This window comes from Xyrauchen texanus, chromosome 48 (genome assembly GCF_025860055.1).
Source record: "Xyrauchen texanus isolate HMW12.3.18 chromosome 48, RBS_HiC_50CHRs, whole genome shotgun sequence".
In the NCBI taxonomy this organism is placed as follows: domain Eukaryota; kingdom Metazoa; phylum Chordata; class Actinopteri; order Cypriniformes; family Catostomidae; genus Xyrauchen; species Xyrauchen texanus.
In genome coordinates, this window is record NC_068323.1 from 24524266 (window position 1) to 24668444 (window position 144179).

General features: G+C 38.4%; 4 protein-coding genes and 1 long non-coding RNA gene across 7 annotated transcripts in view; 2 read left to right on the forward strand and 3 right to left on the reverse strand.

Moving 5' to 3' along the window:
- The first annotated feature begins 22580 nt into the window (after positions 1 to 22580).
- On the forward strand, positions 22581 to 25712 carry LOC127639961 (transmembrane 4 L6 family member 4-like). The gene is made up of 5 exons (XM_052122318.1): positions 22581 to 22869; positions 23548 to 23637; positions 24015 to 24151; positions 24246 to 24429; positions 24670 to 25712. Exons 1-5 carry the CDS (start codon positions 22696 to 22698, stop codon positions 24676 to 24678), a joined length of 594 nt encoding a protein of 197 aa, XP_051978278.1. The 5' UTR covers positions 22581 to 22695; the 3' UTR covers positions 24679 to 25712.
- Positions 25713 to 29972: 4260 nt separating this feature from the next.
- On the reverse strand, positions 29973 to 85737 carry LOC127639720 (WW domain-containing transcription regulator protein 1-like). Of its 2 annotated transcripts, none has more exons than XM_052121896.1 (6): positions 85046 to 85737; positions 54926 to 55065; positions 43201 to 43394; positions 35212 to 35333; positions 34896 to 35008; positions 29973 to 33414 (listed from the first exon to the last, which is right to left on the reverse strand). In XM_052121896.1, exons 1-6 carry the CDS (start codon positions 85453 to 85455, stop codon positions 33233 to 33235), a joined length of 1161 nt encoding a protein of 386 aa, XP_051977856.1. In that variant the 5' UTR covers positions 85456 to 85737; the 3' UTR covers positions 29973 to 33232. The 2 variants fall into 2 exon arrangements, with proteins under 2 accessions (XP_051977856.1, XP_051977855.1); XM_052121895.1 differs by having other exon boundaries at positions 35212 to 35336.
- Positions 85738 to 99955: 14218 nt separating this feature from the next.
- On the reverse strand, positions 99956 to 107577 carry LOC127640029 (protein ANKUB1-like). Its single transcript, XM_052122403.1, has 6 exons — positions 107506 to 107577; positions 107248 to 107391; positions 105224 to 105434; positions 102086 to 102200; positions 101051 to 101986; positions 99956 to 100157 (listed from the first exon to the last, which is right to left on the reverse strand). The coding sequence occupies exons 1-6, from the start codon at positions 107512 to 107514 to the stop codon at positions 100046 to 100048; spliced, it is 1527 nt and encodes a 508-aa protein (XP_051978363.1). The 5' UTR covers positions 107515 to 107577; the 3' UTR covers positions 99956 to 100045.
- A 7403-nt stretch (positions 107578 to 114980) lies between these two features.
- Positions 114981 to 142490, forward strand: pex6 (peroxisomal biogenesis factor 6). The gene is made up of 17 exons (XM_052122401.1): positions 114981 to 116186; positions 117718 to 117887; positions 117972 to 118055; positions 118165 to 118270; positions 118386 to 118522; positions 122248 to 122359; positions 123399 to 123601; positions 125048 to 125234; positions 127786 to 127862; positions 127966 to 128098; positions 128245 to 128450; positions 131012 to 131073; positions 131217 to 131325; positions 133381 to 133497; positions 138132 to 138209; positions 138297 to 138436; positions 140191 to 142490. Exons 1-17 carry the CDS (start codon positions 114981 to 114983, stop codon positions 140325 to 140327), a joined length of 3264 nt encoding a protein of 1087 aa, XP_051978361.1. The 3' UTR covers positions 140328 to 142490.
- A 99-nt stretch (positions 142491 to 142589) lies between these two features.
- Positions 142590 to 144179, reverse strand: part of LOC127639321 (uncharacterized) — a 7974-nt gene continuing 6384 nt past the window's right edge. For both annotated transcript variants that reach the window (XR_007969951.1, XR_007969950.1), the window contains exon 3: positions 142590 to 143196. This is a non-coding gene — a long non-coding RNA (uncharacterized LOC127639321). The remainder of the gene's footprint in view (positions 143197 to 144179) is intronic.

The window sequence follows — 144179 nt, forward strand, 5'->3', positions numbered from 1 at the left end:
CTTTTGACAGGATGAGCAGTTGACAGCTGGCACACAACAACGGCTCCACAGATTCACAAGCACTCACATTTGGTCACATTTTGATGTTTGTTGCTGTTGTTGCAAAAAACAAAACAAAAAAGCAAATTTTAAGCAATGCAAACTGTATATTTATCTCATTAAACTGCTGCCTTTTCGGTTAAATAATCACACTAGGACATGATGTGATTTTAATTTGTGCGCTAAATGACATTCGTTAATCAGGTGTTATCAGTATTTGGTTTGGGACATATTTATGAGCACAAGTACAAGTACATGAGCGCAATATTGGACCCAATTTCAAAACCAGTATTATATTAGGACATCCCTAGTTATGGTGTTAAAGGTCAGAGCGACAATGTCTAGTAACGGCTTTAGCTAGCAAACATCTTGCACCACACCACATTTATTTGTGTAACCATAATAAAACACTGATAAAGACTGCAAGGGAAACTAACTTTTGTTTGAACAATGCACACACTTTCTTTGCACCTTTTTGAATTTAATTAATGAAGATTAGTTAATTTATCAATTGTTATTTTATTTTTATTTTGTGTTGTGTTTGTCACCCCTTTGAATTATGTGAGATGTTGTGTTAGATAAGAGTGCATACATATGTGATTGTTAAGTGTCACAGTTATTTTGGTTTGTGTGCTGGCTGAAACGTTCATAGGTGGTTGAATATTTTAGCTTCAAATCTCATTTGCAAGATGTCCTATTTCTGATACTATGATACTATGACCCCCCCCCCACCCCACCCCATTTTGTATACCATGATCAATGGAAACATGTAAATGCTTCACGCTGCTTTGCTTTAATGTAGACTTAGGGACAATGAGCAATTTTTAAGCAACCTATCTGAGAGGGGTGACATGTTGTTTTGGGCACACGTGCGGATCAAATGTTCTGTTGTCAGCGCTCTCAGAGCAGTTAACGTTTGAGGTACGCTGGGTTTTTAAGTCAGTTTTTCAAGTAGGATTTTGGTTTCTAATTTATTAAAAAATATTCAGTCCTTATGAACTCGTTTCACCCATGTGCTTTCACTCACATACGCGTGTGTGTTGGGGCGTGGCATTGTTTTTAGTGCAGGTGTCACGAAGATTTAATGTTAGGAACAAGTTCATGTTGCATAGAGGTGACTGTTACAATGTTTAACATTATTCCAGATTGTTCTGCACCAAGAAAATTTTAACACTTGAAAACAGAAAAAAAAATTTCACCCCGTCTGCTTTAGTGTGTTGAGGGGCCGCCGTGCCTTGTGTGTTTACTGTTACAATACTGTAACGAATGTTGCCTACGATGCTTACATAAAATACAGCCTTTTGCAACATAGTGAACAAAACACTGCAGCCTCCATGTGAAAAGGTAAATAGAAAAGGAATATATTACTAATGTATACAATAAATCGGTTTCCTCAGAAATCTTAAACCCGCCCCTGATGAGAAGCAAGATGGCCTAAATTAAGATTACAGGTAGTACTGTCAGAGGGTCCAAACAGAATAATTTTTGTTTTCATTTATATAATAGCATCCTAAATGCTAATTGCTGTTTATACCACGTGGCTTTGATTTGGTCGAGTTTTTCTAAAATGTTTCAAATATTAATAATATTTGAAAATAAATTCACTGCTTATTGATTATTATAATAACAATAAAAGACTCTTCTGCACATTCATACCAACACTTTTTCAAGAATTTTAGATTTTGTATTAGACACACTGTCAGATATTTGTTTGGAAGAACCCAAATGCAGACTCTTCAATGATTTAATACTCATCAATAGTCTTTTTAAAGACAAAAACCCAAAAACAAGATGCAATACTGAACAAAACACCTGGACAGTGGTCCATGGGCTGTAAACTCCCATGAGATTCTGGTTACTTCCGTATCCTCCACTGCCTGATGGAGGGAACGAGACAGTAGGGGTCACTCTTTGGAGCCTGAGACACCTCTGATCTTTGATAAAAGGCCAATGGGAATTGGCGAGTGGTATTTGCATGCCGACCCCCGGACATACAGGTATACAGGAGGGGATGTGCATACTGCTCATTCAGGTTATGTGCTGAGGAGCTGAGAATAAGGTCCCGGACATTTCAACAGGTAGTTCAGCATTGTGGCAGGAGGGACACAACGTGTCATTCACTCCATCAGGGAACGGAACCAGAGCATTCCCTATCTGCCACTCACTCGACATTGTGTCAATATAGTGACATTAGGGGTTCCCTACAAAAACGGCATAACTAGCTGAATTGTATTACATGGATCGCCGTTGCGAGACGGGCAGACTACTGTGTGCTGTAACCTCCCCTGTTGCTAGTATGAGTGTAGAAATAGGTTGGCTTCACTCCCAAGGGGAAGACACCACGGAGACCAAGTGGAGATACGTCACATGGTCTTTCCGAGTCTAGTTGTAAGTATGTCATGTGGAGAAGTCCCATGGTATATCCTACCCAATGTGGGAGGAGGAGGCTCTACGAGCATGGCGACTGGGGAAGAGGGGCCTCTGTCCAAGAAAGAAGCATTTTGCTAACAGGGAAACTTTCTCAGCGTAATATGCGTCACAAGGGGTTACCTACGGGGAACCAGTTCATCCCACCACGGGGCTTAGTTAGCACAAGTACTTTGCTGGCCGTGAGTTTCAAAGCAAACTCACCTGCCACATGCCTAGGAGGAAGTCAACCAGGGAACACATATGTAAATGCTACTGGGAATTAACAACGCACATCTTCAGCTCAAGGGAGGTGAAAGGTGCTATGTGTAAGCAATATACCCGGCCGGACGCCCCGGACTTACCTGTTCATTCCTGCTAAGACACTGAACGAAACGCATGCAGGTTCACCACCTGATCCCTGAATGGGGTCGAGGGAACCTTGGGCACATAGCCCGGTCAGGGTCTCAGGATCACATGAGAGTAGCTCGAACCGAACTCCAGGCATGTTTCTCTGACAGAGAATGCTTGCAGGTCCCCTACCCTCTTGATGGAGGTGAGCGCCGTCAGGAGGGCAGTCTTCAAGAAGAGTGCCTTAAACTCTGCTGACTCTAAGGGCTTGAAGGGAGCCCCTCGTAGGCCTTGTAGAGAGGTCCCACGAGAGTCATCCAGGGGCCAGTCATGGAGGTTCCAGAGGTCTGGTCACGGGTGCCAGATGGTGCCCCATCCCTGAGACTGAAGGTCCATTCTCTGGGGAATTTACCAGGGAGAGGCTGATGTGAAGAGCATGAGGTCCGAGAACCAAGCCTGGGTGGGCCAGTAGGGTGCTACTAGGACGACCTGCTGCTCGTCCTCCCTGACCTTGCACAGGGTCTGTGCAAGCAGGCTCACTGGGGGGAACGCATACTTGCGTAGTCCAGGCAGCCAGCTGTGTGCCAGTGCATCTATACCGAGGGGTGCCTCGGTCAGGGTGTACCAGAGCGGGCAATGGGAGGTTTCTGGAGAGGCAAACAGGTCTACCTGTGCCTGCCTGTATCGACTCCAGATCAGCTGGACCACCTGAGGGTGGAGTTTCCACTGTCGCTTGAGGGTGACCTGCCATGTCAGTTTGTCCTGGATCAATTGCCGGAACCTTCCGCAGGGTGAGCATTATTGCCAACAACTCAAGTCAGTTGATGTGCCCATGTTGGAGGCATCGGTCGTAACCACGATGCGCCTGAAGACCTGTACTAGGGAAATATCTGCCCGTAGAAATGCGAGGTCCTACGAGTCCGGGTCAGCCATCATGACGGGTTGGAGAGCGTGAGCCACGCGTCCAAGCTCAGGGCTCTGGTGGGTGGGGCATTGTGACGGGCGGAGCCAGGGAGGCCACATTGACGGGGCTTGAGCCCTATGGCTGTGCTGAGTCAAGAGACATCGAAGCACTTACCTAACTCCTGATACTCACCAGCAGCTCGGTTGAGGAGGGTGGAGTAGGTGCTTCATCCCCACGGTCCATCTAAACCGTCCGGGTTTGAGCATGTTTGTGCCATAGCTTGGTGCACAGGGGCTGGGACACTGCTGCCGGGGGGCAGGACCTGCCAAAGAGAAATGGTGGACGGTGGTCGGGGTGACGGCCGTACACACTGGTTATGTGACCCAGGGAATGAGGAAACCTCATAAGGGGTCAGCTATGGAATCGTGTCACCACCAGTGCAGAGCTTGCTCAATATTGGTAGCAGGTTGGTGTGAGTGCATCTGCACGCACAGTGAGGCGAAGACTTTTGGACAATGGCCTGGGGTCAAGAAGGGCAGCATAGAAGCCACATCTCTCCAAGAAAAAAAATCAAAGACAGACTGAAATTCTGCAGGAAGTACAAGGATTGGACAGCAGAAGACTGGTGCAAAGTTATTTTCTCTGATGAAGCCCCCTTCCGACTGTTTAGGACATCTGGAAAATCAATAGGTCAGAGAAGAAAAGGCGAACGCTACCATGAGTCCTGTGTCGTGCCAACAGTTAAGCATCCTGAGACCATTCATGTGTGGGGTTGTTTTTCATCCAAGGGAGTGGGCTCTCTCACAATTCTGCCCAAAAACACTGCCATGAATAAAGAATGGCATCAAAAAGCCCTGCAAGAGCAACTTCTCCCAAAGATCCAGGAGGAAATTGGTGATGATCCGTGCATTTTCCAGCATGATAATAATAATAATACAATTTATTTATTTGGCGCCTTTCTGGACACTCAAGGTCGCCTTACAACAACGAAAAAGGTACATTAAAACAAAATAAAAACTAATTTAGTTAAAAACTAACATAAAAACATGTTAAAATACATCAGTTAAAAACAATACAGGAGGATAATGTAATAGTAGTCACAATGAGTAGGCTTGTCTAAACAGATGAGTTTTAAGTCTGGATTTGAAGTGTTTGAGAGAATCAGAGTTGCGGAGGTCAGGGGGGAGAGTGTTCCAGAGCTGGGGAGGAGAGCGGCTGAAGGCCCTACTCCCCATAGTGATAAGGCGGGCGGGACAGTGAGATGGAGAGAAAAGGAGGAACGGAGAGAACGGACTGGTGTGGCAATATGAATGAGGTCAGTCAGATATGAAGGGGCGAGGTTATGGATGGCTTTGAAAGTGAGGAGCAGGATTTTGTAGTGGATACAATGTGAGATGGGGAGCCAGTGGAGCTGTTGAAGAACTGGGGTGATGTGCTTTATGGAGGGTGTGTGAGTGATAATACGTGCAGCAGCATTCTGAACAAGTTGAAGTTTATGGAGGGTTTTTTGAGGGAGACCAAACAAGAGAGAATTACAGTAATCGATTCGGGAAGTGACAAGGCTGTGAACAAGAACTGCAGTGGAGAGAGGAGTGAGAGCAGGGCGAAGACGGTGGATGTTTCTGAGGTGGAAATAGGCTGAACGAGTAATGTTATTGATGTGTGCATTGAAGCTGAGGGTGCTGTCTAGGATGACACCCAGACTCTTTACCTGAGGGGAGGGGGAAATGGAGGAGCCGTCGATGAAAATTGAGAAATTGTTTATTTTACTTAAGGTGTATTTGGTACCAGTGAGTAGAAGTTCAGTTTTATTGCTATTAAGTTTTAGAAAATTTGAAGTGAACCAGGACTTTATTTCATGAAGGCAGTTGGTTAGGGAGGAGAGAGGAAGTATACTGTTGGGTTTACTGGAGATGTAGAGCTGGGTGTCATCCGCATAGCAGAGAAAATGAATGTTGTGTTTCCTAAAGATGTGACCAAGGGGGAGAAGATAGATCAGAAAAAGCATAGGGCCAAGAACAGAACCCTGCGGAACACCAGAGGTGACAGGGAAGGGATGAGAGCTGAAGGACTTTAGCTGAATAAACTGGGAGCAGTCAGTGAGGTAAGAACGGAACCAGGTAAGGGGAATACCAGTGATGCCAATGGAGGAAAGTCTGTCTAGAAGGATCGAGTGTGAAATGGTGTCAAAGGCTGCACTGAGATCAAGCAGAAGGAGGATGGTTAGTGAACCAGAGTCAGCAGAAAGGAGGAGATCATTGGTAATTTTAAGAAGGGCCGTTTCGGTACTATGGAGAGAATGAAAGCCAGATTGAAAAAGTTCATAAAGATTATTGGAGGAAAGGTGGGTATGGAGCTGATCAGCAACAGTGTTTTCAAGAAGTTTGGAGATGTACGGAAGGTTCGAGATGGGGCGGAAATTATTGAGGTCAGTTGGATCAGAGCCGGGTTTCTTGAGTATGGGAATAACAGCAGCAGTTTTCAGAGAGGGGGGTACAGTACCAGAAGTGAGGAATGCATGAATAATATTAGTAATAAGAGGGGAAACAGCAGGAATGGAAGCTTTGACAAGAGAAGAGGGAATAGGGTCTAGTTGACAGGACGGGGTTTTTGATTGTTGGATGAGAGTAGAAATCTGGTGTACAGAGGGAATAGTAAATGTTGATAATGGATGGGCTGGATTAAATGATGGTGGAATGAGTGGGTTTAGGACTGACGGACGAAGTTGCTGGTGAATGTGTTGAATTTTTGTGGTGAAAAAAGATGCCAGTTTATTGCAAAAGTCAGAAGAATAGAGATGGTATGGAAGAGAATCAGGTGGTTTTGTGATGTTGGAAATGAGGGAGAAAAGAGCCTTTGAATTACCTTCATTGGAGCAGATTAACCGGGAGTAGTAGGATGTTTTGGCTTTAGAAATGGAGTCTTTGTATTTGAGGATGTGAGTTGTGTACATGTCTTTGTGTATGGTGAGTCCAGTTTTCCTGTGGAGTCTTTCCAGCCGACGGCCTATTGCTTTTTGTTTTCTGAGGGTAGGAGTGAACCAGGGTGATGTGTGAGTGAAGGTGACAGATCGAGTTTTGAGTGGTGCCAGAATGTTGAGAATGTTTTGGAGGTGTGTATTATAATGTGTGAGAAACTCATCTGTCGTAGAAAGGCTATCTGCACTGGGAAGATTATTAATATGAGTTATGAAATAGTCCAAGTTGATGTCCTTGATTTTACGGAAATGAATAGTATGTGATGAATTGGATTTAGTGAAAGACAAATTGACATTAAATGAAAGAAGCAGATGATCTGTGTAAAGAAGGTGATTTGCAGTCCATAGGTGTTATTCCTGAGCAACAGATTAGGTCCAGAATATGTCCTTTATTGTGTGTGGGAAAATTGACAAACTATTGAAATCCAAGACTGTCAATACATGAGGAAAAATCTTTAGTGAGAATGTTATTGAAGTTGTCCATGTGGATATTGAAATCTCCCAGTAGTATGACATTAAATGAAAGTGTAGCCAAATGAGACAAAAATACAGAAAAATCAGAGATAAAATCCTTGTTAGGTTTTGGTGGTCTGTAGAGAGTCGCAATAACAGTGGGAGTAGGTCCAGAGAGCTGACAGACAGTAGCCTCAAAGGAGAGGCAGGCGGGCAGATTCACAGGAACAACTTTCCAGTTCTCACGGTATATTACCGCGAGACCACCCCCTCTCCCAGACATACGAGGTGCAGATCGGTAAACAAACCCCGGTGGAGTGGCTTCATTAAGGGAAGCAAAGTCGTTTGGCTGCTGCCAGGTCTCAGTCAGACAAAAGATGTCAAACTTACGGTCCATCACGAGATCCTGGACGAGGTGACCCTTGTTCGTGAGAGAGCGGATGTTTAAAAGGCCGATGTTGACGATGGAGCACCATGTCACAATGCAAGAGTGATAATGAAGTGGCTCGGTGATCATTATATTGAATTTTTGGATCCGTGGCCAGGCAACTCCCTGGGTCTTAATCCCATAGAGAACCTGTGTTCAATCCTTAAAAGGTGAGTAGACAAGCAGAAGCCCACAAATTGTGATCAAATCCGAGCACTAATAAGGCAAGAATGGATCGCCGTCAGTCAGGATTTGGCCCAGAAGCTGATATCCAGCATGCCAGAGCGAATTGCAGAGGTTATGAAGAACGCAGAGGTTGTTCTTCATAACCTCTGCATTTGACTGTAAATATTGACTCTTTGCATATATTGAACGTTTTTGCCAATAAAAGTCTTTAAAACTCATGAAATGCTTATCAAATTTTTCCAGTATACCATAGAAACATGTGAAATAATAATCTACAAATACTGAAGCAGCAAACTTTGCCAAACACAAAATTTATATCACTGCCAATACTTTTGGCCACGGCTGTACATTCGTGTCAGGATCCTGACACACACAATCATTTTCTTTTTTTACTTTAAGCCGGTGTCAAAAAAAAAATAAAATAAAATGACTTTGAATTTAATAATTGAAAACATGTGTATTTTTTTTTCTCCAGATATTTTAGGCTAATTTGTTGGTTAAGCATAAAATGAGAAGTTGTGACTGCTTTATTTACAATGTCACTTTGACCTGCTGTTTTATTTGCTTTTTGTTTTTTATCATAACATTTTAAAATGTAATTTTGACTGGATTTTCAGGCAAGTCTTCACTTGTTCAGAACAGTCAACTTCAGGAACAAAAGTCAACAGCTTAATTAAATACTTTTTGTGAATATAATGAATGTGTCTCATGTTGATTATCACGCAGAAGATGCCTTTTATCCTTAGCATTTATCATGTGTTCATGACCTCAAGACTAGATTATTATGATGCATTACGGGGGGGATGTCCTGCAGGTTCAGTATATTAACTACATTTGATTCAAAATGCAGCAGTTAGACTGCTGACTGGAACCAAGAAATATGATCATTTTAAACCCAATTTATCATCGTTACATTGGCTACGTTTTTTATTTGTTTTATATTCTATTAATTACTAGCACATCTTTGAATGGTCTAGCTCCACAGTTATTAAGTGACCTTCTATCACGCAATAATCCATTACATTTATTACCATCACAAAATTTTGGTCTGTTAATAGTACAATATCAAAATCCACAAAATGAGGTAGATCCTTTATTTATTTGGCTCCTAAATATGGAGTAGTCTCCCTAACACTGTTCAGGACTCAGACACACTCTCTCAGTTTAAGTTTAGACTAAAGACTATTCAGCCAGGCACACACCTAATTTATCCCTCATATCAGAGTTATGCTGCTTTATTTAGGTCTGGCGGAACCAGAAACACTTTTTGAATTATATAGCTCTGAAATAAATCAAATGGCATCTCTGCTAATATTATTCTAGATTCATATCCCGAGGTTTCTAGAGCCTGCCAGATCCAGTTTCGGTCCTGTCTGACTCTTACTGCTATGTGTCACTGAGCGATGGCAACTATCTGCTGCCTGTGCCAGCAAGACATCACTTCAGTCTACTTTGATGGACTCCACAGAGGATGATCTGATGCCAGCTTCAAGCATTGTGATACTTCACTGGCCACTGCAAGAACCTTGGACTCAGGATGGACTTCACCGAAATGAACTGCAACAAGCTTTCAGCCAGACTATGATGCCTTCCGTAGTTAATTGTTCAGTAAACTTACAGTTCATACAAAATCATTTGTTTAAGCAAAGACAATACATTTCATGTGACCAAAAAAAAAAAAAAACCTAAGGACCCCCTCATGACTGTGTGTGAATAAAAAAAAAAAAAAAAAAAAAAATCTGGTATTTTGACTTTAGTTTTTTTTAAAAAGCACATTTTGTTCGGATCAAATGAAGTAATATCTAATGAAAAAGTAAATGTCTTCATTTTTATTATGTCATTAATTCCAGGGAAAATTCCCTGGAATGATCTTAAGTTAAGAGTGTTGCTCAATAGCATGATGGTTATGGTGTTGTTGGGGAATCCCTGCAGGCATGTCCAGAATTGAAATCTCAAGGCTTAAGCTTTACCACCCTAGCTACAAATTAGCCTGTTACTAACCCATTTCAAGTGAAGTCATTTATATAGTCGTATAGGCTGTAGTTGGTAGAAAGTGTGGCTTTGCAATACTGATGAGTTGGAGGTGTGGGCTATAAAGCTGGAATCGGAGCTGGCCCTGGCTAAAGCCCATGAACTAGTAAATCTCAGAATGGGTTTCCCAAAATAGAGACAGAGATAAAAAATGCATGTTAGTGTAAATTAATACAGTATAGAGACTGAAGACTGGGAGAGAGCCGCTTAAATGTCATGCAGCACTCACTGGCAGAGGTGTATCCCATCAATGTTAATGAGCCAAACGACTCCCATTCACAGCCAATCTGAAAGAGTATAGACACATAGAAAACAAAAAACAATATGGCCCAAAATGGGTCGTAACAATACTCTCTTTTACACCAGAACGTTTGGATTAAGGAATTCTCACCTTCTTCTAAGGTATAATCTTTCAAATATTTCTCTTGTTGAGGATATGTCCAGTAAAGTTCTAAAGTTTTCTGATATGTCCAAATAAAAGAGAAAAGAAGAAAAAATCTTCCCTTTTAGACCCTTTCATACCTCAGTTTGTACAGGTAACTTAACTTTTTCCAGTATTAAAGACGAATATGTTTTATTGTGAATAACATTAATACTGTATATAGAAGCATGTTTTTTGTCTACATTGATAGAGATTTTGTTTTAAACATGCGACAAATGTACCGTTGACTCAACGACTGACATCAGACTCAACCTCAAGTTTGACATGCTAGATAAACCCTGTCAAAATATAACAACGCGTAATAATTATGACGATCATAAATGGGTGCGTCTGATGTGTTACTAGTGTCATGTTTGATAACAGCAAAAGGCATTTCTTTGTCTTTATATCTATTTCTATATCTGGCTCTTTTTCTCCATCACAGTAGTCCAGTGGGTATGAGTGAATCACCTTCTTAACAAGCACAACACTCAAATGATCTAATTTGAACTCTGTTTGTCTTGAAGAGGTAAGCGTACAGTTACATCAGGTTTGCGTTAGTCATTTGGATGGAGTTCCTCTTTTCATAACTAAATGAGCCTCCACAGCTCTGTTTGGTAGATGTGCCACTTATGATCATATAATCGATCAAAGTAAAGTCTGTGTGATTTGGGAAACTTTTTTCACATTCAAGTGTCAGTGATGTGAAACTTGTATTTTGTCTGGATGTATTAGTTTATTAAAAAATACATTAAATTCTTTGTGATATACTACATTTTGTGAGGCTTCAAGACATAAATATCAAGGTAACCCTTCTGAAATTGTAACAAAGGAAAATGTCTAAAATTTAATTGGGGGCCAAAGAGTAAATAATTATATAAAATCAGAATATATGAACTCAAATATACAGTTGTATGTCCTGAATATATATTTATAAATCTGAACACATAGCTCAAAATACAAGCTCTAGATATGAATACTCAGATTTACAACTGCAGTATATATTCTGGATTTACAACTATATAATCTCATTTATAACAATATTTCAGGATTTATAACAATATTCAAACTAATGACTATTCAGGATTTATAACTATATATTCATATTAATACAAATATATATTTTAATAGATAAATATATTTTCAGAATTCATAACTACATATTTGTATTTTCAATCATGTATCCAGGATTTATGAATATGTATTCATAATTATGACTATTCAGATTTATAAATATCTATTAAGGGTTTTCAACTATAGTTCTAAACAATGTTTATTATTACATACTTTTATTTTATATACAGTATATATTATATATTTGTTAATATAATTAACATCTGTAGACTCTCATAACTGTTTGCCTCTTAAATATGTTTATCACAAAAAATGCAACTAAATGTATTATATTGTTACTTCTAACCTTGAAAAAAGAGAGTAAGATGATTACATTTCCATTTATTAGCGGTATAAAGAAAATATATTATTACTTGATATATACACTTGCTTGTTATACCACTTGACATTTTAAAGTGTGCAATTTAATCTTGCTTAATAAATTCACTTATTTCTACAAAGGGAAACACATTCCAATAAGGTTCCATTCGGTAACATTATTTATTAAACGGCTCACTGGAATACTCGATTCTGATTGGTCAGTGGCGCCATCCAGTGGTCAGATGTTGCTCAGTAACAACCGCACATCCAGGATTTAGATGTATCAAACCTCTCATCCGGGTTCTGTGAGCCGTCTCTCCTGCTTCTCAGATCACTGTGTATGGTAATACAACAATGTAAACTCAAATCAATGTTTCAAGTACATTTATTTATTTATTTGGCAAGTAGTCTTGTATTTGGCTGAATATTGAGGAGTCAGATGGTCATTTTCACAAAATAAACACCAACAGAACTCTTTGTGAAGATGACCATCTGACTCCTTATTATTCAGCCAATTACAAGACAACCTCATTCAGCGATGTCTTTCTTCTCACGTAATCCCAACAATAAACACCAACAGAACTCCAATGCAAACCAGAGGATCATTTCAGCTGTTCAGTGATTTCTTTCTCCTCAAATTACATAATTTCAACACAAATCAATATTTTATGTCCATGTATTTATTTATTTGGTTAGTAGCCGTGTAATAAGCGGGATAATGTACAGTCAGCTGTTGTCATGTTGACAAAGAGAACATTAATTTAAAGTGTTATCCCGTTACATCTTAACTTTTGAATACAAATGAATACAAAGATGCTCTAAGTGTCACAAACTGTTCTGTGTTTCCCTGTCTTCCAGATACTCTTATTTTTAAATCACCTTCGCTATGTTTCCCATGATGCACTGTTATCATTCTCACCTGTCTTCCCTCAACGTTGTCTTCAGCTGTTTTGTGTTACCCATCATTTGTACCTTTTATTTATACCCTTCATGTTAAGTTATGAGTTGTCTAGTCACGTCAATAGTAGCATTGAAGCTAAGTAGTCCCATTGTTCTTCAAGCCTTGTGATATTTGTATTTGTATATCCATCGTCTTCATTAAATACTGCATTTGGGTTCACTAACTTCTCTCTCTGTCCTGCATCTCTGCTGACACTAAGAACTCGTTGTATGCATTTTAAACATGATCTTTAAAAGATTTTTCATTTTCATTATCTCGGAAATGCTTAGACGTCATTATTTCACTCTCATCATCTTTGGTGTTGGGTATACAATGATAACATAACTAGGGAAGTGCATACTTCTCAGTGTGTGTCACCCGGGTCTACTCTACACTCATCTATCCTGATGACTTCAAAACATTATTCTGTCATGGACACTCACAACAGTTGCCATGGGCAACACATGTGTACTAATCAAGGGTTGGTGGGTACATTGTGCTTTCCCTTGACTTGATAAGATTTGAGTTATTAGAGAAGTCCTTTGGACCTGTCTCTCTTATCATCAGCCATTCAAGATGATGCACCTTAAAAAATAGGGAATGATCCAAGTGTACTTCTCTGTGTCGTTTATGATGACGAGTTGTATGAAGTTTAGAGAAGAATTTCAGATGTGTCAAAAGCTCTGGAAACTATAAACCCTTTATTGAATGCTATACTAAAAAAGATATTATCATACAGTCATATAATGTTGAAGATTTAGAATTCACAAAGTGAGGTCAGACTTTGATACTTTATTTACTGAAAAGGAACAGATAGCTTACAGTCATTCCTTATCTTATCACAATAACTGACATTTGTTCGACTGAGATTTATAGGTTTTAACCAGATATAATATTCATTATATACACAGTGTTGAGTTTGAAACTATTGTACATAGTTAAAACTATTGTTGTACCATTATATATGGTTAAAACCATTGTAGTACTGTTGTAAAAGGCTAAAAACCGAACATTCAAAATAAAAATATATAACTTCACTCTCTCTTACAAGTTTATTTTATTACTAATGTTTTGTCAATTAGCCTTAATCAAGGTACTATTACAAGGTACTAATGCTATTGTACAAGGCAACAAAAAAAAAGAAACTATAGTACCATCGTACATGGTTAAAACCATTATACGGCCACTGAACATGGCTACAAACCATAGTAGTACCATTGTACACTGTTAAAAATCATGGTAGTCCCATTGTACATGGCTAAAAACCATTGTTGGATCATTGTAGATGGCATAAAAATGAGGTACTGCCATTGTACATGTTCCAGAAACATTGATGTACCATTGTAGATGGCCAAAACACATTTTAGCACCATTGTACAGGGCTTAATAACATTGTTTTACCATTACACCTGGCAAAAACCATTGTTGCACCATTGTACATGGTTCAAAACAATTGTACTACTATTGTACAAGGTTAAAAACTGTGGTTGTGCTATTGTACATTGCTAAAAACCTCTGTAGTACCATTTTACATGGCTTAACCCGTATGTTCTGTTGAGATTTGCTTCACTTCTTCGTTGTTTGGGGGTCACTGTTACCCATATGATTAAAGAGTGAAAATGATCATTATAATTAAAAAATAAACCTTTTTTTCCTGCTTAAATGTTCCTTTTTATTTATCCTGAGCTTATTGAACTGATAAAAGAATAGAAATAAGTGTATAGTTAACTCTTACATTTACTGAAGTAGGAATGTGCATTTCAGAAAAGCAACTAAATACAGAAATAACTATATCATTTATTAATTTACACAAAATTATGAAAAAATATAGCTGTATATGTTCTATATATGTTATTGAAAAATGTAAATATCTCATTTGTTTGAAAAAAATTATTAAAAATCACAGAATAATTTGTTTTCCAAAATAGACTAACCAACAGACTAACTATGTGCAAATGTACAGTATCATCCAGGCAACAGGGCAGCCAAACGCAGCCTAGTGCTAGTTACCTAAGACAAACACAAAACTTTTTCAAACAGAACATTTCCAAAGCTAGATACTGATGTGCTTGATATATACCAATATGTCTTGAACTGCTGATATTCAAAGAGTTTTTCTTTTGTTCCCTCTATATACATATATCAAATATAATACACAAAAAGGATGGCCAAACACTTTTCTCCTAAAACCCTGTCACACCACAGAATTCCTGATACTTTATTATGCTAATGGTGATGCAAGAGGAACAGATCATTTGTGCATGTGCTTTACACTATTATTTGTGACATTTCAGACATATTTTGTTAGTCATTGAATAATTTTTTCTGGAGCAGACCTGGCATCATCCAAGTTTTCCAGCAGCTGCTGGAGAAGTAATTGCTTCAGGCCGACTTTTAATCTCCCACACAGTGGATGCAGCAAAAAGTGACCTAGGAAGGCGCTCTCTCCTGTCAATGTGAGGCCTCACCAAGGCATATCCTAGCAGCTCCATGAATATTCTCCTCCTGTTTATTATGCCACTACATAACTCATTGTTGATGGCACACCATATCACAAACGCATTGAATGAACTGATATCCAGGATGTTGAAGAATCATACCTGGGGCTAACAAGCGGTCTCATTGACAGCTGTATGTGGCAACCAATTTGTCCAGGTTGTCTACCCCTCCTTTTGTGTATATTGAATCTAAAACCATGTCTGTTTTTTTGTCATCTCTGGTGCTCAACGATGTATCTCTGTGCAATGTGCTCATCAGGAGGACATTTTTATTTTGGAGACAAGTGTAGTAGAGTCAGTGAATGCAAAGATGGATTCCTTTAGTCTGAACAAGCTCTTTTGGCACCTCTGGCTTCTTATTGTGCCCAACATTGTAAGCTTTCTTTTCAGCAGTTCTTCTCCTAGTGCATATAAGTTGTCACATATCAAATTATGGCCAGAGAGCTCATGAGTAATATCCAACTCAACTCTCATAGCCTGTTTTTTTTCTGATGCACCTCCAGGAGGTTTTCCTGTGTAGACTTGTAATTTCCAAGCATAGCTATTACTGGCATCACAATCTGCCCATGTCATTATACCATATCTCGCAGGCGTGCTTGGCATGTACTGCCGAAAGGGACATTTTACTCTGACTGGAACAAGACATTCATCGACAGTCACATAGGGACATGGGTTATAGAATGGGGCAGTTTCTGAACCCTGGCATCCCTTATGGCTGCCAGTTTGTCATGTTCCCTCCTGTGAACTCTTGTTTTCCTGTTGTCAAATCATATGACTTGTGACAGGACATGAAAAGTTTCAAGAGAAATGGTAGCTGGGAAATAGCTCTACCAGTCTTACATACCAAAGACTACTGGAGTGGTTCAATGCACATGTGGTTCAATCCCCACAGCCACCACCATTGTGTCCTTGAGCAAGGCACTTAACTCCAGGTTGCTCCCTGTAATAATTGCACTGTAAGTTGCTTTGGATAAAAGCGTCTGCCAAATTCATACATTTAAATGTACTTGTAGCCTCACCTTTTGATCTGTACACTGTAAGGAGCAGTGGCCCAATATAGCTTTGAAGGATGATCGCATCTACATCTTTCCACTTGTCACCATAAACCTGCCTTCCCTCTAAATTTGTAATCTCAAGAATAATTATTTCAATTGGAGGTGAGATGTAAATCTCGAAAGCCGAGCTGTGACATGGCTTACTGCATAACTGGTAGGACCTGGGACCATTTAGATTGTATTTGCATTGTTAAATCTACCCCTTTGCTCAGGTGGTTAGAGAGACCATGATCATTTTCCATTTTTTGGAATCAAATGTGCCCGGTCTGGGTAGCTGAGCAACAGGGGCCCCTTGTGTTTGTGAGGATTCATAAGGGCCATCCTCTGGAGCATTGCTGTCATCAGAGGAGGATCTAGCATAATCTGGGTCCTCCACAACATCAGCAATTTCAGAAGCATTGTCTGACTCTGACACATAGTAGTTTTTACCAGGGATCTACAGGTGTATACCACAGATTCTCCATGGGAACATTGCAAAATTGTATTTTGTATGTGTGTGTGTGTGTGTGTGTGTGTGATACAGAATGAGAGAGAGAGAAAGAGACCGTATGTGTATGAGAGAGAGAGAGATCTCAGTAACATTTATTACTGGGGTCAATATGAACCCAAACATCACATGTGCATAGTCATGTCATAGCAGACATCAGAAATATTATCATTAAGTAAAAAACACATTTCTGAGAAGATCTTATTTAATTAGGAAAATTTATGAAATATCAGAATACAAAAATAGCGATGCATATGTTTTTTACTATTTGAAGAGGGCCTGGGGTCATATAGACCCCAAACAGAACATAAGGTTTAAAACCATTATGGCACCATTTTGCATGGCTAAACACTGTGATTGTGCTATTTTACATTGCAAACAAACACTGCAGTACCATTGTACATGGTTAAAAACCATTGTAGTACTATTGTTCAAGGCTAAATGCAAGGCTATCTTTTATCTAAATTGATCAGATACTGATGTTAAAGGCTCGAACGGAGCAGCCGAGAGCAAATCTAACACCACAGATAAGCCTATGTGCTCCGCGCATAAAACGAGAGACAAGAGAATGTCTTCCAATAGAAACTCCATTCACCATTCACATAAACTTTAAGCATTGCTGGGGTAGCCTCAGCCCCAAAACGCTCTTGCAAAAAATCCATCACTGAACCAACTGGGTTGTTGACTGCGTCTTCACCCCGCGCTGCGCACCAAGAGGCGAATATATGGCATTTAAATGTATGTAACCTACGTGTTGATGGAGCTCTAGCATTTAAGATGGTATTGAACACAGCAGGGGATAAACCATCATTCAAAAGAGGGTCCTGTTGAGCGGCCAAAGCCACAATTTCCGTAACTTGGGCCGAAGGTGCCAAATGCTGCCCCGCACCTGAGACATCGTGTCCATTCTGACTGGAATCTCCCAGGAGAGAGACAAGAGTCAAATACTGTGCCACTAACAGAAGCCAAGCATGATCCTCTGAACCCTCTGCAGAACCGAGTGCAGTAGGATGACCGGTGGAAATGTTTTTTAAAGACATATTTTTTTCTGATGCCGAGATCATAAGCCCCAATAGTCTGTCAAACATTCTTTCAGGGAGAATGTGTCCCACTTTGAACACTGCGAGACACTGCTCCACGCCTAGAAACATAGTCTGTTGTCTTGGCAACAAGATGCTCTTGTCTAGGTTGACTCGCAGCCCTAGACTGCTTAAGTGACTGAGAACGACATCTTGGTGTTAGGTAGCGTTTATGATAATGTGAGAAGCAAACACTTAAGCATATTATACATTTGATTCTGTTATGCCTGTCCCAAGGCCCTTGACCATGGGGACAGAGGCCAATTCGATCAGGCAAGTATAAAAAAAAAGAGTCACATGTTTACAGCAGAGAAAATCAGATAACTCATCTTCCCTAGCATTACAACGGGGAAGAATGTGTGAACATGGGAAAGAAGCTGGATTCAGAATTAGTTTTTTTAATGCTCGCTCCCCAGCATAAGTTGTTGGGGAAAACTGAGCTTTAACCTATCTTTAATAGGCAAATTTTGATATTATTTGGCTAATTTTGATAACAATTGGCCTCCATATACAAATTATGACCCAATGGTTTCTTAAGCAGAAACTTTCATCTATTTCATTCATAAATTATTATATTTTGCCTCTTTAGTTCCCAGGCCTGAGCACCGATCATGCAGGAGCTCGCACAGCATGCAACAGCATTCCAAAAACTGGAGTGAAAGAAAGAGAGGCCGGGGTCACGCCTCATTATGTTTTTGTGAACTCTCTAGGGCAGGGGTCGGGAACCTATGGCTTGCGAGCCACAAGTGGCTCTTTGTTAAAAATCAAGTGGCTCGCCAGGTCTCTCACCATTCACCAACACATGAACCTTTAAAACACTCTAGAGATAACTTTCCTGCAGAAAGTGTGGGTGCGATTTCAAAGCTTGAAGTCAATGACAGTTTTGATTTCCTTTCTTCTGAATTTGTATATATTTGTAGCTACTCCTAGTGAACATGTTTTGAAATGAACACACGCCAAATGCTGATTTTTCATGCAGAGTATTTTGCTGATGTACCAGCCACTGTAGAAGGCGACCTGAAAGACTTCTCTGAGTGATATATTACAAGAAATTAGACACAAAGATACACGTTTGACAAAACGTGATTATATTTTGAAGATCATACGAAAGAAAAGCCGGCGATGCGCATCTGATTTGATGTGTGTGTGCTTTTCACGAGTGCAATGATAGCGCTTTACAACATACGAACATTCATAGAGTTCTGGGCCTCGTTTCCCAATAACTATTGATCTTAGCTGTTAAGAGGCTTTTCTACGAGCGATTTTATGAATGCTCGTTATTTTTATGTGCACCCTGTCCGGAGGGAGAAAGAAACACAAGGACAGGTCCGAAGCCCATTCTCAGTCCTTCTTGTTATGACAAGAACCAGAGCCTCAAGGCTCACATGGCTCATTTCAGAGACTGCATGGTTTTACAGAGCCTCGATGAAGCACCATCAGGCCTGTTTAACAATGCTCTTGAATCCACAGAAACTGCTCTTCCCAATGACATCCTCATGTGTTGTCACTCAAAAGGGAGAACATAGTCCTCATTTCGGTGTGAGTCGCTAGTAACCAACACGGGCTTAGACAAATTTGTGCACTAAAGTAAGAATATCTGGCGAAATGGCGCCAAGCATCCTCCTATATGGATGCTGTGACAGCTCCCTATGGGCCTCACTTAAGCGCCACAGCCAATAAATTGTCATAATTGTATACAGGCTTCAGACCATGTGACTCACTGACATAGTCCCAATTGCATCATTATGCAATGTCAATGTTTCTTCGAAAGGGAACTGTGGTTGTGCCTTTGTACATTGCAAAAAGCCACTGTAGTATGACTGTATATAGCTTAAAGCCATTATAGTATAATTTTGCATGGCTAAAACCATTATAGTACCATTGTACACAGCTAAAACCGTAGTAGAACCATACTGCATGTCCAAAAAAAAAATGACAAGCTCACGAGGTTGTGGGGGGCACCTTTTACTGCCCGGACCCGATCTCACTACCCTTGATGGTGGGACTGCCAGGGGGTACTAGGCGATTCCCCAGGTGGATAAGGCGGTTGCAGTGCAATTCTCAGGGGCGTCCCCCTGCGACAACGACACGGGCCAGTGGCCCAGCCCCGGCATAGAACCACCCGCAGGAAGCAGATCAGTGGTCCGCCCGGGTTCAGCGGCATCCGTTTTAGCTCAGTTAAGGACGAGAATGCCGACACCCGGCGTGAGGAGATTGCGACCCTTCTGCGGAAGGACACAATAGAGCCTGTCCCTCCAGCCGAGATGAAGAAGGGGTTCTACAGCCCCTACTTCATCGTACCCAAGAAAGGTGGTGGGCTGCACAGGGCCTTGCATAGACTCCCGATCAAGATGCTGACACATAAACACATTTTAGCGAGCGTCCGGCATCAAGATTGGTTCACAGAGGTAGACCTAAAGGACGCGTACTAGAGATTATATAGAGGACGGTACAAGATCCTCCCCTTCGGTCTGTCCCTGTTGACTTGTATCTTTACGAAGGTCGCAGAGGCAGCCCTTGCCCCTCTGAGTGAGGTGGGCATCCGCATCCTCAACGACTGACTCATCCTAGCTCACTCTCGAGACTTGTCGTGTGCACACAGGGACCTGGTGCTCAGGTACCTCAGCCGGTTGGGACTTTGGGTCAACTGGGAAAAGAGCAAGCTCACAGTACAGAGCATCACTTTTCTCAGGTTTGAGTTAGACTCAGTCTCTATGATGGTGTGCCTCATGAGCGAGCTCTTGCAGTTGGTGCTGAACTGCCTAAAGTCGTTCTCAATGCCGGCCCAGTACGTGTGCTATTAGGCCCTGTACTGGGGTAGGTGCTCCACATGCACTGGTTGCCTGTTTGTAACTCCATGTGATTTATCTTCCGCAAGACGGTTTCCCCGTTGGTAAACCCATGTCTTCCTTGTGCAGAGTTCCCTCTGCCACCGGTCACCGTGTTTGTAGAGCTCCATCCCCTCTGACACTTTTGGACACTTAAGATTTCCATTATTTTTTGCGGGGAAAAAAAGAACAGAAGAGGCCACGGTTGGGGTGGCCTGTGCCCATATTTTGCAGTTGACTTGTCCCCGAGGTGCGAGGGACTGTGCGGCGCTCGTAGGAGCATTGGGGAGGTTACGTGATGGCCAGGGTCACTGGCTACGAGGCAAATAAAATTTGTTGCTTTATTCTATATTCTGTACATGGCTTGATTCATGCGTCCTTCACAAAGACTAATCTGCACTATTCCAGTCTTGCTGAAGCACCCCCAGTTCATCACCAATCCTCCATCAAATTTCACAGTGGGTGCGAGACACTGCGGCTTGTAGGCTTCATCTAAGCATTAGGATCAGTGATGATCTGTGGGTGCTTCAGCAAGGCTGGAAATTGGTAGATTCATCTTTGTGAAGGACACGTGAATCAAGCCACGCACAAGGTTATCCCACAAAAGTTCAGTGGGGTTAAGATCCATAACACTCTTTTCCAATTAATTGTTGTCTAATGTCTGTGTTTCTTTGTCCACTCTAAAGTTATATTTTATTTTATTTTTTCAAAGGTGGCATAGGAAGACTGAGACTTCCCTGAGTTTCCCTAAGACTTCTCTTTACTGTTGTACATGAAACTGGTGTTGAGCAGGTAGAATTCAATGAAGCTGTCAGCTGAGGACATGTGAGGTGTCTATTTCTCAAACTAGAGACTCTGATGCACTTATCCTCTTGTTTAGTTGTACATCTGGTCTTCCACATCTCTTTCTGTCCTTGTTAGAGACAGTTGTCCTTTGTCTTTGAAGACTGTAGTGTACACCTTTGTATGAAATCTTCAGTTTTTTGGCAATTTCAAGCATTGTATACCCTTCATTACTCAAAACTATGATTGATTGATGAGTTTCTAGAAAAAGCAGTTTCTTTTTTTGCCATTTTTGACCAAATAATGACCTTAAGACATGCCAGTCTATTGCATACTGTGGCAACTCAAAAACAAACACAAAGACAATGTTAAGCTTCATTTAACAAACCAAATATCTTTCAACTGTGTTTGATATAATGACAAGTGATTTTCTAGTATCAAATTAGCAATTTAGCATGATTATTCAAGGATAAGGTGTTGGGGTGATGGCTGCTGGAAATGGGGTCTGGAAATGGGGTCTGTCTAGATTTGATCAAAATGAATGTATATATATGATATATGTAGTTTATATGCACAAAAAAAAACATTATTTACCATGTTAGTACCATTCTACAAAGCTAGAAATGATTGTAGTACCCTTGTGCATAGCTTAAACTATTGTAGTGCCATTGTACTGTACATGGCTAAAACTGTGGTTGTGCCATTGTTCGGTACATAGCTAAAAAAAAAAAAAAAAAGATGTATAGTAGTACCAAAGCACTGTAAAAATAAATAAACATGCTAGCACCAATGAACATTGCTAAAAATCTGTAGTATTACTATTGTAAAAAAAATAAAAATATGTCCAAAAACATTGGTACCATTTTATTAATTTGAGTGTAGTGATATATTAAAACTTTCACTGATCTGTGATGAACCTCATTTCACATCCGGTTTTAAAAAGTTTTGAACAAAATGATCAAACAGGGTGGACAAAGTGATCAACCATATTTCATACATGGAAATCTATCAGAAAAGATCATTAAAAGTTTTGGTAAAGTTACTTTCCAGACTGTGCATGTTAGAGAAAAACTAGATTAAGTGTGCCGTTGGATCTTTCACCTTTTGCATTCATAAAGTGTTGGATGTTGAGGGTTGGACCGCTCTGAGTCACTGCTGATATTATGTGGGGTCTAATACATGAATACATCTCTGTAGGTGCAGTACACACTGTGGTTACACATTAACAGGTACTCATCACTGACATCACAGCACCAGGACTGTGTATATATACACACTTACATTCACTCGCAAAAGCACAGCAACGGAAGCCTTACTCGAACAAAGGACTCCGAGAGGCAAGACCCATCACACACACTTCCTGTGGACTGTATTTCAATTGAGGACAGGCTGAATCATGTGTTCTGGAGGTTTTGCCAAATGCCTGGGGATCACCCTCATCCCTCTGGCCATCGTCTGTATCCTCTGCAACATTCTGCTCTTTTTCCCCGGAGGTAAAGTGGCCGATAAGAGTGAAGACATCACAGATGAAGTCTTTTACTTAGGAGGAATTCTGGGATCTGGTGTGCTGGTGAGTCAGTGTTTACGAAAGAAAACGTTTTTCTCTATTCCTCTTATGAGAAGTAAATACAAAAGACAATGTTGTACTCATTTCAGCAGAACAAATTCTGTGTAAATAGTTTGTAAAACCATTCTTATGTAAATTGTTGCATTCAGCATGAAATATTTGACATAATGTACCAAAAAGTTATAAATCAATGCACGAAATAACAGGAGAATGAATTTCTGCTTAAAACGTTCGTAAAACCAATTTTAAAAACAAAAAATTCCTGAATGAACTTTAACTTTTCTTACCTAAATTGTCACATTAAGTTCGTTAATTTACACAAGAAAGTGTTGACAAACAATATGTGAAAAATGTTTGCGTAAAATTTTCATATAACTATTCTTAGGTAAATTGTCACATTCGATTCAACAATTTCCGCAAGTTTTACAAGCAATTCATGAAACGCGAGCATAACTAATTTCTGTAAAACTGTTCATGTAGCAATTTTTACATAAAATGGCACATTAAATGCGACAATTTACGTAAGTACGGTTTTGCGAAAGATTTTGTCGATATAATAGCTAGTATTTTAGTGGGAATTTAGTATTACATTTGTTTTATACATTTTTACGTTTCTAGTTTAATTTTTAGTATAAAATGTTTTTGATGTAAATTTGTGTGATTTTTTTCATCTTTGTTTAGATGATTTTCCCTGCGCTGGTTTTCCTGGGCTTGAAGAACAATGACTGCTGCGGATGCTGTGGAAACGAAAGCTGCGGAAAACGATTTGCCGTAAGAAAACTCCCAAATCCCAACACTTCAAAAACTGAATGGCATTTATGGACTAGCTGCCCACATGACAAATGACATGTTCACACCATTCCACCACAAAATTATCATGTTATTCCATTATTTGATAATTCCCACCAGAAGAGGCATTTATCAGTGTAACAAAAGTGCTGTTGATGAGGAATATAGATTTATCACATTCTTTATGCTATAGATCGTAAATAATTTGGTAATTAAGAAACCAAGAAATGCAATATATCATCTACTAAATCATGCTACAGGTTCAAAAATTACATTGATTTGATATCTTACGGTTGATTATAATGTAATGTAATATAATAATTTGTCTAATTATCTTTTGTTGGATTGTTTTCTTCTAGATGTTTAGTTCCATTTTGTTTGCTGCGGCCGGAGCTGTTGGTGCTGGTTACTCTGTTATTGTGTCTTGTTTGGCTATTAATCGTGGACCCAAATGTTTTATTAATGAATTAAACAGCACATATCCTTTTAACAATGGGTGAGTGTTAATCACCATATTATCACATTGAACTGAAGGAAATGTCAGTAGCCTCTAGTTTTCCAGATTTACACTCAAATGTCCCTCTTTCCAGAAACTACCTGTCCAACCAAACGATTTGGGATGATTGTGTGAAGCCAGATGATATCATCCCATGGCACTTGACCCTGTTCTGTATCCTGCTGATCACTGGTCTGGTCCAGATCGGTCTGTGCGCCTTCCAGGTGATCAACGGACTGATTGGCACAATCTGTGGAGACTGCTGTGGATGCTGTGGGGTACGTCTCAAATAATCATTTCATTTCTTTAGTTCAGAAAATCTCTCGCAGAATGCGACTGTTTCGTAAAGAAATCCATATATAGACAACATGTATATGTATCTACAAAAATAGTTTCATACATTTAAGCAAACTGCTTTAGTCAAGTGTGTCAGAAGGTTTGACTATTAGTGCAGTTATTACTTCATAACGCACGGTTTGGTCATGTGCTAAAGTAACTTGAACTTGTTTTCTGTGCAGGACTCTTAAACTACGCTGGATGGACTCGGATCGTGAGAGGGATTCTTCGGCTAAAATCAAACATCAAACTCTGTAATAGTCACATTGTTCACCTCATGACTTCTATTTATAATGTTTGGATGGTTTTTGTTTGTTTGTTTGGTTATTCCATGCCTGCTGTATACAACAACATCTGCCTGATGGCTAATGGCTTATGAAGGCAATATATATTTATATATAGAGATAGAGCATATCAAATAATGTTATTACATTTATAAAATATATATGATGTAGACAGGATATATATATATATATATATACATATATGATATAGATATTTGTTCAAAATGTTAGAGAATGTTATTTTCTTACTACTACTGTATTTAGTGGGTTTTATAATAATGGAAGGGAATGTGCAATTATATGATTTTATATATAAAAGAATAACAGATACAAATAAGTTTCATCCCAAGAAATTGGTTGAAATCAGTTGCTATAGTACCGTGTTGTAAAATAATATTTTACACAAATAAATTCTTGAAATAAAAATAAATATAAAATCAGTGTCCTTGTTGTTAATAATTGCACTATTCTGTGAAAGTCAGCAAGAATTTGTTCAGAAATTTCTCTCAAAGAAAAACAGGAAACAGACTGTAAAACAAAAAGACTCTAGAGACTTTTTTGGTAACTTGATAAACAACAGCTGCTCTACATTAGATGTTTTGCATCTTTTCATACTAAATATGTAAAGATTGCTCAATTACATGCAAGAGATGAGACTGTACTCGGCCCTTTTTGATAAGAGTCATTATGTAATTGTATAAATTATTTCCAGGTTATAGAGAGAAGACATTGTGTAAAGTAAATGTTTGTTGTTCTGCCATTATGATTTTGATGTGTTATCAGGGCATTTATGAGGGGAATGTTGTTTTATGGAGGGTTTATTGGTAACAGCTCACATCTTCACACAGAAATGATTAACTTTATGCCTCTATGTGCCATGTGACTGATATTTTATAACTAAAAACTTTCACCCCAATACATTTGTCATGCTAATTGTGGTAAAAATAAAAATGTAATTTATTTATTTATTTTTGCATCATAATTTGTTTTAATTAAACGGATTGCAAAAGAAACCTTTTGACATTATTGAACTGTAGTCAAACCTGTAAATACAAGATTTCCTACAAATTAAATTTTGATTACAATTTACTGTATAATTTGAGTCCATTAATTGCTTTAAATAATTGCTGCTTAAAAGCAGCTTCACAAAATAATAAATGACGTGTGTTTCATTAGTATTAAGTGCATAATTGCATATTATATGAAGACTGTAATGTACCGTGTGCTCTAACTTTCATTAATGTCATTACTGCGGACGTTATAAAATGCTGAACAGATCAGTAGTTGATGTGACATTTGTCATTTTAATTTTAAATTAAAGGGTTAGTTCACCCAAAAATTAAACACATCCCATAATATACTCACTCTCAAGCCATTCTAGGTGTATATGACTTTCTTCTTTCAGTCAAACACAATCGGAGTTATATTAAAAAATATCCAAGCTTTATAAGGGGAGTGAATTTTGGGGCTAATCAATATTATATCACAAATGTGGTCGATTGAGGTAAACTTGTATTAGACCCGGAATATTCCTTAAGCTTGGCACCGTTTCTTAAAAACGTGGAGCTCATTGTGAAAGTCGAATGCCAATGGTCAAAGAAAACCATTTATCTTCACATAGATTATCAATTCACATTTTTGTCGTCAAAATAGCAAGACTCAAAAGTTAAAGTTACGTAGAAGTTAGAACTCGACACAGCGCAACGCTCATGGCATATGTTTTTATTATGTTTCAAAATATTGATTCAAATGAGAAAGGAAAATTGTATGCCTCATGTCAGAAGCCATTTAACAAGTTCGGTAATCATTATTTAGGAACACCATAAAGCCATGTCTGATAAAGAGGTTTTATATTCAATACTTTCCTTACAGCAGATTAGTCATCCTTTTCCTTTGTTAGTACAAGATACTTCTCACCGTACATACTGAATACTGTATATGAGGCAGACTTGTCTGGCAGAAAGGATCAGAAGTGAATAGGTCTGGTTTAACTTAGTTCATCGTTTATTAGTTGAAACAGTTAAAACTTACTGGCTGTGAAAATCAGCATGTGGGCACATGATACAAGAAAAAGGCCATAAAACATTGCGTTATTTTAGGGTGCTATATGGCAAGCCAAATAGTGCACAGAAGCGGTGCTTTTCACACACACTAAAACAAACACAATGTTTGTTCATCCAGGGCAAGCATGTGTTTAGCAGACATCTGCAGAGCAGCAGGCTGGGAAAAACCCAATACGTTTATGAGGTTCTACAATCTCCGGGTTGAGCCGGTTTCATCCCGTGTGTTGTCAGGTATGAACAGGTATGTTTACGGGACAACTGGCCAGGTGTACCGCATACATACAACGCCTTCCCCCTACTGGAGGGGTAGACGTACACTTTTTACCCCCCAGCCGTGTTCACGAGGTTGTGGACCCTGCATTTCCTCCTTAGCCCTGTGGCAGTCGAGTTCGCAGGGATCTCAACGCCGGCCCAGTACGTGTGCTATTAGGCCCTGTACTGGGGTAGGTGCTCCACATGCACTGGTTGCCTGTTTGTAACTCCATGTGATTTATCTTCTGCAAGACGGTTTCCCCATTGGTAAACCCATGTCTTCCTTGTGCAGAGTTCCCTCTGCCACCGGTCGCCGTTTTTGTAGAGCTCCATACCCTCTGACACTTTTGGACACTTAAGATTTCCATTCCTTTTTGCAGGGAAAAAAAGAACAGAAGAGGCCACGGTTGGGGCGTGCACCGTGTTTTTTACCATTTCCATGATTTTTGTGCCGTTTTTAAATTACTTAGGCACATTTAACATTGTTAAATGCTTTTGCATATAAGCACTGGACTTCAGCAATCCGATGGCAAAGTTGTCATGGGGCTCTCGTGGCGTACATGGACTGTTTTGAGTTTTGAGGGATGGACGCCGGTTGGCGCTGTCGCACAGGGTTCATGCACACGTTTTTCTGTTTGTTTTGTTCTGGGGAAATTTCAGGGGTTAATTGTTGCACCAATGTGGAATGTGGTCTTTATAATTGTATTTTTGACACACAATCAATTTTTTCTCATATGTCAAAATGTGAAATGTTAATATGAGTGTATTGTCTCAATCTATGTGGAATGTGAATGGGTTGGGGCACCCTATAAAAAGAGGGAAGGTTATTTCTTTCTTAAATGTAAGAAATATGATATATTGAATCTTCAAGGAACGCATCTTTCCCCACAGAAAGCTGAAACATTTGGGAAGATATGGGGTGGGAATATGTTCTTTAGTGCTGGCTCGAGTAAGAGCAGAGCAATGATGTTTACATTGATAAGTAAACATCTAAAATTAAAATGTCTCAAACGGATTAAAGATAAATTAGGAAAAGTCATTATTGTTTTAGCAGAAATTCAGGGGCAAAGGTTGATTTTGGCTAATATTGACGCACCTAACACTGATGATCATGGTTTTTTTATAGATCTTGAAGGGATGTTGCAACTGGCTGGCCTTCCTCATGATATAATATTGGGAGGAGACTTTAATCTTTTGATCGACTGTGATAGTGAAGCAAATGTGTGTAAACCCCCTAGAGCAACACTGACACTTCACAGGATGTGTAAAAATCTTGGTCTTACAGATACTGTATTTGGAGACAATTGAACCCATCTGGTAGGAACTATAAAAATGTTTCATCAGTCCATAAGATATATCCTAGAATACATTTTATTTTTAGATATAAATTTATGATTTCATCTGTCATTGATTGGTTAATCTTAGTCTCAGATCATGCCTTGGTGAGTTTAGAGATGTTGCCACATATGGAGAAAAATAAATCATATAGATGGTGCTTTAATGTATCCCTTTGTCAAAATCCTGAATTCCAACCAATGTTAAAAAGGCTGACAACCACACTCACAAATGTTTCTAATATCTTCCTCAGTATCCTTCTGTGGGTGTGGTTGGGAGTCACTTAAGGTGGTTCTTATGGGTTGGATCATACTAATAATTGATATTAATAGTGCCTTTAAAGAATTCTATCTTGATCTTTATAGTTCTACTGACAAAGATATTAGCAATTTTGACAATCAAGCTAAAAAAAAAAATCTTGATTCTGAGATAAACTTAAGAGGAGCTTGGTGAGGTAATTAAGGCCTTGTCTACAATCAAGGCTCCGGGGCCTGGCGGCTTTGCTGCTGACGTTTTTAGATCTTATGATACAGAACTGGCTCCCACTTTTGTTTAGTTTATATGGAATCATTAAAGAATGGAAAGCTTCTGCCAACCATGACACAAGCCTGGATTAGTCTGATTTTTAAAAAGGGCAAAGATCCAAGCAAGTGTAAGAGTTAGCATCCAATTTCCCTGATCCAGCTAGACGTAAAAATACTGTCAAAATTGTGGCTAATTGATTGAGTAAATTTGACTTCTCTCATACATGTAGATCAGGTGGGGTTTATTCGGAGCTACAGCTCTTCTGATAACTTTAGGCGTTTCATCAATATCATGTGGTCAGTTGTGAATGATCAGACTCTGGTCGCTGCATCTCAATTGACACCAAAAAGGCGTTTGATATGGTAGAATGGGATTATCTTTTTAAGAGTTTGGAAATGTATGGGTTCGGGAATGCTTACATTGGATGGATTAAGTTATTTTGTAGGCACCCGGTATCAGCGGTACAAACAAATGCATTAATTTCAGATTATTTTACTATGGACAGGGGCACCTGGCAGTGTTGCCCTCTTTCCCCATTATTGTTCTGTCTTGCCCTGGAACCATTAGCAGCCGTGATAAGAAAGGAGGATGATTTTCCATGGATCGTGGCAAGAGTGTGGCACATAAGCTTTTGCTTTACGCAGATTATATTTTATTATTTGTCTCCGACCCTACTAGATCTATGCCTTGCCTCTACAGAATTATTAATACCTTTTGAAAGTTCTCAGGATACAGAGTCAATTGGTCTAAATCCAAAGGTTTGGCTTTGACAGCGTACTGCCCAATATTTGGGGGAAAAAGTGACCCCATAGTAGTGCCCCAAAGTCAGTGGCAGCTACAAACCAGGTACTTTGGGCCTAATATGGGAAAATATGATTTCTCAATTGTTCAACAGTATAATTCTCCAAGGAATTTTCACATTTAGTTATTAAAGCTTTCAGACAGAAATGGCCCACAAGCGCTTGTTACATTGAAATCATAAATGGACTGACTGATAAAAGAAAGAACAGCACCTATAAATCCATGCTAATAAAACCATTTTATTCTTTGATTTCACTGACAATTTCTTAGTGATTACAACTTATCTCCACACATATCACATACAGTACGCTGCTACCATGTTACTGTTTGATTACCAGCATGTGACCAACATTCAGAGCCAGAAATCTTACAAACCCCTCACCATGCTGAAGTGTAATGCACTACAAAACTCCGCCATACACCGCTACAGATTACTGTCCCACCCCATAACAACTCATTAGAAAACAAAGAGAATACACTTTTCTCAACAATGTCACATTTCATGTATACTCAAAATGAAGTCTTTTGATCTTTTATGCATGATACAGGTCATCGCTCACTGCAGATGTGTCTCAAGACCGTCAGATCTCTCATTAATGGTCATAAAAATAAACAACAGTACCACTGTGTGGACTCTTTCTCTGACGTATTCTCTTTAATGTCACACAATGGCTGTTTAAATAAAAGAGCTGCCTACATAGGCAGTATATTAAACCTCCTTAGATAATCTAATTAAACATGTACTATTTCATCCAATATTTGTGTGTTACATACTGTATTTGAATACTTATTCAGGTAACCAGTTGTTAGCTTAGCAACAAGCTAATGACAAACTCTATGGGAATCAATTGCGAGTCTAGTCTCTATTCACGTTATTTGAACGATGCAGAGCTGCTACCCATGTAGAGACTTTCATATCAGTTATGATGTTCCATTTCAGCTAAGACACTGCCTTAGAAGACAACTGTCAATGTAGGGAGCAAGGCGGTTCACTAGGTTTTGGCACAGATCCTATGTGTTCCCGGAGGAAAAAGGTCACCCGGGGTGGAGTACAGCTCGAATCGGCTCTTTCTGCCCCGGCACTTAACCATTCTGTCCTTATAAAGGACTTCATGAGCTCAGTTTGCCCAAGAGCTACTCTTTTGTCTATTTTGAAGGGATAGTTCAAGCAAAAATGAAAATTCTGTCATTATTTACTCGATTTTTACTTGATTTTAAATTATGACAGAATTTTCATTTTTGGGTGAACTGTCACTTTAAAATTCACCATCAAACATTTCTGCACAATCCTAAAATTTAGCAAGCTACAAAGTCATCATAAATGAGTGAAAGTAACGTGGGTCTATAAACCACCAAGGCTATGAATATCAAACAAATCAAACATGCATTAAAAAAAAAATTAGACCTGTGTAGGAAAAAAACAAAGATATTAATTTGTGTGTGTGTATATATATATATATACACACTGAACTGGATTTCAACTGGGCTAATAAAATCAAGAAAATCCACATGTTGGCCCCACAATAACCCAGTTTGAATGTTTAATCATCCAACTGAAGGTAAAATTATCTCTGGTATCAGAAAACACTAATATGTGGGCTCTAAAAGTCTTAATTGAAAATCTGGTGTTTAAAATCAATTTCACAACTGGAAGTACACAGAATGTTTAAGGATTTTGAAAAATTTCAAACAAAGAAACGTTATGACGTAACAAAAAAGAAATATTTAAGATTATGCACTATTTCTAGTTCACAAATAAAATGTAAGCAAAGTAGAAAATGCAAAAATAGGAGCATTTTCACTAACAAGACTTTTGGACCCCACTGCACATTCCCTGAATGGAACATTGTCGGATGAATGCAACGGCACTTTGCTGGACCATCAGAGCGGTTTAGTGGCCAGAGTTGACTTAAAAAAGGATCATGAAGCCTCACAACACTCGCAACTAAGTGAAAACCTTTACTTCAATATTCACCTCAAGATCAAGATGTTAGATATAATTATTGATAAATCATTGGTTGATTTGTAGTGCTTTGATATTTAAAATTCCTGAAAAATGAAGAAGTTATTAGCTTTTGATAAATACTAAACTGCAAACTAATTAAATGCACCAGAAGCAAGAGCATACATCAATGGTATTTTACAGTTTACAAAACAAGAACACTGTAGCAGTACATAAAAACATGATATAAAACGTTTGAAAATGCAAACTGTATCATCAGCTTACTTGACAAAATAACTAAACTGGAATAAAATGAATGCAAACTTAAACACATCTGAATTAGTTCTTCACTGTATATAATAAAAACAAAATGTAAAGCTTTTTAAAGCACACAGCTGTTACTGAAAAACACAAGTATATATGAAGTGTAAAACAAACGTTGTATGGTCGTTTCGATGAGTAGGGGCGTAAGTCTCATGAAAACATGTCCAGATTTCAATCCAAAATCAATTTATATATATATAAAATGTAATTTTTACATTTTAAGTACAGTAAAAAATACTGTAATATAATCAGCATGAAGGAAGTAGATCAAATGCTACTATAATGTACTAATACTTGACAACGTTAAGATAACATCATTATGTTTTCACATTCAGCAATAAGAATTTAGGGTGCAAATATGATTGTCGTAAATTGTCATGACAATAATGTCGTAATGCAAAAAAAAAAAAAAAAAAAAAGGGCAAAAACGTTCATTTCATATTACTTATGCAAAATATTTCTATCTGTCTGTATATATAGTTGTGTGTGTGTGTGTGTATATATATATATATATATATATATATATATATATATATATATATATATACACACACACACACACACACACACACGTATATTTCTTTTATTTTGATTTGGTGGTAAAATTTGAATTAAGCACATTTCTCTACAAACTTTACGAAACTGTAACTTTAATTCATCATTATATTTATGCATTACAGTATAGAATGAGATTTGCATAACAGCGTGAGAATTTAGAGAGGAAATAAGCTTAAATGTCATGAAAACAATGTCACAAAAAACTAAAATTGTCCTTAATTTTCTTTACGCAAAGTATCATTTGTTTATTTGTTTCTATTGATTTTGGACTGAAATATTACCTGGACGATGTTACCTTGAAAGCTTTACTGTTAAACAAGTTTGGGCAGATTGATTGACAGCCACTGTCACTATCCGGGCATATCCGTTGTGGAAAGGATGTGTGCATGTAATCACTCTGAACACAAACACAGTCATAATCAAATGTGTCCTACATCAGTTACGAAACAAACGACTGACTGATGCAAGCTCGCATATTTGTTCACAGGCTAAACACTTTGGTAAATATTGTTCTTTGACTCAGCAAAAGAAAAGGAAATTCAGAATGGTGTGTGAAAACAATAACTGATGTCTAAAAAGTGAAACTAGAGGAAGACTGATTTTGTATATAATAATATATATATATATGTATATGTAAAAGTCTGTAGTGTCCCGTGTGAGTCTAGAGCCAGGTGAGGAAGGGTTCGGCCTTGTTCAGGACCGACTCCACGTCGTTCAGGATGGGCATGAGGTCAGCACCCTCCAGGGTGCCCAGGTCCACGTTGGTGCCGGGCATGGAGTCCAGGAAGTCTGGGAAACGACTCTGTTGCGGTACATTCATACTGACCGGCACCATGTTCTCACCTGCACACAGAGACACGAGGTTAGTGAGGAAAACAGTGACTGTGAGCTGTCTACTGAAACTGCAGTTAATGGCAAACTAAGGTGGGGTGATATAATGAAGATTCACGATAATTTGTGAAAATCACAATGACTTTAGTGTGCATTTTATTTGGCCATAAGTGTCATAAGTGTGAGACAAATTGTCCACCTTGTCATGTGATTTATGAGTATGAGAGCATCAAGACAGATTTAATAGTTTTAATAGTGTCTAATAGTATTTCATAGTAAAAAAAAAGAAAAAAAAGAAAGAAAAGTGTTAGAATTCGATTTACTTCCCTTGAATCAGTTTAAAGTACCGTACCAGGCCACATTTTTATTCTTTAACTTTTGAAACTAATTGAGATTGTACTGGCTGTCTTTAAACCAAATTGAAGAAATGATTTATTCTTCTTATTTGTATCATGTTTTAAGATATTTTTTTCTATTTATTTGTTTCTTTGATTGTATTGTGTTTGTCTATACAGTAATGTGCAGTAGTTTGCTTTAAAAAGTGCTTTACAAATCAGTGTTATTATAGTTAATGAAAACTCAATAAAATCATTTTCGTTAACAAAAACAAAAAATAAACAGAAATTCTTGGGAAAAAAAACAAACTAAACTAAACTAACTCCAAAACTGCCATCCCAGATGTGTGACTTTCTTTCTTCTGCAGAACACAAATGAAGGTATTTAAAAGAATATGTCAGCTCTGTTGGTCCATACAATGCAAGTCAACAGGGTCCAAAACATTGAAGCTCCAAAGTGCACATAAAGGCAGCATAAAAGTAATCTATAAGTGGTTTAATCCATGTCCTCTGAAGTGATCTAATCTGTTTTTGGTGAGAACAGACCAAAACGTTACGCCCTTCTCACTGTACATCTTGCAATTGCATTCTAGAGGAACAATCATGATTCCAAGCTCGATTACACATACTAGAAAAGTTCGCAGAGTGCTAGATGGCACTGGGGAATATAATAGAGCTTGAAATCATGATAGCCAAGGACACTGCTGAGGTCAAGATTATACAATAGAAAATACTTAAATATTGATCTGTTTCTCACCCACACTTATCATATCACTTCTGAACACATGGGTTTAACCACTGGAGTCATATGCTTTGCTTTTATGCTGCATTTATGTGCTTTCTGGAGCTTCAAAGTTCTGGTCACCATTCAATTGCATTGTACTGACCTACAGAGCTGAGATATGCTTAAAAAAATATTTGTGTTCAGCAGAAGAAATAAAGTCATACACATCTGGGATGGCATGAAGGTGAGTAAACAATGAGAGAATTTGTATTTTTGGGTGAACTATCGCTTTAAATGTTTACTCCCCAAAGAGGGAAGTTTTTATTTATTATTACAGAAAATATTACGCAAATTGATCCTGATGTAGTGGAAACAATAATAAAAAAAATTAAAGCACTCTTTGTTTTGGAGTATGTTTGCGGTGACCTGTGTACCTGTGTCCATCTCCTCCATGTTGTTGAGGAAGTCTTCAGGGGTGGTGGGGATGCTGTAGCAGCCCAATCCGAGTCCGCTGTCTGTACTCTGCTCTCGAGAGTGGTACGGCCCGCTGGGAACACACATACAGTTTTAAAACAGCTATACAGTCTTTAAAACTCCTCCTAGCTTACTAATTCCAGCAGGGGCAAAGTCAGAGAGCATGCTGGGAGATCTGGACCCAAATGTTACAAACGCATCTTTCCTTTGAAAAAATGCACACATCACCGTTAAACACTGATCCTGAGGGCTTTGAGCTGGAAAAGAGACACTTGCCTGTTGAGGAACGGATCTGTGCTGTTGTTGGGCATGTTACCCTGCGTCATGGCTGGAGAGCTGATGGCTGGTGTAACAGATGCCATATTATCAGAGTCCATGGGCAGCTGCCGGAGCGCCACCTCCTGGAGAAACACAAACACTGTAACCTGACCATACATGATCAACTATTTTAGCTTAGTTTATGACTGATGACAATGTTACAAATATATTCATCCAGAATGTTTTTAATCGTTTATATTACCAAAACATATGGAATATTTTGGCCTCATTTGAACAAGAATGTGCATTTGATGTAACTAAAGACATTTAATGGCACTAACAAGAAATCTCGGAGATTATATATAAAAAAATATATAAATATTTGAACATTCTATTCACATTTAAGCTTTTTACCAAGTTATCTTTCTTTGCATATAATCACTCCTTAAAGCACCATTTAGTACCTCACACATTTTGGATACAGAATTGGTAGTACGCATAACTCTTTTCTGTTAGAGAGTGTACTGTAGTTGGGACATATCTAGCTGTTATGTATACCCTGTCTTGTTTCACTGTTGCCCTTTTGTTTGCCATTTTTGTCACTTTTGCATTTGTCTTCTAGGATCGTCTGGAAGCCGATCCTTTGAGGGGGGGCTCTGTTATGTATACCCTGTCTTGTTTCACTGTTGCCCTTTTGTTTGCCATTTTTGTCACTTTTGCATTTCTTAGTTTTCACTTTAGTCCCTTATGTATCTCCATAGTCTCTTTGTTAGCGTTCGTGTTTTCTGTCATTGTTTTCACCTGTCCTCATTAGTTTGCCTTTTGCTTCTGTTAATCACCTTGTTATCTTGTTTGAGTTCTGTTCGTTCATTGGCCCTCTTTCCCATGTTTATGTATTTATACCCTGTTTCTTTGTTCAGTCCTTGTCTATCGTTGTTTGATGTTAGCCTGGTGTGTGTTTCCTTCCCGAGTCCTCTGTTTGTTTACAGCGTGTTTAGTTAACAGTTTTTATGTTTGATTTCCCCATTGTGGGTTGTTCCTTTGTGTTTACCTGTTTGTTAATTAAATAAAGTTTAAACTGCGTTTGGATCCGCATCTCCTCGTCTGCCTCGTTACTCAAGTGTTACAGAACGATAGACCACACATGGATCCAGCAGCTATACGGGCCAAATGCCGGCTGCTCAACTTGCGGCAAGAAGACCAGCCTTTGGTAGACCACGCTCTCTACTTTCTCCTCCTGGCGACCTTTACGGACTTCCCGGACTCCGCATTGGTGGTTTTTTTTAAGGACGGCTTAAATCCCTCGCTGAGGGAGCGGGTGCCACAGGCAACACCCGGCTGCACTCTCCGCGACTACCTGGAGACGACCCTACTAGCGTGCAGCTCACCGCTCCCTGTCACACCAGCCTCACCTGTCAGCGAGCAACCCCCCACGCCAGTGGCTTCCCTTGAACCTGCACAGTCCACTTCGTCCGCCCGGATGAGGAGGAAAAGACAGGCTTCCGCCTCCCGGCCCACGCCTGCCCGGTCTGCGAGCCAGAGCCCACGCCTGCCCGGTCTGCGAGCCAGAGCCCACGCCTGCCCCGGTCTGCGAGCCAGCGGCCACGCCTGTCACAGTGAGCGAGCCAGCGGCCACGCATGTCACAGTGAGCGAGCCAGCGGCCACGCATGTCACAGTGAGCGAACCAGCGCCTACGGCCTCTACCGTCAGCGAGCCTGAGCCCTCGTCAACCACGGCAAGCGAGCCTGAAGCCACGCTGACCAGGAACAGCATCCCAGCTTCGCCAGTCGCATCAGCCCGGAGGAAGAGGAGAAAGGGAGAGGTCTCTGCACTCCAGCCTCCACCTGCCGCAGCCCCATGCCCTAAACCCCCTTTGGCTCTGCCCTCAGCGCCCGGCGAACCCAAGCTGGCACATACCATGGTAACCCAGCCAGAGCCTGTAGCCTCAGACGTCAGTGAGCCAGTGCCGATAGCCTCAAACGTCAGTGTGCCAGTGCCTGTAGCCTCAGATGTCCCTGAGCCAGCGCCTGTAGCCTCGACCGTCCCTGAGCCAGCGCCTGTAGCCTCGACCGTCCCTGAGCCAGCGCCTGTAGCCTCGACCGTCCCTGAGCCAGCGCCTGTAGCCTCCCGAGCCTTCCAGGGCTCCGCCTCTCGAGCCTACCAGGGCTCCACCTCCCAAGTCTCTCGTCTTCCAGGGCTCCTCCTCCCGAGCTTTCCAGAGCTCCGCCTTCCGAGTTTCCCGAGCTTTCCAGAGCTCCGCCTCGAGTTTCGAGCTTCCAGAGCTCCGCCTTCCGAGTTTCCCGAGCTTCCAGAGCTCCGCCTTCGAGCTTCGAAGCTTTCCAGAGCTCCGCCTTCCGAGTTTCCCGAGCTTTCCAGAGCTCCGCCTTCCAAGTTTCCCGAGCTTTCCAGAGCTCCGCCTTCTGAGCTTTCCAGAGCTCCAACTTCTGAGCTTTCCAGAGCTCCGCCTTCTGAGCTTCCTGAGCTTTCCAGAGCTCCGCCCTCCGAGCTTCCCAGAGCTCCACCTCTCAAGCCTCTCGAGCCTACCAGGGCTCCGCCCCTCAAGTCTTCCAGGGCTCCGTCTCTCAAGCCTCCCAAGCTTTCCAGAGCTCCGCCCTCCGAGCTTCCCAGGGCTCCGCCTCTCAAGCCTACCAGAGCTCCGCCTCTCAAGCCTCTCGAGCCTCCCAGGGCTCCGCCTCTCGAACCTCTCGAGCCTTCCAGGGCTCCGCCTTCCAGGCCTCTCGAGCCACCCAGGGCTCCGCCTCTAGAGCCTTCCAGGGCTCCGCCTCTAGAGCCTTCCAGGGCTCCGCCCCCCGAGTCTCCTACAGCTCTGCCCCAGAGCCTCTTGAGCCTCCTATGGCTCTGCCCCAGAGCCTCTCGAGCCTCCTGCGGCTCCGCCCCCGGGGCCTCCTGCGGCTCCGCCCCCGGGGCCTCCTACGGCTCCGCCCTCAGAGCCTCCTACGGCTCCGCCTCTCGAGCCACTCAAGCCTTCGACGGCTCCGCCCTCAGAGCCTCCCGAGCCTCCTACGGCTCCGCCTCTCGAGCCACTCAAGCCTTCGACGGCTCCACCCTCAGAGCCTCCTACGTCTCTGCCCCCAGAGACTCCAGAGCCTTCCTGGTCTCCGTTCCTAAAGCCTCCCACGGTGCCGCCTGAGCTTTCTCCGGGGCCTCCTGCGGCTCCGCCCCCGGGGCCTCCTACGGCTCCGCTTCCAGAGCCTCCTATGGCTCCGCCTCTCGAGCCACTCAAGCCTTCGACGGCTCCGCCCTCAGAGCCTCCCGAGCCGCCTACGGCTCCGCCTCACGAGCCACTCAAGCCTTCGACGGCTCCACCCTAAGAGCCTCCTACGTCTCTGCCCCCAGAGACTCCAGAGCCTTCCTGGTCTCCGTTCCTAAAGCCTCCCACGGTGCCGCCTACCTCGGCTCCGCCTCCTGAGCCTCCTTCAGCTCCACCTCCTGAGCCTCCCTCAGCTCCGCCTTCTGGGCCTTCTGAGCCATCACCTCCCTTGGCTCCGCCTCAGAGGTCCTCCTTGGCTCCGCCTCACGCGGCTCCACCGGTCCCTATCTGGCGGCCACCACCCAGGTCCCCCAAACCTACCCACATCCTGTGGTCAACCCCCAGGCCTCCTGAACCTATCCTTGCCCTGTGGCCAGCTCCCAGGCCCCCTGAGCCCGTCCTTGCCCCATGGCCATCTCCTAGGCCACCTAGATCGGCCTCTATCCTGTGGCCTCCTCCTAGGCCCCCTGAGCCGGCCCTTGCCTTATGGCCAGCCCCCGGGCCATCTAAACCTGTCCCTGTCCTGAGGCTGCCTCCCAGGCCTCCTAGACTTGTTCCCGTCCTGTGGCCTCCTCCCAGGCCTCCTGACCCTGTTCCCATCCTGTGGCCGCCTCCCAGGCCTCCTGACCCGGTCCCAGTACTGTGGCCTCCTCCCAGGCCTCCTGACCCGGCCCCTATCCTGTGGCCTCCTCCCAGGCCCCCTGACCCAGTTCCCGTCCTGTGGCCTCCTCCCAGGCCTCCTGACCCGGCCCCTGTCCTGTGGCCTCCTCCCGGGCCCCCTGACCCAGTCCCTGTCCTGTGGCCTCCTCCCAGGCCTCCTGAACCTGCCCCTGTCCGGTGGCCTCCTCCCAGGCCCCCTGACCCTGTTCCTGACCTGTGGCCTCTTCCCAGGCCCCCTGACCCAGTCCCTGTCCTGTGGCCTCTTCCCAGACCTCCTGACCCAGTCCCAGTCCCGTGGCCTCTTCCCAGGCCCCCTGACCCAGTCGCTGTCCTGTGGCCTCCACCCAGGCCTCCTGACCCTGTTCCTGTCCTGAGGCCTCCCCCCCTGGCCTCCTGACCCAGTCCCTGTCCAGTGGCCTCCTCCCAGGTCCCCCAAACCTGTCCTAGCCCTGTGGCCAGCTCCCAGGCCTCCTGCACCTACCCTTGCCCGGTGGCCAGCTCCCAGACCATCGAAACCTGTCCCTGCCCGGTCGATACCACCCCGGCCTCCTAAACCTGTCCCTTTGTGCCCCCATGGACTGCCTAATTGTCCCTTGTGCCCCCGTGGACTGTCTCATCTCCCTTTGTGTCCCCGTGGACTGTCTCATCTCCCTTTGTGCCCCCGTGGACTGTCTCATTTCCCCTCGTGGCGCCCCTTGGACTTCCTGCCTGCCCTCTGTGCCCCTTGGACTGCCTCCTTGTTCTTGTGCCCCACCTGGTCTGCCTGTCTGCCCCCGGTGTCATCATTTTGTTCTCTGTGGGTTTTTTTGTCTTTTGTCTTTGCCTTCTAGAATCGTCTGGAAGCCGATCCTTTGAGGGGGGGGGGGGGGGGCTCTGTTATGTATACCCTGTCTTGTTTCACTGTTGCCCTTTTTGTCACTTTTGCATTTCTTAGTTTTCACTTTAGTCCCTTATGTAACTCCATAGTCTCTTTGTTAGCGTTCGTGTTTTCTGTCATTGTTTTCACCTGTCCTCATTAGTTTGCCTTTTGCTTCTGTTAATCACCTTGTTATCTTGTTTGAGTTCTGTTCGTTCATTGGCCCTCTTTCCCATGTTTATGTATTTATACCCTGTTTCTTTGTTCAGTCCTTGTCTATCGTTGTTTGATGTTAGCCTGGTGTGTGTTTCCTTCCCGAGTCCTCTGTTTGTTTACATCGTGTTTAATTAACAGTTTTTATGTTTGATTTCCCCATTGTGGGTTGTTCCTTTGTGTTTACCTGTTTGTTAATTAAATAAAGTTTAAACTGCGTTTGGATCCGCATCTCCTCGTCTGCCTCGTTACTCAAGCGTTACACTAGCGGAATGAACTACCCAACTTCCAATCTGTACATTTTTGAAAAATGATTATCCGGTAGATTATATTTAAAACAAACAAACGACATACCTTTATTACATACATACACGACAACTCTGATGCCCTTTGCTTGTCATTCAAATGTTATACTATCTATGGAAAATGTGTTTTTGTTTTATCCCATAATAAGTTTGCCTTTGTAAAGAATGCAAATCACCTTACAGATGGTTATGGTAATATGGTTAAATATTAATGTTTGAGGAACTCAACTTAACCTTATTGACTGGCAGCTGAATGTAAGATTTTGTTTAGACAACGCTATCAAACTGTGTCAAAAAATAATAATAATAATTATTATTATTTTTTGTTGTTGACGCAAGTAATTTCTTTGACTTTAAAATATATATATATTTTTTTAAGTCAGACACATTTTTCAGAAATGCTGGCATGCTTGACAGGAACATAAATCACTGTAGAAAAGGGGTTTTTAACTGTGAACCCAAAATGGGTTACAGGTTGTGATCGGGTCTTCCTGTAGATTTATTTGTACTTAGGATACAAAATAAAATATGTACTTATCAATTTCCCATTTCTATAGTTGTACACGTCAAAAGCTGTGTGTCCAATCACATTCTACAATATTTAGGTGCAAATTCATCTGTCACTTGGTAATATTGCTCATACTAATACAATATTTGGCACAGTGTTTGATCCATGCGTTGGGCTGGTAAAATCACACTTCTGCTTAAAATAAAAATGAATGAATTAAAATGACATTGAGTTCAAATGTAATGATATTCAGTTCAAAGTTAAGTTAAATTGAGTTAAAAGTTCACTCAAAATGTAACAATTTTTAAATTAATTTACAGAAATTGTAATTTAACTCAATCTCATTATATTAATTTAATTAAACAGAGTTTAAATTGGGGGTCTGGGTATCTCAGTGAGTATTGACGCTGACTATCACCCCTGGAGTCATGAGTTTGAATCCAGGGTGTGCTGAGTGACTCAAGTCAGGTCTCCCAAGTAACCAAATTGGCCCAGTTGCTAGGGAAGGTAGAGTCACATGGGGTAACCTCCTCGTGGTCACTATAATGTGGTTCGCTCTCGGTGGGGCACAGGGTGATTTACATTTACATTTATGCATTTGGCAGACACTTTTATCCAAAGCGACTTACAGAGCCCTTATTACAGGGACAATTCCCCCGGAGCAACCTGGAGTTAAGTGCCTTGCTCAAGGACACAATGGTGGTGGCTGTGGGGATAGAACCAGCAACCTTCTGATTATCAGTTTACCAGTTATGTGGTTTAGACCACTACACCACCACCACTCCACTCCGATTTGTGCGTGGATACTGAGGAGAATAGCATGAAGCCTCCACACGCACTAGGTCTCCACTGTAATGCGTTCAACAAGCCGTGTGATAAGATTCGCGGATTGCCGGTGTCAGATGTGGAGGCAACTGAGATTCGTCCTCCACCTCATGGATTGGGAACCTATAGTGCGTTGGGAATTGGGCATGCCAAATTGGGGAGAAAAAGGGAGAAAATCGCCAAAATAAAATTTTTATTCATTGATTAAACTTAATCTTTAAGTGTAATTTAACTTCAATTAAATTAAGTTGAATAAAATGTTTTTCTTTATTTTAAACTATGGATTTTTACTATATATCATATTGTGAATTTACTACATTTGTTAATATTATATATGTTTCCTTAATATACACAGTTATTTTGTTACTTTATATTACTTAATAAAAAAATTTGCACAATTTATTTTATGAAGCTAAGCAGCAACAACTAGCTAGCTAACTATCATCAATATAGATGTGTAGTTGTCATACCAACCAAGTACCTTAAACTCCTTAGAATTATGAGCCTAATGGATTTTAAATGCAAAAAAAAAAAGTTTTTTGAGATTTTTTGACACTTTATGGTAAACTTTACTGTCCCATGAGGCCATGGGTGCTGAGGAGCCATCAGAATTAAAAAGTGTAAGTGCTTTAGGTATCAAGAGAGTTGATCCTTGTGGTTAAATTGTACATGTCTAATAAAAGCGGAGTAATTATTTTCACGGTTGTTTTTCCTGCATTCCTCTCAGGACAATTTGTTCCCTTATGAAGAATCTCTGGAAATGTATTTATATGGCACACCTGCATACTGTCCCTAAAGAACATACTTTATTAATGACTGAGAAGTGTGTTCTTCATTAAAACAGTACATACTCTGGCAGTCTTAATACACTGGTGGATTTGGCACTTTGTAGAGAAGGCCAGATCAGATCAGTGTGTTTAAATATAGCAGAGTGTCTCTGGGCACGACATTCGGGTGGAGTGTGTTCACTAAAACAGCTGCAGGAAATCAGTCCAAAAAACTGTGGAAAACTTTCAGGACCACAAACTGAAGTCTGACTCATCAGGATTTTTGCCAGGCTGTTTTTTTAACTCTTGCTCACCACAAACACGTGTAAACGCCATTTCTTCTCTCGTGTTTGTCTCCATCACTGAAAGAGTTACAAGAAATGTGTAATACAAACACATACTGTGAGGTCTGTCTGTTTTAGTAAACTGTCCTGCTGTTTTACTGAAGCTGGACTTACAGAAGGACGACGACCTCGTATGATTCACTCATACTGTATAAACATGAGCTGTGATTTATGTTTCAAACTCTTGATAAAGTACTGTTACACCACTAGGGGGCATCAAAGCTCACTACAAAATTCTGCCTCTCCAGCACATTCACCTGTCTCATGAGCTCCTCCTGTCTCCTTTGAATGCGCTCTCGCTCCATCTGTATGCGCTGTAGTCGCATCTTCTGCTGGTGCTGCTGTGCACTCATGTTCAACATGCTGGCCTGAGTGTTCTGCTGCTGCTGCGAACTAAGCGCCTGCACCTGCTGCTGCTGCAGTTGCTGTGGATGCGCCTGCTGATTTAACACTGCAATAAAACACACAACAAACATACTTTACATTGTAGCTGCAGTCTGACCAAATATACAGACACTGGTCCATCGGCAGTTGACATGTCCTGCAGTGTGACATGCTCAACTGCATGTAAAGCTATTTTTAACAGAATTTTGCGCATTCTTTTATAATGAATTTGAATGCCGCTTTTATGAGCTTTAAATTTAGTTAATTTAAAAGTCTGTTCATTTAAAAAATATATTTTTAATTTATTTAATTGATCATCAAATTTTGAAATGTATTATATTGATAAAATAAAACATTAAAATATATAAAATATTACAATATATAAAATTACATTTAAATACATTTTGTACAAAAAATTAATCATTTTGAATTAAATTGTTAAATGAAACTAAAAAAGGTAAATAAAATATAATTAAGTTTACTTCAATTAAATGTCATTTTTACACCAATTATATATTTTTCTTATTTTACTGTGAATATTTTATTTTATTTGATACTATGGATACATTTTTATTTTATATTGTATCATTTATTAACTTTATTAATTTAATTGAGAGACTACATGGAATATTTGTACAAATAAAAATTATTTTGTCACAGGACCTTTTAAAATGAACTAGTGGAGGCAGAAATGTGATAGAAATGATGCAAAATTGAAAAGAAATAGTGACCAGTTAAACAGAAAATAAACTATACTCTTTCCCTTATATGTTCATATCCATTTCAACATAACATCTTGATGTTGATAAAAAAAGGCCATGGACACAGTAGGTTTCAACTACCCTATATATACACATACAAGTCGAACAAGACTGTTATACTGCGTTTACATTTGAAAGATTAATGACATCAAATCTTCAAAACATAATCATTAGTTTGTCTAACATTTCGTACACAACATATCCTTGAGCATGATTTGTATATACATTTTGTTGTCAAAGTTAGTGTTAGGGTTCGTGAAACCTGTTACTTTTGCTATTCGATTTGTTTGTTTTTTACCACTAGAAGCACAGGAATTACACACTTTAGGCACCCACATTACCAGCCCAGCCCAGATTTGGGTCCTAATGTTCAACATTTCAAACCCACAATGTTTGAAAATAAGACTAACAGGAGAAAACAAGACTAAATCGGAGATTTTGTTCCACACACATACTGACTCATTCGTGGCTGATCCACGGCCAGAGTGCAGCACAACTGTTTACCAAGATGATGGAAATCTCCTCACAGTACTATTGTTTAGTAAGAGGACTGAATTGGATCAGAGCTGGTTTGCTCTTAACACACACTGCAGATGTGAGCAGAAGGCCATAAAACAGTGAAAACACTGAACCTCTCCCAAATCACTTGTGTGGCTGACGAGGCCACTTGTAATGTTAGTCAAGGTTTCTTGCAACAAAAACAATCATAATTTAGTTTTATTCATTTCCTACCTTCTCTTGACTCTTCAATTAAACAGGCTGTCAAGTTTTTGTTTTTTTCTGCAACTAACTTAAGAACCTCTGTATGTAAATGACCTCTGTTTTGGTTGGCTTAATTCTGGAACACTGTCAGTCATCAGTGTGGCCCCTTTTTAGGTTGCTGAGGAATGAATTAGTTTTACTCAAGTAGCCACAATTTAATGTTGACCTGGCAAAGCCTTGCCTGACAGTTTAAAAGCTTAAAATGTTAAAGTAAAAGTTTGAAGGTTAGAGGTCCATACAGATAGATAGACACCCTTTTGCTAAAGTGTTCTAGTTGTTGCTTGTTGCAGGGAGACATGATTTATGAAAGTGAAATGTAGCACAGACACAGACAGACAGGCATGGCTAACTAACTAGCTAGTTATGATTTATGAAAGTAAAAAGCAGTAGGTTAGAAATACAGAAATAACATGGCTAACTAACTAGCTAGCTACCTTTGATTTATGAAAGTAAAATATGGTAGGGAGACAGACATAGCTAACTAATTAGCTAGTTAGCTAGGTTTTATGAAAGTAAAATGCGATAGGGAGACAGACAGAAAGACAGTTAACTAACTAGCAAGCTAGCTACAATTTATGAAATTAAAAAAGTAGTAAGGTAGAAAGACAGCTTACTAACTTGCTGTGATTTATAAAAGTAAAATGTGAGACAGAAAGACAGTTAACTAACTAGCAAGCTAGCTACAATTTATGAAATTAAAAAAGTAGTAAGGTAGAAAGACAGCTTACTAACTTGCTGTGATTTATAAAAGTAAAATGTGAGACAGACATTAAGACATAGCTAATGAACAAGCAAATAAGCTAGCTACGTATGATTTATTAAAGTAAAATATGGTAGGGAGACAGACATAGCTAACTAATTAGCTAGTTAGCTATGTTTTATGAAAGTAAAATGCAGGAAGATAGCAGAAAGACATCACAAACTAACTAGCAAGCTAGCTACATGTATGATTTATAAAGGTAAAAAGTAGTAGGGAGACAGACAGACAGACAGACAGCTAGCTTACAGGCAAGCTATAATTTATGAAAGTAAAATGCAGTAAGGAGACAGACAGAAAGACACAGCTCACTAACTAGCAAGCTAGATATTATTTATGAGAGTAAAATGTGGTACAGATACAGACAGAAAGACATAGCTAATTAAACGGTTTAGCTAACTATGCTTTATGAAAGTAAAATGCGGTAGGGAGATAGGCAGACAGCTAGCTAACTGGCTCGCTATGATTTATAGAAGTAAAATGAGGTAGAGAGACAGACAGAATTAACCTTAAAATTAACCATCATTGTCTTTTTTAATATCAAGGGTATCAAGCACAAATAAGGTTCTTTGCTCTACACAGGAACTGTTAAACAGACAGACATTTGAAATCAATAGTGTTATGGTGCGTTCACATACAACGTGAAGCGAGCGTTTCGCACAGCGCGATTACATAAAGTCAATGCAATGATGTGAATAGATGCGAATGATGCAACTTGAACACACGAAAAATCACTTCATTCACGTATTCGCAAAAGTAAACATTTTGCAACTCTAGTGAGAAATCCGCATGACACATTGTCGCGAAAGCCTATCAGCATTGAAATTTTCGGCTCTCACTGGCGTACTGACGTAGTAGCAGAAGAAATTTGGAAAAAGTTATTAAAACTTTGTTGTAGTGGTGTGTGGGCACCCGGAATTGTTTGACACAAAGTCATAATTGTACAAAGACATCGCTTGGAGGAAAGTGAGCGAGGAAGTTGGACTACCTGGTAAGTTCTGAAAATATGCACGTCTACTTGATTCCAGCTATTGGTTGTACTTTACTATGAACCAAGTCGTAGAAGCCCCTCCTCCTGTCCTTTTCCAGAAGAGAAGGGGGAATACTTGTGGGTTTGCGTTACTCGCACGAACACAAATTTAAAATCCATTGGTCAAACTCGCGCGAGCAATGCAAGGCGAAAATTGTATTTGCATTGTATGTGAACGCACCATTGGGCAGGTTGCAGCTCCTGAGAAGAGTGTTTTGCAACTCGTGATCATCTGGAGCAAATGTGTATCTGTCCATGATGTATGTTGTGTAAACCACTTTTACATGGTTCAAACATTCCTTTAAAAGGCAGATGTGACATTCTGCACAAAATAAAAAAAACTGCTCTACGGATCATGGCAACTGTTTGTACAACTCTTGGATTATTATGCAGATTATTGAAAAATCACAGCTAGTGACCCGAACAGCAACTGTATTCTGTTCTGCTTGATGTGTAAATTTCTTTTTTTTTTTTTAGATTTGAGGTTTAGGCGGTATACATACTAGTAAGTTTTCACTTGAAATGAATTGGTGTATGTGGTAAAAAATGATTTTCCTTAAGAACACAAGTGACCTTCTGTCACACTATTGTACTCACTACGATTGCAAAATTCCAGCCTGTTAACAATACTGAGAATATAAGTGAGTGGTGGTGGCATAGTGGGCTAATGCACAACTGTTAATCAGAAGGTTGTTGGTTCGATTCCACTGTCTGAAGCATGGGCTCAGGATGGAGCTCCCCAAAATTACATGCCATAAGCTTCCAGCCAGACTGCGATGCTCTTCACTGAATTATATTTATATCAGCTTGGTCAAAGCAGGGTAAAACACTCTCTTAAACTACATAGAAAATGAAATGACCACTAACAAAAGCCTTCATCAGCCAAAATCATAGGACAATGCATCTACATGTATTTCCTCAGTTAATTTGGGACGACTTCAAGGACTCTAACACTAAAACTTAAAATTCATACAAAATCATTTTTTTAAACATTGACCCACAACACTTATAACACTGAATTTTAACCACTAATAGTTCTAAAAATAAATAAGTAATATTGGCATTGTATTAATTCATTTTCTGTTATATCATAATTTAATGCACATCTGCTTTGAAACAACGCCTGTTAAAGCATGAACAATTATATAAATAAATTTGACTTGACTTCACCATGTTCACAGTTTTCATCCACACTAGAACAGCATTTTTCTTCATTGAAAATGGAATGTTCAGAAAACGCTTTCTGTTACTACATACTTTGGAAAGCAATTGTAAATGTAGTTGGTTAGGTAATGTAAATATGAAAATGTATCGCCTTACAGTTATTCACTTTAGTAAAAGTGTGTAGATGTCATAAGATAGCATTGTGTGAGGAACAGGGTGAAAACGAACTGCTGTTTTACTCATGATTTGTGTGAAAGTGAATAAAGTCATTGTTGTAGCACCTTTAGTGATTATTTCACCAGGACAATGCCGTGATACACAACGAGGCACGTCAAAATCACTTGTAGGTGATTTTGTAGGTATAGTAATGTTGATGTGTGAACTAGACAGAGCACAATGTAACAGAACCGAACGCAGAGTCTTGAGATTTTTAAAAGCTGAATTATTTAACTTGACGCACATACTAAAAACACACTGCTCATGCCGCAAGCTGCTGCAAAAAAGTGAGAGAACACTACAGACAAAGACTTCTTACACAAATGTTTATAGACCGATGATTAAAAACAAGGTATTTAAACTTGACTTGACCTAGGACACTGCTAGATGGTTACTTACTGACCCAGTTAAAAAGAGCCTACCACCAAATCTTTATGATATTCAGGACTCTAGATATGACCTCAAGTGCAAGTCTATTGGTAAAAAAGTTGAAACCCATCTTCAGTGCATCACACTTTTACTATAAATTGATTTTAGTTGGACAGTGCTACATAATGCACAACAGAATGGCTTAAAAAAAATGACCCCTTAACTGTCACATATCCTTTTTTATTTCCTTGTCAGACTAAACACAGTCATTACGCAGTCTATCTAAAGACACTTTCCTGGCAATCAATTGTCCCATGAATAGGAAGACAACATACAGTATGTTCCACAATACAACTGGGCAGGGTAAACAATAAACTAGGTCAATGTCATGACACGCCACCAAACATATTATTACTTTACATTGGCTCTGCAAAAAAGAAAACTTCCTCCATAACGGTAATGGCGCAGACACCAAAGACTGTCGCGGTCTGCTTTCTTTATAAAACTTGCAAACATTTCTTCACAACAAACATATCTTCAGAGATGAGTTTTATGGATGAGGGGGTGGATTTGGCAGCCGAGGGTTCGAGGTGAAGCAAAGACTGCCTTTTATGGTAAGATTAAGAGGACTAACACCGCTCTTCACTAGTTCAGACTTCAATTCTGTCACTTAAATAACCAGAGAAACAGCAGCAGCACTGGCTTCAGTCCAGCACTCCAGTACGTGCAAACCTTAATAAAATGTGAGCACACTTCACACCAAAATCATTAAATGAAGATTATTCCAGGGCCAATGATCCCATGAGTGCGAGGAACACTTTTATTTCCAATTGAAACAGGAAGATGAACACTTTAGTCCCACTTTAGTTATGATTTGCTACGTGCTAATGCTAGTCAGAGGCAGGAGGTATTGGGGGAGGGACATTTCCATTCCAGAGAGCATTTTACTGCACACAATTTGGATAGGCCCCTGAGAGCAGGATGAATAAATATTTGTGGTAAATTGACCCAGAAGAGAAAGACTGTAAATTTGAAGTACAAATCTGCTTAAAGTGTTTGTCAACTTTTAGGAGTGCACTAGCATAACCAGTAGATGACCTCACATCTAATAGACATGAAATAAAAGCCAAAAAATGAAAGAAAAATAAGTGCATAACTGTCATAAAAATAATATCACAATGTAAAACAATTCTTAATGGTTTTAAAATCTAAATGTGTTTTTTTTAAATTGCATTACAGTAATGAAAATTAGATTTGGTTTTATTACTGTAATGAGTGAAAAGTAATTTGTGTGCAATTTTATAGATGCTAAAATACTTAACTGAGCTTAATATGCAGATATACAGTATAACTATAAGTAATCAATCAAATCAGCACTCTGTTTGACAATCTCGACCAGCCATTATTATTGCAATTCTATTTGGTTTCACTGATGGCATAGAAATGACATAGTTTCATAAAAATATTTTCTACAATTTATATTACACAAAATGCAATTTCTTAATTCTTCTGATTTTGGAGTGATCTATGTTCTGGACAGTTTTCATGAACCCAACACGGGTGTGTTGTCTGATCCAGAATGCAGCCCAACAGGTGAAAGCACCGCAGGCTTACGGTTGTGTTTTGTTCCAGCATCTGCAGCTTGTCCAGATGTGAACAGCTGTGGAATCGGCCGACAACCATCTGAATGTCACAACACTCATGATGCAAAACACATGCGGAGCGAACAACAAGACATCACGCAAGTCACGACAACAGGGTGCAGCATTCACGAAGGAGAGAGAGATTGAGTCGACTGAGTTGTTAAAACTCCAACAAAGAGCTTCTTGTTTCAGCTGATTTCCCAGAAATGCCATCAGCTGTCCAACACGGTCAGCAAAAGACAGGAAAAGAGGAAGGGAAAAATACTTCCAGTCCCAAAAATCTGTGACGCAGTAAAGCACATCCTGTCCCGAATAAGAACTCATAATCACAGTGTTAGCTAAGAGCTAACAGCTCCTGTATCTCACTACAATCACATTAATGTGATTAAATGATAAAGCTATTTTAAATGGTAAAACACTTTTAATGGTAAACATTGAAATATCCTCCCAAGGGGACAGGAAGGGGATATAGATTATTAATTGTATACACAATCAACCAAAAGTTATAATTATTTTTCCACATTGTAGAATGATAGTAAAGTTATCAAAATTATGCACAAAAAACAAATGGAGGTATGGGAATCATAAATTGAGCAACCAAAGTATTTAAATATTTTTGCACGTTTACGCTGTATTTTTCTTTGCTTTTGTTTCAAAGTTCTGAGCTTGGTTTTCCAAAACTTGTGAGTTTCATGTATATCAGGGGGCATTTTATGTCCCAATTGGTCCACAAGTTCTTGATCGACAGCTCCTCCTCTAGCCAATTATTGGAAGAGGGGAAGTGATGTCACTACAATGCGACTCCGATGGCTGCTGTTCAATATTATATTATTTGGTTGCAATCAAGTTTCTATACAGCCTGATCTCATGGAAATTACGGGACGGTGGCAACTATTTTGCAAAATGATATTATGTGCTTCATTAAATGTATTGTGGCAGTTTAGAGGTGTCCCCTGTGCAAACCAGGTTGATTTTATAGATGAAAAGATCACTGAACAGACAATAATAACAAGGCAATTGCAATTGGGTGTTGCTAAAATTGCAAAAGTACTTATTTGCGAGGTGGTGTCCACACAATTTGGACATTTAGTGGATTAGCATGTACTACACATCATCACTGGATCATTTCACTCTCTGTGGTCATGTCAACAAAGCAACACATGCTAGTCACCAAACTAGAGCAGCATTACTCTATGAACCCACATTAGATTAGTGACAGAGAGTGGAACATGGGTAAAATGGTCAGAAGATTGTGGGGTTGGAGGGAACAGGATTGGCCATAATGGAAGTTTCTTTAAAAAATACTTCCCCCAAAATGGAATATCTGTCATCATTTGCTCTCCTAATGCCATTCCAAAATGTCTTTCTTATGTGGGACACTAAAGGTAATTGAATAATATCCTGGCAACACTTTTACATCTAAATAAAGTGTTTGAATGTAAAGTCATGTTATACTTTACCCAAAATAATAATAAAAAAAGAAATGTAAAAAAATCACCTTTAAATGGAAGAGAGTAAGTCATTCAGGTTTGAAACGACATGAGGGTGTGGAGCAGTAGCGGCCCGTGACCACAGACATAGGGGAGGCAGATCTTGCTTTGAGGGCTATAGGTTATGTAGGTAATAACACATTATAATAACTACATAAATTCATAGTTAATAAATATATTAAATATGTAATTAATTGGACACATATTTCTACTTAATGTGTTTATTAATGTTTTAGGAACACTTATTATTAAATTAATTAATGCTTAATAAAGCACTTAGTAATGGCTAGCTAAAATATCACGTGACCTAATCTAAAGTGAGAACTGTATATGCTTAATTAAACATTTATTAACGTGGTTCAAGAGTAAGTATGGCCAGCTGGCCCGGGACGAGTGTGAGAGTTTCACTTTTTCGGGCCAGTACTGCGTTGTCACTAAATCTTCTGTTGATCTTGTAAATGTGTTGTACATTTGTCCAAGTCTGATTATTAAACCACAGCAGCCTGTGATTTCATTTAAGAAATATTCCGTTCTCTTGTGTTGCACACTTGAGAAGTGATGTGTGATGACGCTGATCTGCTTAAAAACATCACATTATGACTTCTGTACACTGTGTATTAGATTGTAGAAAGCGAAATGCTCATTTAATGTGAAGCGTGCAGCACATTCCAGACTATTTATTTAATGAAATTACAGCTTCTTATGGTGTAACAATCAAAGGACTATGTAGCGAACTGCTTATTACATATAATTCTTTATTCAGTATCCACAAACTACTGTTATTGTTCCAGCCGGCCCAGCGCTGGGTTAAAAGTAACATGTACAGGATGACAACGTCGCTTGTGCACTTCAGCAGCATAGTAAGAACATTTTCACTAATGAAGTATAATAGTTACTGAATTGGCAAAATATATAACGTTACATGCTTTTTCCTATTTCTGCAGATTTATTTCTGCCCCAATGCATCTCAATGAGTGCTCATTGCAGTACCACATTTGACCACATATTTCCATTGAGTAAAATGAGGGGCGCTGTTGAGTTCAGGAGAGCAGTGGATTATCTGCCCCACATGCTCATACATCTATATAAAACACAGTGTAACCGAGTTTTCAGCTACATTACAACTTAAAAATAAAATAAATCTTGGCTTGCTTTTAAATAGGCATGTCAGCATTCTGAATACATTTATGGGTAAACAAATTACATTATTGTCATTTTATATTATTCACCTAGGTGTTCATGTGGACCAATATTTAGGTGGGACTCTGCCTTCCCTGCCCATATGGACGAGCCACGCCTGGTGTGGAGCCCCTTCATGGACAGGAAGGGATATTATTGTCTGAAACAGCGTTCCTCTCAATAGTTTTGCGTTCCCTTGCAATCATTTGGTGTTTCCTCACAATACATTTATACACCCCTAATGAAAACTTTCCATGGTTTTACTACAGTAACTATAGTTCAGCTATGATAAAGTAAAATCATAGTCACAAAATGAATCATAGTTTTACTACAGTAACCATAATTTAACCATGATACTCATAATAATACACGAAAATCAAAACCATAGTAATAAAATCACAATCATTACACCACTATAGCTAACCTGCCGTAACCATACAATTTTACTATTACACGTGAACACAAACTATTGCAAGGGAACAAAACCTAGTGCGAAGGAACGGAAACTATTTCAAGGGAATACAAAACTATTAGTGAGGAAACAAGCTATTGCAAGGGAAGAAAACGTATTGCGAGGGAATGCAGAACTATTGCAGGGGAAAGATAAACTTATGTGAGGAACACAAACTATTACGAGGGAAAACAAAACTTATTGCAAGTGAACGCTAAACTATTAATGAGGATAGCAAAATATTGCAAGGAATGCTTCTTGCTAAGGAACGAAAAACTTATTTCAAGTGAACATGAAACTATGTGAGGGAAAGCAATTTATTTGTGAGAACACACTATTGTGAGGGAACAAAACGTAGTTCGAAGGAACACCAAATATTTGAGGGAATACAAAACTATATGTGAGTAAAGTAAACTATTGCAAGAGAGCACAAAACTTACTGCGATGAAATGCAAGAAACTGCTAAACAAGTTGCGAGGGAACGAAAGCTATTCCTACAAAACTTATTGCGAGGAAACTATTCAAGATAATGCAAAACCTTTGGTGATGGAAAACCAAAATTCATTGTGAGGGAACAAACTATTGAGAGGAAATAAACTATTGCAAAGAAATGCAACATTTATTGAAAGTGAACAAAACTATTTTAGAAAATAAATTCCTCTAAGGGGCTCCGGATTAGCATGAGTAAATGATGACAGAATTAAAATTTACAGGTGATCTGAAAATCAAGCTACAAGGCTGATTGGACTCCAGACAGCGCTAGAAGGGAGTACTTACCAACGCACGGGCCCAGCCATGAGGTGCTTTGGGTTTTGTGATCAATGAATGTTTCTCCCTGAGGAGTGATGGCCTGCTCCCAACCCTCGGGCAACTGTCCTGTTTAGCTAGACATAAGCCAAAAGCGTAACCAGCACTCTATAGTGAAAACCAGAGAAGTGAGCTTGACCTACTGCAAAATCAATTTCTTATTTTTTTAAGTTTAATTTTGGGGTAACTTTTGACAGTTTTGGTTTTTAATTTAAGTTAAATGTTAAATAACAGCACTTCCTGTGACTGGGGAAATGTTGAGCTCTATAGTGTGGAACTCTATAGTTGGCGTGTGCTGTATGCAGAGCTGCAAGGAATCTTTCTCCCCCCCAAACGCTTTCTTTCTCCCCCTCCCCCACTTTCACTGGAATCTGTTTCTCAGCTGCAAACAAGAAGAGACACACCTTTTTTCCATTTCATCACAATTCAGGATTTGGGAAGAAAAAAAAAGGCAAAGAAACTGAGCACATTTGGAAGTAATTTACAATACTGACAGAGGCAGTGTCACATGGAGTACTGTTTAAAGCAAACACACAGATAGGCTACACAACGCCCAATAGTGCAATAGTAACAAACTCAATACAGCTTTAAAAGTCTCCTTATCAGCTAGACTTTCTTCATTAAATGAGAATGGGATCTCACCATAGACAGCAGCTTGAGACATAAACATCATTGTGCACCTTCGAACAAACATGTCAATGGTTGATAACTAGGGCATTGCTAGGCAGTTGCAAGGGTGTTCTGTTTGGCAAAATTCAATTGCAGGGCTCCATCCATAATGAATGTGTGCAGAACAGCCCTAATTAAAATCAGAGTTATGATATTTGATTTACGACTCTAAGGGGCGTTAAGCGTTAGGGCTATACAGAGTAAACTCCTGGAGCAGAGATTTAAACCAGCTCAAGAACATGTGTGTTTTCATGAGTAATGGAGAATGTGCAGTGCCGGGTGGATTGATTTCTCACTCACCGAGATTAGGTTGAGACAGAGCCATGGAGCGCTGCTGTATGTTAGCACTGTTAGACGCCTGATTGTGCAGACTCATTTGGGTCACCGATGGGGTCATACTCTTCCTGGGGTCGTGCCATGTTGTGATCTTCTCAATGTGACTGCAGAATAACAACAACAAACGTTCACATCAAACACTTGGTCAAACAAATCAGAATTTATTCTGCTGGTATTCTTGGACCTGGTGGTACACATTGCCAATTTTGCATGGCCAAACCTGATCCTAACCCTTAACTCTTCAGAACAACAGATTCAGAGGATTTATTTTGATTGCCTCCTTAGATCATGTCAGTGTTGGAGAGTTAGAGTTCTCCTTCCGTTAGCATTCCAAATCTTCTCAATAGCAGCTGTGTTATGTTGTTGTCTGTGCAGCTTCGGACGTACACAACCTGTATGCCAACATCTTTGCTGACAAGCTTTCAGTTTAATTTTTTTTTTGAGCCAGTCACCTGTGTTGTAATTGCCATATGACTACTCACTGTCAAACTGCAGGAAATGTATGTCTTAACCAGGCTGATAGGCTGATAGCAACATTTAGAAGGGACTGTCTGGCTGGGGAAAGTCTCGCAAGAGTTGCATATGACATTCAAACACTGTGTTTATTTTGTTTATTCAGAGTCTCACAGAAACCCTACACCCCTAACCCTAACTTTAATCTGATGTGACTCTCACAAAACTTTCCCAACCAGACAGTTCCCTTCTGTATTCAACCCTACTAGACATGCTGCTTGCAAAAAAATTATTTTGTCAGACTACATGGCTAGTTTTGAAGGACTGTCAATGAAGAAACACATTGAAACATGTTGTTACAGCATCTACCAGTAGGGACTAATTGGACCATCCTAACCTAACAAACCCTGACCCCTGGACCATGCCCCCAGAAGTCTGGGTCAGATTTTGCTGTCAGGTGTTTTTCTTGTGCTGAAGAGGCAAGATTGGTGCCGAAGAGGCAAAATTGGCACTTTATAGAAGTCAACTCAAGCCATAGCTGGACTCAATACAGCTTTTGGATTTTCAGAGCTCATCACACAGCTCTAGATGCCCAATAATGACAAATGCAGTCGTGCATGAATGAAGAAACAGACAAAGCTCGCCTTCTCCACTTGTGGTATATTCCTTCACTCCTCCACCTTAAGTGATTTCTCCGGCAAAACTGCAGCTACATGAAAATCGGGCTTTGCTGCATTTTTTTTCATGCAAGGTCGAGAGCGTCATTCAGGCACCTGCTGAAAAAACTATAATCTCAATCATCCACAGCCCATAAACAAGTTTGGCACTTCTTGCACAATAAGGTGGACTATACTAGTCTAGTTCAGGAGTGTCAAACCTGCTCCTCGAAAGATACATTTCCGGCTGAGATAAGTTTTACCCTGCCTGACATTTTCAACCTGAAGACCTTGATTAGCTGGTTCAGGCACCTTTCATTAGAGTTATAACTCAACTCTGTGTTCTCTGTTCCATTCAACCCAAAAGTTCTGAATTTCCAACATGCAATAGAGTGACAAGTGAAGACTTGCAGCAATCTGCAACTCCAATGTGTAATTCCTGCCCCACAAGCGCCAACAAATGGACTTTCCAAACATGTATACTGGAGTAAAGAATATAGCTTGCACTGTGCATATAAACGTGAACACCACTTTCATGTCTACGGGTGCCTACACTCTAGAGAAAACGACAGTGGAGCTTATGATGAATAGTAGTACGTTGGTTCAGATTCGTGGGTTTAGAAATAGCTGTGTCAGTTTCAGTTCAAGCAGCGAAAGTTTGAGTGAAAGTTAAAATGTTCTCAATTTTTGGTTGCATGACGGAGCGTCATTTTCACAAACCCTATCATTTTCCTATCTGCATTGAAATCAATGCATTAGCAGCCGTCTCTGATGCAGCGTGAACTCTAGGGTAAAGGTTCCTTTAAGCAGCTTCCTCACAATTAACCAGTAAAATATAAAAAAAAACGTTTCAATGTAAATGGCCTCAGTGTTACTATTCAGGGAAATGAACCTATAAATAGCTTACTTACAGTTGTCTCTGCATATTAAGATATACCCTTTAACCAAAAATGTTTATACTTAAACTGGGCTTGACAGAAAATCGTAACATAGCTACCACTGGCCAGATGAGTCACAAAACACACAAAAGCCGCAATCAGTGAGTGACTCACAGAAATGATTCACACTCCACTGGGAAGATTAGCCACTTCCTGCTGATCTCAGTCCACACGGTGGTAAAACTTACCGGAAGCTGCGGTCTCCATGCACTGCTTTGAGTCCATAGCACTCAGTGATTGTGCAATCTTAGTTCTGAAAATTTGGAAGACTATGAACTTGCATATGAACAAACCAAAGAAGAAAAGTATCTAATGAGTGTTTAATAGCTATGTGGCAATGCCTTTATATATACATAAAATAATAATGAATAAATCCATTGTTTTAAATGCTTACGTCATAAAAAGGAACTCGTTTTATTTTTATTTTATTTCACATTTTATCTGGAAACTGATGGATGCAAACCAAAAGATATGATTATTATAATAACCAAATTAGTCAGTAGTCTGTTATCTGTGCAAAAACAGCTTCCCTGTGTAACAATTGAGTTAAAAATGAAAGATTGAAAACAGTAAATCTAATATTATAAACGAATATTTCTGACTCTAAATTCTGATTGGATGAGGCACATTAAACATCCATCTACACCCGTGGCAACACTAGACTTGTGCCGTATTCGGTAAAATGGTATATCGCTATAATTAACATGAACGGTTGTGATATCAATGGAAACAAACTCAAAATAGATTTCTGAACGCAACTTAGCTTCATCTCCATCCACAGTCACGATAGAAAATGTAACTTTAGAAACTTATCTGGGATGTCTAAAGAATCCTTAATAAGAATTATTATATTAAAGTAATTATTAGTTTTTATAAAGTAAGAAGTATTAACATATGATACATTTTATACAGTAATAATTTATAAATATATTACATTTATGAAGATTGCGAAAGTAAAGAAATAAACATCATGGACGAAGCATAGGTTTACAGAGGAAAGCTTCCAAAATTGTAAATTCTTAAGTGCGGAAATATTGTTGACAACGACATTTTATTTTCAATATATTTATTTTCCTTTATTTTTATTTCAGTACTTTTCTTCAGTAAATCAGTCCTGCCCATTGAGTTAAGGCATATAATTGCCACGGTATACATGGAATAGCAGAATCTCTACTGGTTGACCCATTTCAACAGTTACCACCAAGCCTTTTTCCTGACCATTAGTTAGTGATGCTGAATTTCGTGAATGTTCTTGTTGTGTGGGGTAGATTGATGGGACACAGGGGGAGTGGATTCTCAGGGGTCTTGGGTTATGAGTAGGCAGCTGTCCTGCAGCTGTACGTTGGGCCTTTAAAACTTGAGGCCCAAATTTCCAAAATCTAAAATGTGCAGTAGAGCAGCAGTTTAGTGGCTAATTTCTTAAATATTCCCCCCCTGAAGTACACTTATAATGTCAAGGTTTCTTGAGCTAAGAATAGCCCGGTTCTATTCTGCCAGTTTTCGAACTGAAATGTTAATAATGTCAAAAGTGACTAATTTGAAATCGAAATTGTTGTTAGCATGTTGCTAAAGTAATGACGCAATACTCAAATAAACAACACATATTAGATTAAATAGTCCATTTTAATCAAATATTTTAAATATCTTAACTGTTTATAATTGACAGTTTTTTGTCTTAAATGATATATACATTTATAATCATTTGTATTTTTATTTATAGGTCCACAGCCAACCTTTTGAAACAGCCCTCCATGTTAATGTCATCATGGTTGTGATGTCAAACCCACAATGATTTCAGAACAAGTTCATTTTGCACAGTTCATTCAATGGTATTTTTTACGAACTCCTCCTTATTTAACTCCTGATGTTGTTAATTATGCTTTGGGGCTGTGATTCCTAACCGGGGTGTGCGTAACCCAGAAGGTAAATCAACAGGTGGCAGGGAGTAAGTAAAAAGAACAGGGTTTTTTTTTTCTTCTCATCAATGTAACAAATGTTGTATTTGCTGTGGTAGTGATGGTGTTCATCAGTTCATCTTTTCTGTACAAAATCATAATAGCATGGATGACAATTTAAGATCATCCCCTTCTGAAAACAACCTAAAAAAAAAAAAATCATAGGGGGCCTGAGTAAAGACGCTGACTACCACCACTGGGGTCCAGAGTTCGAATCCCAGGGCATGCTGTTTGACTCCAGCCAGGTCTCCTAAGCAACCAAATTGGTCCGGTTGCTAGGGAGGGTAGCGTCACATGGGGAAACCTCCTCGTGGTCACTATAATGTGGTTCGTTCTCGGTGGGGCGCGTGGAGAGTTGTGTCTCCGCGGTAACACGCTCAACAAGGCACGTGAAAACATGCGCAGATTGCCTGTCGCAGACACGGAAGTAAATGGGATTCTTCCTCCACCACCCGGATTGAGGCGAGTCACTACACCACCACAAGGACTTAGAGCGCATTGGAATTGGGCATTCCAAATTGGGGAAAAAAACATATAAAGTGGGACCATGTATTGCCTTACAATTGTTTAGATGTCATTAGATAGCATTGTGTGAGGAACAGGGAAAAAAGTAATCATTTATAAACTGTTTTACTCGTGATTTGTGTAGACATGAATAAAAGTAATTGTTGTTGAAGTGCCTCTAGTGTTAATTTCACCAGGAAACTGTTGTGATGCACAACTCACAGCTGAGCTCGGGTCTCGCATGGCGACCATGTTTGGTACGAGCCACATGCTGTTTGTAGAGGAAACACACACACCAACATCTCACAGAAACAATGGCCTGGCCGTGGATTAGAGTTGACCCACAGCCTGAAACAACACTGCCCCCCTCCTATCCCCCAATATAGATACACATAGTAATCAGATGGACACAACACCGCTGAACTGAGCTTCCTCCAAAGGCCCCTGCGCACTTCCTACATAATCTAACAACGGACGGGTGTGACATCACTTAGAACAAAATCTGTCCAAAAAGAAGATGTTTTTGAGTTTGTTTCAGTGGTTCCTAACAGCTTGCCAAGGCAAACTTTCAAGAAAACCTCTTACCGGCCACTAAACACCTTCCTACTGCCATTGGTCCACGTCATCAGTAGGTGTGACCTGGAGCTCCACCTACTTTGAGGCGGACAGCTAATTCTTGTTCAGTCAGTAAAGATCGGTCAACATGAACACTACGGTGTGCAGTTATTAGCGAGCTGGTGCAAACATACCTACAGCTGTACAATCGATTGTGACGAAACATTTTCCAAGCACATGTTATATTTTTTGGTAAAATATATAAAAAAATTGTAAATTGTCTACAAAAGGAATCAAATCTTCTCAAATACTCTTAAGTGCCCATTCACGCTGTTGTTTTATATGATGCTTCACTCATGTGCTTTACTAATGTTTTCATCGAAAGCCATTCACACATCTGCCCAAAGTTATGCCCATCATCATTCTGTAGTCTGTATTCTACCAATTAACACTCATTAACACAATGTTATACACCCATCTTTGCAGTAGTCTCAGTTATTGATGCACCAATACCACTTTTTCTCTCCGGCCTGATTCCAATACCGGAAATCTCAGTATCGGCCGATACCGATCCCGATCCGATACCAGTGTTGTTGTTTTTGGCATAATCAGTTTAGAATATCTTTACATTATTGTGTGGAATTAATTGGGTGTACACTTTAATAAAGTAAAGAAACACAAACCTCTAACTACACATTATTTCAATATAAATGTATAGCTTATTAAGAAAAACTTTATTTTGTTACCTAGTATACTGGATAATGTTGCAGTAAAATTAACAGTAGCTCCAGTCTTCAAGTCTTCAGTTGAACCTTTACCTCCCCAAAAAAAATTATCAACTTGTATCTTGACTTTAAAGGATTCAGATCTCTCCCATTCAACTTAAATATTGTTATAAATTGTAAACAAATACTAATGATTACAATAACAATAATAATAATTATATTTAAATCATGCACTTTTAAACCCTCAAGCTTTTATTTTGACATCCTGAACTCTCCAGGAAGTCCTGACTGTGTCTATTTGTAGGCAAGTTTACAGTAGTTTAATTTACTTGTTATTCAATTTCTGGTAAAATGCACCTCCGGTGCTGTTCTAAATGCATATTATAAGTGAACCAAACGATTGATCATCTACATCTGAGATGTTATTCTTGAGTAGCGCTCAAATATTGCGCACCTCTGTGAAGGCTAAAAATAGCCTTGAGTATGTGTAAACAGAGCAGAGCCATTCACTAACAGGCTGGCGCTGCACATACTATATATTTACTTATTAAACACAGCCTTTTGTGATTCACAGAGCTATCACACGTCTTCAAGTGGCTTTGAATAAAATTCACGAGTCATATGAACTACATTAATGGTGTTTTAATGGTTCTTTCATGTCATTTTTGGAGCTTGACAGTAATGACCATGACTAACAGTGTCGGATTTAGATCGGGCTCGTCGGGCCGATACCCGAACTGTCTAAAAGTTTCAGTATCGGAGCAGATACCGATCCAGGTATCGGATCGGTGCATCCCTAGTCTCAGTGTCATCATAAAATCACAATAACAGTGTAATTGGCACATGTTATGTCAGAGTATAGCATGTTAGCACATTAGCACCATGAATGCTAAGGTAAACATTACAAATTACACATTATTTACAGCTACTTTAAATCATCATTGATTTGGTAAAACAGCTTCTTTTACTGATCTCAAGTGAATTATACTCATAGAATGAGGCATGAAGTCATTGTTAAAACATTTTTATGTTTCATTAAATAAGGTTGTACATGTAGTAGATAAGGTTGTAAACTATAGTCTTGAGCATCCTCATATTCAAATGCTCCTATAAATGCCTCCCTCAACGGTGTGGCTTGTGTCTGAATGTTCGCAAACAGTATGTTGTTGCTCAAATTCTTTTTGGCTCTGCGAGAACAATGAAGAAGCACTTTGTCTTAATTATACTGGGGCCTTTAGTGTACTTGCTGTGGAAAAGTGTACTAGCTTCACATCAACAAACACAGTATCTATCCCATGACTCTCTCTGCTGAAATCCCCTGTCTTGATGATAACTCATGATTATAAGTGTTAATCTGACAGACCTTTGGGCCTAGTTTCACTGAAAACCAAGAAATCCAATAGGCTTAAATATACTGTATTAGTGAGGTAAATCTGCCCGGTACAATAAGCAGACAGAGAGCAATTCGCACACGTCTGAGACAGGGTTTAGACAGAGAGTCTGGACTTTCAGCTAAAAAGTCCACAAAAGAACTCAGCTATAGAAAACAATACCCTCAAAGGAGATATTACAGTAAGTGTGCCTCATTTTATGGTTTCAGTTCAGCTTCATGAACTGACCGAACTTGACACAGAAATATTCGATGATATACCGTCCACTCCAGGGTATATGCCCATAGTTAGCCAATCATAGGCCAAAATCTACATTTACATGTATGCATTTGGCAGATGCTCTTATCCAAAATGACTCACTGTACTTTCAAGCTCTACATTTCTTATAAGTTTGTGTTCCCTCTTGGAATTTGAACCAATGACCTTGGCGTTGCTTGCACAATGCTGTACCAGTTGAGCCAAATCTACTGCTAGCCTTGTCAATAGACATTGTACAGGCACATTTCTCCATTTTCTAATGTGTTTTTGTGAAATTATGTATATTTTCAAAGTATTAGTCACCGTGTACATACAGTTTTTTTTTGTCAAAATAAAAGCTTGACTCAACAAGACCAGTGAAATTGCAAAAAAATAAAGAAATAAATATGACAGAAATATATATTTATACTTCTTATGGAATATTTAATGTAATACTAATATTAATAATTCTAATAAATAACTGTATAGAAGCAATTGATTTGAGAAAATAATGAAATTATATGTTGAAAAAATTAATGTTCTGTTTTATCATTTGATTAAAGACATAATTTGATTAGAAATATTTTTAATAAATTGAATGTATTGACTTAAAATAAATAAGTAAAGTAAAACAGAAAACACAGCATTTAGGGGAAAATAAAATTACATTTGGAATGGAAATTCAAAGGGTCATTTTCATTGACAAATAATGTTATTTTGAGACAATCAGAAGCTATAGTTTCCCCTTGTGTCAGTTCCAAAATCTCGTCAAAGAAGTGTTTTTTATTCTCAGAAAGTTGAGTGAACACTGAATAAGAATTCAATCTCAATTTGATTTCAGCAATTTGGTGGATGTGACATTCGTACTAATTAGTTGACATTACTAAATACATTTCTAACAGTGTTTAGTGTGTATTATATTTATAGCAGATGTGTTAGACTAAAAATACTCAATACATTGAAGATGCTGAGAGCGGGGAATAACACAACAGCTGTCACAGCTGATGCAACACACACACACACACACACACACACACACCACACATCAATGTTATTGAGGAACTCTTATAAATGCATGGGTTTTTGTATACAATGTTATTTTCTATAAGCAACCCCTTAAGCTAAACATAACCCTCATAGAAACCGGTTTACCATATTGGATTTGGAACATTGTTCACTATATTTATGAGAACATTTTCAAAGATTTGGCTCTCACAAGTAGTCAATCTTCTAAACACAACTACACAGTGACAACAGAGGATCACACACTTAACTAGCGCTGAACTCGTATACAGTTTGTCCACAAAACAAAGCCATCGAGCTGAATATCAGATGTGTATTAGGCTGTGCAGCCAAGCCGTTGGAGTAACACACTGTACACAGCAACTTCAACTCCACTGATGATCTAATTATAGAGCTTGTGAAGGAAGCGTCCACCTCCACCCGCATCAAAACTCCAGGAATGAGAGAGTGTCTGTAACCACAGTAGTGACAACACACTTCAGACTGGCTGGCGCGCGCACGCACGCGCACACACACACGCACACACACACACACACACAGGCCTAAACACCAACTGAGGAAAACAATCTGTGCTAGAAATCTGTACCAACCTGACACAGTCATAAAAGGTGTTTTACATGTAAACCAGCAACTTACACCTTATTCTTGTTGTCCAGATTGATAACATTAATATATTTATAATAGATATTAATATTGTATTAACACATTTAGAAAAATTATATGAATAATTTACATCTTATTATTCATAAAAAGAATATTAATTATACACTAATAATATTCATTACTAGTACTAGTAGGTCATACTAATCATAATATTTACATATTAATAACATATGTAAAAATAATGACCACAATGAATAATTAATATCTTAAGATTATAAAAGACTAATTATGATTCTTCTGTAAATTCAATGGAAAACTCATCAACATTATTACAGTAAAGTGGATCAATTAATTACCCAATTAATCAACAGCCCAATTAGGATCTTTTATTGGTATTTATTATCTGAGGAGTGCACACATAAGAACGTGTTAATAGACCTAAAAGTAAATAGTACAAGTGTAAACTTCATGAAATCATGCCAAGGTCGTGTTTCTCCCCAGAACAAAAATTAAGAAATGAAGATGAAGGTTTTGTGTTTATCTCTTCCAAACACACAAAAAACTGCTGTTAAGTATTTCAAAGGTCATTTCATACAAGTGGTCGTGATAAAAGAGGCAGTTTGGTGACTGTGGCTGAGTCAGTCACATCCTCCCCATTGAAACCGCCCCATCCACAGGCTGACAGCAGCACAGCATGGCTCTGTGGCCCTCTCCACCCAGCTGTGCTAATTGAAAACAGCAATAAAAGAAGAGGATCCACTTTCCCGATTACTGTGAGCTCGGGTAACTGGGGAATTCCTGCTCATCCAGCACAAAAGCAACTACTCCTTGCGGGAGTAAAGGAATCGTGACACAGGGCCTGTCCAAAAGACGGATCGCCAGAGGTCGGGATTGTTGAAGGACAGCCACTGGATATTGTGGAATCAGAAGTATTCTATTGGATGTGAGAATGCGAGGGAGGGGTTGCAGGAAATGGAATGCACTGCTAATTATAGTCAGCCAGATTACTGACTGCTGCAACACACAATAAAAAGCTGAGCTCTCATATCTCTGTGGAAACCGGGCAAGTCGTGGCTTGTGTTTGCAGGCCTGGTCAGCCATGAGGAAGGCTGAATGAATAAACCTTCACAGTTTTGAGGAAGCTTATTTTAAACTGTAGTTTGATAAACCGATAAAATGATTTACTATCTTAAATCTGACTTCCCAAAGCTTCATATAAGAGAGTGAGTAGAATGACGGGTGAGAAAATTGTAGTATCACTGGAGTAAAAAAAAAAAAAAACTTCTCACACTACACCACCAGACTTTCCACTGTGAATTAGGCAAAGGTATGCCGAAAGTTCTTCAGCTGAATTTGGTCTGTTACCAAAATTCAAACCACTGCCCCCTGTGGCCAAAGCTGGAAGTGTTGTTAAACGTATGGTCACTTGTGAGCTCCAGTTTCCGGGTGGAATGTCCACAGGGTGGCGCCAAAAGTGAGTTGTTTTTTAAGAGTAAATGATGTTCAGTCAACAGGAATGCATATTTTATTAACTCTACCACCTAACCCCAACCATCAATTGAGTACAAATGTAATTTTAAAAGCAAAAATGTGAATTCATGGGACCATAACCAGTGTCCCAGAGGTTGCTTTTGCAAAGCGCTATTAGTAGCACAACAGCGAAAGGTAAACACATTTCAATTGATGCAGTGATGTCTGACGGGAGATACACGGGAGTAACTCGGCCTAATGGGGTCAATTTCGATGTGCCTGAACATTCTGTTGCAATATAGAGTACATTTTAACATTACTACTTGTTGAAAAAATTTGCTTGTTACCAGTAAAACGAATGTTTTGCAAACAGCTGACCTACTATCACGCTAATGAAAAACACCCTTACAAAAAATCTAGAGTTCTGACACATTTTCCACAAACTAGCTGGAAACTTGCCACAAATTTCCCACTCATTATTTTCACATGCAAATGAGCTTGCCATGCGCTGCAAATGTTTGCCATAAGTTTGCAGCTCTTCACCATTAGTGGTGAACCTGTAGCAAACCTTTTGCGACAATGAAGAATTTGCTGCGACGCTCATTTGCATGTGAAAATAATGAGTGGCGAATTTTCCAGAACTCTCGATTTTTGTAATGGATGTTGGATGGAATGGCCAGAGAGAGTCGGCGATAAAAGGCAACATTTAGTTAGCATGTTTGTGGAAACGGGCTCCAAAAATACTTTTTTGGTGAGTGGAAAACTGAATACGTCCTCATCAGATCTTCTTCAGCTGTTGTGAGGGTCTTTGTGCGGCTTGTCGTGTTACTTCTTCAGACAACTGCTCGGAGTGTGGGAGTGAAGGGCGCACAGCTGCCATTGGGTAGGCTAACTTTAGACCGGACAGATTTACTGTGCCTGTTCAGTCACACTACTGTTTACTAGCCAAAACGTTCTACACAGTGAGGCCAAGTTAATATATAAAACAATAGCGCTCAACCTGTATGCGTTTATCATTGGCCCAAATAAAGCTGATTTATTAATAGTTATATTTATTAAATTGTGTTATAATTTAAATGACATATAATTGCAGGAATTAGCACCAATTGTACACAGTATTAATTCCAAAAAAGTAAAAAAAAACTAAGATTTGAAACTTTTAACCTAAATATAACAATTTTAATGCCAATCGGAGACGTCCATGAAAATTTTTTCTGGCCAAGCATCACCCTGACAACAACCTGTCATCCGTCACACATTCCTACATTACTCATTAACATATAAACACCCTGAAATCTCCAGCGGAGTGTCTTTCACAGTTAATTGTTAACTTCACTCACTGTCTGATGTGTGTGGGTGTTAATCTGTATCTGACCACCAGCATCATTTACCAAAACATTTATTAACACATGGTAATGATGATGGGATGACAAATCAAATTATAATTGATATAACTTAATTGTGTGTCAATGTAAATCTGTAATCACTTTTAAATGTTCAAGTCTTGTGAATCTGATGCTGTCACTCACTTTCAGATGACAAAAAGAAAAGTAAAATTTCAACGTACACAATTACTATTGAAAACACCTTTACAGTAATTAATAGCAAGGTAGGTTTAACGTATGGTTGATAGACTTCAGATTTATACATTATACATTTCCAAACCACTGGCCGTGTGTATAGCATCACCAATCAAAATATTCCCAGCAGCTGGATGCATTAAAATAAAGTCATATAGCGTGCGTCCTATAAATGAGCCGTTCACAGTCAGTGTGCTCAATAGATCACCAGCAGTAGGCCGACACTGGGCCAAAACCAGGAAAACAGCCCGTTTCATGTGTCTGCCAGGACTTTGAGTTGAGCTGGAAAATGCTTTGCCGTGGAAAATAACAGTCTGGCGGTGCCGTGTGCGTCCTTTCCCCTCCAAGATAAAGAGCGCAATGTCTGCTGTCTGTTCATTGACCCCAGACCTGGAAGAGGCCACCACCACAGGCCTGAGAGAACAACAGCAAGAGAGGGCTAAAAATGATGTCAACAACCAAGCTACCCTGTGGTGCCGTGCTCAATACTTTAACATCAATTGAAACATTTTGAAACGAGGACCAAATGTTGTGCACTGTGATCCAAACACCTAAACTCTGTATGCTCTGCACCACACATCTGAATACACGTCCAAATATAATGCTAATCTCTATCATTTGATTAATTACTGCTGCCGATATCAAAAGAAAATCTCTTTTTTGCACTATAAATTCAGATAAAAGCACAAATTGAGCGAGGCAAATAACACAAGCAAGTAGTCCTTCCACACTGTCCACGCGTGGCACAATCACAGCCAATAAGTATTAATGTGCAGTGTAAGTGTGTGAGTAGTGGGATTTTGGACCAATGAAAGTTGACAGTGGGTGGGGCAATTCATTCTAATAGAAACCAAGCAATCGAAAGAGTGTACCATCACTTGTTACTTTCCATGGCTGGTTAGGACAAAAACTCTGGTTGCTTTTTCTCATTGTGTCTGGTTAGTAGTTTTTGTGACTGAAGCTAGAGGATGTCCGTGCCTGTCTCCCATGTCGGCTGATGTCGGTTCGAATCCCGCTCTGAGCGGGTTGAGCAGGACCTGTTACAGTGGTGCCATGACTAAAATGGGAGTGAGGTTTAGGGGGGTGAGTACAGCTGTGCAGTGCATGTAAACATCACTCCCCTGGCCTCAAGAGGCGAACTAGCGACTGCCGCTTAAGGCTATAGCCTTTAGCCTCCTCGTTAGCATGCCCACCTCCCATGCCGGCTGACGCCAGTTGGAATCACACTAGGAGTGGGTCGAGCAGGACTGTTGCATTTGCAATGTAAAAAATGTTAGCTGAAGCGCTTTGTTTGCCACATCTCTCTCTGGTGGATCTTTCTTGCACTATGAAATGTGAATTGTTAAAAATGTATTTGAAATAACGACTGATGGCTTCAAAGTATATATAAATATGGCAAGCATAAACCAATGATTTACCACCTCGGAAAAAACGAATGTGATTTTACTTCCAGAACAAGAGTGTTGCGCTCTATTACCCTAAACCAGCACATGACACTGGTGTTGGTTAGTGAATAAAATGCAGATAACCTTTAGAGTTTTCACCCCTGAACACATTTTCCCATCTCATAGAGACCCAAAGTGTTAATTCTTTGGAAACAGTGATGCAAATGGTAAGTGTGTCCATATGGCAGCCAACAGCAAATCAGAGCGCTGTGAAATGCCAGGCCTGTGTGCCATCAGTCAACTATGCCATTTTGAATGAGGGTGCAAAAAAACAAAAGAACGTTTGACACAAACCCCCTTCAGCTCAAGACAGCACACAGATGCCTTTCTCTTGTCTCCGAGAAAATACAAATATAAAGAAAGGACAGATATTAGCCTAATGTCCGCTGGACAAAGTACTCACTGTTAATCTTTCAGGAGACATGGGAATGAACTCTGGCTCCTTACAGACAGACACTTTTCATTCACCCTCTGTCTCTCTCTCCTTTTGCCTTTGCTGAAAACACTGTTCCATATACATTTTCTGTAGGCTAACCCTTACAAATAAATACAGTGGCATATTGATGGTAAGGTAATAACATGGTACTTTGATGCCATTGTATTGACTGATTAACATATTCATCTGGAACATTCCCGACACACACCCAAGTCCATTTGACATCAGTTCAGTTTGTTTGGTTGGTGTGAAAGCTGTTTTTAAAACTTGGGTGCACACTAACCAATCAAAGTGTGAAAACACTAATATAACATGGTATTTACATGGCACAACAAGCAACTTCAAAGAATACCATGCCATTGCCATGTTACATGTACAAAAAAACATGGCAGTCTTTTTGTCTGATAACTGCAAAATTGAAAAAATGAATCACAGCGAGAGAGGAATTATCAACAATATTTTCCCCTATAATAGGTGTTTTACGGATCGGCCAATGGGGCCAGTGCCTAGGGGCCCTTGACTAGCAGCAAGCTCTTGCAGCCCATCAGCTTTGAAAACAAATCTTTAAATACTGTACGCTTGACTATGTGGGCTCCACAGCTGATAAAAGCCCCCCTCAGTAGGGTCCTGTGACTATGAGGGTCCCTAGACCACTTATAGGACCCTTTTGCCTAATTGTTTCCAATACAATTTTTGAGCCACTTTTTAAATTCTTCAATATTTGAAGTGTTTGATGAAGTTTATAATTCATTATTGCCCCTTTAAATATATGCACATGTACACATTTATTACACGTTCTTGTTTTTGTATGCATCATTTGTATTATATATATATATATATATATATATATATATAGTATAGTATTTACAGGTATTTACATTGAGTTTGCATTATGTATAACAAACATTAAAATGGTACTGTCTCTTTAAGAACAGTTCAGAGAAAGTTTCTTTACCACATCCGTGCTGTGTGTTTGAATAAATCTGATTGTAAATAACAGAATGGGTATTTAAAGGTAATGAAATCAATGAAAATGTATTTTGTATGGATCTCAACTAGATAATTGGACCGGAGGGGCCCTGTCACGAACCCCGCTCCCTCGCTCCGCCCCCTCGAGCTTCCACGCTCGTTACGCCCCCTCGAGCTCTCACGCTCGTTCCGCCCCCTCAAGCTTGCACGCTCTTTTTGCTCGCTCAAGCCCTCACGCCCACTTTGCTCCTACTCGCTCACATGCTCGTAGGCTATCTCCCTTCCTCGAGTTTCTCACGCGTTTCCAATCCCCCAGAACATTATGACCACCTGCACTCGCGTCATCTGCACTCCTGCACATTAGATTCACCTGCACTCATCTCATCACCTGTCATGGTTTACACCTGCACTCGCCCTATATATATCACTACACTTTCGTCTCACGGTTGTTGGTTAGTGTATTTAGTTTCCGTAGTCTTTGCCCCCGCTAGTCTCGCTCTAGTTTTGACCTCCTCTCGTTCACCTCTTAGCTTGCCAGCTCCCTTGTTCCCCTGTCTTTTGCTCCCACTTGTTATTCTTATTCTGATTACCCCGGCTTTGACCCCCACGCCTCGTTGACCACTCTCTCCTGGATTTGCCCCTTTACCCTATCTTGATTCCCCGGCTTCGATTTAACGCTCACCCTGACCATTCTTCACTGGATTTGCCCTGTTTTTGTACTGTTGCCTGCTTTGTTGGAATAAAGCAGTTTTCTCCGACATTGTGACTGTCTCGTCTTGTGTTTGTGTGTGCGGGTTACAGGCCCTAAAAGGAAATTGGCCCCAGGGCCCTTGCTAGTCATAATCTGCCCTTGATAATCAGGCTGATAATTTGCATACAGCATACATTTCCATTCACACGAACCAGGAAAGATAGTTTTTAAAAGACAAATAAGCATGTAACGTGCAACTGTAAGGATTATTTCATCATCTGTGAGTCTATGAGTTATTTTGGGGCCCATTTTTATTTGTAAATAATGATATGTCATTTTCCATATTTTGTTTATGTTTTATGAAGTATCAATCAATCAATATTTATTTATAAAGCACATTTAAAACAACCATGGGTGACCAAAGTGCTGTACAAGGTCAAATGGTTACTGCAGGAAAATAAAACATACAATGTAGATAAAAATGCAATAAGAAGATAAAACAAGTCACACTAATTAAAGAGAAAAACCCTTACTGAGCTGGCAACTCTCCAATATATGGACAGCATGTGTTGTTGCAGAAGTTAACTGATGTATAGGTAGATGAGGAGGATTTATGTCTCTGTCTATAGGGGAAATCTGTTCAGACATCAACCGATCCACAGCTCAGCAATGCAGAGCTACCTGTTTTACTCTCAACACCTACCAGTCGCATGCTTGTCCACGGCCACAATGAGTAAAAGACAGACAGATTACATCTACAAGTTGGACGTGTGGTGATGCACAGGGTGTTTAAGCAGATAATTGCACAAAGGGTACAAAATTAACACTCGTCTAATAGAAAGTAAAAATTTGCTTTAAAAATTGGCTGGTAACTTAATTTTGAACTGATTAATAACATATTGTTTAAATACAATTTTGTGACCCTCAGTGGAGAATTCACCATCTATCCATCTTTATCTAGGATATCTAAAGCTTTTCTCTACAAAAATGTATTTTCTTTGAGTATTTTTGGCTTATTGTTCAGTAAAAATAGTATATAAACATCTTTAAAACAAGATACATTTACTTGAGAAGAAAAACTGCAAAGGATATTAAAGCTTCTTTTCAGACCATTTATCTATAAGACTTTCTGATATGCTCACATTTCTCCAAAAACAGCCCATTGCAACTTTCAACTCAAAATGATAAAAGCATGTCACATATTTCTTACTCATTGGCAAATATTTTTTTCTTGTTTTAAGCATAAATCACACTAAATGTAGTTAGATTTATGCCTAAAGCAATATAAATAACAAATAAATTGACTTAACTCACATTTTTTCAATATCACGCATTTGTGACAGGACTGACACCAGCTCATCTACTCATCTAAAGAAAAACACAGCTAAATGAACCCATTGTTAGTGGGACAAAAAATGGCTGGTTTAATGGCTGGTAAGACATATTTACAGCCAGTTCATTTTCTCAATTCACCTGCCATTGGCAAGTACGGCAAAAAGTTCATCTTGGCCCTTAATGGCACCTTCCTCAGATTACAAATTTTGATGGTTGCATGTTAAATGATCTGTCAAATTCAATTTAACTCAAAGAAAATAAACCCTAGGAACTCTCTCCACATCTCTTTAGAACGATACAGATTCCTCGGCAGGAACATAAAGGCATCGCTGTGCTGGAATGTGTATTCTTTGGAGGTATTCTTGGCCACTTGGAGCAAATTTGAGTCTTTTCTCCTCTCCTCTAGTCATCCACCTTCCCACTCGTGACGTGGCGAGTGGAATGCAGAAGCATCTATTGCCTTTCAAAGATCAGACGCATGCCAGACCCTTCTGAAGAGCCCACTCTGACTGTGATTCCATCAGGTCACATCAGACAATAAACCTCACATTATGTTGTATACGTTGTCCTTCAAGACCCATTTCAATCAATGCATCACACAAGACAGGGTGATGCGGCTGTGAATTGGGGGCAGGCCAGAGTTGCTGCGGCCCACCTCCATGGGCCCCTGATCGACTCTAAAACAAATGCGACCACACGCATTCCCCCCACGCCACTGAATGAAACAGTCATGGTAGAGGAGCACGGAAAACAATACAGTCACATAACTGAGAGAGACTCAAAAAGACAGAGCAGGAGGGAGGAGCCTGTCACTGACTGTGTCAACAACGGTAAAGGAGGGTGTTGCCAATGGTTTGCACAGAGACCTCGACACACAGAACCCATTTTACAAAGCAGTGTTATGTTTCTAACAATATAACGGTGACTGTGACAAAATACATGAAGTTTGCAGATATTGTAAAAGAATGTGAAAAAGCTTCAAAAGCCACAACACAAGCAGATGCGACCTTAATCACAGTCAGTTAACACAGATAACAAGTTTAGTGAGTTTTTTTTCCTCAGTCAAACTTTCTGATAAACATGTTTTTGGAGGATTGTATACATCCAGCCATTTTGATATCTTCAAAAATATGGAAGGCAAAAATTACATCATTATTATTATTGTACATTATTATACATTATTTAAATTGTTATAGAATGGGTTGTCAATTAATTGTCGCTCAATGTACCTGTATGTGTCAGATGGATGCTTTTGAAGCATTTCACTGTTTTTCAGCTTCATAAATGCCACATTTGTATGACGCTGTGTCAAGCTAAAAGTAGTTGAAACTTAAAAAATTGCATCTTGAGATCCCTGCATTCTTTTGAGATTCGTTCAGCATCTCTCAAGATCGTGTCCTGTGCGAGCGGCTCTCAATAGCCGCGTTTCCACTATTGAGCCAATTGAAGGAGAGCTTCAAATTCTGAAGGCCTGAGGGGGTGCAGATCAAACTCACACGCTGCTTCGGTCATGTGATTTGTGAAACAGCATCAAGGAATATATTCTGACTGGATAAACTTTTCGTTTTTCAAGATTTGTTTGTGGATTAATTAAGAGTGGAAAGTGATTAAAAATACATAAGCAAAAAGGTGATTGAGAATGAAAGGATTATAAATATTTATTTTTTGGCATGTTAGGCCAGCAGAGAAGGCTTTGCTGCCCCTGAGAAATCACCACTGTACAGTATATGCAATATGCATGTAATGTGTATGTATTTGGAATACATCAGCCGTTTATCCGCCTAGAATAGTACCATCTCAAAAAGACGATATACAACTTTACAGAGCGAATAACACACATTTCTGTAGACTTCCATTGTATGAGCATTACTGTGAACACATTTGTGATTGTTTCTACAAACTTAGGGATGATATATTGCTTTCAAAGCATGTATTTCTAAAATTTCATAAAGACATACTTTGTATATTTAGTCTTCTTGTGACAAGGTGTTTTTATTGTCATATACTGATCTGAAATAATGCATTATTTTATATTAAGTTTGGAAGTGCTTCACTAATACACCCAATTACAGAGGGACAGTTTAGGGGATTTTACTCTTATGGATAGAGACTGTCAAACAAGAGGGGTCACAAAGAACAACTGTACACTACTTTTTTTATCCAGGTACAGAATTCTGATTTCCTCTTTTTTTTTTTTTTATTTAAAAGCTCTTTTAAGTGCATAACATGTTTATTGTTTTTACTTTGCCCCAAGCGTCCCTCCAGCCATTATTCCCGAAAACAAAAGGAAATGAGCTGCTCCATATCCTGTAGACAGATCCATCGCTTTCAACTTCTTATTGGAAACGGAGTGCAGAGAGACGGGAAACACATGGAAAATACCCCTCACTGACAACAAAAAAAGCTGACAAAATATAATAATTCCTTTAATACATATCTTAATTGTAATAAAAATACATAGATGATAACATAATACAATAAAATATAATAGAACACCTTAAATCACACAGCAATAATTGTATTATTTATAATAAAATATATAGATTCCTTTAAAGATCACAGAATGATTAAACTCACTTGGTAAAAACACTTACAATGGAAGTCTATGGCACAAGACGTTGCACTGGAATACATAGAAAATGATGAAATAACGTGGACTGACAGATTTAACAGAAGCATATACCATCGATTGATATTCTCAGAGCTTATGGTAGGTCTGTCTTTAATTATATTATATATCACATTTAACTATATAAAAAAATATCGAATGTGATTTTTACCTCCGGAGCCCGACTGTTGCACACTTTAGTGATGCTTGACTTGGCAAACCCAACTAATTAAGCAAACACAACAAACACGGAGGTGCAGGCGATATGTTGTGCAGTATTTTAGGTCACTATCTATACTGTCTAACTGACAGAGATATGAGGGCCATGTGCGTCGAAATCGCCCATCCTCCCCCACTAAAGGGTTACAGATGTCTTCCCAGAAGATCCACGTCTGTTAATTGTCTGCAACACTGTGGAGAAGAGCCACTGAAAGACTAGAACATCAAAATATGCTTCTTTAGTTTAATGTCCTACAACATGGTCAAAAATGTACAACCACTATCGGCAATTCTATGCAAACTAAAATGTATTTGTAAGATCGACTGAACGGTGATAATTTTTTTTATCAACTTTGTGATCAACTTTCTTTGCACTCTTGCCAAGTGTACATTAATGGAATCAAAGCACTCAGGGCCTGAAGTGCTTTGGGCACTGGGGGGGGTCTACTTTCCTCAATTCCTGTATAACCCGATAGAACTCTCTTCCCCATGCAGCTGGAACACAAAGCATTTTTGCCATTTCTGCCTTTCTTGTGAAATGTGCTGCATCATGACTAATGATGGAGCGTCACGATATGAAAGGCGTCAAAACTATAGCCTAGATCCCTCCAACGTCCTGCTCGTGCAATGTTCAAATCTTTATTAATTATAAACCGAAGCGATAGTTTTATCGTGTCACTCGCTTACGGATACACGGTATAACGTCATTTACATTAAAAGTTTATACATATGTAACATCTTAAGTTACAAAGCGGTCCCTCACTGCGCGCGCTCTCAACAAGGGCTCAACGTGCTACTTAACAGTTGCACGTGAGAGAAAGGGAGAGATTTACTCACGCATCTACTGGAATTACAGTTTGATACAAAATCAAGTTCATTGATTTGATTTGTTCATCTGTATCTTTTGGTTTAATACTTTGCAGCTGCAATGTAAAATGAATAAAAGTGTGCGGGAATTTCCCGCGTTATGAACATGGAACTTGCAGGAATTATTAAAATTGTGCACTATCGGAGAATAGCATGAAGTCTCCACACGCACTAGGTCTTCGCAGGAACACGTTCAATAAGCTACGTGATAAGATGCGTGGATTGATGGTCTCAGATGCGGAGGCAACTGAGATTCATCCTCCACCATCCGGATTGAGGCGAGTCACTACGCCACCCCGAGGACTTGGAGCATATTTCAAATTGGGCATTCCAAATTGGGGAGGAAAATAAATAAACGTAAAAATTGTGTGCTATATCCGCAATTCCATGCACTAACTGTATAAATTCCCTATTTTCTGCTTGATAAGACCGATTAGAGAGCTCTTTGTTTTCAAATGTTCCCAGTGATGGCTTCATGGTGTAAGTAAGATCTGGCCTGGAACAACTGGTCAATAATCCTCTGCACCCAAAGGCCACAAGCATACTCTGTTCAAGTTTATGATCGCAGTCGTGACTGTTTGGCCAACGCAATGTTACATTATTCAGACAGTTTAACTAACCTGTGCAGCAAGATTCTCTTTAAAGTGTCATTGTGCCATGAAAGCAGTTGACATAAAAGTGAAAAACTGACCATTTAAGCGAATATAATGAAAAAGACGTAAGCGTTTACGTACAAATAAGGCCAAAGTTTCCTTCGGTTTTCATTCTAGATCGGATTGTTCACAGTACTGTACTAAAAGGGTATCACAAAGCAGTCATTGTACGCATTCGTAGAACGCGTACGTATTCACTGGTGGTCAAAAGAGAATATATTAAAAATCTGAGTGCTCGACTGTGTGCGAGATGAAACGGAACATGAAAAAACGTTTTTTTGGCTACACTGAGAATGCAATGTGTACTGCCGTTACATTGTAATTTGCATGCCGACACATTTTAGAACAACGATGCAGAAAATCATGCTTGTATCTCTAGAAGCATTTGCCGAAAGTATGAAAGGCACAGGAAACTGCAATCTTTTTAAATGCCTAGTTCTGGCCTCAAACAAATACATAGGAGCTAAGTCTAGATCCTGAGTACCAAAAACAACAGACATTTCAATGTACTGGATATGTGTGAGGCCAGAGGCCTTCACCTCTGAAAGCCACACATCAGCTGTTGGTGTGTGCATGTTATTGTAGACGTCATTGAGCTTACTGCGCACTTCATAACACTGGCCTTTGTCTGAAAACACCATTAAAAATCAACGGAGTACCATATGTACTCAAACACAAGTATCACAGTTTTAACATAGAGCACAGTATGTTTAAAGGTGAATTCATTAAAGCAGTCCAATTTGTAGAATCTCTTGTTCCTCCATTTAGATCAACCAATTCTGTCAAACTCTACAAAGCCATTGGTGTCCAGCTCACATGGCATTTCCTTCAAGTATAATTGCTTTAATACATTTTATATCTGCAAGTCACAGAAGACTCTGAAGTGTTTCGGGGGGAAAAAAAAACAAACCTACAAAGAGACTTTTGTCTTTCGATGGCATCTATTGGTGGAGAAGAAAGGGCCAGCCAGACACAACTCGGACCAATCAGCATCCAACAACTAGATCTTCATGTCTTTCCAATTGATGCACAGGACCAGAAGTCATTTCAGGCACAAGCAAAGAGTGTCCCGTGCCACCAGACTCCAGCATCTACACTCAAAACCTTCAATGCACAGCAGGAAGAATCAAGACTGGCCTTCGTCTTGACAAACACACGTGTTATGTCTGCAAAAACAGATAGAAGCAGGTTTGGGATTCCATTAAAGCGGTTAATACCACTGTGAGCCAGAATGTTTCTATGGGCTAGAAACATTTTCCTGAGATTCCTGAATTGTCATCCAACAGAAAACGTAAGCGCTGGGAAGAGTGGTACAAAATAACGACTCCTTTGGTCAACATTTCCCACAAACTGGGCCTGAATCTAGCACTGCTAACAATGTTTAAAAAATGTAATATTGATAAGATAGCAAATATTCATATATTGAGAAAAAGCTAGCACTCTTTGATGCAGCACATCTGGACTTCAATAGCAGTTAAGCAGGATTTTGTTTAATAAAACCTCCAGTCGCTATAGCAGAGGTGTTTAGTTTACAAAATGAGTTGGATAAAGTGAGTGTTTCCAAAGAAACTGTTACATCACATCATACAACTGCCCAGTTTAACTGTTTATTTAGTGTCATTACTGCTTGCGGAGAACTCAAACACTAGTCAAAAAACTAAATTACTTCAGAATGTTAATAACGCAATCTTTGTTGCATGTTGTTGTGTTTTCCTGTTTTCTTATTGGTGAATTTTTACAAAACCTCTCAAGAACATGTCCAGGATATATTTAACCCCATAATTAAAAGAAGAAATAACATTCAATATATATATTATTTCAAGAAAATAAGGACCATTAAGATTTTTTGCATTGTGACATTATTTTCATGACAATTAATCCCCTCTCACACACACACATGCATGTACACTTTACTCATTACCATAATGTGAAAAAAACATTACTTTATCAATTTAATGCCAAAAAACATGTAATTTCAGTAATGTGAGAAAATCTCATCCTGATTCCTGTAATGCAAAAAAAAAAAAAAATCTCACTTATTATTATAATACGAAACAATCTTACTCCAATACTGTAATGCGAAGTAACACTCATTACCATCATACGAAAAAAAATCTCATTCTGTTTACTGTAATATTAAACAAGACTCATTCTCATTTCTGTACAGCAAAACAATTGTCATCCTTTTTATTGTAAAGCCAAAATTGGTAGTCCTCATTACTGTAATGTACAACAAATGTTATCCTCATTTCCATAATGCGAAAAAAATAGACATTCTTATTATAGTAAAGCAAAAACAAATCGTCATTATCATTACTGTAATGCGAAAAATATCTTTCATTACATAATACAAAACAATCTCACTCATTACCGCGATGCAAACAAATCTCAATCATTACCGTGATGCAAAAAATCTCAATCATTACTGAGATGCAAAAAAATCTCAATCATTACCGAGATGCAGAAAAATCTCAATAATTACTGAGATGCAGAAAAATCTCAATCATTACTGTGATGCAGAAAAATCTCAATCATTACTGAGATGCAAAAAAATCTCAATCATTACTGTGATGCAAAAAACTCACTCACAAATATGATTCTGTTTAAATTGTACAGTATTTATATTTAGATATATCATTGAAGAACATTTTTAATAGAATCATAGGTAGTGTTTGTTCTACTGCCTTTAATTTAGGCAGATTTATGCAAATAAAAAAAAAAGTTGCAAAAACATTGCATTACATTGAAAAAACGTTATTGAATGTTTTTAATAAACTGATTAAATTTTTCATGAAAATATAATAATCACCTTGAGAACGATGAGAATACAAAAACATTTTGCATTTCAGTATTTTAGTATGGAATATTTGGCAAATACTCCTAATGTATGCTTCATTTCCTTCATGCAAAATACCATTTCTTATTACTTTCTTTTGATTTTGGGTTGAAATGTGACCAGCACATGTCCAGTCCAAGTCATGCGCAAAATAATCACAGAAAACACGAGTGATCGTCTGAGTTTAGTTTTGGAATTTGTGAGCCACAGCTGGCAGCAATAAAAAAGTAAACTATTCATAGATTATCTGCAACTTAATAGAGAAATAAAGACATCAACAAACCCTGAAGTAAAGAGGGGTTTCATGCTTTGCATGGCATCAAAAGGAAGACTAATTGCAGACTGCCTTTACATGAAGCAAAACTATAAACACTCTCATTCTTTTGCCTCTCTCGTTTGTATCAAAGCTGCTCTGGTATCTGTCTATTAGACTGATAGCGATAAAAAATATACAGTAAATCAGTCGAGAGAATGTGGATGTGATCTTTATTAACTTCCTGTTAGATTTAGGGGTGGATGACATGAAATGGGTGGCATTTCTATCACAGATGTGCAAAATGATCAGTTACCCTGTTTAATGAATTTAATTATTTAAAATAATTTAAAGAATCACATGTTCTATGCTCATAAAAGGAGTGTGTCACTGTCAGATATATTTATATTCTTCCAATTTAATTCATACAGTCTATTTACACTACTAAATTCTTATAAATGTGCTGTCTTTGTTTAAATCATTGGTGTTTGACAGGGAAAGGACTGTATAATAGGACACAGATGGTGAAAATTTTGCCAAAACCCACTTGCACCTAGACTTAGCACATGCTTGCACAAAAATAACAAAACATCATGGCCATGCCTATGGACTTAGCACATATGACTTAAAGTGTAGCTCTGCGCTTAACACTAGCGCTCTTAAAAAAGGGCCCAGTATATCATTATTGATCAAAACATTTTTGCTTACAACACCCACAGCTAATTGCATGCATAAAAAGCACACAGCTTTTTTCATTGCTATCAATCAACTCTAATATCGCTTCAGTTATGCAGAAATGAGTTAAGTTCTAGATTATTTAATTGCAAGCTGTAACAAGGATATCTAGGAAGCTGGTATGTTTGAGGATAAAGGGGGGGTTGTGTGATGCTGGAAAAGGATACATGGAGCCTAACAGTGGGGGTGAACTAACAGCTGCAACCATCCAAAGAGGAAAACACATGAATGACGACAAAACTCACTTCCTCAACCTCAACATGCATTCTAAAGACAAATAATTCCATATAACAAAAAAATCAAGAGTTCTGGCAAACCCCTGCCCTGTGCCAAACTTGACACACTATTTTCATATGCAAATAAGCTTTGCAGCAAACTCTTCATTGTCGCCAAAGGTTTGCTGCAGGTTCCCCACTACCTATGGACTGCAAACTTCTGGCAATAATTTGTGGCAAATCACAAGCTCATTTGCATATGAAATAATGAGTGGCAAATTTGCAGAAGTTTGCCAGAACTCTAGATTTTTGTCTGAAGGTACAGTTTAAAGATCTACATTGAAAGTCCATGATTCAAAATCTAATTTAAACCTGGAGTTAGGGCTGGGCGGTATGGCAAAAAAATGTAATCTTGATTTATTTTCAAAATAAAGGACAATTTACGATTCTCAAATCGATTTTCCTACATTTAAACGTATTTTTCAAAAATAACTCCAACAAGATTCATATAACATGTTACTTATTAGAATGGGCAACCTTTTTTTCATAATAGAAAACAAAGGTGTTTAACAGAAATGCCCAGAAAAAGTGCAGCACACAGAAAGTTGTCAACAGAGTCTGGGTATCTCAGTGAGTATTGACTCTGACTATAACACCTGGAGTTGTGAGTTTGAATCCAGGGTGTGCTGAGTGACTCTGGCCAGGTCTCCTAAGCAACCAAATTGTCCCGGTTGCTAGGGAGAGTACCACGAGGAGAGTCACATGGGGTAACCTCCTCGTGGTGGTGATTAGTGGTTCTCGCTCTCAATGAGACGTGTGGTTAGTTGTGTGTGGATCGTGGAGAGTAGCATGAACCTCCACATGCTGGGAGTCTCTGTGGTGTCATGCACAACGAGCCATGTGATAAGATGCACTGATTGACTGTCTCAGAAGCAGAGGCAACTGAGACTTGTCCTCCACCATCCGGATTGAAGAGAGCAACCGTGACGCCACGAGGACCGACTAAGTTGTGGGAATTGGGCATTCCAAATTGGGGAGAAAAGAGGATAAAAAAAATAAAAAAAATCTAATTTATTTAAATAACACCTGCAGATAGAGTCAGAAAAATGGCAAATTAGTTGAAAACGCAAGAAGCAAAAAGCTCCGTTTAAAATAATGACGTCAGTCATTGCTGTGAGCCGCAACGCCCTCTAGCGGTACACGCTGAGCAGTGCAGCAAAATAAAATAATATTGCTGCTTGTCAAAATTATCACTTCGCTTGCTAAATGTTGGCTATAAATGCAGTACATTTGAAACGCGTCACAGAACAAAACAATAATTAGCGATCTATCTGAATCGTCGTGGTAAAAGGATGTGGTAGCTGATTCTATCCATTATACCATAACTGTCACGTATGTTCTAACATTTTATTATAATTACATACATTTCTGTTGACATCTGCTTCATGATTTACACAACTTACACAGAACACAGTTATTGTTTGATTAAGCCGGTATAAACATGCATGATGGCGGAAGTCTACGTACAATCACTCTATACAATCATACTGGAAATATTACCGGCTTTTATATCGGTCTCCGTATTGTTAATCTGTGTTACATTGGCGCGCACAGTCGCGCATATTTCCACACGTTCATCTTATCAGATTGAGGGCGGCATCAAGCCAAGTGCTGTGAACATTTGTTTTTCTCTTTTATAATTAGCCATTAGCCTAGGTTCAATCCACTTTTCGTGCTGTTTTGTTATCGACAAAGTGAAAATGCGTAAAACGTTTTAGTTTGCAATAATCGGTTTCAAGTCATTTTTACTCACTCTCTGTTTGAACATTTTACTCAAGAAATGTAGCACTGAATTTAGCCATGCTTTTAAAAGTGCATTAGCATTTCAATTAGCATTAACGTACTTCAACATCATGCATCACATGACACACGAGGACGTTGAATGCATGCAATGTAGTCTATTAGACAACATCACCTTCCTTTAATGGCGATAGATATCAGATCCAGAGCTGAACATTGAAACACTTGAGTAGAAAAATAACTTCAGACTTCACAAAAGAAGTTACCAAATGTAACAACAATTTCAACAATAAAACAGTGTAAATATATTGCAAACAGTGCAAACCATGCAAGCTAGTTATTTATTCAAGCCCCGGTGCATGCTGGGAACAACAGCTTTGTAAAGTTAAAGTTGTACAATGAAAAAAATCTATGTACTGGTATTCAATTAGGTACATATGAAATTAAAGCATTTTCACTAGAGTTATTTAGACTTTTGGATGCCACTGCATACTCTGAAGTAGGTAGGAACAGAAAATAAGCATTTATTCATGTACCGAGGTGCTTTGAAAAGCATTGGCCTTGGAGGCGTGCACTAACGGGGGCTCAGTCTGAGCTGAGAGTGATTATTACTGACAGGTCGGTTTTAATGACTGTTTAATTGCAGGGCGGCGTGGAACTCATGTCTGCTGCTATGTTGGTGGCGTAGGTGTCCGCTGAATGTATGGCAAGCTTTGGCACGTTTCTCACCACTTTACACAGAGAGTTTTGGGTAAAAAGACGGAAGGAAGGCATGACTTTAGAATCACATTACTAGACCTTAATTTATGCTAAAAGATCATTGTATGTTTCTCAGCAGTTTCCTGGTAAAATTAACAATAAAACGACATTTTACTACATTTATTTTGCGGTCAAATTGCACGGTAGCTCAACTGATAGATTGTTGCACTTGCGATGTTAAGGACCAGGGTACGAGTCCTGAAGAGCATGCAAGTCGATACGTGAGCCGAAAGTGCCGTAGTCTAATTTACAACGTGTATTTGTCCACTGCCATTTGTCCAACTAAATATTTTCTATGTTTTATCAGCTGTACCATCAACACTTACAGTAGATACACAACAGAGCAACTCATTGAAATAGCCTGAAATAGTCCATCGAGTCATTTAAAATGGCACCTGAATAATCAAAATCAACAAATGATCAACACCACTTTCATGATGCAGCTCTGCCAAGATAAAGCTCCTCAGCTCATACTGATTGAGCAGACGCTTTTATGCACAAATAACAGCCACGGAATGAACTAATAGTGGGGTAGAAGTGAGTATCTAGTTTAACATCGCCGAGGCCAGCAAATAAGATTTTAACACACGTGTTTTAATCTAAACTTTTATCATCTGAATACAAACAAAGACCCTCCCATCAGGAACACAGCTTTCTATTCTGAGTTAATCTCCGTTACCGACCCCACAGTCGACGTCCCACTGAGCTGATCACAACCCCGGTGACTAAATCAACTCTACTGAATCAGATAAAAATGTCCCCAGGGCCACAGAAGAATAGTCATCTCGTTCCTGAAAAGAGGGCAGTCAAAACACACATTTACATTGAGACACACAGGAGATATGCTAAACACATCCTTATCAAGGTGACAAAGAGCTTTAATCACAGGTCTGGTGTGTCACACGTGTCTTGCACATGACAGTTAGCGAGATTGGGTGTTTTGTGTTTTTGTGATCCACACCCAGATACTGTGTGCGTGTGTGCGCGTGTGTGCGCGTGTGTGTTTGTTTCTGGTCCATTAATCTGTTCATTAGACAAAAGGAACCTAAATGTCACTGCAGAGATTTCACCAGTGTGAACGCACACTGATTGAGAGCAGAAACTGGTTTAGATAGCACACACTGGAGTGGAAAACGTGTCCCTAAAAACTGTGATCATATGATGATGCTTCAAAATGAACTGACATTAAGTATACAAGCACTGTTTGTTAATAATATGCTAATATTAAATACACAAATACATATGAATAAATAATGGCTACAAAAAATGATGCAGGCATTAAGCAAGCACATAAATAAATAAAAACTTAAAAGTATATAAATTAACAATTATTTGTTAATTTATTTTACTTTTTAAAATAGAGATAGCAAATAAATAAATACAAAAATAAACACTAAAATAATGCAAATTAAGAAATAAAGTAAATAAACAGGCCTAAATAAAAGGAAAAATAAAGCAAGTAAATAAATAGTTAACCAATAAATGTTTAATTAATTAAAAATTAGGTTTCCGTTATTTATTATTTTATAAAAAGGTCATATAAAACTAGCAACTAAATGAACAAATGCATAAATAAATGCTAAAAATAAAGCAAATAATTTAAAGCCACAAAGCAGGTTATAAATGGTTAATAAAGCAAACAAATAGATAAATAGTAAGTTTGCAAATGAATAAACTTAAAAGTAAATAAATTACTAAAACGATTCCTTACTTTTTTCTTTATTTAAAAAAAAGTAATACAAAGTTAACAAATAACTAAACACAAAAATAATCACTAAATAGGCAAGCCTAAATAAAAGGAAAAAGAAAACAAATAAATAAATAAAGCAACCAAGCAGACCTCAATAAATGTAAAATAAAATAAATAAAGTCAAATAAACTTAAATAAATATTATGTAGATTAAAGTAGTAAATTAATTAATTTATCAAATGATTACTTTTCAAGATAAAATAAGCAAAAAAGAACGCAAACAATTAAAGCAACCAAGCAGGGCTATATGATAGGCCAAATAAAGCAAATAATAATAATAATAATAATAATGAAGTAAATCAGCACAACGTTCAGAAAGCGAGAAAGTTCATATCTGTTCCAGCAACCGAATTTCATGTCAGATCGTGTAAATCGTGTTCTGGAATGTTGAGAGCACATGAATAAAAGTAACGCAGCACTTACTTTAGAAAATACTTCTGCCCGTTGGGAGTGTAGGCCATCTCCCAGCCCGGCGGCAGCGGCAGCTCTTCGACCACATCGAACGACTGGTGTCGGATATGAGTGTGATGACGGCCGGGGGTCACAGCACTCAGCGCGCCCGTCGACAGTTGCAGGGAAGCCGGGGACGAATGCGAGCGGACGTGCTGCGCCTGGAGCAACGGCGGGAGGCTGCCCGAGTCCGTGCTGGACTGCCGGGAGTGAGAGCCCGAGTCCGGCTCTTTAAAGAACGACTCGGGCAGATGTTTGTTCCTCCAGGAGCTGGGCTTCGGGTTCATGACCGAGTTAAAAAGCGCCTCCAGATCCGTGTCAGGGTCTTTGGCGACATGGATCACCTGCTGACCCGGCAACGGCTGGAGAGTGTTACCGCTCATTTTGTTAGATATGCAAACAAAACAAAACAAATCCTAGAAAAACGATGAAATATATGCGATGAAAATCCTGAACCTCTTTGGTCAGGCCTGTTTCTTTTTTTTCTTTTTCTTTCTTTGCTAAAAGTTGTTTTGGCCCTCTAAAAAGTTTTTAAAAGTCTTTAAAAAGTTGTCATAACGCTAAAACAGTTGATATCATAAGATTCCACATACGAATTTTTCCTGAAATATTCCTTCTCTCCGCAACTTTCCTGCGTCCACTGACGGAGTTTCTATCCCGACGGAAAGTTAGTAAACTCAACCTTTCCCCCACCCTCTCTCCCTATCTGCGGCTCCAGTGTCAGCTCATGTATATTCAATGAGTCAAGAGCTCATGAATAATTAATTGAGATAAAAAAGAACACGAAAAGATTATCTGTGGAATTAAACAACTAAACAACTGCAAGGGTAAACTTGACTTTTTTTATGTTTAAACTTTATTTTTATTTAAAATGTAAAGGGTTTAATTATTTTAAACTTTATTTTCGTAGAAAACGTTTACTTTAAGAAGAATCTAAGATAAGTGTCTAAACATTTTCTTGAAATCCATTACATTTTATGAATTAAGTAGATTATTATTAATAAATTACAAGTTAAATTACAATAATAAATCTTAAATTAAAATTTGTATTAACTGTAAAGAATTCATTTAACTTTCTCTCTCTCTCTCTTTTTTTTTTTTTACAAATTTTGTGCACATTTTCTCAAAATCCACAACTAATTCGTTTTACGCATATGCTTTTATCCAGAATTACCCAACATAGTTATTTAATGTGTAAGATATTAAGCCTTTGCTTTTGAAAAAAAAAGAAAAATAAAGTTAGCAAATAAATAAATAAACATTTAATAATTATCCAGGCCAAATTACTCAGCAACTGCACAAGTAAACTATAATCTTATTTTTAGTATTAATTATTATTATTATTATTATTTTTACTATTATTAGAGTATTTAAATGTTATATTTTAAATACATTTAATTTGTTATTTTAAATAGTTTATTTTAAACATGGTTTTATTCTAATTAATTTTTTATTTTAAACTATGTTTGAATGTAACATATTTATCTAAACATTTTCTTGAAATGCCCAGTGTAATTAGGAAAATGTGTATTTATTTCTTCATTAATTATAATCATTAATAAATATTATATTATTCATTAATTTACAAGCTAATTTAATCTTAATACAATTTAAAGATAATTTATGAATAAAGTTGAAATAATACAACATACATTGTAAATAAATTATACATTTACCTGTAAATTATACTTTAATTTGTATGTTACATTTTACATTTGATTGGAAATGCAAAATCTATTCTTTTTTACAATTAATACTTTCATCCAGAATTACCCAAAATGTACTTAATCTGTTAGATGTTTACCCTTTGCTTTTAAAACACAAAAGTTATATTCTCTGCCAGAAAAAGAGAAGACGCCCTTTGGAGCTGGTTCAACCCTTAAAAACATAATAATTTCACTTAGTTCTTTAGATTTTAATTTGCTTGCAAAATATTGTTAGGGTAAGATATGGGTCAGAGGTGTTGTGAAGCCATTTATCAGGTCAACCGTTAATCCTCCTCTCACACCCAATCCACCCAGAATCCAGTGTTCTAGTTAGTTGACATTTTAAGTCACACCTCAGTCATAATAACTGTCGCTGGAGATGTTCATGTGTGAAGACATATGAATCCAATGACTCATAGAATTGCTGGTTATTGTTTGACTTGATGTGGCAATGCATATAAATCTATTAAAATCACTTTCCATTAAAATGAACAAGCATTGTCCTCACTATACAGGCAGTGATGTCTCTGCTGGTCTATACTTCATGTGCTGTGTGACTGAGTGCTTTTACACAATGTGCATCTGTGATCAGGAACAGTTGACTTCAGCATTAGATGAGCTAATAATAGGTCTCTTCACCAAACCTGCTTTTAGACTTCCTTCCAAGGGAAATCCACCTGTTACAGGTGTGGACTGACCCCAACACACGCTACGCACTGACAACATACACAAATAAATAGACTTTCCATTCTAAGATTTAAAATATGTATATGTGTCCCTTATAATAGGCCTATATGTAAAATAAATGTCCCTTGTATCTTTACATATTGGGCAGTAAAGGAGAAAGTGCACCTCTGTCTCGACCTCACCTGTTGTACAGTGAGCACACACCCTTTCTTCTCTGGGTAACCATGTTTTTCTGTGTCTGTTTCTCTCGATGGCAAGACTGTGCTCACTGAACCTGTACTTGCTCAGGATCTGTCTGTCTCTCTCACTGTCTGTCTCTCTCGATGGCTAGACTGTGCTCACTCAGCCTGTACTTGCTCAGGATCTGTCTCTGCTTTGTATCTCTGACAGTCAGGAGATACTCTTCCAATTCATACTTTAGATTTTACTTTGTGTTTTAGTTTCTTGATCCCAATGTTCCAGATAGGTGATTTGAGATTGTTTGATGATCTGATTTATTCTGATGTTTGGTTGTAAAGCTTTATAATGAAGGGGGGGACTTGATTTTAAATGCATCCAAAAATTTCGAGATATTTTTGTATGTTAATAATCAATGGGAATCGTCCTAATTCTGCCCTGCATGCATTATTGGGTGTTTTCCTTTGTAATTTCAAAATTAATTTGCAGAATTCTGTGTGTAGGGCTTCTGTTGGATGTTTGTCCCATCTAGTTTAGTTCTGATCACTGAGTGGACCCATACCTCACTTCCATACAGCGCTATGGGCTGTACGACACTATCAAAGATCTTACACCAGATTGGAATTGGTAATTCAGAATTATAGAACTTTTTCTTAATAGCGTATAGAGCTCTTCGAATTTTTACTTTAAGTGCAATAACTGCCTTACTGAAACTCCCTGATGCAGTGATAATCAGCCAAAGGTAAATATACTGCATAGAGAGAACTGGTATCTGTGTTCCTGACATCTGGGCTTTTTCTGAAAGATCATAATGTTTGTCTTCTTCAGGTTGACTTCCAGGGCCCAGTTTTGGCAGTAGTTCTCCAGTAGGTCCAGATGTTGCTGTAGTCCCTGTGGGGTGGGTGACAGCAGCAAGTCATCTGCATTGAGCAAAAACTTGATGTCTTTGTCTTGCAGAGTGAGTCCAGGGGCTGTAGACTGTTCCAACTGCACCGCTAATTCATTAATGTAAATGTTGAAGAGTGTTGGACTCAGACTACAGCCCTGCCAATTCTATTGCACAATTGTTGTCCGAATACATCGATTTAATGATGTCATAAACTTTACCCCCTACACCACTTTGTAATAATTTGTAATATAGTCCGTCATGCCAAATAGAATCAAATGCTTTTTTGAAATCAACAAAGCACGCAAATATTTCCCTTGTTTGGTCTGGTTTACGAGTTTATTGATTAGGGTGTAAATGTGGTCTGTAGTTCTATAATTTGGAAGGAAGCCAATCTGACTCTTGCTCAGGACATTGTGTTTATTAAGGAAGTTTACAATTCTATTTCTCACACAAATGACTCTGAAATTATTCAGGTCCAATTTGTCCCCACTCTTGTGAATTGGGTTAATAAGTCCTTGGTTCCAGATGTCAGGGAAACAGCCTGAACCAAGTACAAGGTTGAATAATTTGACCACAGCCGTCTGCAGCATGGATTTCACACTCTGGTGTGCCTTATCAGGTCTCCCTCTGCCATTGCTATAATGAGAGACAGGTTTTAGAGTAATTACAGCCCCGGTGACTTTACCACTTTCCCTCTCCTGCGGACAGACACATGACCACATATCCCCAATGCTGACACAATTTATGACATTTATTATGAAAGTATACATTTTAAGTAAATAGAATATAACAGTCTAAGCATAATAAGATATCTTGGCTATTGGCTGTGCCCTCCAGTGTCTGAGGAATGTCTTCTCCACCTAGTACCATTCTGCTTGTTATGGCTGAGTGCACCTGTACTCCTCACAGAGTGCACTTGTAATCCTAACAGCATAATCAAGTAGGCCATACATCTTTCTAACCTTTTCATTATTATATAATGCCCAATCTATTCTATATAAGTACTTGTTCTATGTTTGATATATAAAAATATACTATAATATCAAAAAATATACTATAAAACCTCGGGTAGTAGCCAGCCAGCTCCCAAAAATTCCTTACCTTCTTTTTGGTCTTGGGCGTCAGGAAAGCTGCGATCACTGCAGTTTTATTAACCTATGGACGCAGCTACCCGTGACCCAAGTGAAACCCCAGATACCTAACTTCCACCTGCCAAATTGCACAATTCTTCGGGTTGGCCGTGAATCCCGCCTGTGGCAGCGCTCTCAAGACAGCCCTCAGATGCTGCATATGCCGCCGCTAATCATTACTATAAATGATGATATCATCTAGATATGCAGCGGCATATGCCATATGGGGCCTGAGGATGTTGTCCATGAGGCGCTGAAACGTGACCGGGGCTCCAAACAAACCAAACGGATGCGTCACGAATTGGAGTCAGAATTGAACGGTGTGGAAAAAAGCAGTTTTTTTCTCTGGATATTTGAGTTAAAGGGATCTGCCACACTCTACACTGAACTTTGTTAAGTTCAGTGTAGAGTAAAATTGAGCCGCTCCAAGGACCGAGTAACTCGTCAATTCGCGGCATTGGATATGTGTTAAATTTGGACACTGTGTTTATTATCCGTAGTCAACACAGAATCTGGCCGAGCTGTCACTCTTCAGTACCAGAACTACCGGGCTGGCCCAATCGCTGTGCGACTCTTGAATTATGCCGATTTCAAGCTTTGCCTCTTATTCTTCATGAACTATATTTTTCTTGTGTTCAGGAAGACGATATGGGTGGCTACGAACCACCACCCCCGAGGTGGTCTCAATATGGTGCTCGTGATGCTCAATATGAGGTTCGTGCGACCGGGAAGGGAATTACACTTGCAACCGGGCAATGTCTGTAAGCTTCAACAGTGAGAGGTGATCTCCAAGAATGAATATGGTTTAGGAGTTACCACCAGCCTGAGCTCCGCCATCTCCGGAACTACCATCGTCAAGGCTACAGGTACCGCCTCCTTCCATGGTATGAGGAGGTTGAGGTGGTAGATTTTACGTGCCCCTCCCCTATCCATTCGCTTAACCTCATAATCAAGATCTCCAAATCGTTGTGAGACTTCATAGGGTCCTTGCCACTTTGCAAGTAATTTGGACCTCAAAGTGGGCAGCAATACAAGCACTTTGTCTCCCTGTGCGAATTCCCTTAGTCGAGTGCCCTGTTATGCAGTCGGTATTGATGTTCTTGTGCTTGGAGCAAATTTCACTGTGTTACCTGCCCCAAAGTGGAGTTTTGCTCTAAGATCAAGAACGTATTGAATTAGTTTTTTGCTATTTGAAGATCCTTCCTCCCAAGCTTCCCGTATGATGTCGAGCATGCCACGCGGCCAACGGCCATACAGTAGCTCAAATAGGGGAAACCCTGTGGAGGCTTGACTGACCTCTCGTACTGCAAACAGCAGGGGTTTGAGTCACAAAACCAAATTTTTAGCTTCTTTGTGTACGAACCCAAGAATCATGTTTTTTAAGGTCTTATTAAATCGTTTGACCAACCCATAGGTTTGCGGGTGATAAATGCTGGTGCGAATCGATTTAATGTTTAATAATTTGTACACTTCGCGTAGTGGATGTGACATGAATGTTGTGTCTTGATTAGTGAGGATTTCTTTTCGAATCCCCACTCAGGGAAATAATTTTGAAAAGTGCCTCCACAACACTACATGCTGAGATGTTGCGTAGAGGCACTGCTTCCAAATATCGCATTGCATAGTGCATCATGATGCAGGGCCGACGTCAATGGCCCTGGCACTGCCTCTACAGCCATAGCATTGCACGTCACACACCGCGACATCCCTTTACAGGACCCATACACACACATTAACCTCAATACATTTCTAAACCAGGCCAATTGGTTCTCAGAATTAGTGGATGGGTGAGGCAGGAATTAACCGCGGCCTCGACTCTATGCCCTTTTCCCCTAAATCGTATCTCAATGGAAACCACTGGATACTTTTGAATGTCACCATGCACACACCTCACCTGTTTATTCTTATCCAATGCTCCACCTTGCACCAAGCATTGGTGGATAGAGTTTTGGGAACAACCCAAATCCACCCAAGCTTGATGTGTATTCCCTTTTACTCTTACCGGTATCTGATGCACCCCTGCCCGATCGGGGGTAGCCTGTGCAGCGTCAGGGATCCGGATCAGTGATCGATTTAATGTTTAATAATTTGTACACTTCGCGTAGTGGATGTGACATGAATGTTGTGTCTTGATTAGTGAGGATTTCTTTTGGAATCCCCACTCAGGGAAATAATTTTGAAAAGTGCCTCCGCAACACTACATGCTGAGATGTTGCGTAGAGGCACTGCTTCCGAATATCGCACTGCATAGTGCATCATGATGCAGGGCCGACGTCAGTGGCCCTGGCGCTGCCTCTACAGCCATAGCATTGCACGTCACACACCGCGACATCCCTTTACAGGACCCATACACACACATTACCCTCAATACATTTCTAAACCAGGCCAATTGGTTCTCAGAATTAGTGGATGGGTGAGGCAGGAATTAACCGCGGCCTCGACTCTATGCCCTTTTCCCCTAAATCGTATCTCAATGGAAACCACCGGATACTTTGGAATGTTACCATGCACACACCTCACCTGTTTATTCTTATCCAATGCTCCACCTTGCACCAAGCATTGGTGAATAGAGTTTTGGGAACAACCCAAATCCACCAAAGCTTGATGTGTATTCCCTTTTACTCTTACCGGTATCTGATGCACCCCTGCCCGATCGGGGGCAGCCTGTGCAGCATCAGGGATCCGGATCAGTGTCCCCACCTCCATCACTGGACATGGATCCTGGCAGTGCCCAGCTTCCCCACAGCTCCAGCAGATCAGCCCAGGCTTTCCTTCCACACTTATGGAGGGGATAGCTGATGGTGACATGGGGAGTAGGAGGGAAAGACAAGGGGAGGGGTCCCCTGGACTGGGAATGGGGTTTGAGCCGGAACTGAGCGGTACTGGGAGGGATGGGAGGAGGGGAAGAGTGACACACTGGGGTTGGAAATAGAGAGATAAGAGGGAGAAGAAAAAAATGGTGCATCGCTGCCTCCTAGAATCGCCACCATGTAGTCCTCTGCCAGTTGGATGGGCAGTGGCACTGGACCCACTCTGACAGTCCTCAAGGAAGTTGGGAGATGAACTACTCCAGTACCACCAGATCGACAACCACGGTGCCGCAGGTTCCCTCTGCCAGCAACCATTTATGGCAGGCATCCCGAAGTTATTAAGCAAAAGCAAAGCTTTTTCCGAAGCTCAGGGATCTAAAGGGCTGATGAATCTGCTCGGGGCTATGACCCACCTGTTGCTGGATGGCCTTCTTTAGATGTCTGTAGTCAAGGAGGCTGGCAGCAGTAACTTGTGGTGACACAAGCTGCACTTCCCAGGAGAGTAGGAGCCATAAGCAGGCTGCCCACTGGTTGGGAGGCCACTTCCATACCTCCGCAGTCTTCTCAAACAAGTCTAGGAGTGCCTCCGGGTCTCCACTTGTGCCTGGAGCAGGACTTGGAAATACTGTTCCTGCTCAAGATCTACCTCCATGAGGGTTTGATGTTGATTTTGTTGGATTCTGGCGAGGGTCTTGAAGACTTCGCCCAGCAGTACGGACTCCATAATGGCATTCTCCTCCAAAGATGGGCTTTTGGTAACACTGTGAAGGATCTAAGTTCATGGGCAATGGAGGAGTCAAGAGAGAGCGAACAGTTGAGATGAGTATTTATTTTTCTCCACACAGTCAGGTTTAACAAAAACAAAAATGTCTCTCAGTGGCTAACTCAAACAGGTTATAGTATCCACATAGTCCCACATAGTCCTTCAGACACCAATTTCCTTCACCACTCTCTCTCTCTCACTCTGACGCTCTGGCATGCCTTATCAGGTCTCCCTCTGCCATCACTGCAATGAGAGACAGGTTTCAGAGTAATAGAACAGCCCAGGTGACGAGCCTTACCGATTTCCCAATCCTGCATACAGACACATGACCACGCCCCCATGCCACAGTATACAAAAGTCAATTTCTGTTATAAAGCATTTAATAAAAAAAATACCTAACCGACTTACAAAGACATACATTTTAACTATTTTTGTATTTATATTAATGAATAATAAAATGTACTTAATATTTTGATATTTCAAAATGTTTAACAATTATTTCTTCTGATTTCTTTGTTATTTATATTTAATTTAAAATGCAAAAAATGTCAGTCAACATTATAATGTTTTATTTGTTTTCATTTATTTATTTTATTTTTATGAACGTTTTGTGTACACAATTCATCAGTGCATGTTATTAAAATGTTTGTCTGCTATCAATTTCCAACAGTGTCTGTACATGGATCACAGGAGATTTATATATTTGTTTTATTCTTTTTCTAATAGTCAGGAAAATTTCATCCACGGTGTAATTTCCAGCCATCTCAAATTCTGTTTGTGTCTCAATAGTTTTTTTTTGTCTCGCATGGTTTAAAAAAAAAATTAAATGGTTGTCCTTTTTGTCTTGATAAGGCTAATTTCATAGTTAACATTTTGTGTCCTATATATGCACTATTAAATCATATTTGACACTTTTGGCATAATTTTACAGTTACGGCTTGATTGGAAATTACAGCCAATAAAAACTTTCTGCTCTCAAGTGATATTTCCCTTGATTCTTCTTTGATTTCTTCAAACATCACTTGTCTTATATTTCATCTCAAGCATGCTCACACACACACGTTTGTCCACTTGATTAACAACAACACTAACTTCTGAAAAAACTTGAAAAGTCTGCATCTGGCACAAGGCTAAAACAGCCAAGTCAACCCTTAAAAAACATTTGAAACGTACAAAAGTAAATTATGAAGGCCTGTTGAAAAGTTTCAATGTCAGTTTTATTGTGACCTTCATATAATAAGAAGGGGAAAAAAACAGCTGACATCAGTCCGTTTTAACAAAAAGCAACCCCTGGAATGAAAGTGCCTGAGAAAACGCTCATTTATTTATCAATGTAATTATATTGAATTTTAGAATTAATTATCTATTGAGCTGTATAATATTAATTAACCTTCTTATTAACGTAATTTTCTGTATCCATAAATACAGAGAAATAAAACAAAGACGTTCGTCATTTAAATAACTGAAAGATGAGAACAAAAATAACACCTGTGACAGACCCTGTAAATATTACAGGAGTTCATCAAGTACATTAAAAACAGCTGCATTTTGTCACAGACACTGTACTTCAGAGAACTGGTTTCATGTCTTAGTAAAACTTTGAAAAGTTACACCACAAAACTCACTAAAGCCAAGCAGAGCACAAGGGAGGGATTGACTCGCCTAACTTGAAGATTATTAGTTAGCAATTAGCAAATTAATCATTATCCTGACACAATGAAACACTTTCCCTGAAATTCAGCAAGGACAAACGACTCATAAAGACATTTTATTTTGACTAAAATGTTTGCTTCAATGTTTTTTCATTTATTTATGAAATCATACATGCAGTTTTACAAACTATGTTTTGGCTACAGGAAGTGACGAATAATGAAATGCACATAATACATTCATGAGAACAATTGGAATGTTAACAGTGGAATGTGCAATGAGAAAATAAGGTGGTTTAATGGACAACTTGACCACATACATCAACATAATGGACATTTTAGAAAATTGTAACAATGTAATCTGCATTGATTCTCAAAGGCGAATTATTGCTTTAAGCAGTCTGATCTGGTTAGTGTGGTTTGTTAGTGATACCTGAACATCGAGTCGTCAGTCCAGGTTGTAGTAATAGGGCAGGCTTCGGGCGAGTTTGCTGCGGATGTGCTGTAGGCCTATCTCCTTTCTGCTCTCCAATACAGTTGCAGGAGAAGATTATTGAGCTCCTCATTGAGCACCAGCACCAGCACAGGATCCTGGAAGTCCACCTCAGAGCTCTGCACAGACACGTGTTAAAAGTATCATAAAAGTTGTCCATATGAATTGTGCACTATATAGCAAGTCTTGTGAAGTCATGTAATATCTTTTTGTGGAGGCCGTAACTGCATGTGACATGCCAGCTGAGTGAGACAGTTCTGACATTTGAGAGCTGTGGATGGAAAGATCATCAATCCTCACACAAAGTCATTTCACACAGCTTTTTTTTTATCATCATTTTTGTCTTTTATTGAAAATGTCTTTTAAATTTAGTGAATATTTCATCATGTCAAATGTATTAATTTTAGCCAATTTTACTCACACTAAAATGACATATAATTTTAGTCTACAAAAATAACATTTAAGTTGAAGGTAATGTTCTAATGATAAAAACAATTTAACATGATTGAAATATGAATCAAACACATTAAAGATTGAAATGGGCTCCTGACTCTGTTGTGAATTCCTCACGTTTCTAGAGTTTAGGATACTGTTATGTTCTGTGAATTTTTAAGAAGACGGTGTAATTGTGAACACTGAATATCACATAACTTGGTTCAAGTTCACCTCTTATGTGGCTTTATTGTCAGTGAAGATGTATGTTGTACATATACATTACCTGATCGAAGTCTAGTCTGATATATATATATATATATGTGTGTGTGTGTGTGTGTGTGTGTGTGTGTGTGTGTGTGTGTGTGTGTGTGTGTGTGTGTGTGTGTGTGTGTGTGTGTGTGTGTGTGTGTGAATTAACCTGTTAATGAAGTTAATTGCAGCTCAAGTGTGGAAATGCTAAACATATTGTAACTTCATTATTTTAATTAATTCTTTCTGGATTTTTCTTTGTTGAAAAATAAATAATAATATAATACAAATAAATTATAAAAAACAGTGTTAGTGTTTTCTGGTAAATAAAAAACTAATTGTCAATGGACATTTTCACCCATAATTTCATTGATGAGAAAAATACTGGTCAGATGGACTACTTTCAGAATACTTTTATGGTACTTTTTGTCCTTTTGGAGTTTGACAGAGCATGCAACTCTAAATGGCGCAAGCTAATAGGATCTTTGAACTTGTTTTCAGTTAGCAATCAGCTCGCTCACATCTGTAATCTCTCAAGCCAATCGTCTCGCATTGTCTAAGCTGATTGGTCCTTTGATGTGTAATCGGGTAGCCAATGAAATGACATACTCTCTCTCATTTAAATTCACTCAGTTTGCAAGTAAGCCTCTTTAACTTGCACTATGAGAGTTCTTTCTGTGCTCAGGTGGTTGCTGGGGCTTTTTCTTAAAGCAGCTTGCGCATTAAGGTCTGCATAAAGCACGTCTTTAAAGGAATATTCTGGGTTCAATACAAGCTCAATTGACAGCATTTGTGGCATAATATTGATTACCACAAAAATTTATTTTGACCCTTTTCTAAAAACAAAAAGAAAAAATCTGGGTTAAAGTGAGGCACTTACAATGGAAGTGAATGGGCAGGATTTTTGTACGTTAAAATACTCACTTTTTCAAAAGCATGCTGGCATAAACAATATGTGTGTACACTTGATTTGCGTGTAAACATGATTTTAGTGTGATAAAATCAATTACTAACCTTTTCTGTTAAAGTAATATCCAATTTTACAACTTCGTTGCCATGAAGATGCAATGTCAATGAAACCTATAACCCTAAAATTACTGTAAAAATTATGATTTAAAAAAATGTACAGCTCAAATAATACACATATTTAACAGAATTAAAATGCTGCTTAAAGAATCTTCAAAAAACGTTCCCTTTGTGTTACACTAAAAAAATAACAGCATACGAGTTGGAATGACCTGAGGGTGAATATTTTTGCCAGGGCACCACCCTGGAATCAGGGACTAATAACCAGACAGTATAACAGTGTCACTATAGGATTGTTCTCTTAGGAGTCCGGAGAACATCGACATTCAAAAGGTAAAAAATGAAGGCTTGAATCCAAGTACTGACATCCCCTGCCAGCCCTTAACATAGGTGCATACAGAACAATACCAAAACACATCTCTTTAAAATATAACAAAGTTTATTTATGCAGTAATATCAATTAATAATCAATACAATGCAGTCGATAAACTTCCATCTTCCATCTACAAACTAAAGATTAATATGATTAAATATGGTCACAGATAAGCCTATAATACATGAGAGGAGGGTAGGTGTGTGTGTGTGTGTAAGTAGAGAAGGAGTGCACAAATTGGTAGGTGGGGTGAATTTTGGCGGAGAGCCTGCCTAATGGTGTCTGCCTGTTAAACGCTTGTATCCGCTGGTACAATAACTCAGGGACAAAGCTGGGCTCTATCGCCAAGTTATCTGTTCAACAAATGTGATGTGGGCATGTTTTTTTGAGGGGTCGTGTGTGTGTGTGCGGTTAGTATGAGAGAGAGAGAACAGGGTGACGGCACTGAAACCGGTTTAGTGATCGTCGGTAAACGTGAGAGACGGCAACCGTTTGTTTTATCACTCAGAGACGCGGTGAACGGCTCGTAATCCATCCACCGTGGTTGATGGTTCTTTAATGGATAAACTCAGTGTGCTTGTCTCACCCGTAATGGCTGAAATGCACAAACAGCCCAATGTGGTTGGACAACAATACAACAAATCTCATTCATGGTAATAGTAAATTACAGTAATACCTTGAGTATTATTAGCAGCAATGAGCGGACTCTGCGGTCTGTAAACTGTAAGCAATAACCTTGATACACAATATATTATAGTGTGTTGTTATAGAATAACACACTATAATAATCTATCTCTGCCTAAACGTAAACTTCTTACTTGAGTCATGTGAGGACGCGGGTAGAATGTGTGTTCGTCCGTCGTTTGATCTCAGGTGATGACGGGAGACAGTTTCCTCACTCGGTCGGTAGGTGGCACAAAGGCTGATTCTTGGTGGGCTGGCGGAGAAATCAGCGGAGTTGACTCGGATGAAGAAGGAAGAGAAATCTTCTTTCTTAACTTCTGCAGGCAAAAGGGTGAGACGCGGATTGTTCGGCGGTCCCCTTCGGATCCTCCGTGCTCAGTGAACCACGGAGAATCTCGGCTCGTCCAGTGAGATGGAGATTGTATGGCCAAAGTTCAGGTACGTACGTTACTTCTTGGGAAGCAAGGCTACATCTGGGAGCTGCAGCTAGACGTGGCGAATACTGTCGTTGGAAGCAAGGCTTAGTGGAATCTCTGGAGTTTTATACTCTCGATGACATCATGGTTGAAGGACGCGTTCTGTCTTGCGTTTCATCCAATAGGAGTTGAGAATTCGATCCTTCAGAATCTCACACATAGGTGTAAAGTGAGCAAGGCTTGATGGGAACTGATTTTGGAGCTGTTTTTGTGTTATCAGGCTTTGAGTGTTTTGATTGTGCCTCATCAGTCATTAGGCCTGCCTTTGTCTCCTCTCTGAGCTCATGATGCTCAACAACAAACAATAACAAAATGCTAATTTTCTGGTGAAATATGAACCCAAATTTTCAGTTAGCAGCCCCAGTGTGGTTAAGTGTTAAATATACACACCATTTTTGAGCCCTCGGTGAGGAGGTAAATCAACCCTTCCACACCGTGCTGGATGCTCTCTGATGGCACGTTGAGTTTCCCTACATCATCGTCATCAACAGATCAACAAAGAGCAAATCACTGTACTCACGTGTGGCTTCCTTGTATATTTTAGGGTTTGAGTCCTTTTTTAGAAACGCCACAGCGATTCGTCCAAACTCACCAACAACTGATGGTTATATTTAATTGCTGTCATAGAAGCACACAAGATGCTCTTTGTAATTATTATTGTAATTATAATCCTGCTAGATAACATCGGTGAGTATGAATATTTGTGGTAAATTAAAATTAACACAAAATATAAGCATTCTACCAAGTTGTTATAGATTTTCGGACCCCATTGTAAGCAACATAAACACATATAAACAAAACAATCTTATATGAAGTACATATTTATAACAGAAAATCAGAAAAAAAATATATAACTCAAAGAAACATACACACATGGAAGCATTGTAATGTGATTCTCTGATGTTTTATCTGTCCTAAATGTTCTTTATGCTATTCTGAAAAAACTAACAGCAATTTTTTGATGCTATATCATTTATAAATGTTCAGGACATTTTGCAGTATATTTAAATTAAGACACTGAATCCCAAGTTACTCCCAATGGCAGGCTAGCGCCTTGCATTCACACACATTATGTGTGTTAAATTATTTAATGCTTATTAAAACCAAAAATGTAAACTAACACCCCATTTTGATGCATTTCTGTATATCACAGTTTCAGATGGATACATGTCAAACCACAGAAAATTCCACATTTGACTTCATATTTGTTCAATGAATGAAATCACAAGTTAAACACAGCACTAGCTATGTTATTAGCACTATGAAACTAGCTATGTGGGAAATCACTTGCCTGGGACAACGGTCACTTTTAAAGTTTAGTACTCACTCACTATTATACAAAAATATGTGTATCTGTTTAATGGGTACACTATATGTAGTCTGTACACAATGTTTTATTCTGTGTTTACACTCTTGTTATTCTAGATTATGGTCGGGGTGCCATTTCCAGTTGATCTGAGAGAAAATTTCGAATGCTGCGTCTGGCCAGTGTCTGTGCTATTGCTAGCTGCTGCAGCCACGTCTTATCTGTGAAAGCACTGTGAGAGGACAAAAAAAAAAAAAGCCAATCAAATGCCATGTGAACAATGACTCTAAATCTGCATGAAAATAATATCCTGATAACATCAATTGGCTGATGGAGAACCTACACAGTCCCAAACCCTTCAGTAGTGACTATCCTGAGCTGTGACTTCAAAAGTTGGAGGACAGGAAAATATAAAAGTCCATTTCACACTTTTAAGAGCCCTCCAAAAAACAAATCTAACATTGGTAAAATATCTATTATAATATAATGATTTTGCAAATAATTACACAAGTACACGGCTACTTTTTTCACATAATGGTGCGTTACAGAAGTGTCATCAACTATCCCATTTAAGCTGGGCTGTTCCCTATTTTGGCCGAAATAAAGACATAACCTTGGGTTTCCAATGTTTTGCGACATGAATATGGGACACTTGAGCACTTTGAGTTCTACAATTCAAGGTGTTTCCCATCAGACTGGGGTCAGATGCCTAATATCCTATATTTAAGTAGCAAAATGCATGGAGGGAACCAAATCCAACCATGAATGGACATCAGAATGCTCAAGAGGAACCCAGTCCCCCGGGTCAAATGGTGAAATTCTTGATGGGGATACCCCCAGGTCTGATGGTGAAACGTCCGGTATTGAAGCAGTCAAAATGCTCAAGCATCCCATATTCGTGTAGTGAAAAGTTTGCAACCCTAAGTTATGCATCCACCAGTAGGGGCTAACTGCGAATGCTGACCAGCTAAAACTTGACCCCTAGCTCAAACGAACACATCTGGTGACATCATTTCAGGAAGTCAACCAATGAATGGCTTGATCTTGTGCATTAAACTGGGATAAGAGAAAGGATTTTAACATCAAACAGAATTACAAACATCATCTTTAAAGACAGTAACTAACCTAGCAATGGCCAAGCAGTAAATAGCATTTTCTTGTAGCGTTCGGCCACAAAGCAGCCTGAAGTTTTCCCGAGGGATGGTGAGTATTTCAGCTGAATTTGTGGAGCATTTGATGAGTAAATGCTGGAGTCTGGTGTCCAGAATAGAATGGGGCAGTGGAACTTTTTTCCACCAGGTGTCTGTGCTCCTGTAACTATTTTCAGCTGCCAGGATTTCCGTTGGGTTCTTCCTCCCACATGCCCTGTTCCTGGTGAGGTTCTGATCTCTTCCTGTACTCTTCTGGGTCTGGGAATGATGCAGCTGGGGCAGCTTTACTGATGCAATCTGGGAAGATGGAATAGCAGGGTAATGAGAGAGACAGGAAGGACCTACAAAGGATGTTGTCATTGAAACGCCACAGGATGGATTTTTGACATCCACACATTCCCTCAGCATTCTACCAATGGGGTTCAAGAACATCCTCTGCATGGGAAAGCCATCGACCTGCACCGGGTCACCTACTTTGCTTCCAAATAGACGTTGTTGTCTCATTTTAGCCTTTTGTATCCATGTCTTGATCTGAAGGTAGATCTGCATTGGTAGAGAGTATCCAGGAAAGTTGACAGTGGTGTAAAGTTTAGAAACTAAATGAGAGACACACTCTCTGTGCCGATGTCCAATTGCGATCTGCAGTAGGTTGCGGCCGCTGGGATCGCAACAGGCCAGATTTGCGATACTAGTACTTATAAAGAGTTTTAGAATCAGAAGCTGTCCAGCTTCGGCAGCTGCATGTGCAGGACATTTCAGAGTGTCTGGATGGTTCATCACGGAGCACCATGTACGGTATGGGTGGACACCAACAGGATCTTCTGCTTTAACCCCAGACTTGATCAACCAGCTGGCCAAGTCCAAGTGTCCATGTGCTGCTGCGACATATAGAGCCACACGCTTCTGAAATCTGCAGGAGATCAGGATCTATATGATATCAGTGGCCCAAAACATTTAGAAAGATATGTGTAGGAGCACTGACTAAACCAAAGACACTGTGTTGTCAAACCTTAGTACAGGCTTCTCGTCAGAGAGATGTCGTTGAACTGTGCATCTGTGTCCTCTCAAACAAACTTTCAAAAATTCATTCCAGCCATCCCAAGTATCCAGACGAAGAGTGTGCCCTGTGATAGAGAATCTTAATTAGCGGTATTATTATTACAAACATCACTATTTTGCATATACTATTTTGCATTCACTTTTGCATATACTTCAGGTATTCAGCATATAATATTCGTCCACCATTGTTTGCGATAAAGGGATGATTGATACCTTTAATTACACTATCAGAAAATTCCTAGCAACTTGCTAAAAACCACTCAGAGAACCTTTACAACCATATTGCAATGCCCTAGCAACTGCATAGCAATATGCTAGCAATTCCTCAGAATACCTTGGAACACCTTTGCAACCACATAGCAATGCCCTAGTGTGGCATTGTGGATTATTAATGCTAGTGAAGTATTAATTTCCCCCTTTTTGGAGACATTAGTATTTTGTGCTTTATAATAAGTTTTTATGGCACGTTTGATTGCCGGTTTTCAGCTCTTTTAGCTCACGCAGCTCAGAAGGGGCAATCCTTAATCCTCAAAAACTATGACTAGATCATCAGAATTAACAAGGTTGTATTAAACAAGGGTTTTCATCTTCTAAAACATTGTTAGTTCATTAGTAATATACACTCACCTAAAGGATTATTAGGAACACCATACTAATACTGTGTTTGATCCCCTTTCGCCTTCAGAACTGCCTTAATTCTACGTGGCATTGATTCAACAAGGTGCTGAAAGCATTCTTTAGAAATGTTGGCCCATATTGATAGGATAGCATCTTGCAGTTGATGGAGATATGTGGGATGCACATCCAGGGCACGAAGCTCCCGTTCCACCACATCCCAAAGATGCTCTATTGGGTTGAGATCTGGTGACTGTGGGGGCCATTTTAGTACAGTGAACTCATTGTCATGTTCAAGAAACCAATTTGAAATGATTCGAGCTTTGTGACATGGTGCATTATCCTGCTGGAAGTAGCCATCAGAGGATGGGTACATGGTGGCCATAAAGGGATGGACATGGTCAGAAACAATGCTTAGGTAGGCCGTGGCATTTAAACAATGCCCAATTGGCACTAAGGGGCCTAAAGTGTGCCAAGAAAACATCCCCCACACCATTACACCACCACCACCAGCCTGCACAGTGGTAACAAGGCATGATGGATCCATGTTCTCATTCTGTTTACGCCAAATTCTGACTCTACCATCTGAATGTCTCAACAGAAATCGAGACTCATCAGACCAGGCAACATTTTTCCAGTCTTCAAATGTCCAATTTTGGTGAGCTCTTGCAAATTGTAGCCTCTTTTTCCTATTTGTAGTGGAGATGAGTGGTACCCGGTGGGGTCTTCTGCTGTTGTAGCCCATCCACCTCAAGGTTGTGCGTGTTGTGGCTTCACAAATGCTTTGCTGCATACCTCGGTTGTAACGAGTGATTATTTCAGGCAAAGTTGCTCTTCTATCAGCTTGAATCAGTCGGCCCATTCTCCTCTGACCTCTAGCATCAACAAGGCATTTTCACCCACAGGACTGCCGCATACTGGATGTTTTCCCTTTTCACACCATTCTTTGTAAACCCTAGAAATGGTTGTGCATGAAAATCCCAGTAACTGAGCAGATTGTGAAATACTCAGACCGGCCTGTCTGGCACCAACAACCATGCCACGCTCAAAATTGCTTAAATCACCTTTCTTTCCCATTCTGACATTCAGTTTGGAGTTCAGGAGATTGTCTTGACCAGGACCACACCCATAAATGCATTGAAGCAACTGCCATGTGATTGGTTGATTAGATAATTGCATTAATGAGAAATTGAACAGCTGTTCCTAATAATCCTTTAGGTGAGTGTATTGTAGTGTTATTTATCATTATATTTGAATCAACAGCAGGATATGTTTTAATTAAAACATTTTATTGTCCTCATGATGCATATTTTTCCATGTCATTTTTGTGAATGTCTTAACCATCTTGGTAGTACAAAATACAGCCCTTACAGCAATGCACTAAGAACACCATTTAGAACACATCTGCAAACTCGCCTAGCAATGTTCTTGCAACTAAACGAAATACCTTAGCAACTAAATAGCAATGCGCTTAAACAGCAGAACATCCTAGCAACCGCATAGCAATCTGCTACTAACCATTTAGAATACCTTTGCAAATGCATAGCAATGCCCTAGCAACCCCTCAGATCACCAAATATACTGCATAGTAATGCACAACAATTCCTTAGAGAATGCTAGGAACTCCATAGCAACCTGCTAAAAATCTCAGAACACCTTTGTCACCATAAAGCAATAGTCCACACAAAACACCCAATCAACTGCACAGAATTGCAATAAAAACTCAGAATACTTAGAACACCTTTGCAACTGCATAGCAATGCCCTAGCAACCACACAGAACACCCTCAAAGCCACATAGCAACTGCATAGCACAATGCTACAAATGACTCTGAGCACCTTTGAAAAAATATAGCAAGACCCAAGTGTATTAGATATACACATACTGCACAGCTATCATGTACCGAAGCAACCACACAGCAATGCAATACATTATTCAGAACACCATAGCAACTTCATAGCAACGTGCTAAAAAAAATAAATAAAAATACCTGTGCAACCACATGGTAATGCCAATCATCCAGCTCCAGACATAAAACTACTCAGAACACCTTTGAAACTGAATAGCAATACTCTAGCAACCACATAGAACACCCTAGCAACTACAAATCAATGCGCTAAAATGACTCAGATCACACTAGCAACCGCATACCAACGTGCTAAAAAAACTAAGAACATCTTTTGATCTATATAGCACTGCTCTGGCAACCAATCAGAACAATTTAGCAACCACATTACAACAACACCTTAGCCAAAACATAGCAACACTTTATAAACCCCTCAGAACACCGTACAAATCACTTAGCAACAGCCTGACAAGAACCTAGCATTGTGTCTGTAATCTTTGCATGGGCAAAAAAACACTCACATTTCTTTCATACATGTAAAAATGGAGTTTAGATATACTTTATTATCTGTATGTTGTCTGTGTGTGTGTATCAGTGAGTAGATGACTTTGCTAATATGTGATTTACCAGCTTGTACAGCATAGTCACTGAGCAGGTTACAGTCATACAGAAGAAGGCCGCTCTCAGTGGACAGTGTGAAGGCAGTGACAGGAATACCAAACTGCAGGGACACCAGAGACTTCAGTTTGGATACAGAGGAACTCAGTAAATCTCCCATTATAGGAAGTGTTTCCTTCGTTATGGCACTGAACACATGAAGAATGGCCTTGTTTACTTCCTGTGTTGGGAAGAACATTTAGTTGTATCAAAACAAGACAAAATGGGCAAGGTTTTCAGATAAAGTGCACATCTGCCATCCAGTGGTGATACTTTCTAACTACAGCACAGCACAACACACAACACACGGTTATAATTTCCACATATGTTGCAAAATCAAACAAAGTGTCACTGTCAGAAAGTTTTCAAGTGTCTATGAAAGATGCTTAATCTTCAGAAAATATTAATTGAAATTACAAGAGGGTCAACTAAATATTGCACTAACTTTTTATTTCTTTACATTAAGCTGAAAAGGCATTTTTACATTCCTGTTACAAGAAATGTGGGTAGTACAAAAATTAACAAATTAATGAAAGGGTAAAATTCAAACATACAAAATGAAGCTGCTCAGTAGAGAGCTATGTACGACCAAATGTTGTTTGTAGTTAATGATTTTAATTTCCCCATAATTAAAGAAACATATTTGTTTGACCATTTTACTTACAGTAATTTTGGTAACAGGACTGAATGATTGAGCTTGATGAACACAGCTAACACTAAAACTTGTGTTAAAATGGAAAGAATGGAATGAGATTTATCACCACGCTGAGAAAGGGTTTCAAATTATGTCACTTCACTAAAAAAAAAAAAAAAAAAAAAATTCTACATTTTTTATTACACATTTACTAAATAATAATTAAAAAAAAAAAAATACTTTTTCACAAGGTCATTGGTATGATGCCTTGATGCTGACATTGGGGAAAAAGAAAGAAAGAAAGGTAATTTTGACCATATATTTCACAATTCTGACTTTACTTTTTCACAATTGGGAGATGGAAAGACATAATGTCACAATTCCAAAATATAAAGTCACAATTCCGAAATATAGTCACAATTACAAAATATGAAGTCGCAAATTGCAAGATTTAAAGTAAAAAATTCCAAAATATAAAGTCACAATTCAGAAATATAAAATCGAAATTCCAAAATATAAAGTCACAATTCCGAAATATAGTCACAATTCCAAAATATAAAGTCACAATTCCGAAATATAGTCACAATTCCAAAATATAAAGTCACAATTCCGAAATATAGTCACAATTCCAAAATATAAAGTCACAATTCCGAAATATAGTCACAATTCCGAAATATAAAGTCACAATTCCGAAATATAGTCACAATTCCAAAATATAAAGTCACAATTCCGAAATATAGTCACAATTCCAAAATATAAAGTCACAATTCCGAAATATAGTCACAATTCCAAAATATAAAGTCACAATTCCGAAATATAGTCACAATTCTGAAATAAAGTTGCAAATTCCAAAATATAAAGTTACAATTCCTAAATAAAACATTGGAAATTCCAAAATATAAAGTCCCAAATTCTAAAATATAAAGTCAAAATTTTAAAGTCAAAAGATATATCATTTAAATTGAGAAATAGTCACAAAAGTCAGAATTGCCTCTTATTATTTATTATGTGGCAGGATCCAGCTTCCACACATTTATATGCCTTATGTCATAAGGGCTTATTATTATAATAATTATTATCATTTTTTTTATTTTTAAGGACCACATAGCAAATCATATACAGTACAAAATGTGCAAATACAAAAAAACGTTTGACTGCAGTCACATTCTTGTCTGTGTCCATGAAAACCATATAAAATCAGACAGTAAAAGGACTGAACTCAATAAATGAGTCATGCCTAAAATCATGTCCTGTGTAAATGTCTAAAATCATGACACAGTAGCATATATAACCATCGAAAAACATAAAACGAAAAATATTATACAGAAAATGTTTTTGCTGTGTGTTCCGGGGTCAGTACCTTGACCTGACAGTGAATGGTGCTTCCTGTGGTGATGCCAATGTCTGTCACACACCAGTTGTCCTGCAGGGCGGCACCAGTGAACCTCAGCTCCAGGAAATGCTGCACCTGCTCATCACCTGACAGCTGAACGTAAAAACGCTCCTGTTTGAGCAAAAAGAACGTTTCAATCTAGAGTTTTCTATCAGTAACTAACTATGTTGTTGGTTAAATACGTAATGTGTGGAAACATAAACTGACAGAGTTGCATTGAAATACCTTGATCATCCTCTTGATGTTTCCAACTGTCTGATAAGGAGAAATGTGGAGCGTCTCATAGGAGCCTTCAAACACAACAGACACCCTCATGACAGGACGTACAGTGTCTCTCTGAATCTCTATCCTCTGTGTGCTCACAGAGAGAGCGTGCTGAAGACTTCTAGGTCAGCTGTCCAATGGAGTCTCAGTCAGACCCAATAAAACAGAGGGGACTATCTCTAACATTAAACGCAAGTTGCAAAAAAACTAGCAAAAAATATTAATTGAAACTACTAAATTTTAATTATATACATATTACTATTATTGTTTATATAAATAAAATGATTATATATTACGATAAGAGGAGTATGAGAATAATGAGAATGGGATGTAAGATGTGCTTTATTGTTTGAAAGTAACATCACAATAAGCTTCCTTTTCTTTATGCAATTTCTTTTTTGTTGCTTTGGAGTTGCTGAGCTGTAAACCAGCTTCATATAATCAATACTCTCTCTCTCGCTCTCTCTCTCTCTCTCTCTCTCTCTCTCTCTCTCTCTCTCTCTCTGTACAGTTATAACATTGCTCTCTATCACAGCAGGCAGCACAATTCTGGTGGTCTTGCAGGGGTTGCTGGGATCTCTTTATAAGCTGCCACTGGGATGTTCGGTTCCTATAGCAACACATCAGAAAGCAGGCCCATGAGTTGAGCTTGAACACTTCAGGAACACAAATATTTAATTCAACACCAGACCACCAACCAGAAGAATCCTGAACTTTTATAGAGGGGCCCGTGCAGAGTCGACCAGCTTTTACACAGTAAAAGTGCCAAAAATAACATGCCTTATGTATAAATCCATCAATAACAGATACATTTCTTTTCTTACATTGATGAGAAAATAATAGTTATATATAAATGCAATACAAGAAACTCTGGACAGACTGACAGCAATAGTTTCTTTTTCTTTGACTTACCAATAAATAAATACCAGTGAACTTTACAAGTTCTTTTGTGAGAGACACTATTAAACTGACTGTGACATTTACATATGACCTTTCCTGGTCTTGTCCTTTTGACTTTGTATGAATGACAGTTTACAAGTTAGCAACAGCAACCAACAGAAAGTTATGGTGCTATCATTGCTGTATAGGCCTATGTTTATGTACTGCTGATTTTCAACTACAGCAGTTATATATACACTGGTGGCCAAAAGTTTGGAATAATGTAAAGATTTTGTTCTTATGGAAAACAAATTGTACTTTTATTCACCAAAGTGGGATTCAACTGATCACAATGTATAGTCAGGACATTAATAACGTGAAAAATGTATATACAAATTTGAAAAAATACTTCATAACCTCTTAAACTTCTTCAAAGTGTTCTCATAAAAAAAGCGCAGCAATGACAGCTTTGCAGATCCTTGACATTCTAGCGGTCAGTTTGTCCAGATACTCAGGTGACACTTCACCCCACACTTCCTCAGGGTTGGGAGGGCTACTTTTGAAATGTATTTCACTACAGATTACTGAATAAATGCTGTAAAATGTCATTTGTAACATATTCTGTTAGATTACTCAAGGTTAGTAATGTATTCTAAATACTTTGGATTACTTCTTCAGCACTGGTAGATTGTTTCTGTCAGTACAGTAAGACAAAATACATTCTCTGAAAAACCCAAATATCTTCTGCAGTGTTGTTTCTAAAACAAGATCAATCAAATTAATCTCATTTTAAGGGGTTTAAGATATTTCTACAGGAAAACAATACAACAATTATGATCAAGAATATGATTTGTGCCCTAATATCAAAGATCTTACTGGAAAAATAAATTATGATCTAATGTGAATTTTCTTGATAAATAAATATGATGGTGTCTGGTCACATGTGCATGTAAAATGACTTGAAATAGCATTTTAGCTTAGCATAAAGCTGACAATTTACACAAGGTTTATTTCTATTTCTTCTGCTCCAAACTTACTTCAAACGTACTTCTCTGTCTGCTCGTATGAATGTAACACATCATAAGAAAGTGTTTCACCGCTGTTCAAATGCACTTTGGATCACATCATTTATATGTATAAATGTTTTCCATCTGAAAGGACTAAATATTAAATAAAACAAATGACAATAAAATGCAAAGTTATCTCTTCAGTAATCAAAATACTTTTTGAATGTAACTGTATTCTAATTACCAATTATTTAAATTGTAACTGTAGTGGAATACAGTTACTTATATTTTTTATATTTAAATACAAAATCCTGTTACATGTATTCCATTAATCCCCACACTTCCTGTAGCACTTGCCATAGATGTGACTGTCTTGTCGGGCACTTCTCACACACCTTACAGTCTAGCTGATCCACAAAAGCTGGGGCTCAATGGGGTTAAGATCCATAACACTCTTTTCCAATTATCTGTTGTCCAATGTCTGTGTTTCTTTGTCCACTCAAACCTTTTCTTTTTGTTTTTCTGTTTCAAAAGTGCCTTTTTATTTGCCATTCTTCCCCTGTTGTACATGAAACTGGTGTTGAGCGGGTAGAATTCAATGAAGTTGTCAGCTGAGGACATGTGAGGCGTCTATTTCTCAAACTAGAGACTCTGATGTACTTATCCTCTTGTTTAGTTGTACATCTGGTCTTCCACATCTCTTTCTGTCCTTGTTAGAGACAGTTGTCCTTTGACTTTGAAGACTGTAGTGTACACCTTTGTATGAAATCTTCAGTTTTTTGGCAATTTCAAGCATTGTATACCCTTCATTCCTCAAAACAATGATTGAATGACGAGTTTCTAGAGAAACTCTTCTTTTTTTGCCATTTGTTACCTAATATTGACCTTAAGACATGCCAGTCTATTGCATATTCTGGCAACTCAAAAACAAACACAAAGCCAATTAGTGTTCAACTGTGTTTGATATAATGGCAAGTGATTTTCTAGTAATAAATGATCAGTTTAACATGATTACTCAAGGATAAGATGTTGGAGTGATGCTGCTGTCTAGATTTGATCTTTATATGACTTTTTTCAAATAGTGATGGTGTTGTTTTTTACATCAATAATGTCCTGACTATACTTTGTGATCAGTTGAATGCCACTTTGGTGAATTAAAGTACCAATTTCCCTCCAAAACAGCAAAATCTGTACAGAATTCCAAACTTTTGGCCACCAGTGTACTCACAAAGGTATTGTAATCCACCAGGAAGACCTTCAGTATTATAGCAGGAATGGGCTCACTTACGGAAATAGAAATATCGATCTTTATTGACTTTTTCTTAAAACTTTCATATGTGCAGGACCTGATGGATATGATTAAGGTATTACAACCTATCAAACTCCCTAGTAATGACATTGTGCTTGGTACTTTAGATGTTGAATCACTGTACACCAGTATTCCTCATGATGGAGGCACTGATGCCCTTGATTTCTTTTTATGTGTCTATTTAACAAAACTCCTGGTATGATTGTATAGATGAGCTTACTAGAAATCTTTTTACGTACAAAAATGTTTTCTATCTACAGATTAAAGGGACAGCAATGGGGAGTACTATGGCCCCCAATAATGCAAACTTACTGTATATTTTGGTTATTTTGACAACGATTGCAATCCTTTTTTGTCTAAAATTTGTTTATGGAGTTAGAATTTCTTAATTGTAATATTGACCATTAACTGTAATCATTTTCAGCCTTCTAATAACAGGACTATTAAATGTACAAAAAACAATTTAACGATTTGACCACTGGTTTCAGCAAAGAGGTTATGTAGATGGCTGGATTAAAAAAGGCTTTTTGAAAACATAGATCAAAATGAATGTCTTTATAGAACACATGAAGAGACTATAAACAATCGTCTGTCTTGTATCATTCAATATTCTCCAATGGGAAAGAATTTTAACATATGTAAACATTGGTATATTCTTAGATCTTAGATTGAACAAGTTATGAAACCTAAAAGTGGAGGCTATGTCAACCTCTTACAGAGAGAGATGTTTTACATATATACACATAACACAGTCTCTCCAAAAGGGCTCAATCTAGATTTCGACTTGAAACCTTTTTTTTTTTTTTTTTTTTGGTGTGAAATGTGTATATACTGTATATATATATATATATATATATAAATGTGTTCATAGCACGATGAGGCATTTGACCTATTTATGGAGTATACGCCTTTCAGTGTCCATTTTTGTGATTTTATTGTTGTTTTTGTATTATTATATCTTGTGATTTTAATGATGGGATAAGTGACATATTTGGGTGACTCCTAATGGATAATTACTTGCTTGTTGCCCATTCTTTGGATAATTGTTGGCTTTTCTGGTGCCCACGCCCAATTTCAGGTGTGAGTATTTATTGTTCTTATATAATTCTTTAACATATGATGTACTTACTGCCTGACAAAGACCAAAGTGGTCAAAACATTGTCTGTTTAATCTATTAAATTGCATGGGAGCGCATGTAGCAGTCTGCTAGTCTCCTTTTTTTCCTATGAACTGTGACCTTTGTTGATCGTGCAGCTGCCTTTAATTGTTTTGGATATGCTCACACAACCTCTATTTGCTGATGTACTTCAACATTTATAGATTACATGTTACCACCAATAACTGATGCATGCTGAATATTGTGCATTATTGATTTAATTGTATAATACAAATCTCTGTAGCGGACAGGGAGGGAATAAGTCAATTAGTTTTCTGTTCTCTATTTTGGGTTACCCCATCACTACAAAATGAACAATGCTTTTACAGTAACCATAGTTCAACCATGATATTTGTAAAACCATAACCACCAAAGTTACCACCATGGCTTTACTACAGTAACCATATTTTAATCATTAGATCTTTAGTAAAACAAAAACAAAATTATGGTTATAAAAATCATAATCATTCTGCCATAAAAAAAGGAGTAAACAAATTATACTGTAAAACAACAGTAATAGTAAAAATAGCTGTATTTTATGATTTTAATGACCAAATAAGTCTTTGGCTGAACTTGATTCATTCATGTACAGTGGTTCCACATGTTTGAAATTAGTTTCCTTAAATTAAAATTACTATGTAACTTCAATTTAAATAATTGAAGTACAGGGATCCCAACTGAATCAGGTAAACCCAACAAAATTGAACATGTCAAAATAACTGAAATTAAACTTTTTCAGTGATATGCTAGCTTTTACAGGGAATGACAGCATGCTAAATACATGCTGGTGGGACACACTATGGTTGCAATTTGGTTAGCACAGCAGTTGCTCAATGGATAAAGTAATACGTACAATACTCACAATGTATTGTACCACGCTATATTCCATCATGTTCATTACGATCGCAAAATTCTGGCCTGTTAATAGTTCCTAGAATATCAAAATCCACGAAAAGAGGATGATCCTTTTCATATTTGGCTCCTAAACTATGGAATAGTCTCCCTAACACTGTTCGAGATGCAGACACACTCCCTCAGTTTAATTCTTGACTAAAGACTCATCTATTTAGCCAGGCATACAAATAATTTATTCAGCTCACAATTAGGCTGCTTTAGTTTAGTCTGCTGGAACCAGAAACTTTGATCATGATTTATAACTCTGCAATAAATTGAACGGCATCTATGCTTATATTATTTTATTTGTTTCCCTATCTCAACCTCGGGACTCCTATCCTGAGGTCACCAGAACCTGCTGGATCCAGCTCCGTTCCTGCTTTGTGTTGAACTCCACTGCTACGTGTCGCTGAAAGATGATGACTAAATGCAGCCAGCCAAACATCACTTCAGTCTATTATGAGGGACTTCAGAGGGTGAACTGATGCCAACTCCAACCATAAGACATGGGATACTTCATATGCCACTGTCTGAACCTTGGATTTAGGATGGACCTCACCGAACCTCACCGAAATTACCGGCCAGGTTGAACTGTGTTCCACATCCCTGATCTCTGCCTGCATCACCTCAGTCTATTGATGGACTACTATCTTGAAATGGCATGCATAGACTATCAATTGTCAACAAAAGCCTTCATCAGCCAATTAACTGAACTTCTGCAGTTAATCCAGGATGGACTTCAAAGACATTAGTCATTAATCTTACAGTTCATACAAAATCGACATTTAAACACTGACCCTTAACACTTACTTAGTTTAATAATTTTTAACCATGACTTGCTCTATACATAAGTAATATTTACATTATATTCATGATGTTAGCCAGAGGGGAACTGGCCCCCACAGTGAGTCTGGTTTCTCCCAAGAAACATTAATCAACATCTTATGGAGTTTTGTGTTCCTTGCCACAGTCACTTTCAGCTTGCTCACTGGGGTTATTACTACAATTATTATTTAATTACTTATTTTTAAACACGATTAACAATCGTATTTCATCTAATTACACAATGATGATTCATCAACATTATAGACATTAGTTTTATCTTCTGTAAAGCTGCTTTGAAATGATGTGTGTTGTGAAAGGCGCTATACAAATAAAATTGACCTGACTTGACTTGTATTGGTCTAAATCGTAAGCTCAAGCTCCACCCTTCACCATGATGGTAGCCCCCAAATCTTCAACATAATGGACTTTTTTCTAAATCTTAACATAACAAAACATTAAAACACTAACAAGACACCCCCTTTTTTACTCATCTTGCACAGTCAGAGACACATAAAATAACACTTAATTTTAACATTTACTCTGCCAACAGAGTCCAATGCAAAGCATTTGGGGACTAGAAATCCTCTGCCCAGTTTCAGTTAACCAAACCAAAAATATGAACGTTTTCCCAACGCAAACAGATTAAGTAAAGCAGAAAAGACACTTATTGTAGTTGAATCACCTCAGTTAATTTAAGTTCCCTTGGTTACATGATTTAAAAAAATAAATAAATAATAATAAAAAAAAATATATATATATATATATATATATATATATATATATATATATATATATATATATATATATATATATATATATATATATATATATATATATATATATATTCATATATATCTATTATAAATATTATGGAACTACAATCCTCTCATATTCATATATATATATATATGAATATGAGAGGATTGAGTAAAATTGACAGTTGAGAAAGTATTTTTTTTTTTTAGGTTTTTCCTTTATAATGGATTTACATCAAATATTATGGTTAAATTATGGGTAGCCTAGTGTAGTAAAACAATGGTAAGTTCTATGGTTGCTGTTGTTTTACTACAAATAGTTGAACGGTGGTTTCTTACTGTAGTAAAACTGGTTAATTTCTGTAACGGATAAATGTTTTTCGATGGAACGCAAATTAAATACGAGGGAACACAATACTACCTCAGATAATAAATTCCCTTCCTGTACTCTAAGTGGCTTTATAGTATTGTTGATAATGATTATATTTTTACACATAATTGTATGGTATGCAGAGTTAATAATGTTTCATTTTAAAAACGTGTCGCGCTCCAATGCGCATGCGCGGGTGATCTCCGCTGCCGTTTCACTGCGCATGCGCGCTTGTTCAACATGGCGGCTCCCATGAACCTTCAGTGTCTGGATCAGTTTCCATCTCAAATTCACCCTCTTCACGTACTCATCAACAAATCACAACTCACTCAAACATTTCCAGACTGCACTGGACCAACACACGCGTTGTTATTTTCATCGACGGACCATCAGTCATCTTTCAAACTGGGCTTTTTGGTGTGCGCCCACGTGACTCCGGAGGAAGAGACGAATGTAAACAATCACATGTGTCTCACTGTCTGTGTGAGCAGATCGTTTCTCAAACACTACGATCTGAAGGACAACTCGCAAGGAACGGTCCGTCCACAGTCCCTGCTGCCTTTGAAGAAGATTGTGATCGGTGCTCGGACCAAACCAAGCTTTAAATGGGCTTCTTCAGAGAAGTTCTCCAATGCTCTGCTCATCCTGGCGTCCTGTCATGGTCAGACACTGCTGGCGAGACAGGGCGATGCCTTACTCATCCCTTACCATCATTTACTGGGTGAAGACGCCTCACAGGTGCAGCAGTACCTGTCAGATATGATGGTGCTGGAGTGCACACCTGTCAGCCAGGGCAGGATCACGGTGGACACCTGTGTGGTGGTGTCAGACTGCAGAGACTTGAGCTTTAATGATGCTATGGACCAGATCAGCATCATCAACCAAACCAGACTCGCTGCTTCATCTCTGTTTGTTTCTGATTTTGCGCAGTATGCAAACAGTTTGAGCTCAGGAAGCTCGTTTTTGAACAGTAAACTATTGGGCAGCTCAGACTTCAGTACTTTCTTACAGGCTCTGGAGTGCAGACTTGATGTCCGGGTCACGGATGTCTCAGATCTCCATAAACCAGGTGGAATTCTGTCCAGACTGGACCAGAATGATGGTTTAGACACTGACAGCACAATATTTGTGCATAAGAGTTTGTTATTGAAGCTGGGCGTGTTTAATGGGGAATGGGTTATTGCATCTGTTCCGTCAGAAAAGGCAAAGAAATCTTCGAAGACACACTTTGCTTTGAGTCCTGAACTGGGAGAAGCAGAAAACACCTGTAAAATCCCTTATAAGAGAAGAGGGCGTGCTCATCTTGTTTCAATCAAGGCGTTTGATGCAGTTAGACTCTCAGAGATGGATGTAAATGATAATGTGGGCTTCATTTCACCTGTTCAGTGGTTTAATCTGTCCGGTGGGATGGCAGTACCTGTTGGAAATAAGGCCATTAAAATCAAGGTGATGACTTCAGATTGATCTTCATTCAGTTGATTTAGTGAAAGGGTCCTGAGCAGTAAATTTCTTCATAAAGATAATGAATACGCCAATTCTATGATGAACATGTACACCATTGAGATTTTTCATATTTCTCTCTCTCTCTCTCTCTCTCGCTCATATATATATATATTTAATTTTTTTCCCAATTCATTTAAATATTTTTGTAGTCAAAGATGTCAACCAAATTAATTAGATTTTTTTTTTTATATATTTTCCAAGTATTTTCATGCATTTAGATATTTTTGTGGTTAAAAAATGTAATGGTGGTGCAACCAAATCAACTTTTGATATCTTTCATATTTTTCAATTAATAAAACAAAACATATGCAGTTAAAAATGTCAAGGTAGTGCAACAAAATCAAATGGAGATATTTTTCAAAATATTTATTTAGATTTTTTTTTTGTAGTCAAAAATGTCAACGTTTTGCAACCAAATTAATTTAGATAATTTTCTAAACATTTAAATATTTTTCGAATTCATTTAGCTGTTTGTGTGTGTGTGTGTGAGTGAGTGAGTGAAAATATCAAGGTGGTTCAAACAAATCAAAAGTAAATACTTTTAATTTCATTTTTCAATTCATTAAAAAAATTGCATTTAAAATGTCAGTGTGGTGCAACCAAATCAAATGTAGATATTTTTCAAAATATTTTTACATTTATGTTTTTTTTTTTAAATGTCAAGTTGGTGCAACCAAATCAAATTTAAATGTTTTTCATATTTTCAAAATATTTTTATATTCTTCAATTCATTTAAAAACAATTTAAATTAAAAATGTCACGGAGGTGCAACCAAATCAAATGTAGATATTTTCCAAAATATTGTAATATTTTTCCAATTTATTTAGATTTTTTTTTGTGGTAAAAAATGTGAAAGTTATGCAACACATTTAAATATAGATATTTCTTAAAACATTTCCATATTTTTTTAATTAATTTAGACTTTTTTTGGTTGTGTTTGGTGAAAATGTCAAGGTGGTGCAACCGAATCAAATGTAGATCATATTTTTCCAATTTATTTACATATATATGTGTGTGTGTGTGTGTAAATATGTCAAGGTTTTCAATTAAATTTGATAGTTTTGTTGTCAAAAAGGATGGTGCAACCAACAGGCAGGAAGCAATTTTTTTAATTTTGTGATAGAAAAAAAAAAAACACAAAGAAGGAAATTATATCAATTTTACCTTTTTTGACACTGCAATGTTAGTTCAGGTTGTCAAATGTTAAACCCCCAAGAAAACCTCTTAATGTTCATGATTAAAAAACTCCCTGAAGTTTGTTCAAAATACTTTTTACCTTGAAAAATAGTTTTGAAAACATTTTTGATGTTTGATGTCTTTTGTTGAAAATTGTGTAAAAGCTTTTCAAAAATCAACGAATACAAAGATCACTTTTCTTAAAACTTCGGTAAATTGGTTTTAAACTAAGATTTCTGTTTTTCATGATCTCATACATCTTTATGATGATCATCTCTTTCTAACTCAATTCAATCAGAGGTGGAATAAGGTGTTGTCAGATGTGGAGTCACAGCTGTCTGCGAGTGCATGTCGCTCCGCAGTCCCGCCGTTTGCTAAAGAGCTGCACATTGAAGCCGTCATATCGCCGGACTACAACGCCCATGGTCCCTTCGACAGCATCCTCTACAAGCACTTCAGCACACCCAGGTTCACACAGATCCTTTCAATCATATATCATCTCTTCCTCACTCTTTTCCCTGCTCTTCCTCATAATGTTTCGTGTGTTTCTAGGCTTGTTCAGCAGGGGAATATATTGGGAATCCCATCAGAAGGACATCCTGATCTTGTTGAGAACAACTCAGAAGGAATCCTCAGGTTCAGCTTTTTTTTTGTTCTTAAGTAGTTCTTTTAAAGATCTTTGAAAATCAAACATCATACACTTAACACATTTTGTCTTGTGCGTCATGGTCATGTGTTGTGTTAGGTGGCCTGTGCTGTATTTCAAAGTCAAGCAGGTGTCTGGTTTTTCTGAAGAGGAGGAAGAGATTTCTTCATATCTGGCTGATTCGAGTCACACCTCGCTGTACATGGTGAGAAAGAACGACATTCACTTCGATATCAGCTCTAGTCCAATCAGAATCTACTCTGTCTTATCACAATTTTCAAATATACAGAATTTTTCAAGCTGTGATTGGTTGTCCACAGGGAGGCTCTACCCACAGCCTGTCTCCCTGCTCTGTGCAGCAGAAGGGTCAGTCCTTCTGGACCAGTGTCTCTCCTCCTGGTCTCTCCAGCACTGTGGAACAACTCATTACGATCATGCAACCACACCTCTGTGAAAGGTGCCAATTACAGTACATTTGATTTACTAGTATAACAAATTGTGTCTATCTAAAACATTATTGACCGTTTTACCTGAAAGACTGGAATTCCTTTTCTTCATCTGATGGCCGCTGGGCGTTCCAATTTCTCCCATTCATTTATTTAATACTAGTGCTCCGTCTCTGCTAAACTGTCTCTGTTACTACATAATAAAAAATACAAAAAGGTGTTATTATATTGTGTATTTTAGCATGATTGATAGTATATCGTGTACTGTATTGACAATTCAGCTTCCAGGAATGCATGGATGTTTTATGAATGACATAAAACATGAAATAGGAAGCAGAAGTGGGTGAAGAGGGCCAGTGTTGTATCGAATTGGGTTCCCCATCAGAAGCCCAATAGGGTATGGGGTTAGGATAGGTAGGGTACAATTGGGTTTGGGTAGGGAAGGGTTTGGCTTAGGTTTGTGCATGGGGGAACGCATTTACAATGCAATGGTTTAACAGCGGAGAATGTTACCGTCAGATACTGTTCCCCCCCATACAGATTTTCTGGGGGGAAACAGATCCAGATGGAGAAACAGAATCCAAGCTAGGTTAAGAGCTAAACCCAATAGACTGGATGGACTGAACTCATTCCGTGCAGACAAGGAAGCTACAGCGACTGGTAAGGCTCAGAGAGGAAGACTGAGTGTTTGCATAAACAGAAAATGGTGTGAGATTGCCACAATCATTTCTAGACACTGCTCTTTGCTAGTTAAGTGCCACCCCTTCTATTTACCGAGGGAATTCACTACTGTTTACATTCCACCACACTCAAAGGATGTGAGTCCTTTATGGAACAATTAGCAATCTCCAAACTTCACATCCAGACAGCTTTGTTTTTATTGCTGGCGATTTTAACCACACGGACCAAAAGTCTGTATTTCCAAACTTCCACCAGTATGTAAACTGCAACCGAAGGGGAAAACACTTTGGATTTAGTCTACACAAATTTCAGCGATGCATACAGAGCAGCTCCCCACCCCCACCTGGGCTCTTCCGACCACATCTCTGTTATTCTAATCCATGCATACAGACCATTACTGAAACATGCCAAACCGGTTCCAAAAAAGATCAGAGTGTGGCCTGTGGGAGTCATCTCAGCACTACAGGACTGCTTTGAGTGCACAGATTGGAACATGTTTAGAGAGGCATCTACGGAGGAGGAAACCATCAACTTGGAAGGGTATGCAGCATCTGTGTCTGGCTATGTATGTAAGTGCATAGATGATGTTACTGTTTCCAAACTCATGAACATACTGCCCAACAACAAACTGTGGATGAATGCAGAAGTCCGTGCACTACTCAAAACACATGACATTGTTTTCCGGTCAGGTGACAAGGCAGCCTTTAGCATTGCAAGGTCAAACTTGTACCATCAAGTCTGCTCAACGCACACACGCATAGAAAATCCATGGATATTTTCAAGATAACAGAGACACTCGGTGTATGTGGTAGGGCATCCAGGCCATTACTGACTACAGGACTACTCTTCAAACCTATGACAGTGATGCATCCCTGCCATTGTTGAGATGTGCTCAACAACTTCTACGCATGGTTTAAAGCACTGAATACTACACCTGTGTGGAAATCTACACCTCCTCCCGAGGATTAGTTACTCTGCCTTTACACAGCTAATGTGAGAAGGACACTCATCAGAGTCAATCAACGGAAAACTGCCGAACCTGACAACATACCTGGTCACGTGCTCGGAGAATGTTCAGACCACCTGGCTTTAAGTAATCTTTAACAATTCTCTTAGCCAGGCCACTACCAGCAAACCAGTACCAAAAAAGTCCACTGTGGCCTGCCTCAATGACTACTGGCCCATGGCACTCACACCAATCATTATGAACTTCTTAGAGAGACTAGTCATGAGTCATATCAAGTCTTCGCTGCCCACTTCTCCAGTTTGCATACCGACCAAAGCGCTCTACTGATGACGCCATATCCCTTGTTCTTCATCTGTCGTTGTCCCATCTGGAGAAGGACACACATGTTAGAATGCTGTACATAGACTTTAGTTCAGCATTCAACACAGTCATTCCTCAAAGGCTCATAGAGAAACTGAGATCACTCAACATCAGCACCTCGCTCTGTAACTGGATCCTGGACTTCATGTCTGAGAGGCCTCTGGATGGGCAACAACTGGTCCGACACTATCACACTGAGCACCGGAGCCCTGCAAGGCTGCATGGTCAGCCCACCGTTGTTCACCCTGATGACTCATGACTGTACTGCCAAAAACAGTACAAACCACATCATCAAGTTTGCAGATGACACCACGGTGGTAGGCCATTATCAGCAACAATGAATCAAAGCTTCTAGTGGACTGGTGTAAGAACAACAACCTGTCTCTGAATGTTTACAAAGCAAAAGAGATAATCATTGATTTCAGGAAGTCCCGCACCACCCACCACCCATTGCACATCAATGGGTCCCCTGTAGATTCAGTCAGCAGCACCAAGTTTCTGGGTCTGCAGATCACAGACGATCTCACTTGGTCCCTCAGTATCACCTCACTGGCCAAGAAAGCACAGCAGCGTGAAGAGAAGGGCGAAGAGAGGTTCGCCTGAGAAGGGCGAACCTCCCCCCCATTCATCCTCACCATGTTCTGCAGAGGAACCATTGGGAGCATCATAACCTCATTCATCACTGTCTGGTTTGACAGCTGCAATGCTACAGATCGCAAGGCCCTGCAACAAATTGTAAAAACTGCAGAGAATTATTGGAACATATCTTATTGAACTTATCCTTTTTTTTTTTTTAAAGAAAAGGACGAACGAGCCAAAATATGTTTTTGTGGTAATCAACATTATGGCAAAAATGCTGTCGATTTAGCTTAACTTTTGAACCCGGAATATTCACAATCTGGAGACAGTAAAAAAAGTTACATGAATCAAAATCTCTTTAAAAGCTGAAATTCTTTAAAAAATTTTTAATTCAATTTAGCATGAGTAGTGCTGAATAATCTTTTAATTATTTATTTATTTAAAAAAAGCAGAAACTATTATGTTTTAAAATACTTCCAACTCAGTCAGGAAGTGTGACCAACATGTAGATACACTAAAAAAAATATATATATATATATATTAATTAGCATTTTTGTCTTTTTTCCCAGTAAAATTCTAAACAACAAGATACATTTTCTGATCAAGCAAAATGGCACTTGATATTTTGTATTGTTTTCAAAGAAGAACTACATTTTGTGAGTTTTATGCTTAAAACAAGAAAGAAATATTTGCCAGTGGGTTAAGAAAAATTAAGTTATTTCACAGGAAAAATAAGTTTAGTTTAGTTTTTTGGTAAATTAATCATTCATTTGTTTACACTCGTTTATGAAAAGTATTTTAATATTGTTAACTTGATGGTTACAACACATGACATTTTTAAAAGTAATTATGTTTTTATTTATAAATTCTTTCAATAATGTATGAAACCAACGTGGACACAAAGATTACATTTTTATGAACTTGACGTGTGTGTTTTAAACTAGATTCTTTTTAAAAATATTGCTTATTTTCCTCTCCTCAGATTTGTTTAATGGTTTAACTATTTGAATGATTTTCTATTTGAACTGCGTATTAAAGGTGACGTGTGTAATATTCCATTCGGTGACACTAGTGGTGCAGAAATAGCACACTTCAGCTTTAAGTGAAATGAAGTCTTGTTTGATACTGTGTGTGTTCTTCTGCCCTCAGCTCTGCTACATTAAACAGAGGCTGTTCTGTTCTTCTGAGGGGTTCCAGCGGCAGTGGTAAAGTTACCGTGGTAAGAGCCGCCAGCAGAAGACTACATCTGCACCTGATCAAGGTATTTGTCATCTGTCCAGTCCAAGGAGACATCTATGGCTTTTCCTTGAGCTTTGTACAACACTTTTCCCCAGTTATCAGCATCAAAGAATATTTTTTAAGCTTTGCTCCCAAACCTAGTGAACCACCTTGCTGTCTGCATTAGCAGGTTCCTTTTAAGAAAGCACTGAAATGGAAGCTGATAAGCGAATGTTTACATATTCTCCATAGGTGAATTGATCTTTAATGATAACCTATAAACCTTTAAAAACAGACCTATCATGAGCTCAGAGGTTGTAAATCAGTTGTGTATGGTTCTGCTGAAGGCATTAGTCTGTGTTATTTCAATTATGTTTAATAAAAATAGTGGAATTTCTAGTAAAGAACTACACTACCCATAATCCTGCAGATAAATGGTCCACCAATCAAAGAATCATGCCAAACAAAGTGCGCCAAAAGAGCTCTGCAGCCACAATTGAGTAGTGTATATCTGAATATTTTGCAATAAATTTTAAATATACAGTATTGATATAGTTACAGTCAACAACTTAAAATGGATAGTTTGTTATTTTTACATTGTTTTTAATTTGATTACATCATTCGCAATGCTTCATGGGATTGTAGTTCATTCCCTCATTAAAGACGTTATGTACAGAGTCTTGTACCTTTAACTTTTTGTCTGATTTTCAAATCAGATTTTGTAATGTTGTGATTCACCTCAGAGCATGTCGGTTTAGTTCATGGCTGAGAACTAATTAATGAAGGATTATATAAAATCCAATATGGTTTAATATTGACGTCCAGCCAGCACTGTAGTCGATGAATTTGATTTGGGTGCAATAGCTCAGCTCATAAATGCTTCAGATGACTTTTTCTGTGGTTTTATTGTGTTTGTTTTTGTCCTTTTTAAAGTCACTCATTTCACTTTCATTATATGTTGAAAAGACTACTGAATAACTTTTTAAACTGTGTTTCCCACTGGAATAAAAGTCACAGGTTTGGAAGTCAGGGCGAGTAAATAACTGTGTTTTTGGGGTGGGATGTGGCTCTTGTTTGCGCAGGTGGACTGTGTCATGCTCTGCGCAGACACTGCAGCTGCATGTGAGGTTAAGATGAAGTCTGCGTTTGAGAGGGCGGAGCTCCATCACCCGTGCATGCTATTGCTAAGAAACCTCCAGTTGCTCGGCCAACCACGTGACGGCAGCGAGATGGACTCCAGGGTCATTTTTACCCTCTGCCAGCTCATAACCGCTGCTCATGCCAGGTGAGATGCCCACAAGCCAAACACCTGCTGGATTACCTGCTGTTGACTGTACATATAATTCTGTTCATATGAACATACAGGTAAAAACTGACCCAAGAATACAGTACTGCATTATGTACTGTATACAGAAAAAACACCCCTTACTAGGGAGGGTCAAAATAAGCTAAATTATATTGCAATATTGTAAAAATTGTTTGCTCATTAATTATATATTTCACTGATATACACATTTGTATGGAAAAGGTAGGCCTATAAAATTTTAAGAATTTTAGATTTGACTTTTTGTTTTTATTTCATTTATTGTCATGTTTAATTGCAACAAAACTAATTTATCAAAGATAAATCAATAATAATACAATCAAATTTAAATCAATTAATTTTTTTATATTTTTTTATTTCATTATTTAGATTATTTAGAGAAAATCATGTTTCAGTGCAACAACTTGAATTGATCATATATAAATAATAATAAACAAATACTATATTTTATTTTTAAAGTAGGCTTTTTAAATGTAAATTTTTTTTAAATTATTTTTTTATTTCATTACTTAGATGTTAAAGTTATGGTTTTTTTTCAAACATAAATAATTATTATTTTATTTATCTTTCTATTTTTAACAAAGGCCTCTTAAATGGAAATAATTTTAAATTTTTTAAATATATGTATTTCATTATTTAGATTTAACAGTTATGTATCATTGCAACAAAACATATTTATCAAAGATAAATAAGTAATAATTAAAAACCATTTTTGTCTTTCTATTTTTAAGGTAGACTTATTAAATTTAAAGAATTTAGTTTTTTATGTTTTTAAATATTTGTTATTTATTTCATTGCCTTTTTTCATTGGAATTAAATACATTTATCAAAGATTTAAAACTGACAATTAAAAATACTATTTTTATCTTTCTATTTTCAATTTAGGCCTTTTATATTTAAAGAATCTAGTATTCTCAAAGATAAATATATAATCATTAAAATACTATTTTATTATTATTTTTGTTTATTTTCTATTTGCTTAGCATCATTTTTTTAAAAATCCAAACACAGATGTCTTGTCAAACATGATAAGCTTGTACTTTTGATTCTGAATCAGACCTTTATCACACATTTCTTTGTTCAATTTCTCATTTTCGTGTAGTCTTACATGAAGATCTTTTTGACCTTTTTCTTGGTACAGGGTTTCCAATGTGAAAAAACTTGAAATATCATGGCATTTTAAAATTGTCATTTCCAGGCCTGGAAAACTCAGGATCTTAACAAAGTCTTAAAAAAATCAAAGTCAGCCAATCAGATTGGAACTGGTGATTTCAGCCCTCTCTTGCCAACGGACTATGGGCAGGCAGTCTGACGTTGTACAAAAGCGATAGAAACAATATCTACTGTGTTATAGTTTCAGCCGGTATGCATCTCCCAGCCTTTATAAATCTTTGTCTCTTTCTGCAGTGTGGTTGTGATTGGGTCTGTGAGCAGTCCGCGAGAGCTCTCCTCAGATGTGATGGCAGCGTTTGTGCATCAGGTTGCGCTAGAGAGTCTGTCAGAGGAACAGCGGCGGGTGATGTTGTCCAGTCTCAGTGAAGAGCTGCCGCTAGGAAAAGACGTCAACCTGTGCAAGATAGCCAAACAAACCGCTGTGAGACTACTGACTGATTATATCATATATCTGCATATATCTCTGCATTATAGTCAACATGAAATCAAAATTCATCCCGTTAACTTAATACAGTACATGATCCTGATCTGCAAGATTCATCTGTGCAATTGAACGTCAAAATCGTGCATCAAAATTGGCCCCGCCTCCGAAACGACTTTTATTTTTGGCTGACTTCACCACCAAGCCCTCATATTTTTCAGGCCCTGGTCGTGACAATCATAGAATTATAAGGGAATTTTAATGTGGATGATTATTAATTTGCTAGAAATTGCGGTCTCTGTAAGATGACTTAAAATAAAAAGAATAGAAAGAAAGAATAAAATGCATTGGTCGAATAGTATGAGAACCCAGTATAAAAACTGCTTTTCAACATCCAATCAATTGTTGATGGATTAAATCAAGTCCCGCCCTACATTTGAATGTCCTGTTTCACTTACACATTTTTTGTAAAATGGGTTACAAATAACGTTGACTTTAGCAGGATATGTCACCTATATCTCATTATTTCCTCACCCTCATGCCATCCCAGATGTGTGTAACTTTCTTTCTTCGGCAGAACTTGAATGGAGATTTTTAGAAGAATATCTCAGCTCTGTTGGTCCATACAATGCAAGTGAATGGTGACCAGATCTTTGAAGCTCCAAAAGTACATAAAGGCAGAATAAAAGTAATCCATAAGACTCTAGTGTTTTAATCCATGTCTTTCGAAGTGATATTATAGGTGTGGGTGAGAAAAAGATAAATATTTTTACTATAAATTTTACCTGTTTCACTTACCGTAATTTCCGGACTATTGAGCGCACCTGAATATAAGCCGCACCCACTGAATTTAAAAAAAAGTATTATTTTGAACATAAATAAGCCGCACCTGTCTATAAGCCGCAGGTGCCTACCGGTCCATTGAAACAAATGAACTTTACACAGGCTTTAACGAAACACGGCTTGTAACAAAAATAAATAGGCTTTTACTGAAACACGGTGTGGCAGCGGGGGCGTGGTCAAGCGCCCGACCGGGAGAGAAAAGTAGGTAAGGGCGCTTACATCAAGTGCTGAAAACCCAGTGTGACAGTTTTCCCAAGAAGGACACGTGAAGCAGGGCACTTGACATTCTAGGTAAGGCTTTTAATGGCCACAGCAATGTTTACAATCAATTTTATAAAGTTTCTCAATTCTTGGTCTTCTATGCGCAACACTAGACTGACATGTGTCTGTCACTCACTCACTCACTCACTCTCTCTGCTGCCTTTTTATGCCGCTCTCCCCACGCTTACTGAAATTAGACACAGGTGTTAGACATAATTTAGCTCAAGTGTAAGCGCCCTTACCGCTTTTCTCTCCCGGACGGGCGCTTGACCACGCCCCCGCTGCCACACACGGCTTGTAACAAAAATAAAACATTTGCAGTAAACAGTAGCCTAGCAAGAAAGTCATTGGTCACTATCTTCCTCCTCCTGTGCACCGAAACCACTGAAGTCATCTCCTTCGGTGTCGGAGTTGAATAGCCTCAGCTTTAGTTGTCTTTTTGCACTGAGAATTCCTCACGCTGCTGTTTCCAACGTCTCCCGTGCAGCAGCTTTATTTTCTTTTCCAACAGCCAGATCAATCGCCTTCAACTTGAAAGCTGCATCATATGCATTTCTCCGTGTCTTGAGGGTGACAAAATGACTGCCGTAATCAGAATGATGGGAAGTTTGAGCGTGCTCGATTTAATCTAAACAGTAAACAAAAAAGTTGTTTGACCTTAACCCGTTCGCCTTCATGCCGCCAAAAAACTGAGCACGTCACAGAATTTTTTTTTGTTTTTTTTTTTAAATAAAATTTGAAAGCGGGAAAAATCCATATATTAGCCACGTCGTTGTTTTAGCCGCGAGGTTCAAAGCGTGGGAAAAAAGTTGCGGCTTATAGTCCGGAAATTACGGTACACATTTGTACAAAAGAATGTGAATTGCTAAACAACACAATGAAGAAGAATTTGAAAGTAGAGTTTTATAGTAGATATGGACATAAATATTGATCTGTTCCTCATCATATCACTTCAGAAGACATGGATTAAACCACTGGAGTCATATGGATTACTTTTATGATGATTAAATGTGCTTTTTGGAGCTTCAAAATGTTGGCACCCATTCACTTGCATTGTATGGTCCAATAGAGCTGAGATGTTCTTCTAAAAATATTAATTTGTGTTCTGCAGAAGAAAGAAAGTTACACACATCTGGGATAGCATGAGGGTGAGTAAATGATGAAAGAATTTAAATTTTTGGGTGAACTGTCCCTTTAAGCACAGCGATCAGATATGACTATGTTACAGCACAAAATAATCACCGAAATAAGATCACCAGCATAAAAGCATAAAACCAAGCGGAATATACATTTCTGGATAAAAATCAAGTCCCACCTCCTATAAATCCTATTTCACCAAAGAATAATCAGTTTACGGAATTAAAATAATTTTCAAATGTCGTTTCATGTTGACTTTAAACATAACAGTTAAATATGCAGCTATTGAATTCATGTTTCATTTCTGTAGGGTTTTGTTTTAGGTGATATTTGTGCGCTTCTAACCAACGCGGGAAAAGCTGCTCATAGGAGACTTCTGAAGCTGTAGTAAGTCCTTACGCCACTGCGGCCTGTCAGAATGCCACAAGCAGATATTTCTGACTATTTCTTTGGAATGGGTCATAAGCTGCTGCATTGTTTTCGGGTGTAGTTTTCCCAGTGGGGCTAGTCAGCAGGAAGAGCAGGATCTGTGTGTGTCTGGGGTGAGCGTCCTGTCGGAGGACTTTAGCACGGCACTGGATGTCCTACAGGAGGCACATTCACAGGCCATTGGAGCTCCAAAGGTAGGTGAACTCTTCCTTTAATGAACTACAGATTTATGTGTAAACATCTCTGAATGTTCAGCTTGGCAGTAAGTACTCCAGCAGAATCCCATGCATTAGAGAGTTGTATGTGAAGGTCAGAGTTTGTCGTCTTTCTCGCCTGTCAGATCCCGTCTGTAAGGTGGCAGGACGTCGGTGGACTGCAGCAGGTGAAGAAGGAAATTCTGGACACGATTCAGCTTCCTCTGGATCATCCAGAGCTGCTGTCTCTGGGACTGCGGCGCTCAGGACTGCTGCTGTACGGACCGCCCGGCACTGGAAAAACTCTGCTGGCTAAAGCTGTAGCCACAGAATGTTCCATGACCTTCCTCAGGTGCCTACATCACTTAGTTTCATGTAATCTGTCTGGTTTTAGTAAGATTTTAGTTCACTAACTAGTTGCCCTTGGATTCGTAGAAGATAGTTTTTTCACACCAAAACTAGAGACTGATGCAAAACGTTTGCAGTCTCCTAAAAGTGTTTTTGCAGGTATTTTGCGTACCTTTGCAAAAGTTAAATGTATTCGGGTCATTCAATTGTAAATGTAAAATGCAACCCATTGTTAAGATGTAACGGATATGTTGTATTTCTCCTCAAATGGAACAAGGGAACTAAAATAGTGCGATAGACAAAAGATAAGAATTAGTCCTGTCAGAATGAACGTTTTAACGTATGCGATTAATGACATTTGCGTTTGGATGTACAGTATATGTTATGTATTGTGGCAAGTCATCAAAACAAAAACACTGCCTCAAATAAAACTGGCCTACTGTAATCAGTATAATGAAATATGGAAATGTATTGTGTCTTTCAACATGCCTGAGCATCTACTGTGTAGTTATATATTCAGTTACATTTATGTATTCAGAATATATGTTAACATACTCAGATTTACAACTATAGCTTCAGGATTTATAACTGTATAGTCAGGATCTATAAGTATATATGTATAGGACTGCACTTATGTATTCAGATTTATAACTACATATTTGGGTTGACAAGTATAAATTAAGATTTACAATCATCCAGGATTAATAGATATATATTTGCATTTACAACTATATAGTCAGGATTTATAACTAAATATTCAAATTTACAAGTATATAATCAGATTTATAATGATTTATGACTATATATTTAGCATATATAGCTATACTGTATATTCAGATTTACAACTACATATTCAGACTAAATATATTCAGATTTATATCGTAAGTATATTTTCAGGATTTATAACTATATTCAGTTTTAAAAATGTAAAATGTACAACTACACCAAAAGTTTGATATAATGTACAGATTTTGCTGTTTCGGAAGGAATGTGGCATTCAACTGATCATAATGTATATTCAGGACATTACTGATGTAAAAAACAACACCATCACTATTTGTCATTTTTGATCAAATCTAGACAGCAGCATCACTCCAACACCTTATCCTTGAGTAATCATGTTAAACTGATCATTTAGTACTAGAAAATAATTTACCATTATATCAAACACAGTTGAAAGATATTTGGCTCATTAAATGAAGCTTAACTTTCTCTTTGTGTTTGTTTTTGAGTTGCAACACTATTCAATAGACTGACATGTCTTAAGGTCAATATTAGGTCAAAAATGACTATACAATGCTTGAAATATGGAGTGGTGGTGTAGTGGTCTAATGCACATAACTGGTAAACTGGTAATCAGGAGTTCGCTGGTTTGAGCCCCACAGCCACCACCACTGTGTCCTTGAGTAAGACACTTAACTCCAGGTTGCTCCGGGGGGATTGTCCCTGTAATAAGTGCACTGTAAGTCGCTTTGGATAAAAGCGTCTGCCAAATGCATAAATGTAAATGTAAATGTTGAAATTGCCAAAAAACTGAAGATTTCATACTAAGGTGTATACTACAGTCTTCAAAGACAAAGAAAACTGTCTCTAACAAGGACAGAAAGAGATGTGGAAGACCAGATGTACAACTAAACAAGAGGATAAGTACATCAGAGTCTCTAGTTTGAGAAATAGACACCTCACATGTCCTCAGCTGACAGCTTCATTGAATTCTACCTGCTCAACACCAGTTTCATGTACAACAGTAAAGAGAACACTCAGGGGTGCAGGACTTATGGGAAGAATTGCAAAGAAAAGCCACTTTTGAAACAGAAAAACAAAAAGAAAAGGTTCGAGTGGACAAAGAAACACAGTCATTGGACAACAGATAATTGGAAAAGAGTGTTATGGATCTTAATCTCATTGAGCTTTTATATGATCAGATAGACTGTAAGGTGCGTGAGAAGTGCCCGACAAGACGGACACATCTATGGCAAGTGCTACAGGAAGTGTGGGGTGAAATGTCACCTGAGTATCTGGACAAACTCACAGCTGGAATGTCAAGGATCTGCAAAGCTGTCATTGATGCACATGGAGGATTTTTTTAATGAGAATTCTTTGAAGTAGTTTAAGAAGTTCTGGACATTTTTATCAAATTGTAATAGTAATTTTTCACATTATTAATGTCCTGACTATACATTGTGTTCAGTTGAATGCCACTTTGGTGAATAAAAGTACCAATTTCTTTCCATAAGAGCAAAATCTGTACAATATTCCAAACTTTTGGTCACCAGTGTACACATTCAAGTTTCTAACTATCTATTCAGATTTCCAATTACATTTTGAGATTTATAACTATAACATAATATATAAGCAATAAGATATCATCTTTATCAACAGTTTCACTTCTATCTGGAATAACAGTTCTTTACGTACAACAACAACAAAAGAAAAAAACAACATCAACCAATTATACATAAGCTTTTGTGTCATAGATTGTTTTTTATATTTGACAGATATAGTATTTACATATATACAGTATTAGGTCAGTAATAATGTTTAATGTGTGTGTCTGCTGTTTAGTGTGAAAGGACCTGAACTCATCAACATGTACGTTGGTCAGAGTGAAGAGAACATTCGAGAGGGTACGGCAAAGAAATTAAACTACCGCCTCAATTTAGAAGTTCATTTGAGCTGTTGTTTGTAACAAAAGGTTATTTACACATGTCCAGGTCACTGGTCGAGTGAATGAGTTTGTTCTGTGTGTAATCTGTGTTCTTGTGCTCAGTGTTCAGTAAGGCCAGAAGTGCCGCTCCCTGCATCATCTTCTTTGATGAGCTGGACTCTTTAGCTCCTAACAGAGGACACAGTGGAGACTCGGGAGGGGTCATGGACAGGTCAGACATCACAAAACCTGCTTACACAGCACCATATACACGTTTATGTGCCCTGTGAGGTGAACTATGGTAATATTCAAGTGTTCTGGACTCATCTGTCCACCAGAGCTGCGGTGGGTCACACGTTTGTTCTGATCAAAGACAGCAGGAGGAACAAAAGTATTCCTAACATTTCAACTTTTGAATATAATTACATGTTGTTGTTTTTGTACTTTTATAATATATTAACTTGGTACAATTTTGGGTCACCACTTGATGACTGATGTCAAATCTGTAAGAAGAACCATTTGAGAACCACTGTCATTAGATATCTTGTGAGTGCTCAACAGATCGTTTCGGAGCTGTTTTGAGAAATAAAACTGATTTACAACTATAAACTCAGGATTTATGAAAATATATTCTGGATTTATAACTATATATTCTGATTTACAAGTATATTTTCAGATTTATTCGTATGTATTCAGGATTTACAACTACAGTGGATATAAAAATCTACACACTTTATGATGTAAAAAATAAACAAATATAAATCATATCAGCTTTTTTGCACCTTTAATGTAAAATTACAACCTATGCAATGCCACTGAAAACCAAAGTGACACATTTCAGAGAAAAATAAATAAAAATGCACATCCTTATATAATTGAGTATTTGGCTGTTCAGAATCAACCAATCATCAAGCTCATGTGAAACAGTACACACCTGTCTTCACCTAAAGTGACTCGGATTCTCTCCAATAAATCTCAGCTGTTCTTGTTGGATTTTTCTGACATCCTCTTGGTTGCATGCTACTACAAGAGTCATGGGCCACAAAGAGTTTCCAAAGCATCAATGGAATCTCACTGTTGAAAGGTATGGCTCAGGTGAGGGCTACAACAACATGTCCATGGCATTAGATATACCATGGAACACAGTGAAGACTGTCATCAACAAGTGGAGAAAGTATGGTACAACAGTGACATTATCAAGAACTGGACGTCCCTCCAAAATTGATGAGAAGACAAAGAGAAAACTGTTCAGGCAGGCTGTCAAAAGGTCTACAGCAATATTAAAGGAGCTGCAGCTCTTTCTGGCAAGTACTGGTTGCTCCCCACTTGTGATAACCATCACCCGTATTCTTCATCTCTCTGGGCAATTGGGCAGGGTGGCAAGACAAAGCCTTTTCTGACGAAAAAAATAAAACCATCCAAACCCGGCAAAAACCTATATCCAGTCTCCCAAAACCATGTGAAAAAATGTGTTATGGTCTGATGAGACCAAGATTGAAATTTTTGCCCAAAATTGTAAAAGGTATGTTTGGCGCAAAAACAACACAGCACATCAGCAGAAGAACACCACCCCCACGGTGAAGCATGGTGGTGGCATGAACATGAATCATGAATAGCTACAAGTACCAGTCAATTTTGTCACAGAAACATCTGGCATCTGCTAGAAAGCTGAAAATGAGGAGATCTTTCACCTTTCAGCATGACAATGATCCAAAGAAACATATCCAAATCAACAAAAGTTGGCTTTAAAAAAATGGCTTCAGGAATAAAAGATTCATGTTTTGGAATGGCCCTGCCAGAGCCCAGACCTGAATACTATAGAAAATCTGTGGGGGACCTGGGGGACACAGGTGATGCCCTCATAATTTGACAGATCTGGAAAATGTTTGCAATAAGAGTGGGAAAATATTCCCAAGTCAAGACATGCCAAGCTAATAGACTGTTATCCAAACAGACTGAGTGCTGTAATAAAATCAAAGGGTGCTTCAACTATGTATTAGTTCAGGGATGTGCACACTTATGCAGTTAGGTTATTCTCTGAAATGTATCAATTCGTTTTTTAGTGGCATTGCATAGGTTGTAATTTGTACGTTATATGTGCAAAAATTCTTGTATGATTTATCTTTGTTTCATTTTTTACATTACAAAAACCTTCAGTTTTAACAGGGGTGTGTAGACTTTTTATATCCACTGTATATATTTGTTATAATGATGTTGGTACTGTGTTGGGTTGCCACTTGCTTGTTTCCAGAGCATTACTTTGCTGCTTTGTCATTGGTATCATTAGGGTTGTGTCGCAGCTGTTAGCAGAACTTGATGGTCTTCACTCATCAGGAGAGGTGTTCATTATCGGAGCAACTAATCGTCCAGATCTGCTGGACCAATCACTGCTCAGACCCGGCAGGTAAACAGAAGTGGCCATTTGACACAACTTTGTTTTTCTGTGAAAAAGGTTAGTTTTCACAGTAAGTTTTATTTTCTCTTATTGTATGGAGTGGTGGTAGTGTAGTGGTCTAAAGCACATAACTGGTAATCTGGTAATCAGAAGGTCGCTGGTTTGATCCCCCACAGCCACCACCATTGTGTCCTTGAGCAAGGCACTTAACTCCAGGTTGCTCCGGGGGGATTGTCCCTGTAATAAGGGCTCTGTAAGTCACTTTTGACAAAAGTGTCTGCCAAATGCATAAATGTAAATGTATATATATAATTTGGCTAGAGAGCAGCAAAAACAGATTTTGTCCATAAATACAAAATTGTATTTAAATTGTGTTTTGTTCTTTTAGCAATTTCAAGTAGAATGTGTATATTGTCTTGCCTTGTGACCGTCCTCATTATGAACTTTGAAATATTTACACTGGCAGCCAAAAGTTTGTAATGTACAATAATGTACAGTTTTTGCTCTTATGGAAAGAAATTAGTACTTTTATTCACTAAAGTGGCATTCAACTGATCTCACTCTATAGTCAGAAAATTAATAACATGAAAAATTACTATTACAATTTGAAAAAAAAAATTCTGAACTTCAAAAGGGTTCTCATCAAAAAATCCTCCATGTGCATCAATGACAATTTTGCAGATCCTTGACATTCTAGCTGTGAGTTTGTCCAGATACTCAGGTGACATTTCACACTTCCCGTAGCACTTGACGTAGATGTGTCTGTCTTGTCGAGCACTTCTCACGCACCTTACAGTCTATCTGATCATATAAAAGCTCAATGGGGTTAAGATCCATAACACTCTTTTCCAATTATCTGTTGTCCAATGTCTTGTGTTTCTTTGTCCACTCGAACCTTTTCTTTTTGTTTTTCTGTTTCAAAAGTGTCTTTTTCTTTGCCATTCTTCCCATAAGTCCTGCACCCCTGAGTCTTCTCTTTACTGTACATGAAACTGGTGTTGAGCAGGTAGAATTCAATGAAGCTGTCAGCTGAGGACATGTGAGGCGTCTATTTCTCAAACTAGAGTCTCTGATGTATTTATCCTCTTGTTTAGTTGTACATCTGGTCTTCCACATCTCTTTCTGTTCTTGTTAGAGCCAGTTGTCCTTTGTCTTTGAAGACTGTAGTGTACACCTTTGTATGACATCTTCAATTTTTTGGTGATATCAAGCATTGTATAGCCTTCATCCCTCAAAACAATGATTGACTGATGGGTTTCTAGAGAAAGTTGTTTCTTTTTTGCCATTCTTTACCTAATATTGATCTAATGACATGCCAGTTTATTGCATACTGTGGCAACTCAAAAACAAACACAAAGACAATGTTAAGCTTCATTTAATGAACCAAATATCTTTCAACTGTGTTTGATATAATGGCAAGTGATTTTCTATTTCCAAAATAGCAGTTTAGTATGATTACTCAAGGATAAGGTGTTGGAGTCAGGACTCAAGATGGCGTAGAGTATGGCTGCTGCGTTGCGAGCTCAGACACAACACTGCAGTTTATTGTTTGTTTTGTTTACAGTTTTTTGTTTTTTTGTCTTGGATGTTGTCTGCCTTATTGTATATGACAGACAAACGCTTTTGGACATTGGCAATTACACACTGAAAACCGGACTTCATATTCCTCAATGCCGACCCGCTGTTTACAAACACGCCAGCTGAGCACTTTGTCTGGGCTGCCCAGCCGCGGAAACGCAGAAGGAAAAGGGGAAAAATAGCCGGCGTATTCATCAGAGTAAGACATTGCGCAAATCGATCCATGCTACCCAGTATACTACTGGCAAATGTTCAGTCTCTCAGACATCAAGCTCTGCGAGCTGAGAGCGCGGATCTCTTTCCAACGAGAGATGAGGGATTGCTGCGTTATCTGCCTTACAGAAACCTGGATGTGTGCGGAGATTCCAGACTCGGCCATCGAACCCGCTGGGTTCTCCTATGCACCAAGCGGACAGAGCGAAAGACCTCTCAGGTAAAAGCAGAGGTGATGGTGTATGTTTTATGATCAACAAATCATGGTGTGATCAGAGGAACGTACATTTTATCAAGTCTTTCTGCTCTCCTGATTCTGGCTACCGAGGGAATTCACAGCGGTCATTATCACAGCTGTGTACATCCCCCCACAAGCCGACACAGACCGGGTACTCAAGGAACCGTATGGGAGCATAAGTGAGCAGGAAACCGCGCACCCTGAGGCCGCGTTCATTGTTACTGGGGACTTTAACAAAGCCAATTTTTTTAAAAATCACACCAAAATACCACCAACACAGGGTTTGGACCATTGCTATTCTCCTTTCCAGGATGGCAACAAATCCCTCCCCCGCCCACCATTTGGCAAATCAGACCACTCTTCCGTTCTACCCGCTTACAGGCAGAAACTGAAACAGGAAGCACCCACCCTCAGAACGATCCAGTGCTGGTCGGACCAATCAGACTCTGCGCTACAAGACTGTTTTGATCACGCGGACTGGGAGATGTTCCAGTCCTCCTCTGACGACTACGTCCAGGTTTACGCTGATAGCGTAACGTGTTTCATCAGTAAGTGTGTAGAGGACGGTGTTCCGACCAAAACAATATGGATCTACCCCAACTAGAAACCATGGGTTAACGGCAATGTTTGCGCGGCACTTAATGCACAGACCTCCGCTTTTAAATCCGGAAAGGCGGAAGAGCACAAACAAGCCAGTTATGCCCTCCGTAACTCTATCAGAGCAGCCAAACCCCAGTACAGACACAAAATTGAAGGACAGTTCAACACCACCAACTCTAGAAGTATGTGGCAGGGAATTAACATCATCACGGACTACAAAGGGAGTAAAAACTCCACCAAGAACACCGCTGCCTCTCTCCCGGCTTAATACATTTTATGCTCGTTTCGAGGACAATAACACCGCCCTCGTGGAGAGAGCACTCGCGGCTGACACTACAGAAGTTGGTTCACTCTCCATCTCTTTTGCGGATGTAACCCGATCCTTCCAATGGGTGAACATCCGTAAAGCCGTGGGTCCAGACACCATTCCGGGTATCAGAGCTTCATCAGAGCATGCGCAAACCAACTGGCTGGTGTTTTTATGGACATTTTCAACCTGTCCCTCTCCCTGTCTGTAGTCCCCATATGCTTCAAAACGTCAACCATTGTCCCCGTACCAAAGTCGCACTTAAGTCACAAAATCTTTTTCTTGAGACTTGACTTTGAATTTAGATCAGAGACTCATAAAACACAAGTCATTTTATTTTATTTAAACATATTTATTGAACAGGAAAAAGCCATACTTGTGGTGGTCCACAATTTTATTTCTGAGATCTTGGCTTATTTATATTGATTTTCTCATGATGTCAAGCAAAGAGGCACTGAGATTGAAGGTAGACCTTAAAATACATCCACAGGAAAACCTCCAATTCAGTACACCTCCTATCAGAAGATAATTGTTTAAAGGTTTGACATAATTTTCTGGAATTCCAACTTCTGACCCACTGGAATTGTGATTAGTCAATTAAAAGTGTAACAATCTGTCTGTAAACAATTATTGGAAAAAATACTCATACCATACACAAAGTAGATGTCCTAAACGACTTGCCAAAACTATAGTTTGCTAATATTAAATCTGTGGAGTGATTAAAAAATGAGTTTTAATGACTTCAACCTAATTGTATGTAAACTTCTGACTTCAACTGTATATAAAAAAGTGACACCCTTGCTATTTGTTGTCAAAATTGACCGACCATAGTAAATGAATAGGAAAGATGAAAAAAATATATTTAAAAAAAAATCTAAAACTATATATGAATCAGACACAATTCAGAACAAACACACATAGAAATAAAGAGGTAAGGCTCTAAAACATGTAGTGCAAAACATACACACACATATCTTGACAATCTTGTTAATTTACTTGATTAAATTGTAAAGTTTTGTAATTGTAATGATTGATCACTAAATGATTATTGTCTTCCCTTTGTAGCACCAGGTCAGGTTTGACTGTAAGCATAATGTGATATTACTGCAAAAATCGACACTTCAGAACAGTAAAATAAAATAAAAAAAATGCTAAACTTAATAATATAATAGTTTAATTAACAAATAGTAGTCATGTCTAAATGAATATCCAAATGCATAACTTGTGATACAATTTTGAAGTACTGCACAGTAGGTGGCTGCCATCTACTGGCTATTATTGTCATAACATGACATAACATTTCTTTTATCACCAGATGCAGTAATCTGCCCCAATACATGATACATTCTAATGTTTTCTTCATGTTTAAAGTAACCTTTAAAGTGAAGGTTTTTACTGTTTTGAAGTGATATAAATGTACTTATTTGCAAATGTAAATAAAAGGTGAAATCAAGAAATTCATATGTAAATAAGATATAAAATCATAAAATCCCAAAAGAAGTGCAGAATTGTATTATTTATACTTAAGGGAGGAAAAAATGTGACAATTTCTACAAAATTTGACAAGTTACTCCTGTACTGTTTCCAATCAGAAATGACAGAGAACAGGAAAGCTGCCCTTCTTTTACAGAATAGGAGGGTTAAACCCTTTATATATTCAACAATTCTATTTTCTTGTTATCGATTTGCAATGTTTTTCTTTTCCAGATTTGATAAATTGGTGTATGTTGGTGTCAATGAAGACAGGGAGTCACAGCTCCAGGTGCTCAAGGCAATATTACGCAAGTGAGTGTTTACATCGTAAGTTTCAAATCTTTCTCAAAGGTCCATTGTGTCATTGGTATTGACTCTGTAGTGTGCTGGTGGTTGCAGGTTTAAAGTGGATCCCAGTGTGAATTTGTCAGAGGTTGTGGAGTGCTGCCCGCCACAGCTGACGGGAGCCGATCTGTACGCGCTCTGCTCAGATGCCATGATGTGTGCAATCAAGAGGAAGATCTTACGCATCAATGAAGGTCTGTTATACTTAATCACAATGCATATAGTGTGAATCCCCAAAGGAAAATAAACATTTAAAGGATGAACTGCCTCTGTAGATGTTGAATCAATATCTTCAGAGATATGGCAAGTTATGTAATGCAGTAGTGACTAAACATGTCAAACTAAATGGTAAATGTCAGAGGAAAAGTCCACAATCATCTTCTCTTCAGTGCACAAGAGCATAAGAGTGTTTGACTGTCTGACAGTATTAATATTATGGCTGCACTATCACAAGGTTTCATTTAAGAGCTGACACTTTTTACATTTAAGTCCTCTTTAAAAGAACCAAACTCAGAGCAAAACACCTTGATGTGGCTAAACATTCCATTTAAATCTTTAGTTTTCATTTGCAGATTGAACTTCGCTCACAGAGAGTCAGCGTAGCAGAATTACAATGTAAAAATACTACTATACTGTACATAGGTGTGGGCATTTTCTTTTATTAATTTGATTATACCAGCAAATATAACATCAATAGTCCTCATTAGTTATAAATAGTCAAATTCTTAACTGATTTGACCATTGTTGCTTGCAATAAATTATTTTTCAAATACTTTTGTGTTGAATTGTGTTGTGAATTCAAAACTTGTGCTTTACTTTTAAAAAGGAGTGCTGGAATTTTGCCACCCTAAATGCCCAGTGTTGCAATTATGCAAGTTTTACAAAAAATGACCCCAAAACAAAATATGCATGAAAAAGTAATCATACTTAAAAATGATAGCATCTTCCGATTGTTCACCTTCAGTACAGTTCACTTTAAAGGGGAGTTAAATTAAGTCTATCGGAATGTTTTTTTTTTTTTCTTTAGATAAAATCAGCTAATTTCATTAATATCCACTGAAACATGTACTTCAGTGCAAATATTTAGCAATATATATATATATATACAGACAGTATAAACTGATATCAAAACAGTGTGTCTGCAGTTAAAAATGATAAAGCTGAGATCTTTATTTGTTATAATATGAGAAGTTGAAGATGTTATTAAACAGGATAGAAATGAACGCATTACATTTTATGCATGAAACCCATGTGTGCCATCGGGCATATTCCCACACTCTCTACAGTTTGAAACATACTCTCCATAAGTATATAAACACAGACGAAACGCAAGCTTGATCTCATGCGTCGTTGTTTTCCGAAATTCGTCAGCGTGCAATTTACAAAGCAATGGTGGTGTGCATGGTGCATTCTCAGCGTTTGTAGCGTACATTAGCGTAAACTGCTGTTTTTTAAAGTCAGTTTTCTTTACTGACATGGTGGAGCATCAGTTTGAGCAGAATCTTGTTGGTCTCATCAGTTCAAGACTCTCTGAATTACAGTAAATGTAAAGTTTTATAATGAATATGAGAAGTGAGTAGCTAAGAATATCCTTATTCATGCTGTGTAAAGCATCTAAGACATGCCGCAGCTGCTGCACAAGTAGACATACTCTACATACAATCCTCCTGAATTTAAACAGGTGATGCTGAGGTGGAGGAGGGTTTCAGTGAGGAAACTCTCATAGCACTGTAGTAAAACTAGGTTACCTGCAAACAACGAAACCATTTCAACGCTAGACAAAGTAGGAGCTTGAAAGTGCGGCTGCGTACTTGCGTAGAGTATGTTTCTATCCTAACTCTTTCTGTTCTTTATTCATTTGTCTCTCTGGCTCTTTCTCATTATCTTAACAACATTTCAACTGTCATTCGGTCTTCCCTTCATTTTGTCTTCTCTTTCTCTCCTGCAGGTGTGGATTCAGAGGTCAGCGCTCTCACTTTGTGTTCAGAAGACTTCAGGCAGGCTCTGTCAGTCCTTCAGCCATCCGTCTCTGAACAGCAACTCTACGCATATAAACTCATCCAGCAGAAATTCACATCAAAATAACTCAAGAACCACCAGCTGCAGCCAAAACACTCTGTGATTGCGTGTTGCGTGTAAATCAGCTGTCCTAACCAGAAAAAACTTCCTCTTCCATGTTAAAGGCCTGATTAACAGCATTTGTGGCATGATGTCCATTACAACAAAAAATTATTTCGACTCTTCCCTCGTTTATGCAAAAAAGCGGTATTTACAATGGAAGTGAATGGGGCCAATCCATAATCTTATCTGTTTAAAGTTATATCCAATAACAGGACACATAATTTCACTTTTAGCCTTGACAGATACATTTGTTGAATAAAATCATTGAAAACTTGTCACATTGCATCTGGTTAGGACACTAATACACTGTTCTCACAAAAAAAAGCTTTCTTAGAACTAAGAATCTTTTTGAAGAACTAGTAAAAAAAGTAAATATATTTGACGTCTAACCTGTCCATGTTTACTTTCTGATGCCGTAGGATTTCTATGCATTTCTTCCTTAATGGGTTTCAGCATTTATGCTTGACTTTGAATCGCACTGGTTGAAAATTGGCAAATCTAATGTTCATTAACTTCCTGCTTAGAGAGAGTTTCTAACTAGCACTGTTATTACCACAACTGTCTGTGTTCAGAGGTGCTTGATGAAGGGCTTATTACAATGCAAAGTGAAAATATTCATACACAATAGACATTCTGATCTGAACATACAATTGGTCACACTTTATATTAAGTGGTTAGTTTTAGATATTTAATTTACTATTAATTTGCTATGCAAATGTTGAATTGTCAGGCTTAAATAAGTGATTTGATTTGGACAGGTAATTTTGATCATATCTGTATATACTGAAAAAGGTAAATGATTAACCATTTCGGGGTTTTTTTATGAAATGGCAAAAGTTAAATTTTTATAAATGTTTTATTTTATGATTTTATAAATGTATAGAAGTACTTAATCTTCCTCATCATCTTGTTAATATGAATGTGTAACAAAGGGCAAATGGAACGACTTTATATAAAGTGTTACCTTGTTTATTCAATGAATTCATTGAGAAGAAGATAAAAATGATCTATGTGATTCTTCAAACAAATCTGTGTGTCTGCTTTGACAGAGTAACTAAAGGTAAAAGACGATATGAACATAAAAGACTATATTAATTGAATAGAAGATCATTTAGTACAATTTCAAACTGTGCAAGCATATATTTTGTGACTCATTGTGCTGCAGCTTGTTGCTGGAGGTTTTGTGAGTCAGTTCAGGCTGGGCAAGTGCTAAAAGATGACTCATGACAACACGTCTGGTGCATATTTCACCCCAAAATTGAAAGAATATAAAGAAAATGAAACCTATTTTTAAGTCTGTTTAGATGTTTTTCTTTAATGTAACATAAATTTCATGTAAATGAAACACATTTCCCCCAAAACACCCAGTACTGTAATGCAAAAGAAATCTAATTGTCATTACCGCAATGCAATAAATAAATTATTAAATTAAGAAATGTGTATATTATTTAAATTTTAATATATTTTTGCCTCACGGTGGTATCTGTAGTACTACCTTAAAAACAATCATTGTATTACAGTACTTTTACTGTAAAACATTACTGTAATTGACATATGGGCTTCGTTTTCTTTATAAATATATAATTTGAATAATACGGTTTTATTTAGATTTTGCCGTGAATAAATATTAAATTACATATAAAGTGATGCCTATTTTCTACAATATTGTTTTTTTGTTCTTTGCATTGTAACATAATTTTCATAACAAACACATTCCAAAATTATTTTTACCGTAGTGCAAAAAGAAAAAAATAATATTACCATTATGTAATATACATTTTAAAGCATTTATATGTCAGTTGAATTTGTTGTACTGCTTTTTACTGTTTAAAAACAGTAATTGTATTACAGTAATTTTACTGTAAAACTTTACTGTTACTTTGTTATAGAAAAATGCTAATGGTCCTAAAAATAGGCTTAATTTTCTTTATGGAAAATATAATTTCTTAGTTTTTTCTTTCAATATTGAAATAAAATATGACCAGGACCTTAACAGGTTTCATGAGATTCACATTAACAATTAATGCAAAATGTATTTCTTTATTAAAATGTTAGTTATTACTCTGTAGACATCTCCAGTATAAACCAATAAATTATTAACATGAATACTGTCAAATGATGTCTTCAATAAATGTTTGAAATGAAAAATAAATTCTTAAGTGTTTTTTATAATAATATTTTCTTCTTTTTTTTTTTTTTAAATGTTGGTTACATTTTAAAGGGGTCAAGAAATGTATGTTTGTAGTGTGATATAAAATATTAGTGAAGGTTGTTTTAATTGTATATTGACATTTACAAGAATTGTTTTACTCTTAATGACAAAGTAAAGGTCGGTCTGACCGGATCAACAGTATGTAAAACCTGCTGGTGTGCTAGTTAAGAGCTTATGATATCTATACATCTTTTTTCTTTTTCTTTTTCCACTCACACATCATTTGGCATCAAAAATAAAAATCCCTGAAATCCTGACCACAGAACACAGTAAAACCACTGTCAACCAAAGGCACTTAAAAGAGTAATGATAGCAATCATGTACTGTGACTCGCAGTGTAGTATAATGAAGCATGACAGATGTGTATTTGAGAGAAGGATGAACAAACATCAATGTAATGCTCCAGATTTTAGTCAGGGGGTCTGGATCTTTGTGGGAGATAGCTCATGTTCACAGCACACTCTGAACCCCTTCTGGATTCGCTTGGGTGTTTAGTTTGTAAGTTTGGGTGATATGGGTAATGTGGTTTCTCTATGTCTTGATTTGCTTCCATCTCTTCAACACGTGGGCTCTTTCTCTGTGTCAGTGACTTAGGTGAAATGCGGCATTCGACTGCAGGTTCTGCAACAGAAGTTAATGCATGTGAGGCATTAGCATCAACAGGTTAAGCAATTGAGAAAAAAGAATGATATTATCTCAACCCGATGTCATGAGAAGTTGTAATTGACTATCTTGCAATTTTGGAATCTCATACGAATTAGTATGACATTACAATTTGTTGAGACAATGATGCAGTACAACTTTTATACCCATTTTTAATTTCCAGACCAACTAATCAACAAACAGAATTTTTAAATCAATAAAATGTAGTCATCAAATTCACCTATACAACACTTTAGTTTAATAAAGGAAGCATCAGTGAACAAATTGTTAATCATTCCATATTTAAGTTTGCAATATAAAAGACTAATATACAGTATGTCCAACATAGTCACATGACAACTCGTAATAATATGTACTCTCAAGATATCATACAATATCTTCTGATTTTGTCCTGAGACTTCATGAGATATGTTAAGGTTTTGCCATCTCGTACAAATGATTACATTATAATCTCCTGATTAGTTGTCATGAGACTTCATGGTATTTTAAGATTTCTTCATCTCGTGCAAATTATTACAAGTTGTCAGAGACCTTGTATGATATCTTTTGATTTCGCCATCTCGTACGAACTACTACAAATTGCCATGAGACTGTATGATTTCTTACGATTTTGCCATCTCGTATGAATTGAGTTTTCACGAGTCTCTGTATGACATCAGAGGAATCTGCAACCTCATTCAAATTATTACGAGTTTTCAAGAGACTTTGTACGATATTTTATGATTTTGTCATCTCGTACAAATTATTACGAGTTGTCATGACTCCGTACGATATCCTTTGACTTTGCCGTCTCATAAAACATTTTATGATTTACTATGAGACTTTGTATGATATATTGCAATTTTGCCATCTCGTACTTATTATTATGAGTTTTCATGAGACTGTACGATATCTTATGATTTCGTCATCTCGTACAAATGATTACGGGATATCTTACGATT

Bases quoted from the DNA above. Each gene is read 5' to 3' on its own strand.
- LOC127640029 (XM_052122403.1), bottom strand. The intron at 105,435-107,247 runs GTACTGACCCCG...TTCCCAACACAG, and splicing joins CCATTCACTGTCAGGTCAAG to GAAGTAAACAAGGCCATTCT. The intron at 100,158-101,050 runs GTTAGTTACTGT...GTCCTCTCACAG, and splicing joins TACTGCTTGGCCATTGCTAG to TGCTTTCACAGATAAGACGT.
- pex6 (XM_052122401.1), top strand. From the start codon at position 114,981: ATGGCGGCTCCCATGAACCTTCAGTGTCTGGATCAGTTTCCATCTCAA. The intron at 116,187-117,717 runs GTGATGACTTCA...CAATTCAATCAG, and splicing joins ATAAGGCCATTAAAATCAAG to AGGTGGAATAAGGTGTTGTC. The intron at 118,056-118,164 runs GTTCAGCTTTTT...GTGTTGTGTTAG, and splicing joins AACTCAGAAGGAATCCTCAG to GTGGCCTGTGCTGTATTTCA.
- LOC127639720 (XM_052121895.1), bottom strand. From the start codon at position 85,455: ATGAGCGGTAACACTCTCCAGCCGTTGCCGGGTCAGCAGGTGATCCAT. The intron at 55,066-85,045 runs GTAAGTGCTGCG...GTTATTCTGCAG, and splicing joins GGGCAGAAGTATTTTCTAAA to TCACATTGAGAAGATCACAA. The intron at 35,009-35,211 runs GCAAGTGTCTCT...GTGTGTTCCCAG, and splicing joins ACAGATCCGTTCCTCAACAG to CGGGCCGTACCACTCTCGAG.
- LOC127639961 (XM_052122318.1), top strand. From the start codon at position 22,696: ATGTGTTCTGGAGGTTTTGCCAAATGCCTGGGGATCACCCTCATCCCT. The intron at 23,638-24,014 runs GTAAGAAAACTC...GTTTTCTTCTAG, and splicing joins GCTGCGGAAAACGATTTGCC to ATGTTTAGTTCCATTTTGTT. The intron at 24,152-24,245 runs GTGAGTGTTAAT...CCCTCTTTCCAG, and splicing joins ACATATCCTTTTAACAATGG to AAACTACCTGTCCAACCAAA.